Source organism: Protopterus annectens, chromosome 4.part0, assembly GCF_019279795.1.
Source record: "Protopterus annectens isolate FY-2018-M chromosome 4.part0, PAN1.0, whole genome shotgun sequence".
Taxonomy (NCBI): domain Eukaryota; kingdom Metazoa; phylum Chordata; order Ceratodontiformes; family Protopteridae; genus Protopterus; species Protopterus annectens.
Genome location: NC_056733.1, coordinates 1,289,607,232 through 1,289,733,507, shown reverse-complemented (window position 1 = coordinate 1,289,733,507; position 126,276 = coordinate 1,289,607,232). Strand labels below are relative to the sequence as shown.

The 126,276-nt window shown below is 36.8% G+C and overlaps 1 protein-coding gene across 1 annotated transcript; it reads left to right on the top strand.

Moving 5' to 3' along the window:
- The first annotated feature begins 10,152 nt into the window (after positions 1–10,152).
- Positions 10,153–55,872, top strand: LOC122800435 (extracellular calcium-sensing receptor-like). The gene is made up of 5 exons (XM_044069880.1): positions 10,153–10,167; positions 10,258–11,100; positions 34,543–34,770; positions 36,439–36,562; positions 54,968–55,872. The coding sequence occupies exons 1-5, from the start codon at positions 10,153–10,155 to the stop codon at positions 55,870–55,872; spliced, it is 2,115 nt and encodes a 704-aa protein (XP_043925815.1).
- The last annotated feature ends 70,404 nt before the right edge of the window (positions 55,873–126,276 follow it).

The window sequence follows — 126,276 nt, the reverse complement described above, 5'->3', positions numbered from 1 at the left end:
AACACATGCATAAATGAAACAACAGTATGCATCATAACAGCATGCCAGTAACATTAATCGCAACAGGCCACCAACAATGGGATTTGAACAAGATATATTAACATGCAACCAATCAAATATATGAATAATATATGAACAATAATAGAACACAAGTCCCAACATTAGAGTTGGAGAACAACATACCCGTAGTATATGAATTATAGTATTGATCCAGATGAGGGGTGGGAGAAGAGACAAAAAGTCCATTAACAACTGTTTATACTTCTATTTTCCACAACAGTACTGCTCAATACTCTATGGGTCTGCCCTCACTTTACATCTGCCTATGGCCCATAACTTCTGTAGCACAAACATACTTATTAAACTGTCAGCCCAAAATGGTATGGGGAAAACTGTGACAACTCTGAATACATGATTAAAGGAGATTCGTACATGTCAGGGTTACATATCTGGCACAGGAGGGGTACCCTGAACTGCATTTATGTGAGTGTGCCACTGGCATACATTAACTGGTTTCCTATCTGTGTCTAGGCTAGTAGTGACCTCTAGCCATGACAGTGTGACACTTGAGAGACATGTATCAGGAAGACTGCATGTTGTATGTACCTATCCTGCTGTCATTTGTAAGCATGTAGTGGGACCGTTGAACAGTTGTACACAGTTTATTAGTATACCCTTCATACAGCTACTGCCAACATTTTCTTACCTGTTAAACCTGTGGAGAAAATATCTGTTAAGACTACCTGAATGTTTGTACATTTATTCCTAATTCCTTGTGTGTATATATGCACACATCTTAGTACCACTACCTGGATTTGAACCATGTCTTGGTGTGCAAAATAAGCATCTAAGCTATTTATCATCACACTGAGCTACTGGGGAACTACTGTTTCTTGCTTCACTGGTTTCTGCCTAATAGTCTCTTGGTTAGACAGTCTGAACTTGTAATGCTGTGATGCATGCATGTCAGATAGTTATTGTACTGTGCATTAATCCTTTGGATTACTACAATCTGCAAAGCAAAGGTTAACACAAGGCAATGCTGGATGGAACACACTTTAAACTTTACATATTACCATTCAGGGTTCAGAGCTTAGTGCAGTATATATTTCACATTTCAGTTATATCTTGTTTTAGAGCTCCACCATCTACAGTTTTTGTTAACAACTGGTTCACAGAACAACCTCAGCTAATGTATGCTGTCACAGCCATATTTGCTGTGAAGAACCTGCATACATTCTATATGTCTAGAACAACATACCAGAGTAAACACAACAGTTTTTTAGGGATCTTTATTACACATCAAAATTAGTCAGTCAAACTTTTTTTATTTATTCAGTAAAACACCTACTAGCAGTAAACAATACACTCCTTCTTAGCTATTTGCACAATATACTGCAAAATAAATTTGTTCTCACCAGCCTGTTGGCACTGCCTCAGCAGTCTGTTGGTATGGGCTTCTACGTTACGAGCCCTCTCTGCTGCAGCTGTAGGGGAGAAAAACAAACATTATGCATACCTGTCTATCACATTCTCAGGCTAGTATTTGCTATAAACTACTTGATAGTGATACTTACTCACTACTGGAGCATTCGGTGCCCATGCATCATGGATCCACTGGGCCAAGAGTGCCCCCTTCACCAGTCCAGGGGATGCCAGTAGCACTGGTGAGATCACATGTGAGAAGGTCCCAGGCCTTCACTTTGTATTGTGAGCCCTGGTACTGGTCCTGAGCCCTGGTACTGGTCCTGCAGCAGTCTGTCCTCATGGTTTTCTACAAGGCGTCCAGCCATGACCATAGACTCCTGAATGCTTCAACACTGCACCCGAAAGCATGCTCCTTCACCTACACCAGCCATATTACCTGCACAGATAAACTATAACAGATGCTGGCTGTATTCCCTTATGCACCATTTAAATAAGGTGATAGTCCCACCCTTTGCCATCATTGGACCATTTTGAACAGGTTAAGCTCTGCTAAGCAGTGCGAAAATCCGCTAAGCTGAGTTGAACAGTGCTTAAAGGGGTAATTCCTGAGCACTGCTTAACTTTGCTCAAATCCACTTAGCTGAGCTAACTGCTGCTTAGCATTCATATCTATGTGATGCTTAAACCTGGTCAGCATAACTGAGCATTGCTAACCACTGCTCACTTTTCATTTTTAGAAAATATCAGAGTAATGACTTAATTTAGTCAGTATATATGATTTAATTTACATGACATCCCTCTATGTGCTTTCATTACATTAGCAAGGGGTGTGACTATACTGTATGGGACACTTATGTATACATGGCACTCTACCTTCCAATGAATCAACCTCACCCCTTACATTTCACTTTCAACCCATACCAACATCCTATATTCAAACCCTTCTACAGAAACTGAAACCATGCTCCCCCTCAGCAGACCAACTACCTGCTGAATTCCTACAACTATCCGCCAAAGCCATTGCCTATCCTATTTATATCCTAATCAATAGAACTATTACTGAAAGTTGTATCCCAAGTTTATGGAAAATTTCCCATATTATCCCCCTCCACAAGGGAGGTCAATCCACTGAACTCTCCAATTACCACCCCATTGCCCTCCTCTCACCTCTGGCAAAAATCATGGAAAAATGCATTCACAGACAATTACTTGACCATCTAACAAAAAATAACTTACTAGCCAACTGTCAGCATGGTTTTAGACCTTCACATAGCACTACTACTGCCCTTCTTTCCTTCACAGATTGTATCAACAAAAAACGTAATCTAAACAAACTCTCTTCAGCCCTATTTATTGACCTGTCTAAAGCTTTTGACATGGTAAATCACCAAATTCTCATCAAAATACTAAAATCCCTGTCACTTGATACATCCTCCATAAAATGGTTCCAGTCCTACCTTGATAAAAGAAAACAGGCCGTACTTTGGCACAAATCCCTCTCTACTCACCTGCCCGTCAACCTGGGTGTCCCTCAAGGCTCCATCCTTGGACCTCTACTATTTTCCATATTCATCAATGACCTTCACCTGGCAACCCCCCAAGCTACATGCATACAATATGCGGATGACTCTACACTGATATGCTCAGCCCCCTCTTCTCCAGAACTTCTCTATCTTACCCAACAAGTATTTAACACAGTTGAGCAATGGTTCACACATAGATGCCTTCTCCTAAACCCCAAAAAGACTAAACTCCTCCTTTTCTCTCCTACTAAAAAGTCCCTCCCAATGGACTTCTCAGTAAACTCCACCAATAAAACTATTATATACCCTGAACCAACCACAAAACTATTAGGTGTCACCATTGTCAATAATTTGAACTTTGACATCCACATTAACAACACTATAAAAACAGTCAACAAAAAGTTAGGCTCGCTCTATAGGATAAAATCCTTTCTCCTACCTTCAGCTCGAACCACTATAGCACACACTCATCTAATATCCTCTCTTCTTTATGCCTCTCCTATTTTTACTAACATATCTAAAAATAATCTTAGCAAATTGGAAATGTCCTACAATAACATTGCTAGATTTGCTACAGGCAACCCTTTTAGAACCCATCACTGCCTTAATTTAAAGCAACTAGGATGGCTCGAACTTCAAAATCTAATTAAATTCCATCAACTAACTATAGTTCATAACACTCTTTACAAACCTTCCAAAATGCCTATTCTTTCCACACTAATCACTCCCTATAAAAACCTGGAATCCTTAAGGTCCTCTCAGAAACTTCTAATACATACTGCTAAAACAAACAATAAGGCTGGTGACTCCCTTTTCTCTAACATAGTTGGAAAAGCCCGGAATCTCCTACCAAATTAACTCTCCACACTTCCCTCACTATCCTGCTTCAAAAATAATTTGAAATTGTTCCTCAAAACTCACTGGTTATGCCCCTGCTCCAAACCTGACTAGTCTATATGTGTCTCGAAATTTTCTTTTTTCTCTTATTACCCTGTCTACTCACACACAGCAACTCCTCCTTATCCAAATAATTTACTAAACTATCTCTAACATATCTTGATTGTATTTCTGTTCCTTTGTTATGCCTGTATTTCTGCACTGTAAATATTACTGTGTTAACCTGTAATAGACACTGTTAATAGTTTTTATTTTGTCTAAAGTTTTATTAGTTGTGATTGTGTTAATTTCATTGTCCTACATAGGAGCTTATCTCCCCGGGCCTCTACTGAAAATGGACATGTATCCAGTTAGACTAGCCCAGTAAACAAATGTAAAATAAAATAAAAATAAAATAAACATCGGTGGTTTCACATGTTATATGCACTCACACTTCAATTTTATAACAGCCACACTACCCTGGTTGACAAAAAAAAGTTACTACATAATTTAAGTTTAAAATAATAATTTTAACACTGCTTTCCCATATAAAAATAACTTGTTTGTTTTGGTACTTGAACCATGAACGCCTGTATGTAAAGTCAGGACTCTAACCACTACACTATCTTGCTTTGTCAAGTTCAACTGTATATTTTTATTTATCTCCTATGGGATGTTTAACCAATGCTAAGCGGAGGGCCATAACATTCACATCCGCTCATTTACGCTTAAATATTTCTTAGCATGGAAAAAAAAATATTACATTATTTTGAGTCTTACACAGCTTTATTGCTCTAAGAGGTTGACAGGTATGTGAGGCAGGCATCTGGGCATTCTGCTTAAACCTGCTGAGTTGACGGCTATGGCCATACAGCACTTTCAAATGGCAGACATTTCTGTTTCTTACTTCATACCTTGCAGGAAGTCCTTGCTACTGCAAACCTTTTATTCTGTCAGCTTTCAGGTTTGTCAGTACAATACTTAACATGCCCCTATTTTTGTGGCTTTTTCATCACATTATTTATGGCTTTGTACTGCTTTATTGCTCTAGGTGGGTGAAATTCATGTGAGGTGAGAATCTTGGCATTCTGCAGACACCTGTACAATTAACGGATATGGCCGTATGGCACTTTAACAATGCAGGGTGTGTGTGACAGAACCTGCCACAAACCTCTGCATTTCCTTGCATATCTAAAAGCTATTGCCATGTCTGCAGACACTAACATAGCTATTTAATTAGATGTCAGTGTCCGCGGCCACTGACAGCACTTGCAAAGTGCTGTATGGCACGTTTACAATCCAGGGTGTATGTGACAGAACCTGTCACACACCCCCTGCATAGTTTCTTACTCCCCTAGCTATTTCAGTGTCCAAGGACACTGAAATACTCATTTTAATTTCATTTCAGTGTCCGTGGACATTGAAACTTTTGAAAGTGCCATACGGCACTTTCTGAGTGCAGTGGGCATGTTCAGTGTCTGTGCACTACTTAAACATGCCCGCTGCAGTCGTTCACTGTTCATGTCTACTTAGTCTTAACAGCAGCGCGCCTTCATGAATATGAAAGACGCACTGCTGTTAATGCTACTGCTACATGGACATGAACCACTCCATGCAGGAATAGCACTGTTTCTGGACAGAGTTTATTGAATTCAGTGGAATATGTATGCTCCTAAACACTAATGAGCTGCCTACAGTAGTTAGCATTTTATGCAGTAAATAGCTGTCTCAATTCATCACTTATCACAATTTTTTATCACAAAGCACACCTGAGTCTTTGTCATCTGTTAAGGATTATGACATGATATGATGCCAGTGTTGTAAAATTTCTGCCAGAACCGAAAAATCTGTGGCCAGGATTCATAATGCTTATCACTAACAATAAGCATTAAAAGCCCTACTATAGTGCTTACATCAAAGAACTGTTTCTGGCCTACTGCCAATGCTAATAAGGCATTCCTGAGAAGTGGCACATGGAAATTAGTCATGTGCTCTTAACCCAGAAATACCTGTGGAAAAGGTTTTACTTAGCTGAGAGATTTGTAGAACTACTCTGCTACACATATCATTATGCTAACAGAGGTAATTAACCCTGCCAAAAGCTTACATTCTTCAAGTCCTTTGAACTGGTTAGATGACGTTAGAGGTTATATGCTGGGAACTTCTAGGTATATATATGCATAGATATATGCGTGTGTGTGTGTGTGTGTGTGTGCGTCCTGTTCAGAAGACTGAGTCAACAGAAAGTCAAACTTCATATGGTCTTGACCATATGACTGACTTACCGAAAAGCTGAAATTTTGAATGGAAATCAAGGTACAGTGGGACTCAGGGAATTTACACTTTTCCACACTGAAATATGATCTCAGAGTTCGTATATATAATATGCAGGAGGTGTGGGGGGGGGTGCACAGGATTTTGCCCCCCTGCAAAAATGGTGACATTTGTTTTCCATTAATCAACTTTTCAGAATGTCAGTCATATGGTCTTGACCATATGACATTCGACTTTCTATTGAGTCAATCTTTTGAAGTTGATCCATAAATATACATGTATATAGTTAGATGCAAAATATACTCATACATGCATGTATAGGTATGAGTGGTGTCAGGTGTGTTGATTTGCTTAGTTTGCAGTGGGGGGTCGCATGATAGATAGGGTAGGTGTGTGTGTTTGAATAGTTTTGTTTGTGTGTGTGTGTGTGTGTGTGTGTGTGTGTGTGTGTGTGTGTGTGTGTGTGTGTGTGTGTGTGTGTGTGTGTGTGTGTGTTTGAGACTAGGTGAAGTCGGAGTGTTTGGACAGTGTGTTGGTGTGAGAATGATGGGGATGCCATACCTCTTAACTCACCTTAGACTAATGATGAGTGGATATAATGAGGAGACAATAAACATGAGGGGAAACTTTTCATTTTAACTAATAGAAAGTTGATGGAGCAATAGGTTTTGAAACATGAGACTCATTGGGAGGAGCACAAGACATCTGTGATTATTTCTACATACTAGTCTTAGCTAGTTAAAATGTTAAAAGGAACATGAATTGCAAAATGTATTTTCTGAACAATAAGAATTAAACAATCGCTGGCAGTATTGACTTGAGTGTTATACGTAAGTTACAAGGGATAGAGAAATAGGAAGCAACATCACGGGTACTCTTTGCACTTAGTGACAGGTAACAGGTACAGCTGTATGCCTTTATACCCATTTGCATGCATTTGGATGTCTGTATGTATGTGGGGGAATAAATGAGGGGATACTTATGTGCCAACACAATGTACTGATCACCAGTGATGATTACCATTGAAGCAGCAGAAATGTTCCTCTGGGTGCTTGTCATAATTGCAGTTTAGAGAGATGAAAATCCGGAGATAATGAGATATTTTATTAAGATTATAAAAGCATAAAAATGTGACTTCAAAAGATTCTGCTCAACTGAAATATGAAAATTAACTGTGTACTGTTTGAGATGAGATCTAATCTGTGAACATAAAAATGAATCTGAAGGAATGATGTGTGCCTAGCAGATTAGTGGAAACTATTACTGAGAATTATTGGACAAAACATGGAACTTAATTTGCATACAGGTGGAGTGTAATATATTGTCAGAAAATGCCTTTCAACAATCTGTAGTTTAAAATAGTCAAGAGCTGTGTGCACACTGGTAATCTGCTTTTTACTGGGCTAGTCACAAACTGCCGATGCGAGTCTAATCTGTGGTCAAATAGTGACAGTTAAATGAATTCTTATTGAAAACAGCAAAATAAATTCATAGTATGAAAAAAGAATAGACTGCATGTGGAAAAAATCAGTAGAAGACAACGTGTTTACAGTATCAAAATGTAGCATTTCTGATACTGCACAAAGCCTGAGAAATTATATTCTGCATGTTTATGTTGATTTAATCATAGCACTGGAAGGTTCTCAGGAGCACACAGCATGCAAATAAAATCTGGCACACTGCTGATTCATGTCATGTCCTTATAAATGTACCGTATGCATACTGATTAAAGGAGAATGGGAACTGTATAGAAAGCTTAACTTTTATAAAGAAGTAAGAACACATTACAAGACTCAAGGAAAATGCAACTGCTTTTGCTGTCTCCCTGATTACATAACTTAATATCTTTATACTCTTCCCTACATACCTTGCTGTGACTCAGCTTTCACTGGGATTCTTTCAGCATACCACCTCTGATATTAAGTATGTATATAATGCGCATATATATATATATATATTTACATATACACACACATATATATATGTATAGAGAGAGATATTTTGTTAGTTGGTATATATTGCCCTGTATCTATTGTCTTTATACTATCAAGCCGACTCTATTAACTTTGTATAACATATATCTATCTATGCATGCATATTGCATGCTGTCATTCACTCTGTATGTTACATCATGTATCTGTCAAATTTACCCAGGGCTAAGGCTGAAGTAGGTCCAGGGAGATCATTGCTCTGCCCTAGTTAACTCATTCAAAATAAAATATATAAACAGAATTAAAAGTTTGTGTGGGATAGTGTGGTCACAGTTGTAAAACAAGGCAAGATTCTCATTGGCTTTGATCCACAAGATATGAGTAAAGTGATTAAAAAACATTATACCCAACTTCTTACAGAAGAAGTCTCAAGAATACTTAAATGCAATGTTTTTTTTTTTGTACCAGATGCAAGCCAGGGTTTCTGAAAAATAAAAGCAGACAAAGCATGCACCCAATTGTATACCTTTATTAAAGTATTAGGAAGGCACATATTCCTTAGACTTCTGATTGGTGTGTTCAGTACAAGAGGTCTCCCAAACAGAGGCTGGTTCTGATGCTTCTTAATGCTTCCTTAGACTGTTTTGGTGTGTAATGTCACATAAAGTAACTGAGAGGCTGGATAATATTGAAAATATAACTAATTATCTTACTGTGGACTTGGACACCAATACCGTCTGGCAGTTGCTGAAGACTATTGTAGCATATTTCCAAGATAAATGACTAAATGTAAAAGCAGAATAGCTCAAATTAATGTGTGTCATGAACATTTGGGTATGCTCAGAAGAGATGTTCAAACAGAAAAGAGAATTGTCAGCAGCAATCTAGTGAGATACGAGAAATTCCAGGAATGTCTGTAGCAAAAGAAGTTCAGGTGAAAACCGACCACAAACCAGTGCAAAGCATAGTCGAAAAGTTATTTTACAAGGTGTTTTTAACCTGAATGTTAAGCTAGGCTGCAGCCAATACTCAGTGGAGACAGAGAGGAAAGCTAACAGTTTGGATACTAATTACTACATCATTATCACAGCTGGATGAGGGCATTTGTGTGTCTGGTAAGTGGTTGTACATAGTTGGTCAAATAAGTTCGTAGATTGCAAGGCAAAACACTGCATACAGCAGGGATGGTGCACTATGAATTTCAAAATTACCTCATTAGCTTACTACACTTTACAACACGTCTCATTTGCATCTCACTTTAGGCCTTGAGCATTAGCACAAGTGGCCTCTGTGAATTGTCCCTTTGCTACGCTAAGTCATAAGCATCAGGATCAGGAATGCCCCTATCAAATTTGGGCAAGCTGCTATGAATACCACCCACTGTCTGAGATACAACTACTGAAAGATGTTACACTGAATGGCTAGCATGAAAAAAATCATTTGCAAGGAAAGAGATTCAGTCTGCCTTTCTATGAAAAAAGTAAACCGTGGCAAGGATTTGATGTTCAAAGATGACAAAGGAATCAAAGCGGTAGTGATCTGTGAGAAGGGCAGAATGGCTAGGCTATCTTCAGTAGATTGACAACAGTGAAAGACACAGCCAGAATGAATTCTGAGAGAAGGCACTCACACACACATAAGTGCATATTCACACAATGGGCAACAAAACCAGAAAACTGAAAACTGTTGTTCTGTTGGCAAAAAATAAAGTAACTCACAGCTCACTTTGCCTGCACAGTGATGCCTACTTTTGTGTTCTCCACAAAGCCAAGCACATCACAACTTCTCACCTAAAGGCCTGCTGTCTGGGGGATTGCTGTACATCCCACTGTAACATAAAACTCCAAAATGCCACAATGGCAGAGTCATTAATATTTCTATCACACAAAATCATGGTCTAGAGTTATGTTCTAATGCTGGGCAATGTGTCATTTGTGCTTCATTTTCCCCCTTGGTTATTTCAGTTTTCTGCAAATATCCAAGAATGTTTAATTGGCTATGCTAAGCTGCCTGTATATACTACACTTTAATTTGCTTTTGTAGTCCAGATTATGGTTGAAAAAGGAATTAGTTTAAAAATTTCTCTTTTCAGTGAAGAAATCAATTAAGTAAAATCAAAAATGAAAAATGACATGGTAAGTCATAAAGTAGCATTTTTCTATGTATGAAGCATTGGATTTAACCGTTTTATTTTAAAGGGCAATGAAATGAAATGTTGTTCTTAGGTAAGCCATGGATCTGTGCTGTCTTTGCTTAGTGACAAGAATCAGTTTCCTTCTTTTCTTCGCACTGTTCCAAATGATGGGTTCCAGTCTCTTGGGCTAGCTTTACTGGTCCAGTACTTCCAATGGACCTGGATTGGAATCATTGCTACAGACAATGACTTTGGGCAGCTTGGAAGTCAAAATGTAAGAAACCACATATTTAGCATGGATGGTTGCATTGCTTTCATTGAATACATTCCTGTTTATTACTCTGAGAAAAAAATCTCCCATATTGTTGATGTAATAAAAATGTCATCAGTGAATGTAGTTGTCATGTATGCTAGTATGGAGAACCTGGTTAAACTTATGGAAACAATTGCACTTCAGAATATTACTGGTAAAGTCTGGATAAGCTCTACTGGCTTATATTTCTCCTCTGATTTCACAACAAAAGATATTCTGAAAACATTTAAAGGAACTATTGGATTTGCTCACCACAGAGGTGAGATACCCGGACTGAGAGAGTTTTTATATAGCGTTCATCCTTCTAGATTTCCTGATGATATTTTAATTAAATATTTCTGGGAACAAGCATTTGGCTGTCAGTGGCCACAGCAAAATGACAGTTTTCATGTCAAAACTTTTACACAGATAGTTAGATACGCCAGCTTTTGCACAGGTCTGGAGAACTTAGACAAACTTGAAATCAATTTATATGATGTGCACAACTTCAGGTTTACGTATGGTGTCTATAAGGCAGTGTATGCTTTGGCGCATGCTCTACACAAGATCTTGACCTGCTCATCTAGTTATGTGCCAACCACAGAAAGTTGTCTACAATCTCTGACAATTCAGCCATGGAAGGTAAACATAACTGGCTTTAATATATTAATACATATCTGCTGAGTTTATGACTTAAAAAAGTATGCATATATGCTTAAGACTTGCTGTAGCCACATATATAATTTGAGCAAAGAATGTTTTTTATTTGTTTTTATACAGAAATCTCATTTCTGTCCCATACATCCTTGCTTGTGTGAACATCTTTTATTAGGCTGGTGTTATGTTATTAATCTTTACCAAGCAGTTTATGTACAAAGTTGAATCTCTTCATGTGAGCATGTCTTAATTCCCACTGATATATACTGATCCATTTGATATAGCTTTTACAGCCAGACAACAACAATGTATTTTCAGTGTTCGTAATGGGCTGAATGCTGTAAAGCATAATACTTTCTATATCTCTGCATCTCGCCAGATTTCATTTAATCATATGCATATGTGATGAGAATTCTTTGCACTTGCACTACTCTTGCCGGACATCATGCCTAACAAATAATATTTCCTCTAGCAGAAAAAGCCACATGTCTCTCATTTGCCTTCTCCCTTTGCAATGCTACTATTCATGCTGTTTCACCAAACACGATGTGCTATATGATTCTGAAAACTTCTAAGATGAAACCAGACTAATGAATTAAGGATTCTGTATAGTTAAAATACAGTATGGAAATAAAATGATGGGTAAAACAATGAAACAACAAATGAATAAAAAGTAAGTACTACTTAATGAAGTTTAGACACTGCATAAAAATCACAAATCATAAAAATCAAGTATACTTTTGAATGAAATGAGTCAACTGAAAGTCTGCTCCTAAACCAGAATTTTCCTGAAGGCATCATCTTTTCACACCGTTCCCTACAAGACATTTTGACCCCAGAACTCTCTATTGATATTTTCACCTTCACCGTATGTTGTAGCTTATTCCTGAGAAATAGTGGGGAAAACAATATCCATTGCATGAACATGGACACGTACAAGACTGATTACAAAATTGATCTGTATAGCAATAAGCAATAAAATTGCAAGTCATGCAAGACAATTCTGAGCACTAATTGTCTGACTCACAAGAAGTGCATTTTTTAAACAGAGTAAGGTGGAATACATCTTTTTAATTGGAAAAAGACTGAAGACTTGCATGTCATCTGTACTTCACAGAAAATTTCCTTTCATGATGTTTGGCATCGTAAATAATGTTGTATGCATTCATGCTATTATTCTTTTATCCCTTTTTTTTTCTAAATTACTACTCCAGGTGTTGGTCTCAGTAATAGTAAGCTGTGTATTGATCCACAATCCCCTCACACCAGAAAAATACTCAAACTCATGCAATGAAATCTTCCCAACATTCCTAGAAAAGCTGAGTGATACAATCCCCCCCCCCCCATGTCCTAGGAACATCCTGTATTATATACAACACAAAAAGGAATCCACTGCACTGAACTGTGCTCGATAAAAGTCCAAAAAGCAACTCAAAAAATGAACAAGCAGAAGTGTTCTATGGTTTGTTAAAATGAGTAAAGCACTGAAGAAAGGGAAAGCTGAAAGCTTTGTTATTTTGGATGTGCTTACTCATTTTAATAAACTACAGAATGGTTCTGCTTGTTCGTTTTTTTGAAATCATCCTGTATTATACCAGGGAGCATACTCAGTGCAGTCGACCACCACATGCAACTCTTACCACAAAGGAGCAGACACTGCACTCTGAGATCTTCCTATGTTACGGAGCTTCGTCATCTGTCATGGAGATGGAGTTTAGAGGATCCTCACTTCTGCCATGTGTATTTGTGACTTCATCTTTTAGGCCACTGTCTAAACCTCATGAATGCAGGAGAGGATGGGGAATCTATAGTGACAAGTAAATTGAGAACCTTTCCCTATGACTTAATTTGGGCTTGTCCACCACAGTCCAGTGTAATACCTATTGTACTACTGACAGTGTTCTTATGTGCCTGCTCCCATGTACCTTCATTCTTGAGTAAAAACACAAGGCAATTAAATTCCAATATCTGAGGTATCTTCACTCAGCTCACCTGCATAGATCTCTCCATTCACTTCTTTTTGACTACATGGACTTCTTATTTAAACATATTACTTTTCATCTAATCATTCTATACTGCACAGCTAATTTCTTCTTTTTGTACTGGAAATCACAATTACTTGATGTTAGGAAGACAAACTTCTCTGTAAACAGCAAAAATGCAGCCCAAACATTTTAAAAAACGAATGATCTCCAAATCTACTTTATACCTTGATATCCTGTCCATAAAAATCATAAACAGGAGGGGTAGAGAAGTCACATCATTGACAGTCTTACTCTCATCTTCCCATGACAAATTTAATCCTGTCAATATGCAAACATTTCTTATGTTTCAGCTACACAGAGTGCACTGGATGTACACACAGCTTTAGGAGTCATTACCATTAAACTTCCCACAAACAAAAAATAAATAATAAAATAATTCAGGCTATACAATTACATGCTATCTCCAAGTAAGAATGCACCTTTAGACAGTAAAAAACATGACTCCCTTGTCCAATCCAGTATCTCTCCAAGGACAGTGAGCTGATCCACTTTTTCCAAGTATCAAGTGCTAATTTTCCTTTCCATCCTCCTGACATATGCTTTTCCAGGAAAGATAAGGAATGCAATACTTCTATGAATAGAACACATTCCCCTGCTCTCTTTTTGAAAATGGAAAGTTCCAATTTCGAGTCCAGAAGTACCATACAACCTCACCACCCCACACACAAACACACATACTAAAAAGTTGTGGTTGGAGGTGACTTGGCCGGGGAAGAAATGGCAGCTTAATTCAGTATCCCCAAGCACCATTTATCAGAAAAATAAACACAGTTGCAACAGAGCTGGGCAGCAAAAATTGAAGGTAAAATGGCAAGAGTATTGTAGCAAATGGAAAGTGAGTCATACTGTTTAAGGAGGTTAATTCTGAAGAAAAAATTGATACCGCTGTTTGTATGCCTTTCAGTGATTGTGCATAACATAATAGCCTACTGTTTGACTACTGCATGCTTGGGATATGCTTCAAAGTGGTAAATGCCAAATTATTATTACTGCAGAAGAGAACATACAGAGAAAAAAAGGAACAGAGGAATCCGATAGATGGCAGGAGTTAGAGGAAAGTGCACATTATAAATGAAGGTTGATTTGGAAAAGAAGTCAAAGATATAATGTGAAAATTGTCACCTCAGGGGATGCAAACCTCAGTATGGTTAGAGGATGAAAATACAAACAAATTTAATTTTCAGAATGGGTTTAGAGTTGGAAGCAGGATGGAGGCAGAAAAGCCCAAGCATGATATGGCCCTCAGCTCATTTTCCAGAAGAGAGTGGGCTGTTTGATATAATAGGAAAAATAGTGGTAGTCTCTGTAAATAAAGTTGTATTAAATTTCTGTTGGATTTCTCTGAAGCAATGTATCAACATCACAAAGAAGGATTTTTTTTGAAGAGAACTAATCAAAGTAGGTTTCCTGGTAAATGAAGATTACCCAGCTGCACTAATGGCCTAAGCCAAGGACAAGATAAGAATATATGCAGACGTAACAAATGCATGGTACTCTTGTAAAGATGCAAAACAAAAGATAAAACTGTTGACATTTCTGGAATACATAATGTATATGGAAATAGAATAGGAAGCAAATAAATCCAGACAGGAAAGATGCCACATGTACAGTCAGTGAAGAAAAAGGAAACACAAGAGGACAGCACTATGGACTATGTAGTGGGAAATGCACCAAAAAAAGATGCAGACATAATTGTAGTAGAAGCCAAAGCTATAAGAGACAGCATAAAGGAAATGTCAGCCTGGAGCATCAAAAGGTACAAAATGTCGAAAGTAACTAAAAATCAGAATCATAGTCACAGCCAGTTGGTACAGGCACTTCTCCAGGAAACAGCAAAATGTAAGCCATAGTGGACTGTGTCAATGCAGAACAAATGTTAAGGCAATGTTTTGCAAAACTTCATAAATAACAGTAGAGAGAAGATAGGAGGTCATATTCAAGCACACAGGATGATTATTGCTGGCATGATATGGGCAGCATGCAAAAACCTGACCATAATGCTGCATCTTCACTGATCAGTCAAGATAATACACTCCAGATGTGGAAGGAGAAAGACTCTCAAAAGTCTATCTGGATGATCTACTAATAGCTAAAAGTACTTTAGTGGACTTCACCCAGACTGATAATTTGCATATGCAATGAAATAGCAACAAAGGTATGTTGTACAGTATGAAATAAGGCTCAATGAGAACATGGCTTTCCATTTTTAGTTTTTAGTGATTATTTTTTTTTTTCATTTCCTTATTACACGCATACAGTTTTATGGAAATAACAGCTTAATATTAATTTGCAGAACAGGCACTTATTTATATCATCCAAAAGCCCTTATTTAGTTACTACATATAACACTGTATGCCAAGTGTGTATCATGAAATATCAAACACTCATATGAGTAACGGTACAAAAAACAGACTTTTTAGAGTGAATCTGAAATTATCTAAAATATGGAAAAGTAAAATTAATATTTTTTGCAAGGGAATAAGCTCTCATGCACCTCCTGCTAATTTTATACAACTCTGAGATTGTACAACATGGTGTAAGGGCAAATTCTGCAATGGAATCCCATACAAAAAGCTATTGGGAAAAACTTCAATTGAAAAAATGTTCATTCATATATGTGTTTGCTTTCCATTTTAACAACAGTAAAAAGTGTTTGCTCATGAATGTGTTCACTCTTTCAAACTGTAACGTGATATATTTTTATGTTATTTACATTATGTGAAGTATAATGTTTGTTAATGTTAATTTATTAATACAGTTTGATTACTTTTGCATAAATGCAAATTTGCCTATGGCACAAGTGAGAATTCAATAAAGGTATTTATAAAAATAGTATAGCAAACTGATAAGTTTGATAGCTTAGAGCGTTAAGTCATTGCACCATAACACGTGAGATGTAAAAGTACATAACAGAACAGATTTTGCTGCGATTTGTCTCCTGAACATGAAGACTATAATCAGTACTGATACTTTTTATCTTGGAGCTTGGTGCTTATGCAAATACAGTACAGTCAGTGTGTATGATCTGTTTATGATGCATGGTACATTAATTTAATTTCAAGATCATGTTAAGCAGACCCACTGTAATAGATTTAATGTGTATTGGGCAGTTTTTCCTTTTGAATATACACAAGTTGCATCACATGTGTTTTAAGCTAAAAGTTGAGATGTAAGTAATAAGGGAGAGAACTGTCAGCTGCTGGGGTGGGGGGTGGCAGATGAAATGAGATTGCTTGCTCATTTCTCTGATCCCATTGCAAAACAAGTAAAGTGAGTTGACTCAGACTGGATGCATATATATAATATGATGGCAGGAGTTGCACTCCAGTCCAAAGGGGGAGTACAGTAAAATATAGCTCTGGCGGGGAGGGAATCAAGAGCGTTTATATCATGTTATCGAAAGATGAAAATAGCGAACGCTATTTCATCGGCCCCAAACATCTAAACATGAAAATATTGAACATTCAGAACAACAAATTTTTTCCCATGGAAAGAATTCGCTGCTTCGAAACACATACACACAACACAAGCACATTAAACAAACAGCAACCACACACATACATTTAAATTCTTACATCTAACGCTAAACTAAACTAAACATACACTACTATCTACCCACTTACCTTAATCCAAACCCTAACCCTAAGGTCCGTCACTATCGCACACTCACCTAACCCATTTCCTAACCCTAACTCACTTAAACCGCCCCTAACCATAAAGTCTGTCACTGTCGCACACATGCCTAACTCGCACCCTAACCCTAACTCAGTTAACCCGCCCCTAACCCTAACATACAAACAATCACACACTTACCTGAACCCAACCCGTAACTTTCCACCCCAGTGCTAAGAATAGTGAAGCCACAGAAACGGCCAACCGCGAGCAAAGAATTTGCTGTTCTGCAGCTTCGCTATTCTTAGCATTCGCTGAATAGTGTTTGATATCAGAACATCCGAAGTTTTAATACTTCAATGTTCTGATATAGACCCAATCAAGAGGTAGTTCAGAAAATGATGGTAAGGAAAACATGTTACATATGTGTGCTGCGTATTAATGTCATATCCTGGAATGTGAGAGTGGGTTTTCATTCTTCAAAATGTAAATGCGAAAATGTTTAGGTAGCCGTTCTCTAAGAGACCAAACTAAAGTTCAGAGGGGCTCATAAGTTGCAACAATAGGAATTCAGATATATGATTAAGAACCATACCACTGGTACATGGAAGAGAAGGGTAGTAATTTTATGTTTAAATGTTAAACCTGAAATATCCAAAAATAAGTGCAATGGGTACATAGATTATATAGAGTTTCAATTCAGAATAGTCAGATTTTGATAGGTAATATATACATCCCTAATACTCATGACTCAACATCTTTTGAAGACTTTTTTGAAGACTTTTTTAAATGTTATAAAGGAACAGTGGCAGTGGAGGAAGGAGATGCAGGTAGTGGAGGAGGGAGGGGGACTTCATTGTTACCTTCAGACCTGAATTGGATAGGTTACATGTTTAAAAAAATGGACATAATATTAAGGTCAGGAATGGTTGAAGGGAAAGTGATACAGATAGACCTGCTAGAGAGACACATTTCAAACCATGCCCCAGTAACACTGACAATGGTGGTAAATCAGAGACAGGATACTTCAAAATTAAGGGATATAGACTTGGTTCAAGAGGAAAAGAAAGGAACAACAAGGAAAGTTTAAGGATTTGCAATGTTTAATAATGGATAATCATGAGAAGGATACTTTGCATATCCTGTTTTGGGGAGGGTATGAATACTGCCCTTAGTGCATGTTTAACAGCAGGGAAAGGTGAAACATTCTAATGCTGTAAAATAAAATAAAAGAGAAGGAAGACAGACTAAAACAATTGCATGATTTGAATCCTAAAAAAGGGGAACAAGCTTATCTTTTGACCAAAAAGATGCTCATATTAAAAAGAATTAGAGCATTTAACAATTTCATAGGCAGGGAGAGTGCATAATTAGAAGTGACTTCTGGTAGCTGAAAGGGAAAAGAAGTGTAAAGCACATTGCATAGGACATATAAAGAAAAATGCATAAAACAATTTGTGGATATTTTAAAAGATAGAGCAGGACAGGTACTAACCTGCCAGGATTAGATAATGGAATCATTAAGGTCATATTTTGAAGAAATATATCAAAACCATACATGACAACAGATAACAGAATGGCTCTGAAATGCAATGTTTGGAAGATTAGTGAGGAAAACCTGGGCAAATTAAATAGACCCATTATATTACAAGAGATTCATATGGCCATACAGAGTATAAAAAGAGTTAAATCCCTAGGCCCAGATGGACTTTCCTCAAACTCTATAAACAGAAAAAGAAAGAAGTAGTATTAGTGTTACTAATCTAATATGAGGAAATTCGATGGAGGCAAATTATTCCAGGATCATGAAATATGCCAGAGTTATTTTAATACAGTAGAATTGGGATGGAACTTATTTGGCCAATTACAGGCCAATTTCATTCCTAAACTTAGTCATACAAATTCTGACACACATTCTAATGGAGAGGTTAAACAAAGTTCTGCCCAAAATATTGACTCTGGAACAAAATGGATTAAGAAATACTAAGAATATAAATAATTAGTAGAACATGACTGGCTTTCTTGAAAGTCACCAAACCTGGTACAAGAATCTAATGATAGTCTTATTTGACATCAAAAAAGCTTTTAATATGGTGAACTGGGAGTACTGAAAAATGATGATTAAGAGATATTACACAATGGATTAAGATATTGTATGGTACTTCCATTTTTAATGTGGCAATAAATGAAAAAATGTCTACACATGGGAAAAGTTTATTGGGAGAATTGACAGGGATGACATTTGTCCCCAAGTCTTGTAATATTGGTGAAATAGTTGATTTTATGAATACACAATGTTTAGGATCAGTATTTATGAATACACAATGTTTAGGAACAGATACTGATGGCAAGTCTATGTTTCAGCTATATGCTGACTCCAAATTAATTGCAGAAAATGTAGATAATTTAGCCCTATTGTTAGATATACTTGAAAATTAAGTGTTAGGAGTGGAACTAAATGATAAGATGCTAGTCTTTGTTGAGCTCACCTAGTTTAATAGTTTCTTCCTGGATATGGTAAGATAACTAGTAGAGGATATCTTCTCTTACAATATTATTAGGCGAAATGCATATAGCTGACATGCATCAAGATTTTCTATTGATTTTGAGGAATGATATAAGGAGGTCTGCATTGTTTAAATTAATAAAGAGCGACATTTTAGTAAATGATTTTTTAAATTCCACTATTTAGATTTATTGAAGAATTTTCAAGTATACTTTTGTCTCATGGGGCTGGATTTATCACCTTATTTTGTAACTAGGGTTACCACCTGTCCCACTTTGTGAGGGACAGTCCCTCTTTGGGAAGTTATGTCCTGACAAAAAATTGTAAAAATGGCAAATGTCCTGAGATTTTAGGACAAAATTATTTCCTATATTTTATGTAATAGTTGCATAAAAGTTATTCTGCATCTAAAATACCTAAATGTTATAAGAAACAGAATAAGCAACTAACATGCTACAAGAATAAGCTTTTATTTAGGCAAAAAAGTTAAGTTTTAACCTTTGTACTGAACGTGGGTATGTGTTGGCCTGTAAAATCTGATGTTTGTACCAAAAATGTCCCACTTTGGCCATTTGAAAAGGTGGCATCCATATTTGTAACATTATGTAAAGTTGTGACCAATCTGTCAATACACTGTGGCAGAGGTTTAATATACAGTCCTAGGTGACTGATGTAAGGTGATGTTCATCTACCATAGCTGCTATATGAAAATTGTATCAAATTTATCATTTTGGCCTTTCTGAATGGGAGGAAAGTCATAGCAACTTGGTTAGTGAAAACCGAGTGGAGAAATTTTGACTTTACCTCAGCTAACCGGGGATATGTAGTAGGAAAATAATCTTTTTTGCTTTTCCCTTTGAAATTTTTGCAATTTATTCCAGGTTGCTAAAGTTTATGAAATTTAGTTTTTGTCTTCAATTATTGGCTGATGTATGATTAATGATGAAAGGAATCTGATTCCTAGAAAAGTAATTTTCTTTATACAAAAGTAGCCATGTTCTTGGTCTGACATGAAGGGAGTAAAATAACATGATCAAGTTTTTGATGATCATAGTACTTTATGCCCACTATGTTTCCATAGCTCTCCTGTTTAAATGTTAACTTATCAAAGAGACATACCACTGATGAATGTACATAACTATAAAAAGCATACAGATTCTTTAATTATGTAAATGCCATTTTCATAAACCAAATAACTTTCCTCCTCACTAGAGGCTATGTATGTATCCTTGTCCTTACTAATATATCTCCTGCCTGTATTACTATGAGTGTCACTGATTTGATCTCCAAATATTATTGTCTTCTGTCCTGCATGTACTACTGTAAGTGTCACAGCAATAGACCCAAGAACCCATCTATAGTTAGATATTGCTCTAAAGTCAATTATATACCATTTGTTGAAAATACAAGTGGTGGGACTATGACCGAAACAACACCTATAAAATCTATCTGGCTATGTGTCGAAATGCTATGTCTATCCAAATAGCAGTACCGAAGCATATGTTTGCATATATTCCCATCTGTCACAACAGCAAATTATACCATCCAAAATAAAGGAAACATGAGCCGCAAAGCATCAGAGAAAATGATGAAGTTTATATCACATGGGATTATCCATTACCAACAGTTCAAGAGACAGATGCAACAGACAACAGAGATTTTTATCTCAATAATGTTAAGGTTATTTGGGAGCAGATAGTATCTGACTTGAAAAGATGGGATAATCAAATGGGTTCCCAAATGAACGTAATATATGCAGCATATATGGTTTGCAAAAGAAATAAAATATAATATTTCCAAATACTGAATTGATGATATTTATAAGCAGCGTTATTATATGCGTCTCTCTCTACACAAATTTAACTCAAAGAACTCACCAAAATGCCCATATACTTCAACAAAAAAATGGATATCAACATTCCACACTCTCCTGGGAATTTACGATTTTACAAACTAGCACATAATAAATTTCTAATTAGTGATCATAAGAAAAAAAAAAACAATACAAAAATATGGGAACAAATCTTTAACATTGTATTAGCTTAAAGTTCCATTCCCTGAATAACTGTTGAAATTGAGATAGAGTCTTATATGGTTTACTGTTCTTTTTTTTTTTTATTTTTTTTTTTTTGAGACAGATGCAAGAAAATCAGATAGAGTAGTTCATGAAAAGAAGACAGAAGTAACATTTATCTTTGAAATTGCTAAACACAGTAACTACAGTGTCTTACGTACAGAGAGACATAAAGTCATAGAATACCAGGATTTGCAGGCAGAAACAAGGGCAATGTGGAGGAAGGATACCCAAACAGTTCCAGTAGTAGTAGTAGGAGAAACAGGTCTTATAAAAAATAATTTACAATCATACTTGGGAGTTACAAATACTTGTAACGCCATATGAATTGCAGAAGGAGTCATTACTGGGCACATTGTGGATGCTGTGAAAAGCACTTCTGGCTAACATCAAAGATTGAAACAATGCTAATTTCATGAACTTTAATCATACTTTGACTTAGGAATGGGGTCCATTCTTGTCATGGTATTAGAAACCCAAAAGACTTTTGAGAAATTAATTAAAACAAATAAAAGAAGTTGTAGCTCTTGAATCTCTGGTTATACCCTTTCCTCTTGTCTTTCTTTTGGATTCCTTCCAGGGGCTTGAAGATATGCCTTGTACAGAATATAGAACTGTTCCTACCCAGATGTGACAAGTATCCTTAGGTCCTTGTTCTGAGGTCCTGTCAGTTAAAGTCCCTCCGTCTGATTAATCACAGCAAGGTTATTGTGGCTTCAGTGCAGTGCTTTACAACTGGCCTGCAATGAATCTTAGCTGCAGTTTTTTTTTTACCCATGCATCCTTTGCAAATTCTTTGAACTCTTCACCTAATCCTGCAATGTGGTACATGACCTTGTGCTATCTGTAAAAAGGGTGAATGTTTTTTCTCCCCTCGCAATCAATTACATGTGAAATGAACACAATGAAGAGTTTTGGATCCTCCACATACTCAAGAATATAGACATGTCCGCAATTACCAACACAGTTTAAACCAGCAGAGTACTCCGGCAGTGCAAGGTTTTAGTGCCTTCCACACTTTTAGACCAACAGCTGCACAGACAAGGGCTAAATATGGAGGTGCCTCAATATACATCAATAACAAGAATACCTCTAGGGTGGTCAAACAGGATGATGTGCTGAAGTCCCTCCATGTGCAGATCATTATAGACAAAATCCCATACCATATCCTAAACAACTATAGGTAACATTACATGTACCAAAAAGCTCACAACACATACTTGGATCTGTTGAATACACTTACCATCCAACCTACCACCCTACTCATGGGAGACTTTAATAATTACCTCTCTTGATTGGGAATCCTACATGGCCTGAAATCTAAGACACAAAGATTCCTAGACTTCATAAATATAAACACCCAGGACCAGATATTGAAAATACCCACCAGAGGATCCAACATACGGGACCTCATGCTCACAAATATAGGAGAATGCTGCACCCCCCCCCCTCATCCACCCAGGTAAGGTCCAACCATAAAGTTTTCTCCTTTAAAAACAACATCAGCTCCATAACCCCATTAAAACTACTTACAGTTAGGAAATATTCCAAGACAAACTACCTAAGTGATGGTTCATCAGAATTCAGTGCCCCTGCAAACCCTCAGGAATACACCAGCCTATGCTGAATTGCTCTCAGAAAAATCTGCACAACCATGTCAATGGCTGCATAGAGGCTGCTATGCCTAATAGAAGTAAGCCCAGAACTAGTCCCAGAAACAAATTGCCCTGGTGGCACCCCAAATTAAACAGGATATACAACAAAAAGGAAAAAAAAATGTGTCAAAAATCGGTAAATGCCCATAAAGAAGAATAACTTTCTCATCAAAGTAAATAGGCAACCAAGAGGCTAATAAGGTCAAGCAAAGCCAGCCTTGGGTTTAATATACTGTCCCAGGGGAAAGATAACCATAAAGCCTGAGACATCTTCCATCTAGACCAGCAATCAAGGAATCTGAATCTTCACCACTGACACTTGTGAGGGACATTCCCTTGGAATAAAAACAGATGCGCACAGTATTTCCAGATGCAGCTCTCTGCATCAAGCACGATTTTCCTTAAGAATACACAGGGAACACACTCAGTCCAGGGCTTGGGATTCTCTCTCTCTCTCTCTCTCTCTAGGCTCCCAGTAAGACTCCCCACTGGTACAGCTGTAGAGCTGAGTCTACAGCCAAATGGACTAACCAAGCAAGTACTACTCCTCTTTAACCACTGCAGGCTTTAAAATGGTTATGTCAGAGGCTGTGTGTCTCCCCTAGCAGTGGCGTGTTTTCCACTCACTATGATAGTATATAAACTCTGATTATAGTTAGGTACCCCTGTTGTCTCCAGACAACTTTCCACTAGCATACTGTTATTCCCACTTGCTGGCTCCCCCACCTTTTGTTCCTCACCTTTCTTCCATGGATATCTGTATGATACATGGCCCCACTGGTTACATTTCAAACATCTAACCCTTGATCCTGGCCATGTACCTAAACTAGTGGCTTTCCCTGTTGCAGGTGGACTCTGTTGGAGTGGTTTAGGCTGCCTACCGTGGGTTTCCTTATATCCATGTGCAGCACTGGTTATCCCCTTCTTGTGCAGTGATGACCTGCTTGCTAAGTAGAGATCCCCTTTTCTTCCCAGCTCATCTGTAGAGTTACACTCTTGCTCTGCCAACCAGATTCTCATGTCCTCAGGCAAAGTGCTAAGGGCTTTTTCTCTCATCAAAAGCTCTGCCACCCTTCAAAAGTAGTCACCTGACACCCACTCACCCACCTATGAAAATAAGTGTCTAACTAGACAAAATAATCACATACACTTTCATCTGCCTTGTGTCTATGCCCACAAAACTTTTTTCTGTAAGTGTCAGGCATTAACTTAAAACATTCTAGTAAACAATATATTACTTTATCATAGTTTAAACATTCATTATCAGACAATTTAGAAACAGGAGTTTCAGCTTTACCATGGAGTAAGGGTGTCTGGAACCATACCCAGAGCCTTTGGTCAACATCATACTGTTTACATACTCTTAAATATATGAATAAAACTATCAAAATTATCACCCTCTGTAAACTGTGGAAGAAATTTACTGACCTTTATTGCTTCAGGGGTTCAGTTATTCCCTTTCCCATTACCTCCATGATCCTGATGAAGAGTCAGCATCTCCTTCTGATGCTGGCACTGTCCCTCATTTTCTTCAGCCTCCAAACATCACAGTCTGTCTGCTGATTCTCACTCCATATGATTTGCTTGGTGCAATCTCTCATTTTCTTCAGCCTCCAAATGCAGCAGTCTCTCTGCTGATTCTAATTCCAAACGTTTGTCCTCCAGTTCAAGTCTCTTTAACTCCAGATGGGGTTTTAAATCCTCTGAGGAAAAGTTGAACTGTCCTTTTTCTGAGGGCTACAAATTTCCATCACCAGACTGGTTATCCTCCTGGTTGTTGGTGTGAGCTGCGACTAAGGCTGAAATATTTTCCTCTTAAGTCAGGTTGGCATGCACCAGTCCTTTTGCTTCACACATGTTTTCCGGCTGCGTCTTTGTCACTTTGCCATAATCCTCTGCTGACATCTTCACCTGCTTTCCCTGATTAAACTAAACTGACAAAATACACACATACATGCGCACACACACACACACACACACACACACACACACACACACACACACACACACACACACACATGTGCACAGACACACACACACACACACACACACACACACACACACACACACACACGAAAGGCTGGCACATATTTACTTTCTTTGCTACCTTTGGCCTAGACTATAAGGTAGTTACTGCCTCCAGTCACTCCAAAGCCAGCAACTCTAATGCCCTTACAAGTGCACCAAATTATACTGAGTGAAATTAATATTAATAGAAATGGTAATGTTAATCAAATAGCAAGGTATTCAGGAGCAGCCACCGTGTCCCCAAATAAATATAAGTACTCTCAAATGTTAAAATATTCTCTAAAGGACCAGCCAAAATGAGAAGGTTAAATATATTTAATAATAATTAATAAAATAACATGAAAAACTAAATATCTATTTACAATGAACACCAGAGTTTCAGTCACAGGAAATATTTAAAATATTACAGATGGATAGATTCACACACTTACAGAAAAAAAACAGTACTTAACTAATCTTGGTATATTTTCCTGACTGATCTAAATAATTTCTATTCCCTGGTTACTTACTAAAGCAAGGCAAGACTAAGTGGGCGAGTGATCCTTCTATATCAGATTTCAAAAACAGACTGCCCTGAGACTTCAGTCTCATCTAGTACTAAAACATCATTTTTGTGCTGGATTGCAGAATGACATTGCATACATCTGGTCATCTGACTTCTGGTTCCCCTACTACCCCTGTTTACTAGAAATTAAACCAGAATCTCGCACATATGTTTTACCATGCACACAGACAGAGCTTTGCTAAGATGTGTTTCAGATTCTGGAAGTCATAAAACAATTTCAAACTTCCACCCTTTAGTAGCAATTAGTTTACCCTCAAGGACAAAATAGAAGGCTTCCTAGTACAGACTTTCTTTTCCTCCTGGCTACATTGCTACCTGTGAAGTACAATCTTCATAGCTTATACCAAATAATTCAATTTCAAACTATTTTTCTAAAAGTTAACTGGGGCTGAGCTTAACCTCTTCTCTTCCAGTATCCTCTGTTACAATATTAATTTCAACAGTTATAATACAGTCAGACATACAGATGTATTTATTTTTTGTGTCCAGCAGGACTCACTACTGGTACATTTTTTAACACAAGCAGCTTTACAAATATATTTTCAACACAAGCACCTGTACAAATCAGCTTGATATACAAATGACACATAATTATTTACAAAACCCCAGCTAGCTATGCTGGCATATGTTACACATCCACTGCCCTACTTCTCCGGGCATAGCTGGCAATACCTCACATCATCACAAGGTCTTCAACAGCTATGTCAGAAGCTTCCAGTGCAGCACACAGCAATGTGCTGAACTGGGAGTTAATGGTGGCACAATCTCTGAGGCTGGTGAAAGAGAACCTATTAGCAGACAAATTCAGTTCCAACTTTACGCCTCTCTCATCACCAAACATCATCCCAAATTTTACCCGTCCAACTATAACTAGGGAACATGCACTGGCAACACTCACTAAAGCCAAGATCATGTTCTCAGAAGGTCCCAGTAACATCCCAGAATGCCTCCTGAATAGTTTAAAATGACTTATTGGAACTCTTGGAGTCCTTATTTAACTATAGTCTTAAAAGGCTTTGTGCCACCTCCCTATTCATGATTGATGTCCCTCAGCAGATCCTGAAAACTACAGACCCATTAGTCTGACTAGACTTATTTGCAAAGCAACATAAAGAATTATCATGGAAATTATCAACAAGGACATTGGCAACCTCCACACACTGGAAACATACCAGTTTGGATTTGTCAAATGAAGGTTATGCTTACTGAATTTGGTGTACTACTTTAAAAAGGTCTCTAAGGCAATGGATGAGGGGAAACTGTGTATGCTGCCTACCTAGCTCTGGCTAAGGCATTTGATACAATAGCCCACTTGGGCATCATCAAACTTACAGAAATATGTATAACCCCCTTTATAACACACTGGATAATGATCCGGCTCACTAATAGGATAACCCAGGATGTTAGAATTGGTGAGGCCACCTCCAAAAGAGGCCAGTCACCAATGTAGTCCTCCAGGGCTCTGTGCTAGGCCTTCTTCTCTTTGGCATCTATTCAGGTGTCAAAGCCAATGTTAAAGGCTTCTTGCTAATGAAGATTGCAGATGATCGCGAACTGGGAGCAGTCATTGAATCTTCCTAAAATGAGAACATCCTTCAGGAATGTCTAACATAGGCAACATTTTGCATCATAGCTTAAAACTCAATACCAAGAAATGCATTCTTATTCCTTTTTAGATGTCTGCTACTCCAGGTAACTACATCAATAAAACAACTTTAAAATGTGATTCATTAGCCCAGGATCTGGGAAGTCATGTAGATAGTAACCTTCAACCAACATGAATCCAAGTTTGCCTGTGTTGCTCAGTGTATAAACAAGGGCATGGTACCTAGGTTCAGAGATGTCATCATACTGCTGGTCTTGGCCCACATCAGGGCCCCTATGGTAAGTCCAAGCAGAAACTTTGTAATTTGAAGCCATACAACTGAGAAGTTTGGCAGTCACCAGAAACATAAAGCCCAAGAAACAACAGCTTTTATTCCTCAAACAGCGACAACCTTAAATGATATTTTTTTCCTGTAAGGCATGCACAAGAAGCAAAAACAAGCCTACAACTTAAATGAAGTTTCACAAAATCTGAAGTTGGCAGTGTGTTCACCTTGATAAATGGCAAAGAACAATAAAATGTTTACAAAAAATATCATCCTAGCTAATTATCATTCCCTCATTTTTCTTATAATATAACTAAACTGACCATTGTTCTTCATCAATTGAGCAATTGAGATACCAGTCATCTTATAAAATGGCTTTGCTGATGTCACCTTCATTGTCACCTCCGATTGGTTTGTTTCACTGTGCTGTATCTACCGCCATTGTTCCTTCCTACCATCATTATATCCAATTGCTTTGTCCACAGTCCTAGCCCTACTTTCCCTTTTTGGTATATTGTCCTTCCCTTTGTTTCTCATTTGTGAATTTCTGCCCTCTAGTTTGCTTCTACAAACCTAACTAATGCTCATGCTTTTCCTACAGCAGAATATGATACCACAACCCAAATCCCACAGCATTATCTTTCTTTGGTTTCTCATTTTTTTCTACCAATCTCATATACCTTTGTAAGGACTACATTCAAGAATCATCACCCTTTTAGTTCAGTCCTGTATACATCTCACACATGGAGCTCTGTTATTGTCCAAAGGTCACAGTAACCTCCCTGTGTACCTTGAAACTTGAAATCAGACTGTTCTTACAAGAGTTAAATTACCCCCGGAGCAAGTCTTGGTCCAAAATGTACCTTTTCTTTTTCACAATCTCTTATGTTTCACTTGACATGTTTATAGACTGCATGATTCTACTGATCCACCATTACTTCAGAGTAGAAGGTCTCTTCAATCATTTGCCTATGTCATCTTCATCCCCCTGTGTGTCCTGGTCAGAGCTGGTCCTTCACAACTTCCCAGCCTGATCTTGTTCACTGATAACATGTACCCCTATGCATGTTTTTGTCTCCAGACTTAAAATGGCACTTATCCTGCATGATGCCTTAATCCATTCAGTAGGGTGTATCTTTTTCTCTACAGCCTTATTTTAGATGACCTCTCTTAATTCTCTGTGCACTAAGCAGCCTTGACTAATCACATTCTTTGATTACCATGCCTGCTGAATTCTGAAAGATGTGTGGCAAAATCATTGTTCAATACCATGCATAAATGAAATGCTAATATTTTTTAAACCATGAGTATTACAAGAAGATTTAAAATATGAGAGGTATTTATATGAAATACAAGCTTTACAGAAGTTACTATTTCAAACTATGACATGTAATAAGAAATCATTTTCATTCAGGTGCTCATTCCTGAATTGCTTGCCTCCTTTTTGTACTAGCATGCTTGTTTGATGCTTTGTTGCTTAATTTGCTTTGCTCTCAGGATGTGGTAGTAATGTATTCAGGATCAAATGTTATTTAATACTTCTTAGAGATTCAGAGTACATTGAGCAAGAACAAAGCATCTTTTTTATTCTTTTAGCAATTGTGCTTCCTCTGTTTTGGAGTGATGAAGAAGTAAGAATAAATAAGAGAGGAGTGAAACACCACATGATGTGTGAAGATAGGTCTTCCCCCATAAAAAGTATTTTGGTAATCCCAACAAATCATAATGCAAATACTTTAGAGTCTCTATTCAAAGGAATTGTTTAATGCAGCATAGGTAGAACAATTATTTTTTGAGATGCTTTGGATCATACATCTCAACCTGTTGGTGCAAGAAATCTAGAAAAAGACAAAAATAATAAGATGCAAATGCGCAGAATTGGTAACATTAGCGTGCATTTTCTGAAGGATATTGATGTCTGAAACTTGGACGCTTGTCATTTATTCACTTCATCCTTAGTGATTTGCCAGGGGGAAAAAAACGCCTGATTATATGAGGTAAAAATCTGGGCATTATAAAATTCTGAACAGTTGAGAAGTATGCTCCTAATTAAGGTATCATAGGTGAAGCGAAATGTTAGTGCTGCAAAAAAAAAAGAGAATCTAAACTGTCTTGTCACTAATTCTATAGTATCAATCGTAAATATGTTCATCCAGTTGTTAGCTTTTCAGTTATGCCATAATAGTGGCCAATGATATTTTATTCTGAAATTTACAGAAATTTTGATCGTGCTTGTAATAGCATTTGAAAGCAATACTCCATGTCTCTCAGGATATCACAATTGAATGTCTGTTATCTGACAGCTGTTTATCTTCTTAAGTTTAAATGATACAAATATTAACCTATGCCTCACACCAAGTTCTTGACATTCCTGCAGATTCTACATTATTAATGAAATTCTTGATACTCAGTTTAGTAGGATCTTTTGGGAATTTAATACATACATAAAACCGAGCTATAGAGAATTAAGTTCAGCAGATGTCAAAATCAGATGGAACAGTTTCAGTTTAAGTGCTCACAATGTTAAAATTTTATCGCACATTTGTGCTACTACAAATGAACGGTCACATGACAGACTTCTTCAAATGTGTGTTGTGCTGCATACTAATACTACCCTGTCAACATGTTTGTTTTGTTATGTTCTGTAATATTTTTCTTTGCCTATAGCGCCTCAGTTCTAGTTTTGTTCCTGAGATCTCTTTTCTCATCCTCATTTTAAAGGTGCAGTTATGGAGATATGTTTGCAGTAGTTTAACTATGAGCCATCAACAATATTTTATTTGTTTTTGCTCACCATTTATCAAAAATTAAGTATTGAAAATGGTAAGCCAAAAAACTGAATAAAAAATATTTTTTTGAACAAATTCACCCATATAAATAGTAAAACATGTCAACCAACCAACATTTCAAGAAACATAGACTATGAAAATCTTAACCACTGTATAAATCAAAAATTAATCATTAAAAATAATCTTAAAATCATTAAGAAATACCATTATTAAAACATTTCAAATTTTGTTGCCCTTATTTTTAAAACGAGACTGATAGTATTTTATTTTAAGGGAGTCAGTAATTGTATGACTCCACATGTAGTGTACCTGGCTCAGTGTGGGACATGTGGTGAATTTTATGTTGGGAAAATCAACAGACCTTTACATGATAGGATGAGGGAACACCTCTATCATATTAGAAAAGGATCTCCACATAATGCACTTGCCAAGCATGCAGCTGAGCTACATTGTTACATTTCAGGTGATTGAAGCTATGCACCAAGTATTAGGGAAGGGGACATTATTACACACACTGAATATAAGGAAACTCATTGGATTGTCCTTTTACGGGCAGACCGAGGGAGGGGCCTGAATGAGAGGGCCTCCATCAAACCCATTTTAAAGAAAAGGAGGTTGTGTAAATAAAGCTCATTTATTTTAGCTTTTATTCCTCCAATGTACTTTGTCATGGATGTCTATGTATATGCACTTATTTGTTTGCATAGTGTGTCATGTCATGTTTCTATTTTATTTAAGAGTGTTTTTCAAGAGTGTTTGTTTTTTTCTTTTTTGCCACATGGTATTCTATTCTATTTTAGTGTTGCATACTGTGGCTTTAATAGTTTATTGGTTGATTATTTAATTGATTTTTTTAGCAGGTCTGTTTTATATAAATGTTAGTTAGGTGTATGCTCATTAATGGTCTGATGCAGCTCCTATGCGAAAGCGCTTATCTGTCTGTGTTCTCGTAATAAACTGTGGATTTTTATTGTTAATGCATTGACTGGCTTTATTTCTGGACTTATTGATTTGCAGCCGTGTTTGACTCCGTTGGTATATTTATTCGTTCTTATACTTTTTAATTAACTTTGTACTACGGAGGACTTACCTCGTGGGTGCTGGCAGCCTTTATCATTATATTTAATAACTAGTTTGCTAAAGTCTTCCCATGTGATTGGAGATTTTGACAGTCCAATTTTTGTAATGTAAAATTTAATAAGGGCACACATTGTGATAAGGATATGTTTTAAAATTTTTGGAAGTTCATTTTTTTTGGCATGCAGTATAGCCGTCTCCCATGACAGGGTCATTTTTTCATATCCCATTTTCTGTAATCTAGCTGTTAAAGAGCACCATAGGTTGTGTACCTTACTACAGCTCCACATAACATGGAGAATATGAGCTGTTTGATTTGGGCAGTGTGGGCATATGGGGAAAATTTGGGGGCTTAATGTTATATTATTATTTTAACTAAACCATAAACAGAGAGAAAATAAATAAGAAAAATGCTTTTACCTTTTTTTCATTATGAGGTATGGAAAATGTGATATTTATTTTAAGCAGATTTGAAAGTACTACCATTGTTAATGGAAAAACAAAGAAGAAAAACAATAATTGATGAGTCAGTTATATTTAAGTCTTTTGTTTTTTTTTTTTTGTCCACTAACTTCAGTTGTTCTCTGCTTGATGCTTAAGTGGAAAGCCACTGCATTCCATTTCTTCTGTTTGGTCTATGGTATTGTTGTTTAGCAAATAAGTAACAGCCAGATTCTAATGTATCAAACAGTTTGGTACCACCTGGAAAGAATATTTTTAGTCTTGCTGGAAACAGGAGATGAACTTTAAAGTGTTTCCTTTTCAGTTCTTTTATTAGTGTCAGAAATTCTTTTCTTCTTGTAATCACTGCAGAATAGTCATTGTCAAATCTTATGATTCTACCATTCTATTTGACTGGAGAGATAGCCCATGCATTTTTTATTATCAAGTCCATGTCATGAGAAGACAGAAAATGTACAATTATAGATCTTGGGTTAGAGTTTACCTTTTTAGAAGATGAAGAAGTTGTCAGTAACCTATGGGCTCTTTCTATGCTATAAGAAAGGGATTATTGTAGATTTAACATGCTGGGTAACCAAGAACTGAGAAAGTTTATCATGTTGTCCCTTACTGTTTTTTTTTTTCTTCTGGCAAGCCATATATACAAAGATTGTTCCTTTGTGAGCTATTTTGTAGATCATCCATTTTACTGAGCAAAGAAATGTTTTGCTTTAAAAGAAATTCCACTTGATGCTCTTCTTCAGTAGCTCTGCCCATTAGGTCATTTAAGGTATCTTCCATACCAGTAATCTGAGCAGTATGCTGTTTCATCATTTCTTTCATCAAATCAATTTGCTTAGTAGTCTCTTCTTTAAATAAATCCAGTTTGTTGTCCATTTTATCAATTTTTGTAGATAAATAATTCATAGAAAAAAGTAAAGATTGTAATTCCTTCTTCGTTGACTGGTCCTTCATGCTGCTTTTGGAGTTCCTCATCTTGAGGAAATGCCAGCGAACTTTCTGGGAAGATTTTGACAGAAAATTAGACAAATAAAGAAAAAACATCTCAGTATAGTCTTCCAGGAACTTTAAGAAGTAGAAATCCTTAGGTTTAATAGATCTGCTGGTGGTGTTTTTTAAAACTTTCTGTCAGAAATATATATTAGATAGCAGAGGTAAAGGAAAGTGTTGCTAACCAGCCAACATCTTAGCCACACCCCAAACATCCCTCTGTTCCAATGCCTTTAAATTATCTACTGGTTTATAAACAAATAAGGGTTGCTCAGCCAATGTGACCATAATAAATTCATGATTCTGAAACTGGATGCACCCTGTAAACTAGGTGTAAATGAATTCATTACTATCAGTCCTGTTTTAAAAATAAGTGCAGCAACATTGAAAATGTTTTAATAGTGGTATTTCTTGATAATTTTAAGACTGTTTTTAATAATTCACTTTTTTTTTAATGGTTTTAAGATTTTAAGATTTTGGCAGTCTATTTGGTTGATTGGGACATTTTACTGTGTATATGGGTGAATTCATGTAAAAGAATTTGACCTGAAGAAGTCTGGTTATTGTTTATTAGATGAAAGTGCTTACCAAATTCTTATTATATTAAATTAAATTAGTTGATACTATTTAGTGGCTCTTTTTTGGTTACATTTTATACTGCAAGTACTTTTGGTTACTGTTTTGTTATGTGCTAGTGCTTCCTTTTCTTTGCTTATTAGTCAATGCTATTTAAACCCACCAACACAACTGCAGAATAAAAGTGCTAATTTCAGTACTGTATTCAGGAGAAATGCAATTAGTGAGTTAGAGGGAATGATTTCCATGTATGAAATACGGAAGTATAAAAACCAGAGTACTACAACAAGGTTGTGAAAAAGAAGGCACTAATCTTATATCATATAGAATAAAGATGAGAAGTTCCCTTACCTGTTGTATGCCAGACTTTCTTGTTTGATGCCTAATAGGATGAGCACTGATTCTCAATGGTGTGCTTGTGCAGCAGCTTGCTGAAACTGAGCAAGCCCCCTGGCATTTAAAACCATTAAGGCTTCATCCTTGGAGAAGTTAGCCAATTAAAATACAGCTAATACCCATGCAGAAACTGGCCAATCAAAATCAAGCACTCCAATCAATCTCTCACTGGAACCCAAGCTCAGGTAGCTGTCTCATGGAACCCTCTTATCTCACCAAAGGCTGGAGCACTGAAGACCTGGTTCTAGGAAGGCAATGAATTCCTTGTAGTGTTGTGAATTTACAGGAACACAGATAGAAAAGGGCTTTGTAGTCTTCTCCTTCTCTGTAGTCTTGTCTCCAGAGTAGCCAAGTAGTAGAGTCATATAACTATATCTAATGGCTAAATATTAAAAAAGAGAGATCATGCTACTTTCTACTGTGCCTAAGGATATTTTTTTATTCATGTACACTATGGTCTTTAATAAGTATAAAACAGCATTTTATACATCATGAAATACTAATAATTATTAAGCATAAACCAAATACAGTGAGTAGCAGGAATAATCATACCAACAGACAGGGTAAAGGGACAACTAAAACCAGGTATCTCACTCCTTAGTGAACTGATACAGCTTCAGAACTATTTCTGCACAAAAGTATTAGGAAACAGGTTAGTACACAAAGCAAATAAGTAAAGTCACTTTAAAATAACTTGCTTAGTAGTAGTATTCTTAGACAATTCTGTTCCTGAATAACTGCAGTACCAGATAATACCATTATTTCACTTTATTTTTCTCAGCTTCTAAGGCATGCGAAGACCATACACTTTAAAAACAGAAATGGAGAGGATGTCTACTTTGATGATAATGGAGATCCACCAGCTTGCTATGATATTTTGAATTTTCAGCTGCTTTCTGATGGATCTAGCAGGTATACCCAAGTGGGCAGCTTCGACTCAACTGCTCCAAAAGGACATGAAATCAGTATCAATGAAACAGCTGTTATCTGGCATTGGGGATATGGTCAGGTTTGCATTTTCTTTGTACTTAGTGTTATCTATTTCTCTGACTACAAAGAGATTTCAACAAACCATTAAAACAATTAGCAAACAAATGTCAACTTAGCATTTCCAGAATTTCCAGTTTTTCTTTGTAGTTCTGATAAATGTTTCAGTCTGTTTTTGTGCAGGTGAATCATTCTGAGCTCCTGTCAGTTAAATAAAAAAATCTGCTATCCTTTAGAAACAGACAAAGCAAATCTGTTCATGTGTCCTTCACTAATTTACCATTCAAAATAAGCCATGTGTTTTTTATTCCAGCTTCAGGCCAGTGTTATGTTCTAGCATGTAAAACAAGCCTTGTAGTTTACCATTTTGTCATTGAAAGAATACCTGTGGAGATGGGAAATATTATGAAATCCACCAAGACGATAAAAAGCATCTCCTCCAAACACAAACACTGTAACAAATATAAACTTGAAGTTTTAAAATCCTACAATCGTGTATAACTGCTTGCCAGTTTTTGTATACATTTTCATATTTTGCATCTGTAATACAACGTGAGTTTATGCCTGAAAATATGTCAGACTTGGGGATTTTTAAAGAGTAAAATTCTTCTACTGATGTTTATGAATGAAGGATATTGTAGGGAGAGAATATGTTGATGGCAATTCGTATGCAGGATTGTGCATCCACACACTTGGCTGGGCAATACTTGTCTGTATGGCCTAAGCAGCAAGGAAAAAGTAGAAATCCCTCATTTATGTACCTTCTGTTATGTGTATGCTTACCCTTATGTCTGGTGAGTTTTTCTGCTCAGGTTTACTTGGCTGTCTAAAAGAGGTGCCATAGTAGAATTTATACTACTCCAAATGATGTGTAATTGGTAAATTTATAGTATTTCAAAGATGTATCCTAGGTGAATGTATGCCTTCCAAATTGTCTGTGGGTATGCATTCTGTGAGCTAGTGAGAATGTGTTGGTCCTGTGATGGATGGGCATCCTATCCTGGCATCCTATCCAGGATTAGTTTCTCTGCCCTGTGTTCAATGAGTGCTGGAATGGCTTCAGATGTTTGTGCATGCACAGGTGTATAAAACAGGTGTTGGTTATAAATGACTGCTTTAAGTATGGTATGTTTAGTATCCCACTGCTTTTACTTTGGCTCAATGGAAAGTAAGAATAAAGTGGGAGGAAGAGTACTATATTTGAATAGTATTCTGCCACGTGGTTTATTCATGTGAGAACTCTTACCCAACTGAGGTGTGCCTTACTATACAGTCCAACTAGTCATAAGCAAGCATCAATAACTGGGGAAGGGTTAGGGTCAAGAACACAAATGAACCTTCATGGCTGTCTGGGTGAGAGCTGTGGCATGACTCTCTTTTACCACTCTGGTAGAAAATGAAAGTGTACAGTAAGTAGATAATAAACAAATTTGAGGGAAAGAGGAAGATATGCAAAAATAAGTAGACCTGTCTTTCATTAATGCTAGAATACAGTTTTGTAGTTTTTAGACCTCTGTCTCATATTTGCACACACTGCTTAGGTACCATTGAAGTCCCCCTGAATTGCAAGAGAAACAACTGCAAACTGCTCAGCTCTTGTAATAAACAGTTGAACTTTATGACAAATGTGACATGAAAATTGAGTAATTTTGCAGTCTGAACAATGGCTTTATGTATTCTCATTTTCTAGACTCCAGTCTCTGTCTGCAGTGACCTCTGTCCCACTGGTTACAGAAAATCCCTCCGACGTGGGCAACCAGTCTGCTGTTTTGACTGTGTCATATGTTCCAAGGGACATATCACAAATCAGTCAGGTGAGGAAATAAATATGAGCACTTGTAAAAATTAATGTATGGTCTCTGATTTGTAACCGGTATCCAAAGGGATGACCAAACTTAAAATCATTAATGCCAAGACAAATAAATGCACATAATACAAGCTATGCCTCAAACCACTATGATGGAGAGCATTGCCATTTAGTAAAGAGGTACAGATTTGGAGTCAGTTTATTAAACCGCAGGGGTGCAGGTGTGATAAACCCAGTGATTGAATTATTTATTTATTTATTTATTCATTCATTTTATTGCTTTCTTTATCAGGAAAGCCCATCTGGGGCTATTTGCTCATTTTCATTGGAAGCCGGGGAGAAAAGATCCAAGAAATAACATTTGCACAAAAGTAGAAATTCAATTACTTGTTGCTGCACGATTACATGGTTTACATAAATTCATGAATATATAGTTGGCACAAAGACACTGGACCACGGATTTGATGCAATACCATTTACTGGACCAACAGAGGTTTTGCAATTACTTGAGCTTTCCCTGCTGGCATGAGCCCTTCACTCAGAGTTATAAAGTTGCTGATGTTTGATACAGTGCTTAAATATCCCCTTCTTCCTAGAAAAGGAAATACATCATTTATTTCATTTACATTTTTTACAGTTGTCACAAAAATTAACAAATTAGATGATGCTATGTATTTTTTTAGCTGATAGATGGATGTGGAGTCGGTCAGTTGGTGTACTGTGATTAATTAGTTTAGTTCTCCCTAGGTAGTCTTTTACTGATAATTTAAAAGGATTTGCATGACTTGAGTCTGATTTTGTTTGGAGGTGGAGTATCCATGAGAGTAGATTTTCATTGTTCAATTATTTTGTTTGGAGTATAGATTTCTGTTGGGTGAATGCCATTGGTATTTTTTATATTTTTGAGATGAAATAAAATTAATTTTATTTTTGTTGGGTTACCTAGTTACTGGGAATCCTGTAGCCACTTTTCACTGGAGGTGAAGGCATCTTGAATAAAGGTTTGGGGTATGAAAAGACATACATAAAAGCAAGACTAAGGAAAAGTCATCAATATATTAATATGATGGTGGCAAGTTTTGATTTTTTTCTGCATGTTTATTAAGATCCTAAAAAATAATGTTCCCATCATAGTGCCTTGCAGGGATACCTGTTATGACTGGAATGAAACTGGAGTGGAAGTTTAACTATTTGACATACCGGGGTGCAATTGTCAACATAGCTGGTGAACCAGGTGACAGTGGAGGGTGCAGGCCAAGGTGTTGAAGCCTGCGAGGGAGGACATGGTGGGAAACCACATGGATGGCTTTGGAGAGTTCAGAAAAGAGCATGGAGATAATGTGCCAGAATTATGATTTTTGATGATTGTATCAAAGAAGATTGGCTTTTCCCTTTCATTGATATGATAAGGTCAAAAGCCATGTTGGCTAAGATAGAGCTTATGGTTTTCAAGCAGGAAAGGCAGAGGTTGTTCGTGAAAACCTCCTCAAGATCTTTATATAGGGGTGATAGGAATGGGATAAGTTGATAGTTGGATAGTTAAATGAATATGCATCCTCTGTGAGTGGAGTTATCAAGGAGGCTTTACATAGATTTGTTCTGTATCTTGCGAATATAGGTTTGTTAATTAGAATGGATACAGAGTAGCTTATTCCTTAAGCTTTTTTTGCAAAGCATGGCATGCTGCTTGAGGTTAGTGATGTGGGCTTTAGTTTTTAAGATATTTTCTAGTATTTTTATTGGTGATCATTTTTAATATGATTCGGTTGGTGTAAGTGGAGGTGACTGACGTGTGGGAGCATGACTTGTTTATTTTTAGGGAGTTGAAGGAAGATGTGTGATAGTGCTGAATCTGTCAGTGATTGTTAGGTTTTGATGGGAAAGAGTTAGGACTGAGGTTTCTAGCTGGATTCAAGAAGGTCTTAAGTTTTACATGAACATTTTCTAGGTTTTAAGACATGAATTTTGACAAGATGAGAGAAAGTTTCTCATCAATTAGGATTTACGTTTTTCTTTTGGAACTAAAACATTTCTTCAGTCCCCCCCCCCCCTTTTACTTTACTGCATATTTACTGTTTATTGGACAGCTCAACAAATAGAACACCTAACATTAATAAAGCTGATGCCATTAGTTTACTAACTCATTAAAATGATTGGCTAGGTAATAATTTTAATAAAGTAGTGCCAATTCTATCTCCAGTTTCTTTGCTTCTTATACATTTTTACTGAACTTTTGTTCATTACTCTTTTGAATGCATTGGCATAGTCTGCTGACACATTTACCATATTCCTTGTAAGTCTGCCCCTCCATTCCATTCTTTTTTCAAGCATCTGTGAAAAGACTGACTCATGTTTCCATGTAGTATGTGACATTAGAGACAAGTACTGATTCTAGGGATTATGGTCTGTTACTTCTGTGTTACTCGTACACTTTGCATTCTGTCCCTTAGCCACATTACTACAAACTCAGCCATTTTCTCTGTTGGTACCATCCCTTCCAACTCCTGCTTTATGCACCACAAATGATGCTGGTAAGCAATAAAAGACCTTGATGAAGACTAGGTATATGTCAACTTGCTTCCCTTGTTTACTTCTGTAACCCAGGCATCAAACTAAATTAGTTTCATAGGGAAATATTACCTTGTGAAACAAATGTCTGTGATCAAGGAGTTTTTGACCTCTGAATTTTGCAATTTACTTCACATTTTCTATGAATTTTAACTACAATTGATGTCCAGTTTACAGATGATGATAGTTCCTTATCTGCCTTTGGTGCCCCCAAAGGGAATACTACTAAGGCAGTATGTTTCCAATCCTCTGTAATTAGCCTTGTTGTGAAGAATCTGTTGAGCAGTACTGTTAAAGCCTTTTTGAATACTTTGGCAGTTTCTACACTTGGCGCATTTCCTACACTCAAGACAACTATTATAGGTGATAAGGATTACCAAGTAACAATAATGAGATGCAGACCTGTACTTATGAAGACCGGACAACATTGTTAGAGCATAAAGGATCAGAACTGATTTAATCCAGGGGGGGATCATACAGAAGGATTAAAATATTTGCATCTGTAATCTGACAAATATATATGAATTAAGTATGGTCATAATCTTTGGTTATCTACACTAATGAATCTAATCAAACAGGAGAGTTACAACACTGTAATGTGACTACCTAATCTGTAGGAACAGAAATATTCTCACTTGTAAAGGGAGCAAAAACAGCCAGTACAGACATGAAGTATTAGCGTTTTCCGGGCAGAACAATAAAAGTCACTGCTACTTAAAAAGGACTTTTAATAAAAGTTAGACAAGAACAGTGTCTGTACAACACACCATTATGCTGGAGTACAGGTGTAAGAATATTTGTGTATACAACATGTCTTTGTCAAACCTGAAAAAGTTCTTCAGGTTCATTTCACTTCTATGATGACCATCTAAACAGACAGAGAACAACACACTGCATGTGTATACTGAAGGAATGTCTGTGACAATTTTTTTTTTACTTCCAAACCAAGAAAGAGCATAAGGTCTTTGAGAGTCCATTATAAAGGAGAGTGCCTGCCCAGGCACCATGCATCTCAACCTGTAAGCACAAGAAATCTGGACAAATCCTAAAATAATGAAAGTACAAAAGCTCAAAAATAGGGATAGATTTTAAATATTGCTCTAATAAATTTAAAACATTGCTAGAACAGCAGGATTTGTGTTATGATGCATTTTCTGAAGAATATGAAATCTGAAACACAAATGCATGTCATTCTTTAGTGGCTTCAGTCCTCAGTGATTTGCTACAAAACCAACAATGTTATGAGGAAAAGACCAAAAAATATGAGGAAAAAATCAGGACATTCTGTGAAAATCTGGACAGTTGAGAGGTGTGCCAGGTACCTTATGCATTGCATTTGTGTATTGTTATGGCATGCTGTGAGATGAAAGGTAGCACAGCATGTTGCTCCTGCCTACCAGGGTATCCTTAGAAAGGATTCCTTTACTGCATGATGCAATATCAGTGAGGTGTCAGCATTACATCTTTATTTATTGCTTTTGTTTACCTGAAATGTCTGATTGGAGACAAGGCCTATTTTCAGTGGAAGCCCATAGAGAAAGCAATACACACACAAAAGGCAATAATAAGCACTCTTTACATCATGTTTCAGTAATATACAATAGTCTTTACATTGAGTTTCAAAAGCAGGAGAACTACATTTCCAATTTGATAAGGTATGCATGTAGCCATATTACTGCTATTTTCAACAGAAAGCAATATATTTTATTAGAGGTACACTGATGAGAGAGCTACAGTTGAAAACAAAAGACAAAGTGGAGTTGAGGATGAAGGACTATATCAAAATGTGGCGGTAAATTACAGTGCAGATAAGAGAAGGATAAGAAGGGAGCTGAGCAGTGATGCTGCTGGAGAGGAGTGATGTGCTAATCCTGTCTTACCGTTAGTGGGATGGAGTTCCAGATTTTTGACAATTTGATGGGAGAAGAGGGAACAGCCTAAGTTATTAGGTTTTGACAATTCTAGGAGGGCTTTGTCAGAAGAGTGCAAGCTTCCATGTGGGTTGTATGGTTGCACGTGGTTGGCTAGAGATGGACAGTAATTTAGTTTATTAAACTGTAGATAAAGGGGAGTTGGAGAATGTAAACTATTATAGTTCAAGCCACTGGATGTGTCTGAAGGACAAACAGTGATGTGATCTATAGGAGAGGTTGGCTGTAAAGGCTGCTCAAGTTTGTTTGAGTTAGTCAGATATTTGTGAGAAATGGTGCTGAATAGAGGAGAGTGGATAGTACAAGGGTAGTGATGATATGACATCTTGCAGTGTTACATAGGTTTTGCCCTATAGAGTGTGTTTAGTTTTTGTGTGTTTTTTCAGTGTATGTTGAATGTGGAAGTCAAACTTTAGGTCTTTGTCTTTATAAAAAATTATTAGTTTGCTTTGCATAACAACTATTATTTTGATATTATTGCATACAATTAATTTTGTTTTGTTAGGGTTTAGGAAAAGCTGGCAGCTAGTCAGCCAATTTGCAACAAAAGTGAAGAATTCCTGGCTCAGTTCACGTAGGGAATTTAGGTTGTTTGCTGAGTAGGTGATGAGAGAGTCATCTGCGTATTGTGTTAAGGTAGCATTCTTACTGTCCAGATCAAGGACATTAATAAATATGCTGAATAGGATAGTTCCCAGTATTGATCCTTGTTGGTACCGAACTGCAACAGGGGGAGAGAATGAGATGCCAGTCAGACATTTTACCACCTGGAGTTAGTGATGTAACTAGGAAACCAGGATCGAGAGGAATTGTCAAGACCTAGATAGGTTGCTTTTGTAAGAGTATAGGGTGGGAGACCGTCAACAGCTTTGGGGATATCAAGAGTGCAGATACAAGTTTATCATAATTTGTGTATGTCAACAGTAGTAGTGAAGTTAAGGAGGATGGTGGAGCTAATGTGGTAAGGAAGAAAACCAGGATGTGAAGGAGAGAGGAGTGCATTTTGTATGAGGTAGTGTAAGAATTGGGTAGTTGGGTGTGAATGTAATTCTCAAGTATTTTTGATGGGGGAAGAGAATGGCGATGGGTCGATAACCGGTGAGTTTGGTAGAATGGCCAGCTTTGTGGATCGGAGGATGTGACATTTTATTCCATAGTAAAAGTACATAAGATTCATTGTTAGAGCAATTTCAGAACTGCAGCATATTGCTGCAGCCAGTGGATTTTGTTTTTTTTTGTTTTTTCCATAAAGTGATATCCTGTGAATAATGAAAATGCACAGATTATTTGACAATCTGTATTTAAATAGATGCACTAGCGTTGTGAATATTAACAAATGATGCCTCCTTTCTTAGCATGGCTGTCAACTGTGGCTCCCTAATAACGAGAATATTATTTATTTTTATTATTCACAAACTTTAGACTTAAATTTATTTGCGAACCAACATTACTTTGTGGAAAAACATTTTTTGCATGCTTACTGGAAGAAAAATATTAAGACAAGTGATTACGTATTTCAAAATTGTTTTGCCAAATTTTTTACACAAAACCAAGCTTTATAAAGGAATCTTAATTTTTTTTTAACTGAGGTCTAAATGAGTTATTTTCCTAGTATTTGAAAGCAGCTAAATGCATTATCCTGTCTCCCAAGAGGACTGCTGGAGAAGGAAAAGGAGCAGTCCAACATTCAATGTTTTTGCAGGTGGGGATGCACATCTTGAATGTACACAATTAGCTTTGGTGCAGAAGGTTGCAGGTTTTATTATGACAACTAGTTGTATTCATTTTCCAGTACTGACATTGATGTACAGCATAAGTGGGGTGCTACACATCAGAATATGCTGTTATTTGGATGAGAAGTTAAACTGAAGTCCAATCTGCCTGAATTGGTGATAGCTCAGGTGGATGTAAAAGGTTCTGTGGCTCTTAACAAAAAGAGTAGGGTTTAATTTAAATGACACACATGCAATATTCATATTATTTTACAATATTTTACAATATAAATTTACAGTATATACAATATATAATCACTTGCATCTTACCAAAAATACATACAATCATATCCTCATATATTTCTTCCATAACTAAAATCATATTATTTGCAGAATATCTGTACAACACCATTTTATTAAACAAAACATTTCTCAGTCCTTCATTACATATTTCCCAAATTAGCAAAAACCTCTTATCCAGTTTTTCACTTACAAGTCATACTCCTTTCCATAGTATCCATACAAAATCATATACATCTAAGTCTCATCCATTATTTTTATTCATTATATTTTCTTCACGTATCCAGCCCATACCTTCATCACTGTTTCACATAAAAAAAAAAAATATATATATATATATATATATATATAGAGAGAGAGAGAGAGAGAGAGAGATGTAGATATATTCTGCTGTTTGCTCACAGCATACCACACATTATTTTATATAACATTTATTTTCACAGGATGTTAACAATCTCCATTAAAAATCTGTGCACACATTATTCCTAAATCTTAATACTTGTTTTATAGCCCGAATTATTTTTTTTTCTCATCCCTTCCCAAGAATTGATATAGTAAAGTGAGGAATAGTTTTCATTATACCATTACTTCCTATTTTTCCTATGTCAGTATTTACTTTCATTAATTTTCTTTTGATACAGTATACATTCTTTATGTAAAATAACTTTTTCTTCTCCATACGATCATAGGAAGTTACTAGGCTGTTGGCTCTAAGGCCCTTATAAGCCTAGCCAAGCGTTTAACCCATGCATAGAATAATCAGCACCTGATGCCCCTGTCCAGCAGGGATGTGTGTGGAATCCCAGGGATGTGTGTGGAATCCAGGGATGTATTTTCTATTTCCCATCCAGTTATCCAGGTTTTACTTAAAAAGGGCTAAAGAGGTGCTCTGCTTGATGTGGAGAGGAAGTCTATTCCACAGAAGGGAGAGTCTCTGGGACATAAATCTGTCCTGCCAAGTCCTATTGATGTCACAGACCAGGTTGAGGCTGCTTGTGTGGGTTACTCGAATGGAGCTTGACTTGAGAATATGCAACAGTCCAATCAAGGCGAGGTCTAAGATCGCCTTGTATGCCAGACAGATGTCACCTCTGAGGAGTCTGTATGAAATATAGTAGAGGGATAGGGCTTTTAGCCTATCTGTGTATGGTAGATTTTTGAGGCCCTGAATTCTCCTGGTGAGGAAATTCTGTGGTCTCTCCAGCTGCTGCATGTGCTTTGTGAGGTACATGCTGAATGGGGCATTGTACTCAATAATGGGCCTTATAAGGGAAGAATACAGGGATGTTATGACCTCCTTGCCTCTGGATGAGATACCATTACTTATGAGGTGGGCCATGTAGAAAGCTTTCCGTACAATGGAAGCAACATGGTGGTCAAAATTTAGGTTGCTATCAATCTAGGTGCCCAAATCCCTCATGACTGACTGCATGCTTAGGATGTTGTTATTAATGTGATAATTTGTGGGGACATCACTCTCCCCAAAGAGGATGATGATGCATTTTTTTGTATTCAGCTTAAGGCCATGTTTCTGGCACCAGTCATTTGCTTGGGTGAGACCCTCTTGGAGGATGTCCATGTCACTAGGGGAACTGATGACAGCTCCCAGCTCATCTGTAAACTTGGTCACCCATAAGCCATTGGTTTTGGCCTGCACCTCAGAAAAGTATATCCCAAATAACAGAGGCGCCAAGACCGAACCCTGGGGTACGCCGCTCGATACAGGTCTACTGCTTGAGGTGCCTTCCCCTATTTTGACTAGGTGGATTCTATCAGTGAACCAGTTAGCTATACATGGTAGCATACAGATTGATGCCTAGATGAGAGAGTTTATCTATTATGCCTGAGTGGGGAATTGTGTCAAAGGCTTTGGCCAGGTCAAGGTAGGCGATGTGCACCGTCTTCCCCTCATCTGCTTTGGTGATCATCTCAAAAAAGTTGACCATATTTAATAGACATGACCTCCCCTTGACAAAGCCAAACTGCATGGGATTGAGTATTTAGAGGTTGCCAATTTCCTTGTTAATGAGGTCCATGTTAATCCATTCCATGACCTTGCAGATCAGACTAGTTATGCTGATAGGTCTATCATTTCTTGGATCGGTGGATGCTCCACCTTTGTGTAATGGGATGACAATGGCTGTCCTCCACTCAGCTGGGACAAAATCAGTACTCAGGGTTTGGTTGAATAGGGCACCTAATGGTGCAGCAAGTTCCTGCCTGAGTTCATGTAGGATGCAGCCTGGGATGTTATCGGGTCCCATGGAGGCTGTAACTTTGCCTTTGAGAGAGCAGTGATGACCTGCTCCTTAAATATAAGAGGAAAGGGGCAGGTACTGGGAATGCCCTGGTTTACTGATGGGGGGGCAGATGGGTGTAATGTTCGCTAAATCTTTCAGCCAGCAAGTTTGCTATTGCTACAGCATTTGTATATGTGGTGTCCTTGACCTCCAGTTCTGAACAGATATGGGTGCTACCTTTGAGATTATGTGAAGAAGGTCTTATGACTATATCTAGTAGATGTGGCCAATTTGGACTCAAAGTTTGCTTTAGAGGATTTCACTAGTGCTCTTATTTGCTTGTTCAGGCTAAGGAGAGATTGCTTCCAATTGGGTACCTGCTCCTTCTTGGTCTTGGACAGCAATTTTTTTTCTTTTGTTATAGAGTTTATTTATTGCATATGTCCATCAGACAGGTTTACTCTTCCTTGTGGAGGATGATTTAGTCCTGTCAGGTATTCCTGATTCCATGCATCTATATAAATGTTCGTATAGTAGTTTGGTATAGTTTTGGATACTGGTGCCATTTCCTACTCCATGCAACTATACTGCTATTTTCTTTTTTGCATTTAATAATCCAATAAAATGTAAAGATGTTACATGAACTGTAAGATGAATTAATCTCCACTATCTTCAGTCAGAAACATACATACACATCCCGTGTAATCTAATTTACCAAAACTGACAGTATTAATCAAGTATACTTTTTAATAACCTAAATGCCCACCAAAAACTACTTATTTCTCTAATTCCCTCTATCATTTTACATTTTTCTTCCTCTAAGTTACCAAATATTATGCCAAGCAACTCAATTTTCGGATGTGAAAAAAATCCCTTCTATCCTAACAGCATCCCTTATACCCTCTTCACAAAGTATTAATCAGCAATACCAGAATTTCCTTTATCCAAGTCTTATTTTTTGTTATAACAATCACATCATTTGTATATGATAGGAAAGCACTCTAAAAAAGAGAGCTGGAATGGCAAGTCAGTTTTAATGCATACATACCAGGTCTTCACTTCGGATGCTCAATCACATGCATCTTTCAGCTCAAAAAACGTAACCATAGGAAACAAAACTGACACCCACCCACCCACAAAGGTTTTTTTGATGGCAAATTGTATTTTTGAGTTTTGATTTTCTGATTGGTACAGATTTCCTTTTTAATTCCCTAATTCTAGTAATCTGAAGAAGCTTCTGCTTAGGAGTGAAAGCATTTAATACCAAATGGCTCTTTTAATTGGCTAGCTCTTGCTATGAGCACTCCTATTTTATCGTTTTTTTATCCACTTTACTTTAATTTCAGATTCACTATATAGAAAGATGACATCTGATGCCCTGCAAAAATGGGCACCCTTGATTCATTGTTTATGTTGATGCCAACATGCACATCATTCCCATGAACCAGTAAAAATAAATGGCTTTTCAAAGGCCAAAATATTCTGTTAAATATTTTTAAGGAAGAAATTTTTTTATAACATTGTGAAACTAATCTGTTTTACTTAACAAGAAGATGGAGGTGGATAACAGCCTAACCAGTCTGACTTGTATGCTATTTAGGGCCTTAGCGTCCCTCTGAAATCAGCTGGTTTGACTATTAACCAATCATAATTCTTTTTCTAATTAGCGACTTGATATCCCCTCCAAACAGCAGGTCTAACTATAAACCAGTCAGGAACCATAGAATTACCCCCCCAATCATAGGTGTTGTATCCTACCACAATCTCTTGCTTAGTGTTATTTAAACAATCAGAATCATAATGGTTTATCAGGAAAAAACACTATCTGATGAAGTCTGATAGACAAAAGAGCTCATTACTTTGAATAAACCTAACAACTTAAGACTCAAAAAAGAATTGATTCATGTTTATATTGCTTGTTTTAAGAATGTGTTCATTCTATTCTGGTTAGCTGTCTGCCTGGAAAATACCTATGGGAATATAACAGAGGATTACTGCAAACAAAAAGGCTTTTTCTTTTGTTCTTTTCATATGACAAAAAGGGAATCTCAACATAATTTTGTGATCTATATACACCATCTCCTGACCACCCCCCTAATAACACATGGAACAACATTTATTGCTAAGTAAAACAATATTCTCCTCATGGGCAACCCTGTCTCATAACCCTTCTTACATATATTTGCTCAGTAAATCAACCACACACCCTACCTTTCACTGTTGAGCTACTATATGCTGACTTTAATGACATTATTTCCCCATTAAGCCCATTCTGTAATAAGATCTACCAAAAGCATTCAAGATTTATACTATCAAATGCTATACATCTTCTGGCACTAATTTTCCATGTATCTTCCCATACAAAATACCCAGCACCTCTTTAACTATAATCAAAAGGTTATAAATCCTTTTACAGTGTACACACTTGACAGCATAATCTCATTCAACATATTCTTAAATCTCACTTGCATTCTTTTCATTAATATTTTATCCACATTGTTAAAAAATTAGTCTCAAATTGTATTACATTCTTCCCCACATAAAGTTAATAATCCCTACACATATGCAACTATGATGTGTATCATTCTTATATCATTTATTGAACAACTCAACAAAAATTTGTTCTACATTAAACATTTTTTTATGCATCATAACCTATACTATCTTTCCCTAGTGATATATTTTTTAAAATATTATCCTAAGTACATTATCCATATATTCTATCACAATTCTAGCTTGCAAACCTTCTACTACTCCCCTAGAAATTTTCTCTACGTTAACACTCACTCAACATTCACATAGCCTTCCCTATTCAATGTCTTAGAATATGTCTTTATACTATCCAAAAGTTTTTACTTTTTAATTCTCCTTTCTCATTCCTCAGTTCTGTACAAATTTACCATTTTTAGTCATTTTTACCAAAAAATTACTATCCTTATTTCCCACTTCTTTTAAGATATTTTATCTATATAATAATTCCCCAAATTTTTATTCTTTTCATATATTTAATTTTCTTTGCAAAATTCACTATCATTTTTTTCTAGACCATCTAACATACTTACACGCCAATAAACATTTTTTCTTTATTCATAATTGTAACATTACCTGCAGATATACTTTTCTATGTTTTTTTAAAATACAACCCACAATTCTGTCCAAGATTTACATTTATCTCATAATTCAATGTTCCTTACACAGCTGCTCATTCTTGTTCCATTTGATTTACTTCTAAGATTGTTCCTAATAATTTTCGCATGTCCTCCCCCTCTAATAATAATATAAATCTCCCCCACTTTCATCTTAAATGATCTGAAAAACTCTGTAATCAATGCACCTGTTTACATTTCAATAAGGTTTTTTATATTACATAAAAAACTTTGTCTACAATATGTCATTTATATGTGCACTTTTATTGTAATCTCAAATCCCTCATTTTAATATTTCCTGTAATTTTTTCCTATCATGATTCAATTTTATTTTCTTGTTACACCTGAAATGAATTTAAATCCCCATCAAAATAATTATATTAACCATGATATAAGATTTTATCTTCAAATAATCCTTTTCTTTTAGTATATGTATGTCCATATCAGCCTGAAAACCCTGCATTTAATATTTTAAAACTTTCACTAAACAAACAATCCATGATTTCCCAGATTACACATGCAAACTTTTCCCCAGTCTTTCAACTTGCTCTCTATTTCATAATGAAACAAATATTGTATCCTGCAGACAAATGCAGTGAGCATGCACATTTTTGCAACATTCTAATATTATCCTGAATGTATTCCCCAATTTACATTAACTGACCCTAATTTTACATTGTCCATTTCCCCCTTTTTAAAAAAAAACTTTGGGAGTAATTTTTAAACTTTCATTTTCTCATTCTAACCTTCTATCCTATAGAATTATTCCTGTCTGGTCTATCTTAACTCTTCAAATTTCCCTTCTTTATGTGTTTGATCAATTAATAGTTGTTCAAACAAGTCGGTAGTCTTAATTATAACCTTTTGTAAGCCTCTCTGTATATCCTCTCTTGAGCAAAATTGTTTCACAGTCTTCATTTTAACTTGTACACTTATCTACTTTCATCAGTTCCTCTGTACTTTTATCCCCCATTTTGTTTGTTTAAGCAATTTCCCTCTCTTCATTTACCCTCTGCATTTGTACACAATCGAACAAGAAGTGGCTGCCTTCTCCACATAACCTATATTCTGCTTTACTTTAATATGTGGATTGACCAATTTCCCCACACTGAGAATGCATCTTTTTTTAATCCCAAATTAAGTGCTATACTCCCCAGAATAGCAGCTGTTTGCTTGTACATGTTGGCTTTAAAGAACCTCTGAAACATTGTATAAATATAACACTAGACAGATGTATAACATCTTACTTCATATTCAGTATAATTTCCACTTCCTATGCACCATTCCATATACTTTCATCTTTTGTTTAAACAGTTTCAATTTTAGCAATTTCCAACATTTTTGTACATTGTCCTATTCTATATTGAATCTAAACTATACAAAAACATCTTCTTGAAAAATAGTACCTGTCTAATAAACAGTTAATTCATGAATAACAGTCTTTTTTTTTCTCATTTTCATTTAGAAATCTCTAATGTCTCTGTCTCAAAAGTAACAGGTCAGAATGATTCTTTGCACAGGTATACAAGGAATCTTACATCACTTAGTGAAATCCCTAAGGACATAATTAAATAATCCCATATATAATGCCATTTAATAGCAACATTTCTAGCATGCATTATTAAGTGTATCTCTCTTTTTATATTGATCATTATTCACAGTACCTTTTTTGCTCTTTGTTCACCAACAAAACTTGGCAAATGTCTTTCATGTCTCTGCAGAAATCTTACCCCTGTCACTTTCCTTATTAGGTACTTGCTAGCCAAAAGATGAGACTGATTCTTAACAGGTTCTTCCTTATTCAATAATTCTAAAAGATTTATATCATGTATATCCCCAGCTTCCATTTCAGTGCTTTCACCTTTTTGGTCCTCCATCTTAGACTGTAAAGCAACTAAATGATGCTTATTTGTTACATCCACCATTTTATCTTAAACTGCTGGTACTATGATAATTCAAATCTTCTATTTCCACATCATTATAATTTTTATTAACTTCACCCATAGCTTTAGCAACAAATTTATCTGTGGTGTTACTTCTCTTAGCCACCTCAGCAGCAGGAATGGAAGTGAGATTCCTCCTAAGTCAGAAAAAGAAGGTCAAATCTGAAGTTTGGTACCTTGGCTTAGTCTCTCTAAAATATATGACTAGCCCTAAAAAAACTAGCCCTATGTAAAAAAGTATAAATGTGAGGGCTGTTGTGTCAAGGCCCCTGTGATGTATGTACCAATCTGAAAAAATAGGATAAGATATTTGTGAAATTTATACAAAGTATGTTTCTGTGTGGTACAACCTCAGTGTGTTTGTGTGTGTGTGTGTGTGTGTGTGTGTGTGTGTGTGTGTGTGTGTGTGTGTGTGATGTGTGTGTGTGTGTGTCCCTGTGTGGGGAGGTGTTCCTTCTAAATTTATTAACAGAAAATTTAGTATGTCCAGTGGATGAAGGCATGCATAATTGTCTTCACAATATGTAAATTTATCAGATTAGTGTCTTTGCTAATTTTATCATATCAATCTAATAATCAATTAAATATTTATGTAACATAATATATTATATTGTTGGTTAAATATGTTGGTGTAAAATATATAACATATAAAAATGTTAAAATATATTTTGACAACAAACGAAAAACCAAAAAGCGAAGCAAAAGCACAAATACCAATCAACTTAATCAACTGCAAACACTAAGCACTTTTGTCTTTTCCAACTGTCACAAAGACTCATCAGAGTAAACTAATAGCATACACAGAATATTTTAAATACCCTAATACCAAAAATCACTAACTTTTAAAAAAAAAAAATTAAAAGAAAATTATACAGACAAACCACCCTTTCAACTTGCTTGCTTTTATTTGAAATAAACACTAAAAAAAAAAATAAATACAATTTATTAAATTTTTTTTTGCTGAATTTTTTTTAAAATGTACTAATTTTAAAAAAAAATGGCCATATGCCATATTTTCCTCCTATTATTTAGGTGTCCCCTTCTTGCATCAAGAGGTTGAGAGGTTGAGACATAGATGCTGGAGATAGACAGCAAGGATGTAGCAGCCTACTGACACCAATCCTAGGTGGTCCTAGGGTAATCAGGTTCAGTATCTCAGGACAGGGGGTAATATCATGAGGTTTGAAAAAGCAAAAAATAAACAACAACCACAGGGAGGGGTGAGCAATGACAATACAACTGTAGCCAAATCATCAAGCAATAGCACAGGTACACAGGGTAGCAGTCATTCATGTCATTAGATCAAACTGAACGTTGAGTGTTAACAAAAGGACTCTGGAAATCCTCATTCCAGTCAACTGAGACAGTCAAAAATAAAAAAAAAAAAAAATAATTAAAAAAAAAAAAAAAAAATTTTGCAGCCTGCCCCACCCACCCCCCACCCCCCTGTTAATTTGTATACTAAACACCAGGTCACAAAAGGAATAGGGAAATTTCACAATTTACCCCCCATCGATCACACCCAGGCTCCCCATTATTCCATTATTCTACATTATTTTTTTTTTCTATGTATTATAGTTTGTTATCTGATAGTCAACATGTATGTCCATCTTCCTATTATCATGAACTCTTCTACAAGACTGGTATTGTGGCAGACTCTGACACCTGCCATGTTAATGTGAAATGATCGACCCTCCTTGTTGATGATGTCCCCAGCTCTAGATGACTCTCACTTCTGAAACTGATTGCCATCAAGTACACAAAGACTAGGAATCCAGTGCAAAGTGACATGGGATATAAGTGACTGGACCAAGGGGAAAACATGTATGACAGTTTAGTAGAAGGATTTTCTGCAGACAATGAAGGAAAAACATACTGGAAAAATATTTAGACTGCAAGGTGCAAACACAATGGGCCATAGCAGTATAAAATGAACAAACTAGTTGGTTACCAATATATATAAAACTATAAACTTTATTAAGAGTTTAATCATAACTATCATCAAAACTTCAAATTGTCCTTGTAGTGCCACATTATCTCCTTTTATATGTATTAGTTGCAGGAGGACACAAGTTATTGACTACTGTCAAACATTCCTCTCAACCTTTTAGAACAAGAAATCTGGACAGAGCCATATATAAAAGTGGGACAAAGGCCCACAAATAGGGACAACTTTTAAATATTGCTCTTACAAACTTAGAAAGTAGATAGAATAGCAGGTTTTGCATAGGTTCATAGGAGTATACTAGGCTAATGGCCCTGGACTCTTTACAAACCTAGCCCATAGGATTACCCTGACATCGTGCCGCCCAACCTCTACTCTGTCGAGTAGAGCCACTGGAGTGATCCCCGGGGTGAATTTTCTATTTCCTATCCACTCATCAAGGTTTCTCTTGAAGAGGGCCAGTGAGGTGCTCTGTTTGACATGTATAGGAAGTCTATTCCATAACAAGGGCAGTCTGGGTTATGAACCTGTCCCTCCAGCATCTTCTGTTGATTGTGGTAATGAGGTTGAGATCACTGGAGCATATGGTGTGGAGGGATTGGATTTCTTTAGATGTAGCATTTCTAACAGAGTTGGATCAGACATGTGTTTGTATGTCAAGCAGAGATCATCTCTAAGTAGGTGATATGAGACAGAGATGAGACAGGCATTAGCATGAATTTTTCTGAAGGGCGTGAAGTCTGAAACTCATTTCTCTGTCATTATTTTCTAACTTCAGTCTTTGATGATTTGCATACCTATCAACCTCTTAGTGCAAGAAATCTGAACGAAGATTGGTAAAATGGGGGACAAAGGCCCAAAAAGAGGGACATATTTTAAATATTACTCTTATAAAGTTAGAAAGTTGCTAGATTAACAGGATTTGTTTAGCATACATTTTCTGAAGGATTTGAAGTCTGAAACTGAAATGTATGTCATTATTTCGTGACTTCAATCTTCATATCATTCCAGTGCAGTGATTTGCCAGAAAACCACTAACTTTATGAGGAACAGACCAAAAATATAAGTCAGAAATCTGGACATTCTGCAAAAATCTGTACAGTTAAGAGGTATGCATGTCAAACCAACAGGGCTATATACTTACATTATATACAAGGAATGCACTCCATTTTCAAGTAAATCAACAGAAAGATAAAAACATGAAGGCTGTGCTGGCCAAAATGATCACCACTGCCCAAGTATGCACTACCTGACTGGCAGTCAGCAACCCTAACTTATCTCAAACTCCTGCCAGACGAATAGTTCCATAAAGTTTTTCTGGCTCTGTTTGTGAGGAAGTTAGTAGTCCATAGTTAATTTTTAGACTGAAAAGCTATGAATGAAATGTTTGCTTGTGTTTTAATGTGTGTAGACACTTATGCTGTGATGTATGAATCACAATGGACATCAGCATCCATTATTTGAAAACAGATGCATTGTCAGGAAATAAAGATGGTCTGATCATAATTAAAACCAAACACATACTTCAAGTTTTCATTCTTACTAGGAATGCTACATGGAAATTAGAATATGTTACTGAGATAGTATTTCAAATATATATATAATCTGAATAAACTGACATGCATCACATGCTTTAATAGAAATCCCAAGGAAACTTCAAAAGAGCTATCTGAACCCTTGAGCTCATTGATAGGACTTGTAGCATGCAGTGTTTGTTTAAACATATCTCTTTCTAATGGCATGGAGTAACTTCTTTATTACATAGTATTGAAAATATATACTCACAATAAATTTAAATAAAATATGAAAAAATGAATGGAATTAACAGGAATGATGTCTGCTGGGGGATAAAAGAAATAATTTGAATGTTTACTTTGAAAGCAGTGCCTACCTGCGGTGGTCGTGCTGTGGTAGCATTGTCACCTCACAGTAAGACGTTGTCCTGTTTGATTCTCAGCTAGAGCGTCTTCTGTGTGGAGACATGCATGAATGGGCGTACCTTCGATGAAGGTTGTGCATCAGAGCTGGCAACACGGCACGTAAAAATCTACTGCCAATCATTAGCAGACCAGATTTCCGCTGTGGCGACCCCTAACCTGGAAAAGCTGAAAGACACAACATCAACAACTTTGAAAGCTGTGCCTGAGCTTTTTAAGTAATATAGTTAGATTTCTACATTCTCCAGATGTATACCTTTGATCCCAATAAAATTATTTAGCATTACTGATCACAAGTCGACATTAAAGAATGGACATAATGTCCAGCAGAACCTAACTGTAATTGCAGCATGATGGAAATTTTAATAGGATATGTACTTAGGTTCATCTGCATGTGACTGAAATGTATTCAGATTTGTAGGAATCTACTTTAGTGGGCTTCCTAATGAAGGTCATCTGTAAGGAAATTTCTAAATGTAAATTGCTACAGACAATGAATTTGGATAACCTTCTGTTGTATATAGCTCAGCATGTTTTTCTCCTTTGCCACTCCTCTTTCACAGATAACTGTGAATAAGCAGACTCTAACCCATCAACACCAATCATGCTTGTTAGATTAGTAATTTAGATGTATGATAACTAAGGCTGTTATACTTCTGATACAAAAATTAAAATGTAACTTTCTTTCAGATTCCAGAGAGTGCCAGTTGTGTCCGGTTGATCAGTGGCCCAATGAAAAACATGACCGATGCATTCCAAAAGATATAGAGTTCCTTACATTTAGTGAGACACTGGGTGGAGTTTTGACTTCTGCTACTGGAGTTTGTTCTACACTTGCTGCATTTGTTCTTTATATCTTTGTGAAGAACAAAGAGACACCTATAGTCAAGGCTAATAATCGTGAGCTGAGTTATGTATTGCTTTTTGCCCTTTTGCTTGGATCCCTGTCTCCATTACTGTTCATTGGACGTCCAACATCAATCACATGTATGCTACAGCAAACATTATTTGGCATTGCATTTTCCATTTGCGTGTCTTCAATCTTGGCCAAGACTGTTATGGTAGTAATAGCATTCCGAGCCACAGATCCCACTAGTGGACTAAAAAAATATTTAGGTTCAGCTGTACCAAATCTAATAGTTATTTTCTGCTCAGGCTTACAAGGAATAATATGTATGGTGTGGACAGCCACATTTCCTCCATTTCTGCAGTTCACCACAAGTTCAGAGACTGCTAAAGTTATCATTGAATGTAAGGAAGGCTCTGTTGTATTTTTTTATGTGATGCTAGCCTACATGGGTCTTCTGGCTTGTGTGAGCTTTGCAGTGGCCTTTGCTGCACGTAAATTGCCAGATATTTTTAATGAAGCAAAGCACATTACATTCAGTATGCTAGTGTTTGCTAGTGTGTGGCTAGCTTTTATCCCAGCATATCTGAGCACCCAAGGGAAGTACATGGTTGCTGTGGAGATATTTGCTATTTTGTCTACCAGTGCAGGAATACTGATTTGCATATTTTTCCCCAAGTGTTACATTATTCTGTTCAGACCACAAAAGAACACAAAGGAGCATCTAATTGGTAAAAGGCACATTTAAAATTTATAAAATATAGCTGTTATTAATTGAAGGGCATTGCATTTTATTTATCAGTCACTTCTAAAAATGAAATAGTGGTTCTTTGAATCTTTCTAACATAATTCCATATTTTTCAAACTGAAAATGTTGATATTTAAATGCTTATTTTAAGACCTTTCTAAAATGTTTGTACTTCTATAATAAGTTTTGATAGACTACTGAATTCTGCTTCTTGGGTTTTAGAATAATGGTTAACAGTTGTACATGTTGCAAGTTATTGGCAATTGCAGAGATGCACATGTCTGAAACACTAATAAAGATGTAATTGAATTCCATCATAATTTTCACATAAAAGTGTAATTGTTAGAGAAAAAGACCTCTGTCATATGAAGCTTGTGACAGAAATGAAGCAGATTGATAGGCAGAAATATCTGACATTGTATTTCAGTATCTCATGAAACTAAACAGACTACATTAATTTTTGTTGGTGTTGCAGTACTTCTCACAGTTGGTTTCAAAACCAATGCACATTTTATGGACTACACAGGCATCTAGCTATTTTTACTTACATGTTGACTGCTTTTAAAATCAACCTGTGTAAGTCATAAGGCACAGAATATCCTTTATCATATAACCCATTTGATTAAGGGCCTAAAATCTGAAAACTGCATGGCTCATTCTATGGTACTAATGGAAAACTGTCCCTTGTGGAGTAATTTGTTTACAAACCCTTCTGCCACATTCATTCATTTGCATAATCTGCCAATTTAATTAGCAGATTGTTTCTTATTCCTATTCTCTCTCTCTAAGACTACCACTCCCCCAATCCTTAAAATAATCATATACAATAGTCATTCTTTGCTGACATAGCTTGTTTCCCTTCCTATACTTAAATCCACAATAATTTTCTTCCACACACCAAGCTAGCAAGTTAAATTTAAACCTATGTAAAAAATCTAATTTTATTTATATTTGTTTACTAGGTAGTAAATTGGTCAATACTGACCAATTTCAGACTCAACCCTGATACAACATACCCAGAAACATAGACATATTATGAACTGATCTCTCCGTTTTACCCACAGTGAATGTTTTGACTCATGTACTGCACTCATTACAGCAGATTCAGTTATATTCTGTCTGTCTATTGTGTAAGAATGCAAACGCATCCTGCTATATGCACCAGTGCCAACTGACAGATGTCTTGCTCTTTGATATTTGTACATAAGATAACAGAATTTTCTTATAATGCAATGTAATTTCCTTTTTTCTGATTATACTGTGCAGTATTCCTCTCTTAGCCTCTCTTGAAAATGGATTATTAGCACTGTGAGATATTCTCAGCTATTGAAGAGAAGTAAATGTTTGCCTATCTGTCCTAATGTTATGGTCACTAGGAGAGACATTCTTGTCTGAATTAACAAAAGAGTTAAATACATAAGACTTCATCAAATGCTTCAGTGTAGTATCAATGAGATTGAGCACAGAGCCAAAAATAAGTGATGCAAAATGTGTCAGTTCACAGAATAGTATGTCAAAGTGTGTTAATAAGTGAAATAAAACTGAGTAGCTTTAAGTGGATTATGGTAAAGTTGGATATATTTCTTAAGCTGTTATTTATCCTCTACAGAATTTCCAGCAAGCCATTTGTCCTCACTGTCATTGTTTGATACTGTTCTTTTATTTGCTATATTAACTGCATGTAAGACTTTTCATGGTCTAATGATATGGCATTTTATTACAATACAGAACATGTTCTGGAATGCCCATTAAATGTCTTAACTATGCCTTTGTCTCAGAAATGTGCATATGTAACACAGAAACAGTTAAGAACAGTCCAAAGTTTGTACATGCAAAATCTAAGACACTTTATCAGCTTACACTCTCTGCTCTTCTACAATATAGTGCAACTACAGTAATTTTTATATTAACAACTGGGATCTTGATTGATGGCAAAAACTATGAAACATTGCTACTTTTATTTATTTTTTAACATACAAAGCCTTTATGTATTAAACAAAGCATCATGACTACACTGTAGATGAATTAGTTTGCATGAGTACCTGGGTACTTGTCAGCCAGTTGTGAAAACAGCTTAAGATAAAGGAGAAGACCATGCAGTCAAATGAAACATAACCACATGCTAAAAGCTGGCAGCATGGTTGAAAATTAGCCACAAATTAGGGGCAGCTGTCAAGCTATTTCCTCCTCAAAATTAAATTGATCCTAGAACTGACTACAAAAGTATCAAGAGTGAAGCAGCACAGCTTCCTTGAGTAACAGAGGTAGGTGGAGGGGCAAAGCCTCCCCAAGAGGAAAAAAAAACAAGTTTCCTGAATGGGCATTTCATAAATGTCTTCGGCAGCTTTACGCTTTTGGGAAATTAGCACTCACCTACGTGTTGCACATCCTAAATATTAATATGAGCAATACATCTACACAAGAGTAATAATTTTTGCATTTTTTTTATTTTTATGGAATTATGATAGACAGGATAGTTTGAAATTGCTTTGAGGTGGTTTATGCAGTAGCACAAACAGCTGACCAACTGAGCAGAGACTTCACAACAGTTACAAATTAATTTTGCCTGGACTAATGTATTTGGCTTGAAATTACATAAAATCATAACATGTTTGGTAGAAAATATCATGGTGTCTAAGTTAGTCCTAGTTTTGTAGTTATTATATTTAATTTAACCTCCTATGCTCCTTCTTTCAGCCCATTTCCCACATCAGACAGTCTTGGTGAACTCTACGGTAGAGATTAATATTTACTTGTTATTTTTTTCCATTTATATACCATTCTTTCCACAAAAAGTTATTTTTAGTGGGATATGCATTACATGGCATTGGGTCCTAATTTTGAGACTTATTTAACATTGAATATAAAGCTTTGAACCACTGCAATTAATTTAAGCACATTTGTGTTTATTTATTTTATTTAATTGACATTTGTTACCTGGGATAGTCTGACTGGGTCACATAACCCTTTTCAGTGGAAGCCAGGGAGAAAAGCTCCACCTTTAGACATTTAGGTACATACACAGATAGACTGTAATTTTTTACAACAGCAATGTTAGTTAAGACTTAGCGCAATGCATTTATTTACTTACACAGCCAAAATACCAATTTTAAAACAACATAATGTTAGTTAAGACTTTACACAATGCATTGCAAGCAGATTAGAGTTGAAAAAATGGCCAGTTACCTAGAGTTTTGCTTAAAATTTTACGTAACTTCTAAAATATTGCAATGTGTTACCAACAGATTACTTGAGAAAACAATTGTGGATGTGCTTAACATCATGTTAACATGAGGACAGGTTTACACTAGATTATATAAATAGCTTAACCTACAGAAGTGGAGGAACAGCACAGAAAATTTGAGAAGTTATAAATTTAGTTTGGTTTAGAGGGACAGAAAGAAGAAGAACATGATGAGAACTATGATGTATAACACCAGAAAAAGATGAGGATTCTGCCTTCATGCTGTCAAAGAACAAAAACATTAAGTCCATCCTGCACTGAAGACACAAAGACCTGAGTACGGCCCGGGTGATCTGAATTTTAATAATGGCTTGGGTGCTTTTCACCACAGGCAGAGAGGATGGGTGTACCCATCCCTGAGGTAAGGCAGACATGCTCTGGATACATTAATATAGCTGGTTTCCCTGACACAGACTAAGAAAATAACAACGTGGTTGCATCTGACAGTTGGGTTAGTAGATTAAGGAGCTGTTAATGAGGTGTTTCCTGTGATCCACTGGTGCAAGGTTTGATTCCCTCAGCCTCCATAGCCTAACTGTATAACTCTGAGCAGGTCACTTAACAAGACATCAGTCTTGGGCTGTGTTGAAAAAGGTCTAATAGACTCACTGCTGTATGCTGGAAAGAATTAACAATAAACTGACTGTTGTGTTATCCTGCTGACATTAGACCTCTGTGAAAGCAAGGGATGGTCATGCTCATGTAGATCAAACCTATGGACAATGGTGTATTAGTCAAACAGATTCAGATGGGAAAAGAAATAGGACTGACAGGACAACTGTGTTGCCTTCAGTTTAGTTGTCAATGTAATAAAAAAATTGTAAGCAAAGTAATGTCAGGTGGAAATGGAGAAGGTTATTTATGTGGACAAAGTGAACTAGATTGTCAGCTAAGATGGAGTCGTAGTTTATTGTATGAAAATGGTGCAGGAGTTGCTAAACTAGGATACATAGTTTGTGTTAGGAGAAGTGCAGATATCTGAGTGGCTAATATTTTTTTTAATATTTCTTTTACAAAGGGTTATGTATGGGTATCTGAAGCACAGTATGGAGTTATGATTATTTCTGGAATAGAGGATATTAGAGTCTGTAAATTTGTAGTACTGTATGACGTCTCATAGGAAGAACATGCATTGGGTAAAACGATTTATTGGGAATTGGAAGTTATTTGGTCTCTGTATATTCTCTGTGTATTCATTGTTTGAGAATGGAAGTTGAGGTGATTTTTTTTCAGTCATTGTGGGCGAGACTAAATCTAATGAAAGAAGGTTATTATATAAGAAATAAAAGTATGCAAATCATATAGTCTTATTACTTAATATATTGGTTTACAAAAAAAATAGGGAGAGAAGAACAAACTGTCATCATAAAAATTATGGTAGAATGCATTAGGGGAAAAAGGACAAATGATAACAGTATTTTGCTGGAATTTTTAAACATGCTAAGCTGGGGGTTGTAGTTAAGATTAAAAAAAGACAAAGGGAATTGTATTTGTGGGGACTTGAAAGTTCAAGTCTGGGAAAGTTTTAAGAAAGATGCAAAAAAAAAAAACATGCAGAATCAAACAGTATTAAGTGTGAAGTAGGATAAGGGGAGATTTTAAGGAGAGACTTATGCATAAAAAGGTCTTGTAAGGACAGTGACTCACCATAAATCTTCTGAGGAGAGTGTGCTTGCTGCCATTGTATATCAAGTCCTAAGCAGACTGCATTTATTGTGTATCTATTCTGCTCAGATTGAAATGATTGCATTATGTCTGGAGGCTGGATCAATTTTACCAGAAGTAACACTTCAGCATTTGGAAACTACATAGCTCAATTCACACAGCTTAGGAATTTTTGAAGTGGGTGCCTTATGAATTTATTTTATGTAGGTAATTCTTTATATTGAATCAAGTCCTGAATATAAAAGTAGAGAATATCACACATGGATTTTTATGACCTGGACTGCACATGGTCTATAATGACAATTGGCATTACAGTAGTTACATGCATTTTAGTTATTTGGGATGGTCAGGTATGTTAAGATCGATTTATTAAGAATAAAATTAAGAAATTAAAATGATTTATTAAGTGAGGAGGAGTGAGTTCTTAATGGTAAATATTCCTTGTTGAAGAGATCATTTTACTTCAAAACTCTTTTCTTGAATCTTTTTTTTTTATATAACCAATGACAAGTCTGGCAATGTTAATTGTGAACGACTGTAGTTTCTTATTGAATATTGATTGAGATATCGCACTTTCCATAATGTTTTTTTTCAAATATTGATAACATATAAAAGTTTGTAACACTAATTTATTTACAATTTTACTAAAAGCTCCCCCTACTTTTTTCAATAGTTATGATGGATTCTTTAGCATCCAGCTATGTTATATCCAATTCAGGCAGATGGAGTAACATTTAATGCAAAGGAAAGCACCTAAAGAATGCAGAATCCCTCTAACATTACACACCAGTGTTAATGCTGAAACATGAACATGCAGCTAAGGACCATTGTGGGAAAGGAACTGCCTGCTTTCTGATTATCTTAAATTCACGTGTAGTCACCTATGACACTGATTCTGTGAGGTATATTGTAAGGTCCCTTGCCACTTGTCTTCTCTTAACTTCTTGAACTTTATGTATACAAGCCTGTTGTTAATGTTAGATGTCCCCACTACCTCACATTTCTCCTTACTAATTAACCATCCTTCCCGTTTTTGAAGGCAGAAGCAAATAATTGAGAATTTCTGTGACATCCACATCCTCCTCCTGCTTCTGGCACCTCCCTGACCAATCTCACATGACATGCTAATGGTCTTTCTTCCTGTACTGCATCTACAGAATTGTATTCCTAGCAATCATTCTGTTATTATCTTTGTCTAGATTTTACTTTGTTATTCTTATTACTTTTATTTCCTTTCTTATAATCCTATTTACTTTTTCCTTTTGGTGTTGCCTTGCATGCCTGCACAAGTGAAACATGCTGCTTCACTCAAAGGTGCTTAAACAGCCCAGTACACAATTCAGAAAACACGAAATCCAAACCAGTAAGCAAATAAACAGACTGTGTAACTGAGTAGAGCATTGTGATATTACAGCTACTACTGCTGCTAATAATGACAGCAGTAATGACCTTTTAAATAGTATTGAGGAGCAAAAGGGTCTTGCAGTGAGAAACATATTTGGCACCTCCCCTTGCAAGCTTGCCAGTTCCCTCACTTTTCCAACCTTTAAGGTTTGGCTGCGTAGAGATTACAATTTTTGATCCTACCACTAAAACCAGGATGTTGTTTCGCCACTCCAGTTTTACCATCAAAATCTGTGCACAGACTGGTTATGTAAGACTATAGTGTAGTGTGTGTTTTACTTCCTTGAAAAGATATAATTCTGGGGATGTAGTTAATCCCTACACCAAAAGCAGGCAAAGCACATAGACGTCTCAATGAACACCTTTGGTATCACAGCCCTGAACTTCACTTTAAAATTCCTACCATCTCTCACACAATCTCTTGCTGCTTTTGAAACCTACCAATTCCATTTCCTTGGCCTGAGTCAGGCCACTGGGAAGCTATGCAGTAGAATGTTTTATGGGGATACATTGAAGTGGGTGTAGCCCTGTTCCATTCAACTGTTCTTCATGCAGCTTCATATTGCCCTAAGCCCTACCCCTGTTCGCACCCATCCTGCCAAATCAATATGTTTATACCTACTAAGCCAAGCCCACTTCCTGCATTAACCACTCCCTTTTCTTCCTAACGTGCACCCTTATCAGTACTGACCTGGCACACCTCATTACTGATCAGTTATACCCTCACCTACCCTGATCTTTCATATCTCTTTTCACCCTTCAGTGTTAGGATAAGACTTGCATTACATTAACATTATCTATTGATTCCAGCCAATTTCATAACTACCCCTTTATATCATCTCTGTAGAAAATAGTCTGACATATTCGGCAACATTAGCCATCCCTCCTCCTTAAAAGCAACTGAAGCATTCATATTTTTCCCCACAACTCATCAATGTATAACATAATGCTGTGTATTTCTCTTGCTATCTGCTTAACAGTTACATAGCCATTCCCTACTAGTTCTAGAATAGACAAAGCATGTGCTCTCACACCATCACTTATTTTACCAGAAGATAATACATATATCAATGTTATCTCCAGCATAATTACCTCATACTTACCCTTACTAACGTGAGTCTTAGCTGAACTATACTAAATGTTTATTAATCTTCCTTAAGCTGCTGATGTACAATCAAATAAAAAAAAATAACCAAAAGAAATGCAAAACTAAATGCTATACATTTATATTTATTATAGGAAGAGTTAAGCACTTTCATCCATTCACAGAAAAACGTCATCAGAACTATGTCCAATACAAATCAACACAAGTATAAAAACTCAAGTTATATTCACAGGTTAAACCCATCCAGTCACAGACTAGTTTATACCAGTAACTCCACTGCAACTCAAATTAATAAATAAATTTAAAAACTTTCTATTTATTTTAGAAAAGGTGGACAAAAACCCCAGGGGTGTTGAGGGTTGTTTCATGCTTCCAATTAATTTTTAGATTACTCATACTTGCTGTGAAAAACAGGGAGTTAACTAGTTAAATAATTAAGTTTAAAAATTACCATTGGTCCCAGTTAAGGACCTCTGTAAAAAAGGTTAACTACCTGTATAAATATGACTGCATCTGGTATACTATATGGTAACATACATATGGTGACACTGCAGCAATATCTGCCCATCAACAAAGAACTGATAATCAGAGGCCTCTGGTTTGGCTGAGATGATTCAGCTAGGAGGAGATAACATTAATTTGCTAAAACTAGCAATGGAGGAATACTACCTAACAAATCCTGACCAAGGGAAAACCTAATGACTCTGCAGACTTTCACATCTTTTTTAAATAAATAAATAAATAAATAAATATATATATATATATATATATATATATATATATATACATATACATATATCTATATCAATCTATCTATATATATGGGTCCACTTTTGAATCTCAAAATAATGAAATATTGAATTTCAGTATATCAAGACCAGAATGCCGAAACTACACTACACCAAAAAATAAAAAAAACGAACATCACTGTACTGAAACTTCAGAATACCAAAGTTTCAGTAAGCAATGCTCTGTTTTTTGAAAGACACCCTCCATCACACAAGCAATAACATATAGAAATCCTTCCCTGAGGAGCCAAATGCTCTGGATTATGCTGAATGCTCTGCATTTAATGACAAATAAAGCCACTGTTCCGCTGTTCCACATTGAACAGCTTTAGCTTCGTAACATGGGTTTTGATTGGTTTGTATACAGCAATTACTGCCAATCGGCATTGTGGTATATAAACCAATGCGAGGATTCCTTTTGTAGGTGAAACCTCTGCGTATCCTTGAATGACGCATTCAAATCCTGCCCCTCATCCTGTCAAGAAGCTGAAACAGAGGTGAACAGTATATGTAAAAATGTAGTCAGATGTGGTTTGGACCCTTTCAGCTTGAGGCCAAGTCTCTTACTGTAACATAGCAGTCGTGAAACTGAGTCACTCAAAGGCAAACATTTTTTCCATATGGATTCTTGGTATTCTGTTATATTTCCTTTTCCGTTTTCTCTGCTAGGAAATGCAAATGTGTCATGATTTGTAGCTGTACTATATGAACTTGTGTTGTATTTATGCAGTGCATTTTCTGCAAAGTAAATATCTGTAATACAAAGTTGCCCTAAGGCATAAATGAAATAATGACATCAGACGGTTTGAGAATGAGAGTTGCACAGGAAAGGACACTAATTTATTGATGAAAAATCTGTAGTTACAGCTGAACTTTCTACATCTGAGATCTTTAGACAGTATAGATGCACAGTGTTAGTGCAGCTCATTTATCTATTTTGCACTGCCAGATTTCAAAAGGATTTGACTAATTCCCTCTTGCAAGACTGTAGGCAAAACGAATGTAAATAGCTATTTCCATACAGTGCCTGAGGTTATTGTATTAAACACATATCTTCTCATCCCCAGAGATCCAAGATCTGTTAAGGCAGCCTTCATTAATGGTAGATCAAGCTAATGGTACTGGCAGATGTCACCAATCACTGTGCTTTGCCACAGCCTTCTCTGCCACTGATGTCGGAGCAGACTAGAACTAGTCAATGACTAGTGCACACAGGGGTTCACAAGCATTAATTAAATGAACTTACAGTGCACTGTAATATCTCACTGTGTTTGTATAATGGTCCATGAACATTAATTAAGTGAACTTACAATGCACTTTAGTATTTCCATCTTTGTATAAAAGGTATGCTTCTCAAATGTACAGATTGTTGCAGAATGGCTAGATTTTTGGCTCTTTTTTGTTCTGTTTCTTATAAAAAATAGTGGTTTTATTGAATTTTACAGATGTTCTGCCATCCCCCATGTCAATGGCATGCTTTGTGCAGTGTGAAAATAGGTAGTTCTACATTTTGACCATTTGTCACACATTGTTAGTGTCTTTGTTCCACATTGGCCTCTTAAGAGGTTGAGACCTATGATTCTTCCTCCCTCCACCATAACAACCCAACACAACACACACACACAAACAAAACTCAACTAATCTATGTATAAACATGGGGCAAGCCTCCCTGCATCCCCCATGCCCCTGCTACTTATATATACCAACTCAGAGGTTGCACTAATACGAAAACTGCAACACAACTACTTGTACATGCCCTACACTCCCATTAAACACACACTTGTACCCATGAGAAACACACACTAAATATAAAACAATCACCACTGTCAACACCTACAAACATACATTGTCACCTACCTGCCCTAACCTACTCCTACAACTTCCCAAAAGACTAAATAAAACATTCCTACCCAAAACCCTGACATACTATAAATTTACCTGGATCTCTGAACATAATCACACATCGACCGCCATTTTCAAAACTCAGAAACCACTAAACCTTAAAGGGACAACACAGTACCAAAACAGACCATGCAATGACTACCACACATTTGATAACCTAAGATTCGACAAAATGTAGTTTCGAACAACTGCACTTTTGACATTCTGGTGTCGAGATACTGAAATTCGATATTTCAGTATTTCGAGATTCAGAAGTGGACCTATATATATATATATATATATATATATATATATATAAATATATAAATATATAAATATAAATATATATATATATATATATATATATATATATATATATATATATATATATATATATAAATATATATATTTGTTATATATATAAATATATATATAACTCCATTACACTCATTACACTGATAGTGTACTACCAAGAAACTGTCATCAGAGGAGAAGAAGTCTGTTCAGGTCAGTCATGTAGGTTTATGCTACATGTAGGTTCATAGGTAAGTACTAGGCTAGCTGCCCTTGCTGTTAATTTTAAAACTATCCAGTTTCCTTTTTGCTGCTTCAGTTAACCCATCCCATTTGATGTTAGAGTGGCCTTGCCCATTAGGGTAATAGTTGATAATTATATATCTTACCTAGTGAGAATAAATGGGATCATGTAACTTAATAATTGAGGGGAGCCATACATAGGATAAAGCACTTCAGTGTTGCCTCTGTCCATTAGTAGTACAGTGACAATCTTGTGGTAAATTCTTTTTCCCATCTATGCATCCAAACAATTCTTTAATATAGGCAGGGATAAGCTTTGTTTTTCACAGATGGGGAGTTCATAGGTTCATGGGTGTTTACTAGGCTAACAACCACAAGGGTTTTTTAAGCCTAGGCATGCATCCCAAATTTTTGACAAGTTCTGATACCCTTGATAAGTGTAAGCATGGGCCTGGGAGATTAACCATTTACAGATTACCTCTGTCCATTAGAGACATGGGTGCCAAACCAGGGATGAATTTCCTGTTCCCCATCCAATTGTCCAAGTTGCACTTAAACTGGGTTAGGGATGAACTCTGCTTCACATTGATGGGGAGCCTGTTCCATAAACAGGGTAGTCTCTGGGATACGTACCTGTCTCTCCATCATGTCCTATTTATATCACAGACAAGGTTTAAGTCTTTAGAATGGGTAATTCTGATGCTGATTGTTTTGTGGATATGCAGGAGGTCTATCAGAGTGGGCTCTGACAATGTCCTGTATGCCAGGCATAGATCTCACCTCAAAAGCCTGTAGGAGACATAATACAGGGATAGGGCCTTGAGGTGATCTTCACAGGACACATTACTTACGCCCTGTATTCTTTTAATGAGGAACCTCTGTGGATGTTCCAATTGTTGGATATGCCTGGTTAGGTACATACTAAAGGGGGCATTGTATTCAATGACAGGTCTGATGAATGCTGAATATAGTGGAACAATGACTTCCTTGGACTTAGATACCTTACCTTTGTTTATAAGTTGTGCAACATAGAATGATTTCCTCACCACTGTAGACACATAATGGTCAAAGGCTTGATTGCTATCTATATGTGGCCCTAATCCCTAACTTCTGGGTCAACTCTAAGGGGTGTGTTGTCAATATGATAGTTACCAGGGATGAATAACTTACCAAAGGATACTATTATGCATTTCTTGGCATTTAGTTTTAGTTCATGGCTCTGACACCAGTTGTTTGTCTGTATCAGCTCCTCCTGGAGAACATTTGTGTCAGTGTAAGATTCAATGACAGCTCCTAATTAACAATCATCTGCAGATTTAGTCACCCAGAGACAAAGACATTGGCCTTGACTTCTGAGATGCAAATGCTAAAAAGGAGTGATCCAAGGGCCAATCCCTGAGGGACTCCACTTGTGACTGGCCTCTTTGTAGAGGTGAACTTTCCAATTCTAACTTCCTGGGTCCTGTCTGTGAGGCAGTTGGCTATCCACCGGGTGACATATGGGTTTGCACCTAATCTCTTGAGTTTGTCAACAATACACGAGTTGGGTATTGTGTCAAATACCTTGGCCAGGTCAAGGCAGGCAGTGCAATGATTTTGCCATCATCCATTGCTTTGGTGACCTTCTCAAAGAAGTCAACCAGGTTGAGTAGGCATGATCTGCCCTTGACCAAATCAAACTGGGTTGGGTCCAGTGCCTGGAGGTTTACTATATCTCTATTTATCATCTCCATGGAAATTCTTTCCATGGCTTTACATACAAGACTGGTGAGACTTATGGATCTGTATTTTCCAGGGTCTATAGATGGCCCACCTTTGTGTAGAGGGATGACTGTTGTCTTTCTCCATCATGAGGCATGAAGCCTGTTTGCAAGCTACAGTTAAACAGTAATTCCAGAGGCCCTAATAGATCAAGTTTTGTGCTATTTAGAAGGCATTCTGTGATATTGTCTGGGCCTATTGATGCAGTGTTCTTGGTCTTGGAGAGAGCATTAAGGACCTGTTCCCTAGTGATAGTAGGGGGAGTTATATTTGATGATGTTTCCTGAGGGAAGGTTGAGAGGGAGAGAGGGGTAAAGTTGGAGATGAATTTATCACCCAGAAGGTTTGCTATATCTTCTTTCTCAGTGTAGGTGGCTCCATTTATAATGAGCTCTGCACACAATTGTGTACTGACTTTGAGATTGTGGACATAGCTAAATAATGCTTTGTGGTTGTTCTTGGCCTGGGAGACCAAACTTGACTTAAATTTGGCTTTGGTAGACTTTATTTGTCTTCTGAGTTGTTTGTTTAGTTTGATAAAAGTGTTTTTATCCTGCTGGGTGCTGCACCTTTTAATTTTTGCCATGATTTTCTTCCTTCTGTTATACAGCCTATTGATTTTGTGATTCCACCAGGGAGGCTTGTTTTCTGAATTAGTTCTGTACTTATTCCTGGTGGATACAGCTGCCTCTACGCAACTATTAACATGCTTGCACAGAGTTTCTGTGAACAGTTCTGCATAGGCAGCAGTGATCTCAGGGTTTATGGGGGCTTGAAATTTTTCCAGGTTCTCACTTAATAGCAGGTTAGCCTTAGAATAGTTCCTGAATATTCCATGTTTAATTGGGGGTCCAGGTTTTACTTTTACCTTAAGGCATTACAGTAGGGGGTTTGCAGCACTCTCAGATCCAGTATGGTTGCACTCCTGATTGGTGCATTGAGTATCTGGTCCAAGGAGTTTGTGTTTACAAAATCCAGGAGTCTTTGTGCATTTACATTTGGTATCATATATGATTCCCAGTTAAAAGTGCTGTAATTAAAGTCACAGATGAATATGGTATTGGGTTGGATGGTTAGTGTTTCTAATAAGTTTAAATACATGGTATGGGTTTCCTGGGTCATAGAGGAGGACCTATAGCTTGCAAGGAAGTGGTATTAGATTTGGCCTATGGTAATTTGAACATGGGGCAGCTCAAGTGCATTGTCCTGTTTGACCAGCCTTAAAGTATATTTATTTTTGATGTAAATAGAGACACCTCCACCTTTAGTCCCTGCCTGTGAAGTAGCTGGCCTAAATGTTTGGCAAGCGTTATAAGCTTGCACTGTTGCTGTGCTCCCCATGGCTTTAAATCATGTCTCAGTGACAGCAGATATGTCAACATTCTCTGGGGTAAAGAGAGCTTCTAGGGAGTGGAGCTTTTTTGTTTAGACTCCTAGCATTGAGCAGTAGTACCTATAGATTTTCTTGGTTTTGATTTGCTATTTTGGAATTACTTTCAGTTTGGCATTGCCTAAAAAAGGCACTATGGGGAAGACAATGTTTTAGCTAATATTTGAAAGCCTAGAGCGGAGAGGTGCAGACCATCCCTGGCAAAGCAGTGTGTCTGTTCCAGAACAGTGTTATCCTCTGCAAAATATACCTGTTCCTCTAAACTGTCTTGTTACATAAGAGGTTTAGATCCCAGGACTGAGTATTTCTGATGCCATTGATTATAATCATATAAGCAGATCATTGGTAGGACTCAGTTACACTAAGAAGTTAGTGTGTAGTTGATCACATAATGGCACATGTAGTGAGTATCACAAAAGAAGGGGGTTGGTACTTGAGAAGCAGAAAGAATGTGAAACACTGACAGATAAGCATGCATGCCTTAGGAATTACTGTGTAGAATTTAAAACAAAAATAGCACTTTGCTCAGGGTACAAAAGAATGATTAAAATCAAAGTAATTAACATATGATAGAATACATCTGTTTATTTTCTATAATTAGATTTTATATGATAGAGGAGGTGAATGCACAGTAATTTGAACAAAGTAAATATATTGAGAGAAAAAGTTCTACAGCTGAGTTGCTGCATTTGCGTTTCTAAAACTTTAATAGGAGCTGTTTAAGGACTATTTTAAAGGTAGTGATATGGTCACCTGCTCTCACAGCAATAAGCAGATTCCTTGTTTTGTTTGTTTACAAATATAGCAGTATAGGAATCCCTATATCAGTCACAGAATGAAAAGATTTTGCTGAAAATTGTCTCCTTGATGATGAGGCTCAGTTTGTTTTGTCCCATTATAGGAGATTTAATGAAGAACATTTTTTTTCAAGATTATGCTGTCTCAAATCTAGAAGGTAAACACTACCAACAAATAGGACCTTCTACTAAAACATCATTAATGTAATCACATTCCCTGGTACCAGCTTCTCCTTTATTATCCCTCAGCTTTCACGCACCCCACTGCCAAAAACTTAGTGCCTTTACCCATGACACTGTCTTCCAACAACCGCTGCATTTAAAGTATTACTGAAATCCCACCTACAAAAGCTTACCAGCTTCAGCAATTATTGTATTATAACAACAATTACCAATGCAGAGAGTTGAATAAATGGTACATGCTACAAAAGATGGCCATGCCCCAGATCTTGCCGTACAGGCTGCATCAATGGTATGAGAGGAATTTTGAAAATGAGAATTTAGAGGCTGTGCCATGCAAGGTGGTACATACCGTTCAACCTCTTATTGCAAGAAATCCAGACAAAGCCAGAAAGAATGGGGGGGGGGGGGCAAAGGCCCAAAAATAGGAACAGAAAATTTAATATTGTTCCTATAAACCTAGAAAGTTGCAAGAACAAAAGGTTTTGCATTAGTGCACATTTTCTGAAGAGTATAAAGTCTGAAACTCAAAAGTTAAAGTTTGTCTTTATTTAGTGATTTCAATATTCAATAATTTGCCAAAAAGACACAAATGTGTGAGGAACAGACCAAAAATATGAGGCAAAACTCTGGACATTCTGGGAAAATCTATACAGTTGAGAGCTATAGTACAGGAATTACTCAGATATGTCCTACAGGAGATAGTTTGCACTCTACCATTATGGAAGGCAATGGGACAGGTGGTTTCAAGGGTAAGACAAACTAGTGCTCCCAACAGTATTATAAGCTAAGCACCATGACAGACCGCAAAACAGAGCACTTCCCTTTAAGGGAGGGGGGAGTTTTCTATTGGATAAAAGAACTGACCATTCCTTTACAAAAGATTAAACATCTGCATCTATCACCATTGATTCTCAATGATTCACTATTTCCTATACCCAGTAAAATACGTAAACAGTTTTTACTTTGTGCATGGCTATATGGGCACAGACATAGCCATAGGCTGTTACCCTGGCATATATGAAAGGGAACTAAGCTTGCAACCCAACTGCATCCTAAGTGACTTTGAAAAGACAGTCATAAACAGTGTGTTGTAAGTGTTCCCTAATGCAATACACATGGGGTTGTAATTTCCACCTAGCCAAGATACTCTAGCTGCATAGCTAGAAACGTCATCTTGCAGTGCAGTATGGCACAGATCCTGCATTTGGATAATGCATGAAAGAGATCCTGGCACTATCTGCTCCCAGTGGATTATATTCCCCAAACCTTGACCATCTACTTGCCAGGACACAACTGGAGGTAGTAACAGTATTTGAATGTGGCATCTGGCTATGTCCTTGGCTGACCAAGATGTGCTGGGAAAGTGGGATGGACTTGCATCCAGCATTGCAGTTATACACTAACATTTTGGAGTATATATGAATTACTGTAATTGAGATACACCAAAACACATTAAGAGTCCTAGTTAAACAGTGAGCACAGCCTCCTGTGCCATAAGTTTCAATAGCTACATTGCTGTGCATGCTATAGGAGGACAGAATAGGGAGAATGATACGTCAAGTGATCAGGAGGGGTAAACCAAAATCACCACCATGAAAACTTGAAACATCTATAACACTTGGTACAAAACTTTGACCTATGGTCTAGACACCTACTTGTGCACTGCAACACAACAGCACAACTACTGTCGGGACTGTTACCCTGATGTTGCCATCAAATGTTGACAGCCATAGTGCCATTGCTAACTAAAACAAATTAAAACATGCATGCAAAAATGCAGAAAATAATATGCAACCTCTCCACCCTTCCACTTCTCTCAATCCACATTGAATGGCTATTCATTAACGTTTTTAGAATGCACTAATGGGTTGTGTGCATAGCATGTATTCAGAAAAAGTCTACCAACAGCAAATGCATAGACTAAAACTGAACATACCAGCAAAGTACTCAGTTATGAGCTTTCCTTAGTAGTTGTAGCCTAAGAGATTTGTGTAAAAATCAGGTTCTGCCTGTAGGTGCTAAATCATACAATGGGTAAGTAGCAAATAGGTGTCAATGCATCATGGCAAAATCACTTATCATAAGATGACGCATTTGCTTTTGTAATTTCACATCTACTACAGTGCTGACCTGATACTATGGGGCACACCTGTCACACACTATGAGCTCAGTAAAGTGTGAACATATGGTGTTTGTGTGGTCCACTGTCAACATACATAGGACAAACATCTAAAAGAATCCCAAAAATACAATAACTCCCACTGGGACTCATACTCAGTAAGCATAGCTAAACTGAAGGGCAGCAGTCCCTTTACCATCACACATTTGTCATACTCTGTACTGCTTAGTCATGATGTTATATCTATATAATTTCCTGTCTTCATAGATGTTCGATATATGCACCATGCCAATCTTATAATTTCATACTGAGTGCAATTTTATGATATTTCCTGTTTATTCCATTTTAATAAATTCCATTATTTTTGTACATCTTCCATTAGAGCTAATTTAATCTTACTACCCAGCTATACTTTCCCAGTAAACAAAACAAACAAAATAAAATAAAATGTGTAGTGTCCAGAGTCACTCTTGCATTGCAATGCATAGATAAAATGCTCTTAGCACAAAAGGTAGAGTTGTTTATTACTTTTCTTTGAGAGTAGCAAAAACCTGGACTAGACTAACACTGTATATTATGCGATGGATGAGTTGTAATAGGTTTTACCATAAATGGATCACTTCTCATAGGATGACTGATTTAGTATGCTGTCAAGGTACAAATGCACTGATCATGTTTAACATATTGCTACATACATTTGTGAGTGTCATATTGGCAGGTTGATGAATCTTAGATGTGTAACTAGTAGCATACCTCCACAATGAGAAGTATGTCCCATTAGGCATTGCAGTGTGCCTCGGAATTCCTGTCAGTTTGGCAGGCAAAATAAAATGAATGCCAGCTTTATAGTTGTACACAAGATGTATCATTACAAAGCATGCCAGTATAGTTTGTTTAAATGCATGGAGGAACACTGTTACATACATGTGTTTGTGCACTTCTGGCTACAGTGCTTTGCACATATTTTGTGGAGTATACCATTCCAACCCTCCTGAACATACCCACTCAATCTCACTTCACACTTTTTTTTTTTATTATTTACAAAGCTCTAGTTATTTGTTTGACTTTCTATTCCTTGTCTGACAAACTAGTCCACTGCATTTTAAACTCTTGATGTATTCCCTGAGGTTTATTATAATTCTCATTGATCACACTAATTGCTCAATGCAGTTTGTCAACCCAACAGCAAGAAAATTTGTTTCGGAAACAGGTATAGCCACAATGAGGGAGTTCTGTCTCTGAGTTAAACACTGTGCTGTCATAAATGAGTGCACTATGCTTGCTCCTAGAAACACAAATTCTGACATTCTCTCACACTCACCCATTCACTACATGCAAGCCTACCCAAACACATACATATTCATGCCACTGTAGATATATACACAGTAACATTCCCCCATCCCCATGTTTTTGCTGAATTTGCCTGCACCATGAGTATTCTCATTGGAATTAAGGACTAACATCTGTGTTTCTACAGCTGGCAGTTTTTCCTTCCAGATGAAATCATGAGCTGGGGACATTTCTTGGGGAGAGCACATGGCTAATCACCATTAGCCACTCCCAGACTGCTGCATGATCATGGATCTTTTCATGTAAGGACACCTTCTGTGCTGAGTTTTCCATGAGAGAAAACCTCAGCAGTAGAGCAGTATCTGGTTTGGAAAGGCTTAGTACAATATGGAATCCTTCCAAGCTAAGGCATCTACATCATGCTAAGCTTTTGTGAATGCCAGGTATTATCTGTTAAGTTGCAATTTCATAAATGTGTTTTCTGCATCTTTTTAATTATAATCCTAGAATGTTTATTATACAAATGTTGTTATCTAAAGATGGCCCTATGGTAACTCCACCTGTCTGCTCAAAATAAAATAGTATTAAAGGAGAATTAAAACATTGTAATATGTAAATGTCCTTTGTCTCAACATGACTTTTAAGAAAAAGAAAGGTTAACACATTTTAGTAGAAATGTAGGCAGGCATATATGCAGTCTGGACTCCTGATATGAACACATAACAAGGCTGGGACCATGTCCTTCCTACAAAATACAGAGTATGCTCAGGCCTGTGATCATAACCCACTTGTTAGCTATTTGACAGATGGATATCAAGAAATGTACTTTGAAATTTTAATCTGAGATGTGAAGCAATCTTTATTTATTCATTTATTTATTTATTTTAATAACTGAAATCTACTAGGTTTTGATAAATAACCAGATTATAATTCTTTGGCACATTTACCACAATGTATTATGTGAAGAAGGAAAGTTTAGGAGCATAAAAGCTTTTAAGCTTTTTAATGTTTTAAAAGACTTAGTACTGCCAACATCCACAGCTGGCAGAATCCTTCTAAGCAGCGTATTTCAGATTGTCCCGCAGCTTCACAAGCTGTTGGACATTTGACTCTGCCTTTATTAATTTATTTATTTTTTTGTGGCTGTGGGAAGTAGATTCCATCTGTTTTGTTTTCTAAAGCTTTCTGATGTTCTGTGGTTGTTGCAATGTGCTTTAGCATGAGACTAGAACATGACAAGCTTATCCTTTTGCTAGTTTGAGAGGAATAAACCTTCTTATGTACTACATGTAACTTCCTACAACAGAGTAGCAGCAATCCCCTACACACAGCAGTACCTCCCCAGCCATTCCCGTGTTCCAGTACTTGGCTATTTCTCCCCAGTTACCATAAACATTGGCAAACAACAAACCTGTCAGCGCGCAAAGTATTTATTTCTACAAGGATTGCAGATATGAAATAGATACCACAAATACTGATAGCCATTTGCTAAACAAACAATACAGTCTCACAATGAAAACAGACTTAGCATGAGCAGTAAACTTCTTTGCCCTTGAAACTCACATTCATTGAAATGGCATTAAAACCCACAGTCAAAGAAAATGAATCTGGCCAGTGGAGGATTAAGTTTACCTTTGGGCTGTTTACAAACCATAGGCTCTTTGCGCACATTTTTAGGGCCATGCATTACATGTATGTGTCCTTTGATTCACCTTCCTGATAGTATTAAATTATATTTCTTGTGTAATGCAGTACCACTTGTTAGGATATGTTTTAAATTTGCAGTTTTGAACATTCTTCCAGGAAGCAATAAAAATGTATGAACCAATAATGACAAAACTACCCATTTCAGATAACCATAAAAGACTAATCAAACTCATTGCAATCCATCAATATCAGTAATAAGATTGGAGTCAAACAAATAAATAACAGTATGCACACTAACAGTATGCACACTGACAGGTTTGAACAGTGTTTATGGTAACTGGGGAGACATAGCCAAGTATTGGAACATGGAAATGGCTGGTGAGGGGCTGCTGTGTGTGTGTGTGTGGGGGGGTGCTGCAGGAGGGCCTGCTGGATCTATTACCCTGCCTAAGGCCCCATCTCTGCAGAAGATCTGAATAATTCCACATTAAAGAGATCTGTAACTAATGAAGAGGTTTGTACTGGCAAATAACTTTACATTCCAGTGTTTCATCAACAAATTTATTGCCTCCTCCCCTTAAAGAATTAACTGCCTATGTCTCCTTAAAAAAAATTGGTAAGCTGGTAATATTCCAATAGGGAATGACTGACAAACCGACAAGTTCATAGTTACTAGGCATCCATTACAAAGGAGGATACACTCAGGAGTGCAGAACCCCATCTCCCCTTAAAATGTACCACATAATCAGCATCACAAAGGCACTGCAATATCAGCACTGCTTCTGTGTGGTGTGGGCGTAGAATCCACAGCCTTCTGCACCAAAGGCAATTATGCTGCAAATGCTGCTTTCAAATACTACACCACAAACATTGACTTCCATTTGCTAAACAAAACAATTAGTTACATGTTGAAAACAGACTTAGCATGAGCAACAGTAACAATTCCATGAAAATGCACTGAAATTCATAATTCCATGACAGTGTACTGAAACTCAAGATCACAATTCTGTCAGCAGTCTGGAAGATCCATACTCTTGTCTCCACTGAAGCTCACAATTCCTTCAGCAGTGTGGTAGTTGGTATAGAGGATTCAGACTTGTCTCCTTTAATCAAGTTACAACGTCAAGTCTGATCAAATTAATTGACTAACCTGGCACCCCCTTCCCCTTAACTAGTGCATTACACACCATACCTCTCAACATCTTAGTGCAAGAAATCTTGACAAAGCCTAAAATAATGGGGAAACAATGGTCCAAAAATAGGGATAGATTTTAAATATTGATCTTAACTTAGAAATGTGCTAGAATAGCAGGATTTGTGTTGGCATGCATTATTCTGAAGGATACAAAGTCTGAAACTTTTATATGTATATATCAGCATTTAGTGACTTCAGTCCTCAGTGGTTCATCAGAAAACCACAAACTTTATAAGAAACAGACAAACACAGAGGTTAAATTTGGACAGTTGACAGATAAATACACACAGACCATACCTTGCAACCTCTTAACATGAGAAAATCTGAACAAAGCCAATAATAATGTGGGATAAAGGCCCAAAAATAGGGACAGTTTTTAAATATCGGTCATATAAACTTACAAAGTTACTAGAATAACAGGTTTTGCTTTAGCATGCATTTTCTGAAGGATATGAAGTCTGAACTCAAACATCTGTCATTTAGTGATTCCAGTACTCAGTGATTTGTCAAAAAACGCACATTTTATGATGAGCAGACCAAATGTATAAAGCAAACATCTGGATATTCTGCAAAAATCTGGACAACTGAGAGGTATGACACAAACACACGCACATTTATTTTCTCTCTTATGGCAACAAATAAACAGCTAGTTTAAATTCCCTGAGCACACACATGCATGCACGCCCACACACCCACACACCTTCTCTCTCACACATCAAAACACACTTGCCTTCTTTCTCATACAGCAATGGCTAGTTTAAGTTACATACAGATACCTTCTCTCATACAGCAAGACATGTTATCCCTCCTAAAAACAGAACTAGTTTAAATTACACACACACACACACACACACACACACACACACACACACACACACACACACACACACACACACACACACACAAAATCATTTCTTATACAGAAATGAATGGAATGGTTAGTTTAAGTTTTACACATGCATACACACATGCACTTTCTCTCCCAAGGGAACAGCTAGATAAAATTCAGCTCACAAGTGTGGAATGTGTTTACATCCATGTTGGCATGCATGCAACACATGCACAATCCTCCTTAAAGGAGAAGACACCAGCATCGTCATGTTAAATTTTGTCTTTTTTTAATTTACTAAAATGTTAATGTGGAAGCCCCATGGCCTGTGGGACCCCCCCTCCCCAGCCATTGGGCCCTAGGTGACTACGTACGTCACCTAGTGTTGGATCCGGCTCTGCAGTATATCAAACCATGAACACATTCAACTATGAATTAAGCAACTTTAAACATATGGCTAAAATACCATGTAGACTGTTTATTATTGATACGACTAGTTTCCCCCTCATGACACAAGCTTGATTTCTCATCTATCCCTATTCTTGATAAATATTCCTGTTTTCAGGTCTGATTTATCCCTGCACAGGATGCCCTTAATTTTGGAGGTATGTCACCTCCTTCAGGCTTGATGTACCCTTACCTACTTTTTTCTGACTCTACTCATCACATGTGATTTTTGAAGCTGTCTGGTATACAGAAAAAACACACTACATGATTAACATATTGGTAGCAGTAATAATTTAATGAAATCAGGCACACATCTTTAATCTCCCTTTTTCTGAAGCAAAAATAAATGACCTACTGTGTTAGAATTTTCTAATACATTTAGTCTACAGATTTTACAGTCTCTTTGATGTGCTTACATTTTTTTTATTTTTTGTCACTCATATGTTTCTGAGTAGTATTTCATATTCCTACTGGACATAGGAAGAGTTGTGTGGCATTTGTTGAAATGTTATCCTAATTAGATCTAATATTTTTTGCTGGATGCACCTACTTTTCAAGGGTCTTCATTCCTCTTCTCAATGTCTGCATGTTAAGTGGCAAAGCTGAAATAAAGACAAATAGTTACCCAAGTAATAATCCACAAAGAATCAAATTCTAAATGTTCATGGTTGTGTGTGTGTGTGTGTGTGTGTGTGTGTGTGTGTGTGTGTGTGTGAGAAAGGAAAACATAATTCCAGTAAAGATGATTGTAAGTATAAATAAATGTCATCCATTTTTCCTATTTGAAAACCTTGGTCTTCATGCAAATAGTCTGTCCTGATACTATGAAATACATTTGCTGAAAGATACTATCAACAGGCACAAAGTAAACTTTTTGCAGAGGTATAAGTCCCCTTGTGGCTTTATAGGAATGGAGATGCCCAGATCACCACAACAAAACAGTGGAGAAAAAGGATAAGCTCTAGCCTGTTTCAGTGTAATTTCTGTCTAGTACTGAGATTTACTGAAAGTTAAACAGCTGTCATGGTCCTGCATCAAGAATGGATACATATAAATAGACAAACTTGGATCAAAAGCATAAAGATAACTTTGCAATTTCAAGTTACCATGAAAATGCTTTCTCTTCTGAACATGATTCTAGGTGGACTGTAAAGACATTAAACCTATAAATGCTGGTGTCCAAAACAGAAATTTTTTATACATTTCTATTGAAGTACTGTATATATTTATTCAAAATCATCCCCGCAAATACTATCAAATTAATTGTGCACAGTTATACTTAAATGTTATGGTATTTCCAAAAATAGTATGCATGTGGTGCATTTCTTATGTTCTAATTTACAGCTATTTTCCTGTTCTATTGTGTTCTGTATTTCAAGATGCAGATGCTGTGAAAGACAGAAATTAGCAGATTACAGCTATAATATAATATGTACACAAAAAAAATCATGTTTTTGGATTTTAACAAAATCAAGTAATTTAAAACGTACGTACACTAGCCTTTGTGACTAACCAAAACAATATCACAATATTATAATAGATGTTTCCTCTACACTGTCAATGATGATTTACCTTTATCCCATAAGAGAAATTTAAGAAATCTCATGAATACAATGTTATTGTTTTGAGAGTTTGTAGTGAGTGTTAAATACATCTCTTAGATGACAATATCTTTGCTGAGAAAATAAATTGACACTGTCTGGGAGACAATCTATTTAATTACTTCTATCCACCAAATGAAGATTACTTTCATAGTAAGGCAAAAATAAAATGTCTGAGTCATACCTAGCTGGATACAGCATTTCATTTTGTTAGACTTTAAGGAATAAAAAAAAAGACTATGATTTAAGATACTGACACTTTTTAGTACTCTGAAGAAACATGCATCTGTGGATGTCCTTACATTCACTGCTGCAGTATTCTTAACAGATGAGATTCCCTGCTGTAGAAGTCCAAAAGTCTGGCCAGCCTACCAACGACTACTTGTTGCTTTTAAAAGGCACACTGAATGTCACCAAAAATGCTCCTTGCATAGCGTAGGGTATAAAGGTGATGTTCAGGCCTACCATAATCAGAACACATTTGCCACTAGTCTGAACATATCTTTTTACCATCAGTCTGTTTCCTTATGTCCATTTTCTGCCAGTGAATGCATTTTCATTCTCCATTGACTTCCTACACCTGTTTGTTGACTTCTATTGCAGTGTTGATAAGTGCCTATTGAAGATTTTGTTTTTCCTTACTTTATTTGTGCTCTTTGGGGATAATGTCATCCAGGAAGGGTAAATGCCAGTGTGGGAGACAGATTCACGATAAAGACCACCACGATAAGTGTCTTTTTTTGTCTAGGAGCTTCTCATGACCATATGTCTTGTTCTATTTGTCAGGCATGCATCCCAAAAACCCTTCCACAGTAGACTTTCTTCCCTTTCCTTGTATCTTGAGAACCAGCATCTTAAGCTTCTCACTAAAGATACAGTGGAAAGAAATTTCCTACATTGAGGGTCAGTGATTAGAGAAGAAGAAGCAGGTGAAAAAGGTATGACCAGAATCTTCCACTGCCCAGACTCTGCCAGGTATTTCTCCTGAAGTTGTTACAACACGAAGGCTTGCCTGGTCGTGTTGTTGGATTTCTCTGCCTCAGTGATATCAGATGTCAGTAAGGGTCTGGCTGGCAGCATGTCCTAAGAGGCTTTGCTTGGTGACCATCTCAGATGTTCAGGGAGAAGCAATGTTGATTATTTCCAAGGGGCCAAGGGGAGTTCTTCAGTTTTTATTCGGAGAAGAAGTTCCTACTATGGTTCTCGACTGCTGTCCTGGGTCTGAGCCTTTTCAGTTTTTTTGGAGGGGATGTTCCCTTAAAAAACAAACAGAAAATTAATTGTGTTTCTTCGGCTCCTAAGGATTCACAAAGTGAGTGGCAGGCCTTCTTGCAGGGGCTATTTACTGATTTAATTTCCTTAAAGCCTTCTCAGGGATTTTCAGTTCCTGTTCCTCCTTAGTCCTCTACTCCCCTTAATAGGCCTAGAGAACAGAATTCCTCTGAGGATGAATCAGATTCAGATAATGAATCCCTGAATTATTCTACTTATATTCCTTCTCTTTTAGACTATGGGTCAGAGCAGGAGGAATCTATTAGTCCAGATGCTCCATTTAAGGAAATTTCCATTGGGGACACACTCTCTAGAATGATAGATTTTTTTTAAGTGGGATTGTGTTCAGGTCTCTGACATCCATAAGAGGTACTATGAGTTGCTTCAGTTGCAATCCTCTAAACCTGCAGCTATTTCTCCTATTTTGGCTGTTTTGCTGGATGCTTTTTCCAATGCCCATCATGAACCTGATTCTCTGTCCTCTGCTCCCAAGACATCTGACAGGTTTTATAGGGTGCCTGAAGATTGTTCTTTCCTATATAAATGTCCTGCTTCTGATCCCTCTCTCATGTCTGTAGCCCCTGATAAGCCATCTCAATTGCTTCATTCACTCAAGTTATTGCCTTCTGACAAGGATAGCAGAACTATGAAAAGGTTAGGTAAGAAGGTTTACACTTCTGCTAACCTACCTTATGGGGCTATTAATTATCAGGCCCATATGTCTAGGTATGTGTTGGCTCTTTTTTTTCAGGCCTGTCAACTTATTTCTGATTTGACTCTGAGGGTAAAACTTCTGTTCTTTCCTTGATAGGGACTTCCTCTCAAGTCATTTGTCATTCTATAAAACGTAGTTATGATACAGCAGATGCCTCTTGTAGGGCTATGGTTTTTGGTTCAGTGATGAGGAGGTATTCTTAGCTTAGGCTTCAACCACTACCTGATGATATTAAAGCTAAGTTGATGAATGCTCCTCTGAACTCTAAACTTTTGTTTTGGGGAAGCTTTTGCTGGTTTGTTTAAGTCCCTTCAGCATAAGGGTAAGGCCTTACAGGAGCTTAAATATGTGTCTGTTTCTCCAGTGCTCAAATTTCAGAGGAACATCCCCGCTAAGCCTTCCTTTGTTCGTAGACAATCCCATCCTTCTACTAAAGGTGAGAAGAGTGGCAAAGGGGTTCCTCCTGCTAAGGCTACTCAATTTTCAGAGACTCTGAAGCTTTCCTTTCTGGACAAACCAGTGGTTGTATGACTGTGTCTCTTCCTAGCCACATTCATCTTTCTCTTCCTGTTTGGCTTCAGATCACTCCGGATTCTTGGGTTCTGTTGATTATTTGTTAGGGGTACTTCATGGTGTGGAAATTCTGTCCTCCTTTTATGGACATTCCTAAGCCTCCTCAGGAACAACTTCCCATTTCCCAGAGGCTCTTTAAAATCTCTTGACTGAGGGTACTATTCAACAGGTGCCTGTGTCCCAAAGAGGGAAAGGGTTTTACTCCAAACTGTTTATATTGCCCAGAAAAGAGGGCACTTGGAAACATATTCTAGACCTCTCTCATCTAAACACCTTTCTAAAGGTGTCTTTCTTTTTGATGTTGTCCCTTCAGATTCCGTTTACTGTTTTGCTTCCTCAGGTCTATATGGTGTTTCTGGATCTCAAGAATGCTTACTTTCATATTCTGATCCATCCACTTTTCAGTAAGCTTTTGGTTTCTCTGTTGCTTCTGGTATTTTCAGTTCTCTGCTTTGCCCTTTGGCCTTTCTATTACCCCATGGGTGTTCTCCAAATGCCTTGCTCCTGTAATTGCTTTTGCAGGCTTCAAGGGATCCAAATATTTCCTTACTTAGATGACCTGTTGATTCAGGCGCCCTCTCCAGAGGCCCTTTTGCAAAATTTTTATTTTTGCTGTTTCCCTTCTACAGAGCCTGGGGTTCACTGTTAATTTCAAATGGTCTTGTCTGAGGTTCACTGTTAATTTCAAATGGTCTTGTCTGACTTCTTCTCAGGATCAAGTTTTTTGGGTTGCAGGATCCAGATGGTACAAATGTTTGCATCCCTGCCCCCTCCAAATGCCTTCGCTATCATTTCTTTCTTTCAAACTCTTCTTCCTCTGGCTTCCATTATCACCAGGGAGTTTCTGAGAGCTTTGGGTTTCACGGCATCCACCATTCCAATGCTCCATCTTTCCAAACTTCACATGAGAAAGTTTCAGTGGTTTCTGAAGTCAGTGTGGCTCCAACATGCACATCCTCTAGATTATGTAGTTCATCTTCTTCCTTTTCTCAGACAGAAACTTCACTGGTGAATTCAGCAGTTGTCTCTAAATCCAGGTATCCCTTTTCATCCCCCTCTTCCCTCTCAGGAATTCTTCACAGATGCTTCAGACATGGGGTGGGGGGGGGTCAACATTTGGCTCCTTAAAAGTACAGGAGTTGTAGTCAACTCATCAGCAGATGGAGCACATCAATGTCAAAAAGATGAGAACTCTTCTGCTGGCTCTTCATGAGTTTCATCCTCTTTTCTCTCTAGGGCCTCGCAAGGTGTTAACAGACAATACCACAGTGATGTAGTATATAAACAAACAGGAAGTTATGAGATATTATCTTCTTTGCTGGTTGGCACTTGTGGTATGGGGTCTTGCTGTCAAGTATCAAGTGATTCTTCAGGCAGTTTATATCCCTTCAGGCCAGCACACTGTGGCAGGCACTCTGAGAAGGACCTTAACTGAATCCCATGAATGGGTGCTCCACAGGGATGTGTTTCTGGACAGTATCCACAGGGGGATGCTCCACAAGTGGATCTTTTTCCCTCCACACTGAACAGGCAACTTCCTCTGTTTTGTGTCAGTGTCCCAGGTCCTCTGGTGTGGAAGGTGAATGTTCTCTCATTTTCTTGGAAGGGATGTTTCTTTATGAATTCCATCCCCTTCCTCTAGTTCCAAAAGTCCTGTTCAAGATTCAACAGGATGCTACCAAAATCTTATTGGTGTCTCCCTTTTGTCTATGACAGCACTGGTTCCCTCTACTTCTGCATCTAGACAGGGGCAATTATCACAAGTTAACTCACAGGGTGGATCTAATCACACAAGACAAGGGATCTCTCATCAACTGCCACCTGTCCACGCTTCAACTGACACAGTTGGTGATAGACTTTGATTCCTCACAGACACCTTTTTGCTGAGAATGTGCTGCAAGTCCTGCAGCAAGCCAGGAAACCTACTACTAGGAAATTCTATTTATCCAAATGGAAGAGGTTTACTATTTTGTGTCTCCCTCGTAACCTGGACCCACTTACTGTAGATGTTCCTTTGGTTTTCTCTTATTTGTGTCACTTGCACAATGCTGGTTTGGCCTATTCTTCTATTAAGGCCCACTTATCAGTATCTCTGCTTGTCAGCCTTTTTGTCCTACTTTAGCTTCTAGATTTGAGGTTAAAGAATTTCTTAAAAACATCCTTAATATTAGACCTCCAAGGAAGCCTGTTCCTCCTCCCTAGGATCTTAATTTTGTTTTGGAGAAGGTGACTCAGGCTCCTTTTAAACCTGCTGCTTCAGATTCCTTGCTATGTTGTTCTGGGAAGACTGTTTTTAGTCTTTCATGAGGACAGAGTGTCCTTGAGCACTAACCCTTCTTTTATGCCTAAGGTGGTTAATGAACTATCACTGAATCAGTATATTAACCTGCCTACTTTTTTCCCCTGTCTGCAATCTGACAGTGAGAGGGTGTTGCATGCTTTAGACATGCATAGGCAACTTAGGTTTATTTGGATAAGACGACGACTATTAGAAAATCTGATCGGTTATTTGTTCTTTTCATTCTAGATATGTGGGACTTGTATCCAAGCAAAGTATTTCTTCTTGGATTTCTAAGGCTATTTCCTTTTGTTACACTTTTCATGGCAAGAGCCTTCCTTCTTCAGCTATGGTTCATTCTACTAGAGCTATTGCTTCTTCAGGTGCTTTTTTCAAGGGCTTAGATACTAATTCTATTCTTGAAGCAGCTACCTGGACTTCTGTGCATACCTTTATCCCACACTACAAATAGGATGGTATCTCTAGTTGTAGGGCTGGTTTTGCTATTGACAGTTTTCATAGCTTTTTAGAGGGCTCTTCTGTACCTTCTCCCTTCCACGTTTCCTCTTGAGCTTTGGCACTCTTCCACCTACTCAGAATACTGCAGCAGTGAATTTAAGGATACATTGTGTAAAATCTTACCATAATGATAGATGTCCTTGCCTTCACTGCTGCAGTATTTGCTCGCTCTCTCCATCTCACTATTCTTTCACCTTCCTGGATGTACAGGTTACCTCTTGGGTTTCTTGGACTGTGGTCCTACTGGGGCATTCATTTCTGATTATGGTAGGCCTGAACATTACCTTTATGACCTATGGTACACAAGGAGCATTTGGGTGACGATCAGTGTACCTTTTAAAAGCAACATGTACTCTTTGGTAGCCTGGACTGATGTTCGGGCTTCCACGGTAGGAAATCTCATTTATTAAGAATACTAGAGGAGTGAAGGCAAAGACATCTACCATTATGGTAAGAATTTGTACAATCGTACTTTCTGTTTTCCATCACCAGACTTGTTCAACTTGCTTTTGGTGTTACAATGATAAGCCAAGAACCAGGATACTTGAAAATAAATCATCAGGCAGTATGTACTCACTTATAGTAAAACAGTTTTAGGTCTGCAGACTGCATGATAACCTGTTGTAGCCTCCTTTATTTTTAGCAACAAATAATCAAATAGAAAACTCTCCATCTCTTAGCTTTTACTGGTGCTTAGGCTACTTCAAATAATCACACCATATCAAAAACTATTACTATTTAAAACCATGACAAAACATTTATCATAAAATTCAACTTCATCTTTATTTAGGTGTTTTAAAAAATATACAGATTAAGGTTAACATAGCTCACGCAAGTAAAACATATCTGCAATTAAGTCAGATAACAGAAGGCTGGAAAGCTAGCATAATTCATCCTACCACTCATAAGCAATTTCAGAAATAAGTTTTTACTGATCTGTGGAAGCCACCCAAGGATGGAAACCCTCAAAGCCAGTGAGGTAGTAAATTCTACTGGTGGGGGTACGGTACTTGGAAGGCAAAACAGCAAACACCATAATTGTTGAGACACTCTTGTGGAATACCAGCCCCTGAGTTGCTGAGTGTAAAATGTTATGGGACATACACCACAACTAACTTTCAGCTAAGAGGAGCCCAAGTCATGTATAGACAAAACACTAACACCAAAAGTACAAAGATAATTTTGGAATGAACTGACAGCCGTCATAAACTGCACATTACAAGATTAATTTGTTTGTAATTTGTAGAACTAGAAAGTACCTTGCAGTAAAGGTCTGCAGCAACTGCTGTCAGCACAGTTCAATGTTAAGTAGTACCAGGTGGAGGGCATTACAGTAACTCAGCTATGATAAGACAAAGGAATGAACTTTTAGTGAGAGATCACCCTGAGACAAAAAGTGCGTAATCCTAGATGTTTATTAAATGGAGCCAATAAGATTTTGTAACAATTGACACTTGGTCCTGTAGTTTCAGCTTTAGAGCTAGGGTAACCTCCTAGATTAAACACCTATCCATAACAAATATAATTTAGGGGAAGTAATATAACTGCAGCATGCCTCAACATTCAAGATTTTTGCAGAATGCCCAGATTTTTGTCACATATTTTTGGTCTATTCAGAAAATGCGTGGTTTTCTGGCAAGTCAGTGAGAACTTAAGTCACTAAATAATGATAGGCATTTGAGTTTTAGGCTTCATATCTTTCAGAAAATGTGTGCTACTGCAAAACATGTTATTCCATCAACCTTCTAAGTCTACAAAAATAATACTTAAAATCTGTCCCTATTTCTGAGCCTTTATCCCTCCATTATTTCTGGCTATGTCCAGATTTCTTGAGCTAAGAGTTTGAGAGGTATGAACTACAGTGTCATACACCTTGTTTTAGAAATGTTCAGTTTCAACCAATTACAAAAATCCATGGCTTCAAGATAGTCATCTAGGGAATGCACACCATCTCCTGCTGAGAAAAGGAGAGTTGTAGTCAAATAAATAACTATCATATGCAAGCCCCCTTCCTTAAGGACTCCTAATGGAAGTATATAAGTTGTCAATAATAAAGGAGCTAATGTTGAACCTTCAGGAGCTCCTCATTCCAATGGGTGGTAAAGATGTGTTCAAACCTGAACACGCCCTTTGGTTTACAGCATACCTTTTAGTCAGTTTCCAAAGTAATAGCATACATGTCAGGCCAAAGTAAGATTTTAACGATTCAATCGTTAGGTTGTGATCAGCATTACCAAATACCACTGAGAAATGCAGGGGGAGCAAAACTGAATAAAAGCACTGGTCTCTGGCTATTAGGAGATCAAGAGTCCATTGCATAAAAGATGTGGCTGTGGGCACTTAAAAGCCTTCTATGTAACCTTATCTATAAATGGAAGGTTAGAGATTGGGAAGAAGTTATCAAGTATACTGGGAAGAAGTCAAACAAATTGAGGGCATAAATATATACCATGCTAAATGACTAATTAAACAATCAGTACTTCACACACTTCTGTTAAAGCAAACCAATAACTAAAATGGGAACTTATCGAATGTTTAAACAACATAAAATTATTATGTTACTAAAATTGATGTTGTTAAACCAAATAATTAATAAATACAAATAATTAATACTTGTTAGTCAGCTCAATAACTAGGTCAGCATCATTGTTTTCATAAAATATTAAACCACTCTTCTCTAAAAAATACATATCATTATACAAATAAAATAAGACCATAAAGACAAACCCAAGTGTGGATATAAAACACATATTTCATGTTATTTGATAGTGGCCACCAACAGGGCATATCATAAAATGGTTAATTATACATAAAGGAACTCATCTCTTCAAAGCTGCTAATTTTAATAGACATTTAATAGATACTGTTTCATTAAGACCTGGAGGTAAATACGCTACTGTTCTAATTTGCCATAGTAATTCCTCTAACTCCAGTTTAATTTGCCATGGTCCCCCTTTAACATCGGGCTGTACTTGATTTAATACATTGAACCTAAAGCTATGGTCAGAAAATTCATCTATATGCCTAACTAAGGTATTATTCATATCTTTTCTTTTAATGGCGTATTGATGTTCGTAAATCCTTTGCCTAAACTTTCTTTCCGTTATTCCAATATAGAAAGAGGGACAGTTTAGGCAACATGCGGAGTAGACCACCCCTTTCCTTGGAGGATATGCCTGGGGTACTTGCTGTCCGTGGTTCAATGTATTAAACCAAGTACAGCCCAATGTTAAAGGGGGACCATGGCAAATTAAACTGGAGTTAGAGGAATTACTATGGCAAATTAGAACAGTAGCGTATTTACCTCCAGGTCTTAATGAAACAGTATCTATTAAATGTCTGTTAAAATTAGCAGCTTTGAAGAGATGAGTTCCTTTATGTATAATGAGCCATTTTATGTTATTCCCTGTTGGTGGCCACTATCAAATAACATGAAATATGTGTTTTATATCCACACTTGGGTTTGTCTTTATGGTCTTATTTTATTTGTATAATGATATGTATTTTTTAGAGAAGAGTGGTTTAATATTTTATGAAAACAATGATGCTGACCTAGTTATGGAGCTGACTAACAAGTATTAATTATTTGTATTTATTAATTATTTGGTTTAACAACATCAATTTTAGTAACATAATAATTTTACGTTGTTTAAACATATGATAAGTTCCCATTTTAGTTACTGGTTTGCTTTAACAGAAGTGTGCAAAGTACTGATTCTTTAATTAGTCATATAGCATGGTATATATTTATGCCCTCAATTTGTTTGACTGTTTGTCTGAAGAAGGAAATGTATTGGCGTTTCCGAAAGTGCTCACAATATTAAATATTTTCAGTTTTTAGCTTTTGCTTATTTTGCCATTTTTTCTGGTTTAAATAGTTTGTCAAAGTTCCGTTCTTTCATACTGGGAAGAAGTGTTTTTTACAGCAGAGATAACCATTCCTTCCATCAAAACCTAGTAAAAATACCAATTCTTAGGCCTGTTATATGAAACATCACTGGTCCCATGACATCAAGACTGGCTATAATGAATCTTAATTAACATGGATCCAGTCTACTGCTGCTGGTTATAGATAGATATATGATCACAAAATTAAACTCATTGTAATGAGGCATATTATGCTCCATTCATGGATAACAAGAGGATAGGCTGGCATTAAGCAGTACCCATAGTGCCCTGGGGTGCTATAGCAGACCTGATAGTGACAACACTGATGAGCAGATTGTAGATTAATATTCAAAGACAGATAAAGCTTTTTTGGTGGATGGGCAGACTGGGCTAAACAACACTTCTACCATGGAAGAATGCATTTGGTCAATCAGATGCCAAAGGAAGCTCTCTCAATAGACAGGCCAACTTTTTTCCAAGAGATTTCTAAATGATAAATACTGTAATGCTTTTCCAGCTAAAGCCTGACACTCCACAAACCCATGTGACACCACTGATTCTCCAATCTGTGCTCATTCATATGAAGGAGATAGAGATCATAAACAAACCATGGTTCACACGTTCTATTGGAATCTGGGCAGATAATGACACTGGGCAAGAGAATCCAGAGCTGTGGTTAGAGTCCTGTTTTAATCTCCAACTAAAACTGTCCACAGACACTCTACTAGCCTTCAGGCAGACCTGAGGGAATGCAGATGAAAAAAGCTCCAGTGCAATATGTCTTGTGGTGTGGATTAACCTAATTTCCTAAACTGCTTGGGTGGGGGTGGGGGGGGTTGATATGTGGAATTTAGGCTTACTGGAACAGAAAGTGATCCAACCATGAATCTGGTTGTACCACCAGTTCTCTTGCCTTCCTACACAAGAAACACCAAGTCAGGTGTATGTCCCAAATTAGAAGTTGCAGAGGTAATTGCCTGAGCAAACCCAAAACCTTTTATCATGCAACCAAATTCTTGGGCAAGAGCTGCCAACTTAACCTCCACACAAAGGCTGAAGTTGTTGAGCACTAAAATATACTCATGACCAACAGCTGAGTGAAGGAGCAAGTCACCAAACTTGTGTCCTCTTTCAAATCAGTATATGGTAAATGAACAGAAACCAATATTATCTTCTGAAGCCAAAATATATTGGACTTAGTGTCTCTACTGGTAACCTGGGCTATCCATAATCCAGTCTTGTCACATACTGTCACTCCACCCCAGCCATACAACTCCTAGGGTGCTACAGAACAAAGAAACCAGGTGGAATAGTAAATGCTAAATAATGGCCAAAATTGTCATCAAGGTTTCTGCTTTAAATGCACTGTAAACACCCTACAACAGATCTGAAATAATCCCAGTCTTGTTGTGGATGGACCTTGCATTAGAGTACAATACTCGAGGGATCCTTGGAGGATATGCCTGGGGTACCTGCTGTCCATGGAAAGATAGGACCATGGGTGGCATTAGAAAAGTAAAAGATGTTTGGTGAATCCCAGAGAAGTGGAAATAGCACTGGGAACAAGCATGGATGGTACTCCTCTGGCTAGCCTCCTGCGACACCCCCTCCCCACTGTATTTCTTCAGAATCCACAAAAGTCTATACAGAGTTAAAATTTAGGTGTGGCAGATGAAATATAGAGAACAGGATTAGTAATGATGGCCTAGAGTAAATATAACATTAGGGCATATTGCACATTCCAGATAATAATGTGAACACAATTAAACTATGTAATATCATGATATCCTGAATAATTAAAACTAAAGACAGTAAAAACTGATTAAAATAAAACAATAAATCATAAAAATTACAGTTAAGATGACAGAGGAAATTAATTTAAAAATTAAAACAGAGCTAAAAACTACATTTCAGCTTAAGCAGATATTAACTAAGAATAAGCTTCAATGTTTAAAAGTATACTCATACACAAATGTAGTATTGAATAATAAGACCATGGAAAAATCACTCTAATGCCCTAGCCAGTGCTAGGCAAGCTTAATGAGTTTGCAGTTTAAACCACAGTTAGATGCTAAGTAAACTAGATTTCAAAATTAAACTGAAATGAAGAAATAACTTATGAATCCAGACATGAATGAGGAGTCTTCCAAAAATCAAGCTTATCAACCAATATATAGTAGCATAATTAGAATCACAGCTGATAAAATATTTATAAATCATGTGTCATTTTGTTCCTCATCAAACTGGTCATATTGTCAGGGCATGTATCTTTAAGTCATACTGATGGCTTCAGTAAGCTGTCAGCCAAGTAAAACAGGTCAAACAGAAAACCTCAGCACTATCCCTCCATAACCACCACCATCAGTTACCCCCCAGGAAGTAGAAGTAGGTTTTCCAAACCAGCTCATCAATGAAATTAAATTCTATAGCAAGTTTCTGCTCAGAAAATAAATCCAAACCTAAACCATTTCTGCTCAAGCAAAGTAACATATGTGTGAAGACTGCAAAATGTGTAATCACTGGCTGCATGGGAATACATGGTCACTGAATGCAATGGAACACATGGCCATTGGCTGCAATGGAACACATGGTTATTGGCTACAATGGAACACATGGTTATTGGCTACAACGGAACGCATGGTTATTGGCTACAACGGAACACATGGTCATTGAATGCAATGGAACACATGGTCATTAAATGCAATGCAGCACGTGGTCATTGGATGCAATGGAACACATGGTCATTGAATGCAATGGAACACATAGTCATTGGCTGCAATGGAACACATGGTCACAGAAACAGCTACAATGACAAGAACCTTCTTCACTTGGAACTATTACTGCTGATGAGATTTGAAATATGTTCTGCTACTTAAACTGCATCATAGTAGTAGGCAGGTGTAATTGCATCTCCATTTCCTTATGATTAGGATGTTTGTTTGGAATTCCCATTCCTAATACCCTATTTTTTAAGTATCTCAGTTAGTTACAGACCAGTTATCAATTGTGAAATGTTTCCACTAACATGTTGTAATGGAGAGTGTGATGTCTGTATTCAGGACCTTGAGTTAACACAGTGCAATGTTCTTTATTGCTGCCAGAAAGTTAAAGTAATTATGGTCAACTTGTAACAGTTAGATACACAGCAATCCTGACCTTCCACACACATGAACACATAAACATAAGCCATAGCAATACTACTTTTACACTGATTTCAGCAAATCTAGTACATAGTGTGATTCTTCTGCTATTATGCCAAATCAGTGACTGTTTACCAGTATACCTCTTAACTTCTTAGTACAAGAATCGGTGACTAAGACAGAAATGAAACTGTGACAGAGGACTAAAATTAGGGAGATATTTTAAATAACACTCTTGTATGCTTAAAAAGTTGCTAAAGCAAAATGTTTTGCTTTAGCATATATTTTCTGATGGACATGAAACCTGATGCATACAGTGATCTGCATGCCTAGCAAAAGCAACACATTTTTCAAGCAACAGACCAAACATGAGAAAAATCAGGGTCATTTTCTGAAATCAGGGATAACTGAGAACTACTATTAACAGAAATCAGACAGGGATAAATCACTTGTACCCACAGAGACTTTGTACCCATCAATTAAAGCTACATATGTCCGACTGGGGTGAAAAGAAAATTTAAGAATTCCATCTTAGTGCAAACCAATGCACACTCAGATATATGACTTTAAATTGAGGAAACAAAAGGGTCAGTTACTTTCAATGGGCAGCTGCTACCCCACACAACAATTATAGCCATTTCTGTGTGCACTTCAGACACCTGATTTTGATAAAAATGGACATATCATTTATTTCAGCTTGTTCAATCAAACAGTAACAACAGAATATATTTAAAATTGTTTTGCACAAATCATGTTAATCCTGCAAAGTCAAAAAAATTTAGGGACAGACCATCAAGCACAGTATGAACAGTCTGTCATTAAATTAAATGCAAAGGGTGGAATAATACTGTCAGTGATGGATATATACAGAGAGAGAGATGAACATAGACAGACAAGCTACTTGGACAAATAGAATGAATGAGCTTTTCATTTGGACAACAGATGACACACACTTGGAACCTGTAATCCAACAGTGTGTGTGATAACCAGCCTAGAATCAAACAGAGGTTAATAAATTACAGTAACAGGAAATACTTCTTTAAAAGGTTTTGCCAAACTGTGGGGAACCAAAACAGACTCATGAATACAGGAGGGGAAAACCCACATGACTCCACATGTGGAGAGCTACCTAAACCACAAATAAATATAACCTAGTTTGAAGTTGTGGCACCTTATAAAGGTTTCATTCTCCCAGGGTACTCATTTCAGAGGCTGCACAATTTATCTACCTTTTGGCGAACAGGAATTTTAGGACATTGATACTTTGTAATTTCTCACATTGCTAATTTGTCAGTCATACCTGACCATTAGCTGCATTGTCCTATCATGCAAAGGAGTTAACTTGCCCACCCCATGAATTTCTAGAATTCTGTAATGTTTTCGCATTGTTACATTTGCCAGGATTCCATTTTAATTATTCACCATCCTTTCCATGAAAAATCTTTACCAACATTTTAAAGGAGCTTACCTCTTTTTTTTTTTTATCGAGTCTAGTTGTACTCATTTTTCTTTTTTCATGTTACCAACACAGATGTTATAGGCCACACTGAAGTGTTAAAAATGTAATGATGCACTTCCTTCCCTCTTGATGGTTTTCTACTGCAAGGCTAAGTGTTTTTTTGTTTAAATAAATCAGAATCAAACCCAAATCCAGCAATTCATATCCATGTGTGTGTATAACAGAAACAGGGAGACGTGCAGTTTGTTGGAATGCAATCCATCTGTGTATTTTACATAGAAAAACAATGATGAATTGCATCAGTGGATGGAAATATAAATCAAAGGGAATGGAGGGTTTGGAGCAATCGCTAACATTACTGTCAGTGTCATTTAATAACATTCAGTCAAGATCAGGAGACCATGAAGTATCACAATTAGCAGTGTTAAGGATGGCAGTAATCTGTGTGCACTACAGCAGCCAAGTGTGCAATCACGATAATGTGTACATATGCTTGTGGTGTTCTGATTCATATAAGTCTGTATTAAACCTCTACATTTGTCTGTGTACTCTAAGTGGATCATTGACAGCTCTTTACTGCTGACTTTCTGCCTGATGGTTTTACAAGAGGCAGTACTCAAACATGAAATAATGGATAAAATTATTTATTGGTAAGCGCTTTTGGTTAGACCTTCCAACCTTCATCAGACACAGAGCAAACACTTACAATGTCTTAAATACACATCTTAATCATCACTTAATCAACTGACATTTAAAGCCATAATGACACTATTATCACATAAAACAAATATGACAATTATAAAACAATTATAAAACAAGTAACCCCACCATATCTCAATATCTAAAAACATTAAATAATTTAATATATATATGTTTATATATTTTCTTACCTATCCGCATAAGTAATTTGGCAGAGGTTTTGAGTGTGGAAGAGAGGTGAAGAAGAGAGTACAGGCAGGGTGGAATGGGTGGAGAAGAGTGTCAGGAGTGATTTGTGACAGACGGGTACCAGTAAGAGTGAAAGGGAAGGTCTACAAGAGGGTAGTGAGACCAGCTATGTTATATGGGTTGGAGAGGTTGGCATTGACGAAAAGGCAGGAGTCAGAGCTGGATGTGGCAGAGTTAAAGATGTTAAGATTTGCACTGGGTGTGACTTGGATGGACAGGATTAGGAATCAGTATATTAGAGGGTCAGCTCAAGTTGGACAGTTTGGAGACAAAGCAAGAAAGGCGAGATTGCGTTGGTTTGGACATGTGCTGAGGAGGGATGCTGGGTATATTGGTAAATGGATGTTAAGGATGGAGCTGCTAGGTAAGAGGAAAAGAGGAAGGCCTAAGATAAGGTTTATGGATGTGGTAAGAGAGGACATGCAGGCAGTTGGTGTGAAAGAGCATGATGCAGAGGACAGGAAGAAATGGAAACAGAAGATCCGCTGTGGTGACCCCTAACGGGAACAGCCGAAAGAAGATAATGATATTTTCTTACCTATAAAATCTTTTAACTTTTAAAATGCTAGACAGACTTATTACATCATTAATACCTGGTGGAACTGATGCATTTAAATAAATTTGCCACCAGTACTCTCTATTCTCTAGAATTATTTTATTTATTTAAATGCATCAGTTCCACCAGGTATTAGTGATGTAATAAGTTTGTCTAGCATTTTAAAAGTTAAAAGATTTTATAGGTAAGAATATATATATTAAATTATTTAATGTTTTTAGATATTAAGATATAGGGGTTGGAAGGTCTAACCGAATGCGCTTACCAATAAATAATTTTATTCATTATTTCATGTCAGAGTGCTTCCTGTTGTAAAATTATCTGGTTGGAGCTGTTTTTGGATTCATTTCTGCCTGATGAGTTTTGTGGTACTACATGCATGAGAGAAGAATTCTGCAAGCAATTTTAACAATATGGTCTCTGTGATGTTAACAACTTGTGCATATTTAGCAAGAAAAGATTAAATATTATTGTGGGGATCCTTTTGAAAGTGAAAGGCACCTACATGGACACAGTGGTCATCTGGTCAGAGATGCTTGGATGCCTGGTTTGGAGACAGGTGGAGGACAATGAAGATGTAAAAAGTAACAGAAAGTACATCCATCAGAAAACTGCTAGGAGAATGATATCAGTTAGAACATTGCTAGGGCAGCCCCAAGTTGGGCCTGGCACTGTTGAGGCATAAGGACTTAGAGGGTAGAGACCAAGTTTATTTCAGGCTACAAAGATTGTCTTTTTTAACCCACAGATCACCCTATATCTATAACATTTGTTTGTGGGAGGACAGGTTAGGGTCCAGTATCAATGCAGATAGAAAACAAAAAGACAGGTAACACTGATTGGTTGGCTACCTGGTAGGCATCTGGAGTCACTGTCTTCTCTCTGCTCCAACAATCTGCTTCTCCTTTTGTTTGGAGTGAGGTGCTGTGTCTTTCTTTACTTTATGTGTTAGGGGGCCTGGCATATGGAGAAGGGACTCCAATAGTGACCTGACTCTTTGTGGAGGTGGACTCCTCTGTCCTAACTTTCAGGGTCTTATCTGAGACCCAGCTGACAATCCAGTGTGTAGCATAGGGGTTTATGCTTAATTCCATGAGTTTGTTTACCATGTCAGAGTGGGATATTCTATCAACTGTCCTGGCCATGTCAAGGTTGGCAGTGTGCAATGTTTTGCCCTTGTCCTTTGCCTTGTTGACCTTCGAAGAAGTCTAGAAGATTTAGTAAGCATGATCTTTCCCTAAAAGACAAGCTGGGTTGGATCCAATGTCTGGAAGTTTCTGATGTCAATTATTTCAATGATATTTCCTTCCATGACCTTGCATATGAGACTAGTCAGGCTAATGAGATTGTAGTTTCCAGGGTTTGTCAAGGGCCCAGTCTTATGCAGACAGATGACTGTTACAATTCTCCATTCATGTGGCACATAACTGGAGGTGATGGTTAAACAGTGGCTTCAGTGGTTCTGATAGGTCATGTCTTATGCTATTTAGGAGGCATCCTGGGATACTATTGATGCTCACAAATATGATGTTCTTGGCCTTAGAAAGCACATCTAGGACTTGTTCCACAGTGTTTGTTGGGGAAGTTATGTTCAAAGGTATTTTGTGAGGGATGACTTGGGGGGGAGAGGAGGATAAAATTGGAGCTGAATTTATTGGCCAGTATATTTGCTATATCTTACAGCTCTGTATAGGTGGCTCCATTCTTAACTGGTTCTGTGCATTGTTATATATAACTGTTTAGGTTATGAATATAGCTAAAGCAAGCCTTCTGTTTGTCATTGATCTGGCTTGAAGCTGTGCTGCCTAACTATATAGTTTGGTATGATTTTTTTTTTTCATTTGAACCATTTGCATACCTTACTCAACCTATACCATGTTTTTGTACTAGTGCAGAATTGTTTAACTATCCGCTGCTTACTGTGAAAGTATCTTTTTTTTTTATTTAAACAAAAGAAAAGCCTCATATGAAATCTAAGTACATTTTTGCTGCTTCTTGTTGCAGGGGTTGCAGCTCTTTACAGCTTGATAAGCAAGATTCATGTATATTATAACAGCAAATGCTTAAAATAGTGAACAATGTATAATCAACCCAAAAAAAACGAAAACACAAAATTCTGAACAAGTGGAACAGCAATTTTTTTTCCCCAGGGAAAAAATCACTGGTCCTCAAAAAAACAAAATAAAAGAAAATAAACCACCCACACCCCTAGTTATATATACCAACTCTGAGATCACACCACAGTGGAGGAAACAGCAAAGTCCCGAAAACGGCCCAGTGATTTTTTTCGCTGTTCTATGTCTTTGGGATTTTGCTGTTTTGACATTTAGCTGTCGATTAAACAGCATTCACTATATTAACCATTCACTTACTTAATAGGGAACCGGATATTAAGGGGTGAGTGTGCCATATATAAAAAAGCCAGTGCAGGCAGCATTTTGAGTCTTAATTTTCTGATTTATTAGGATATTTCGTTGCAGAATTGCATTTCAGATTTCTGAGTTATACATTCTGGTGGTTAAAGTTTGTTTGTTTCCATTTTGCTGTAGTTAATGCAGTCTTGCAGTACTATTATTAGAACATAGTATGGAATTAAACATTTAAAGACCAGTCTACTTTAATATCACTAACTCTTCTGTACTTGTTACCACTCTCTGCCAGACTACACTGTCAAAGTAACATTCTAAGCAATGTGCAATGACACTAGCATGCTCTAGCATTCTCACCCACTTTCCATCACAATTTGGCAGAAGTAAGATGTATGATCATTGGTATAATAGCTCAGTGAGTGCCATTGTCATCTCACAGCTGTGGTTCATTTCTTGTCCTTGTATTCTGTGTGGAGTCTGCAATCCTTCCCTATCTCTTTGGGCATTTATCACTGTGCCCTAGTTTTCTTCAGCATCTCAAACTGTAGGTAAACATACAGTGTGTGTGTGTGTGTGTGTGTGTGTGTGTGTGTGTGTGTGTGTGTGTGTGTATACATTCTGTGATGCACTTAAAGGGAAACGGACAGTTTGTATGTGGAAAAATGCCTCATTTTTAACTCACACACATGATATTGCTGGATGTGTGTGTGTGTGTGTGTGTGTGTGTGTGTGTGTGTGTGTGTTTGTACATATAAATGTATATTTTTATTTAAAATCCTTTCTGGGTAGTAGTAAAAAAAAGACAGAACTGTTAGCAAGTCATTATCTTCCAAAAATAAGTCATGCATTAAAGCACAGCTAGACTCTGAGACCCCAGGCTTAATGGATTGACACAAGCTTTTTATTGGCCTCTGCCTTGATCCCATATAATCTAAAACTGACCATAGTCAGATCTACATAGTAATTCAAAGTAGATTGTTGGGGGGGTGAGGGGGTTGAGGATGGTGTGGCCTTTATTTCATTGATTCCTCACAGACCTCAAGGTATTCACAGAAGGTCACTATAGGTTGTGTAGGGGCAGTGCACTACTTAAAAGGATGTACCTGGACTAAATTACTAGGATCATAATTTTTTCTTTTTACTTTTCACCCAATCAAACATATGATGTATACATATACAGGTGATAAAAAAAACTTGAAGAGCCCACTAGTTTCCCCTCCCAGGTTGTCTATCCTAGACAAACCAGTAATAGTTTAGGAGAAACTGAAAATGGCCTGAAGACATAGCTAGAGACACTTAGCTGAATTTAATGAACCTTAGTTACTCCTTATTAGTAAATCTTCTTCTCCATAGGAAGAAGGCAAACGGGGGCTATTTTCACCAAAAATCTTTTAGTCGATGGATATGTGAATAAAACATTCTTTGTTTGCCTTTCATTTAGAAAAGATGTTAACACTGAGGGATAGGAGTAAGGAAGCAAGCTCTTTATATATAGGTGTGACAGCAACAGTTTGAAGTACGTTGCGGTCTTCTTAGTTCTTTCAGAATCATCCCACTCTGATATCAGAATGATAGAAGTTTGCTGTATTTTGGGGTAGGGACAAGGAGACATGCTGTAGATGTTTGACAACAGTGTCTTAAAGTACATGAGACTGACTGTCATCTTTTGTGCATTGACTTTTATTGCAAGCGAACATCAAATGGATACACAGTGATTAACTTCTTTTTTTGTTTGCTAGAAAGCAAACTGAGGGCATACAGGATGAAACTGACTACAGACAAGACCGTTTCCATGGCAACACATTGTGGAATCAAGAAGCAGAAAACTGAAAGACATGTAACTAGTGGAACAGGTTAATGGTAAAGTGTCTGGAAGGGGTGGTAGAGGAGAACAGAAGTCTGAATGAGGTTGTTAAAGCTGGAATCAGAGATGGTGTTGCCAAATCGCACAAGTTTTATGGGTTGTGTTTGACCCGAAGATTGCCAAAGAATGATGTGTACAGCAGAAGCATAGCTGGCTCAACCAGAGTCCTGTGTCAGTACAGTGAGCCAGTGCTCCACCCCTCAACTCTTTGAGTGAAGAGAAAAAAAAATATTTTACTGCATCAATGTTTAGGTTTTAGTTAAAAAGAGATTTTTTTTTATTATTTAAACTGTAGCAAACTGCTTGCTACAATGTAACACGGTGTTGCTACAGATTTGACCACACATGGAGCTCTACAGTGTTCAGGTTTGACCACAAATGCAGTACTAGCTTTTGAAAGCCAGTACTGGATTAAAGAAAGATTGGAATTGGTTGATCATGTCCCCAGCAGTTTGTGCCCAGGGCAGTTGCCCCTTTCTCCCCATCCTAGCTATGCTATTGATGAGCAATACTTCTCTATGGCAAGAAAATCTTGGCAGGGAAGGAAGACCAGGTGAGGAAGCTGGAGGTACTGGGGATGAAGTTCTTGAGATGAGTGGCAGGATGTACTCTATGGGGCAGATAAATAAATGAAGATATGAAGATATGTAAAGTGTGTAAAAGACAACAGATGCTGGTTTGGGCAAAATATGCAGGAAAGCAGAGGACGGTTTATTAAAGAAGTTTTGGTAGAAGAAAGGGGAAACAAGAACATCCAGCCAAAAGATGGATGGCTTGCCAGAGAGAAAAACTGCAAAAGTCAGGCATGACTGTTGAACATAGGAGAGTTACTTTGAAGAAAGATGCAGACAGTTGCCACTACATTCCAACCCAATGTATAAAAATGGAGTTGATAACAAGTACAGTGCAGCCTTGGCAAGTTAAAGGGTGTTGAAAGGAAGCAGGAAAAGTCTGACGAGTAATGCAAAATGTATCTGAATGGACTAGGCTGGCCATCATGGGGGAAGCAGGTGGGGCAGAGGAGGCATTTTTTGCTATCTGTGTTGCTGTTTACCTTTCTGCAGTTTCTTTTTCCTTCTGATTTATTTTTATCTAGCAAATGAGCTGAGACCCTCTCCTTATCATTTCCACTTTTTGCATGATAGTTAGATCTGGATGGCGATATGCAGAGAGTCATGTTATACATAACTGGAGACCCTGGAATAAAATTTGTTAATAAACTGCTTAGCTATTTGTTGGCCTTTTGTATGTTCAAAATGTTATCATAAGAAGTAAATAACAAAGCCAGTTTGTTAACAACAGTTATTGGTACCAGTCAGCAGTATCTTTAATTATACAAAAATGTGACCAAATACTGTCAGCAATATAAATTATAGGAAGGAAATAATTCTTTGCCTGTAGGCATGTAAAAGCTTTGCATGTCCAGTACTAAAGAACGACATAAAATAAACCTGTGTATAAATGAGGCATATAATAAAGAAATTGTTTTCTGGAAAGAATTCAGAAACAACATTGTTATTTAGAGTAAAACTAGCTCTTCTGCCAATTAGTGGTAAAGCTGAGAATTATCAAAGCTCATCAACATGTTTTCAGCTGGAATTACCAGCTTGTTTGAATGATAGGTACAGACTACTCATTTTGTTTTTAAACATCCATCATTAGAGATGTGTCATTTGTGCTGTTAACAAAAGAACAGAACACATGCATGAAAAGCAGTTTGATGTTCTTAAATATATATTCAGGAATAATTATAGAACAAATTATTACAGGAAAGATGCCTCTTCAAACTTAAATTGCTGATCCACATTTAGTAGTGCATTATTTTCTTATATTTATAAGGCTCTGGTTTTACTGCTTGCAGCTGCAACAACCTAAAATGGAATAGCATGCCATTGCCAGCGTGCTTGTAGCAGAAAGGTATTGGTAAGGCCTTATATGACACACTGTCTACAAACCATTCCCAGGATGATAACTGCTTGAATTATTGTAAAGCAAATTACATTGACATTTTTTGTTGGCTATGCTTAACGACGATGCTTAATGGTATACCGCATTACATTTATATCAGTCTTCTGTGGTACTGTGTACCACACTGAAATTAATTTTCAAGACTCTGTCCTGTATTGTATAATGGAGATACGAGATGTCAAACTAAATATCTTCATGTAACCTAAAAGTGGCATTACCTCAGGGGAAACATGTTTCCAGGAAACTTTCACACTGACACATATCTAATTTATACATGTTAATTTATGTATTTGAATCTAATTTATAAATGTTAATTTATGTATTTGACAATAGAGCTGAACAGCACTACTTTTAAATTTGAATGAGAAATTGTCCTGCCATTTTTCTAATGGAAAGAGGTGCAGCTATGACTTATGTTCCTGTTTGCTACAATGCTGATTGCAGAAAAGTAGAAAGTGTCATTCTCTATACTGGATTTATAGTTTTCATTCTAATAGTTGTTGATTTAGTTACCATCTCTTGTTCTTTATGGAGAACTTCATCCTATTATATGCATCTCAGAAATGCATCACAACCAGATAACCGATAATAGAATGTGTTGTGGGAACATGTGTCATCACTGATATAGTATGTTACAAATCAGTAGGAGTTTGTAGCACAAAATCAGAGATCCACTTTTCAAAGTTGATTTACAGAACTTTCCTTGAAATGTTTCTAGGCAGTTTGAGACTGTTAAAATCCAAATTATGGGCTTATGTACAGAAAAGAGTAACAGTGTTTATACAAAAGATCTACAGTCCATATGTGAGGGACATACCATCCTCTGAACAATTTTAAACTGGCAGCAGAATGCATATTTTATTAGCTTTATACATTAAAAATGTCTAAAGTATCATCACTAACATAAAACATAAGTATATCTTGGTGAATCCTTCTAAAAGCACTTTGTAACATATATATGGTTCTAGTACATTCCAGTGATGCAATAAGCCTTAATTTGTTTTCCTCTCATTTACAGAAAACAAAACAAGCCAAATAACATTGAAATCTACAGAAACATAAAAATGAAGTTGTCTCTGAATTTTCTTTTTTTAGTTCTCTCTGCTGTTGTACATAAAAGCCACAGCAAAGCTATGGGATGTCAGTTGCCTAATGCCGATGTTCAGGCCTACTCAAAGGCTGGAGATATACATTTAGCAGGCCTGTTCACAGTACATTTGAGTAATTTTCAAAATGAGAGGAATTTTGTGGATTTGCCAAAAATCACTGGCTGTCAAAAGTAAGAGAATTTACTGCTGAATGCATTGAGAATATAAAAACACACACGTGCTCAAGCTTCTAAAAGTTATTAAACTCAGTTCTAGGTATGTTTCATAAATTGTAATATTCCAAAATTTTTTTTATAATACTCCTGTATTCAGTTTCAGTTTAGATCTTCTATAGTTTTCTTTTCCCAGTGTCTTCTTTTAAAGGAAGACTAAACAATAGAAGCCTATAGATTTAAAATATAAACTCTAAGCTTTAAACCCAAGTGTGCGCATGCAGATGAAGTGAATGTATGTATACATAGAAACTTGCCTGCTGTAAAAGAAAATTGCAACACTAACAAAAACTGGAGAAGTTGCAGCAATATAATTTTAAGGCTCCATGCTCACATAAACCTTTGAATGTTAATGAAAGCAATTGCAGAATATTTTTCTTAAGTGGGCACACATTCTCTTCTGTTAGCAGTGCATGGAGAAAATTAGTTTTCTTATGCACAACTACTAATCTCCAAAGCCATTGCTGTACTTTTTATTCCTTTGTAATGTACCAATATCATAAATGATTACACTTAATAGAAATGTGAGCTATACTTCCCTGTAATGGATTGTAAATTGAGGAAAGTTTCTGTACAAAACAACATTTGTGGAAATAAAATAAAATTATTTTTTCATGGAAAGAGAAGAGTCTATGTAAGTAAAACTCTATGTGAATACACACATTCAAAAATCAATGTAAACAGAACACATTCCTGCAGTCTTTAATAGGAATGTTTCTGTATGATTGCTAGTTGCCACATTGTTGAATCCCCATTTCTCAAGTACCAAAAAACCCAGTACAAAAGGATTAGTCCAGATAAAATCACTTTGGCTAGAAGACCTAGGAGACTCTGTCGTTGATGTCCTCCCTGTGGGAGGAATAAAGATACCTTGTTGAAGTCTCTAGAAGTTTATTCAGTCAAGTACATAGATGTAGTGTTCTTGTTCTAATATTAGACCTCAGGATCACCTATGTTTCCTTTCTCATGTACCATGAGTGGCTGTGTGCTAGGATTAAAAAATGGATTGTTGCACTATAAACATTATCTGTGCATCCTGATGAAGTTCTATCAGCCATGTAATCTAAGGAACTGAAAATGTTTATATAGTTTTTCTTATTGTATATGTATCGATGTCCTTTGTAAGTAATACTTTAATAAATGTGTTTATATATATATATATATATATATATATATATATATATATATACACAAAAGCTGTACTTCATCTTGTGAAGTGATTCACCAGAAAAATCTAAATTTTTACAAGAGACAGCAAGATTGAGGTTCACAAAATCGGAGACATTTGAGACGACTGCTCCTAAATTGTATGTCACTCTAACTGAGAGGTACACACTTTGGCCTAGTTTAACATTCAGTCCATCTGCTTGTGGAACTTTAGAATATGGAGGTAACATTTATTTATTTATTTACATTTTGTAACCAGATAATGTCCAACTGGGCTAAAAATCAAGCCAGTTTAAGCGGATACCCAGGGAGAAAAGCTCCCAAAGAATAAAAACAAGTATACATTGTTTAAACAGTAAGTATTGCAAAATTCCAGTATTACAAAGATTTCTTTGAATGTGTACATAGAAAATATAGTAAGAGTAAAAAGCAAGTTTATACAAGGTTCAAAGAGTTACACTTCAAGCCATAAAAAGAGACAAAATGTAATATCAACAAGACAACAATTTAAACAGACAATATTGAGTTACATAAGTGGAGAGAGAGTAGACAGGTAGTTTGCATGCTTAGCCAGGGGTAGTACAGGAGCATAACCAGTGACTGGAGAAATAATTTAAAAGGAGCTGTTTGAAGCCATGGGTATTGGTTATAAATAGTGTGACAATTGCGGAAAGATGGGTGAAGGCTAGTAAATTAGAATTTGTTATATAATTCTGGCATTTGTAAATAAATGTAAAATACAGGCATGTTTTCTTGAGTGTAAAAGAATACTGTGAAATGTGGAACTGCAAAATATGTGACAACATTGCACTCTACTGGCCCAGTAAAGCATGTTGTGACCCTTTCATGTGAGAATTTGGCTCCAGTGAATCTGGATGAAGGTTTCATGCTCATTGTTTTAAGGCTAAAGTTTATGACCAGAATTTAGATGTGGAATGTGCTTTATTGCTCTGGATTCTGTTAGTGTATACATGTGAAATGACTTATATTGTTGTAAGTTTCTGAGCAGGTGTTAGATTGCTAAATAATGCAGTTTATGGCCTGAGAACTCAGACCAGGTTTCAAGATTATGCAATATGAATACTGGGAAAACCTAAGTGCCAAAATGATGTAATTTGGGGGGGCCTTAGAGACATGTTTGCTAGTAATGTTGAAATACTATTTCTCATGAGAGACTGTAGCATTTTGATCTTGGATATCTAACTCAGCACTCTGCCTTATGCTCACATGTAAGTTTTAGCACTGTGATTTCTTGTAGGAATAGTTAAAGCTAGTAAAAATTAATTAGGTATTTTTCTTTGAAATCAGACCTGTTCTACTGTATTATTTTAAGTTTCTGCGTGATCTCTGAATTCTTAGATATCTCTGTGGTGTAGTAGTTTTGTTGTGTGTTTTAATTATTTATTATGAAATATTTTTAAAACCTTCTATCTGTGGCTGGTTTATGTAGAGATAAATTATGCTCTAGAGTACATTATATATTTATAGAGTTTACTGTCTAAGCCCTTCCAATAAGCCTAGACTGAATAGTCACATTACCATTGGATAATAATATTGCACAGTAATAATTGGACACCCTTTTAAGGGCCTTTTAGTAGCTGATATTATTAGCTGGGTGGTGGCAGGGATTACTACTGTATGGTCTGGGTAAAGGGGCACAGCTGGAGAATCTGTGTCAGTCTTTCCCAGGAGTGTCTGTGAAGTTGTATAAATACTTATCTCAAAGTGTGTGTGTGTGTTGTGTCAGCTACTTGGGCAGGGACACGAAGCACTGGTTGGACAGAGAGGGTACTGGTGGTTTTAGCTTGCCCAGCTAGGCTGAGACCTGGACCCTATAGCTGTGCCAGTGGGGAGTCTTATTGGGGATCTGGTAAGCGAGCAACCAGCCCCAGACTTACTGTGATCTCTGTGTGCACTTAAGGGAAATTGTACTTTACTGTGTATATTAGTTATCCTTTCCTCGCTTCTAGAAGACAACCTCCCTGGTGTTAGTGGTGAGGATTGAGGCTCCTTGATTGCTGGGCCAGGGCATGGTGGTCACAGATAGTAAATCCTGGATGAGATGTAAACCTCATGGACATGAGGAGAACATGAGGACTGTACAATGAAGGCAACCTATCCAAGGCAGCAGCTATAACTTCTGCATTAGTGTGCCACTTTTGGGCAACTTACAATTTCTTTTTGCACATGACCTTCAACAAGTACTTGGCAGTTGTGCTCAGTAAAAATAATCCCTGACTACATCTTGCTTTGCCTATAGATAAGTGGCTCCTGATATGTGTTTCAGTTATTTTCATGGCGATCCTGCTTTTTGTTATTCACCATAATAACAGTAACTTGTTATATGAACACCTCATTTTTATGTGAAGCAGCAATTTGATGCAGAGGCTGTAATATCAGAAGCATATGTTGTTGTTATGATGCAGAATATGGCAGACAGACTGCATTCTGAGTCTTGATGTGGAGTTCAAAGAAGAAAATGTGAGCCTTTATATTTGATCAAAATATTGCCAAAGGCAATTTTTTGAGGAATTATTACCTATGGCTGATAGATCACCCATCCCATTTCAAAGAAAAACTCAAGACACACCTACTAAACTCCAAAATCTGTCCTTGCCAAGCCCCAACCTAAAAACTTTCCTCATCCCCTCTTTCATATACCCCCCCTTTTCAACTAACATGTCCAAATCACAGTGATTTTCCCAAATCTCTGATACCTGCACTGACAAATCAAAGCAGTATTGTAAATATGTAAATATGTAATTCCACTGCTACCCTGTAAAATACTATGGGTACACTGCCTTTGTTCATTTCTTCCTTTGTGTTTTTAACTTGTCTATGTTTATGTGTTTATATCACATTATCGAAAGATGAAAATTGCGAACGCTATTTCATCGGCCCCAAAACATCTAAATATGAAAATATCGAACATTCAGAACAGTGAATTTTTTTTGCTGCTCCGAAACACATACACACAATATAAGCACATCAAACAAACAGCAACCACACACATACACTTAAATTCCTACATCTAATGCTACACTAAACTAAACATACATTACTATCTACCCACTTACCTTAACCCAAACCCTAACTCTAAGGTCCGTCACTATCGCACACTCACCTCACCCATGCCCTAACCCTAACTCACTTAAACTGCCCCTAAACCTAACGTCTGTCACTATCGCACACATGCCTAACCTGCACCCTAACCCTAACTCACTTAACCCTCCCCTAACCCTAACGTACAAAAAAATCGCACACTTACCTGGACCCAACCCGTAACTTTCCACCACAGTGCTAAGAATAATGAAGCCACAGAAATGGCCAACTGAATTCTTTCCAGAGGAAAGAATTAGCTGTTCTGCAGCTTCGCTATTCTTAGCATTCTCAGAATAGTGTTCGATATCAGAACATTCAAAGTTTTAATACTTTGATGTTCTGATATAGACCCGTTTAATCAGTTTATCATATTCAACTTGCAACATTGTATAAATTTTCTTTAAGTCACATAATTTCTTTTTGTAAATTGTGTGTTTAAAAGACTTTTTTTAGTAATTGTATAATTTTTATGTAAACTGCTGTGCTTCATGGAGCTTTTCTCCTCGGGTCTCCACTGAAAATGGTTCACAAGCCCAGCTGGACCAACCCAGTTAACAAATGTCAATAAATAAATAAATAAATATGTACTGTAATTCTCAATCTGCATTTTGAAAAATTGTTTAGATTGAGATACAAAAAAACAACAAATATGCCTTTAAGTACAATGTAGTTTCATTTGCAAATGTCCACTAGAAGAATAAATCTGGTTATATTAAGAAAATGATGTAGGAAGCATTGCTTTAATGTGGTATACAACTGCTTTGCCCCCCAAACTTAAGGTAGTACTTTGGGACAGATATTTTTTGCCATTTATTCATTTTTTTCTGTTGAAGCACAGTAAAGCTTTTAGCATGTAATAGAATACACTACAGAGTAGGATATCTGATATTACCAAAGAAAAGTAAAGTTACAGGGCTTATGGATTACATTTGTGCTGTGTTCAGTACATTTTTCATTACAAGATACTCAGGCAAGCATATTGCTAATAAATATGCGGACAGTCAGTGAAAGAAAATGGAGAATTTACAGCACAAAGCAATCTAAAGGGAACCTAATTCTATGATTTCTTCTGTTACCATTGCTGTTCTCTGCTTATTTATGAAATGAATATTTATTTTCTTAGTACAACAGAATGAACATCATGAATTCCAAAGCCACAAGCAAAGATTCTTTGCAGATCATGATATATGGAACCCCAGTATTGTATTCCATATTACCTAGTGATAATACTTTTCACTGTAATTTTCAGAAGCATAAATCAAAAAACAGAGTTAAGCTGCACAGAGAATCTAATAATGAAAAACATTTGAGCACACAACACAAGGCTTGCTTACAGCTGTTTGCATTGATCAAGGTAAGTGAACTCTTTATTCCTAAAGCTCTAAATCAATATGTTAGCACAGTCAAAATTTTCAAAAAATCACTTTTTTCAGTTTATCAAAATGGAGTGTCATTACTCTGCTCAGAGTTCTTTTTAATAGACAATCAATTTAAAATGACTTTCCATATATCTGATCACCTTTAAAAAATGAGTACATTCCCTGAGCACTTGAATGTATTCCATTCTTTTATCATGCTTGACTGCATTGAGTACAAAAGCATAAACCGTTTCAACTTCTTTCTTCCTCTGCGTCTATTCTCAATGATCATGTCAAACAGTTTCCGAATGCATTGCCTCCTATCTTTTATCCCTTATATAGACCAGATAGGTGCCTGTCTCTTACTGCTTGTATTTTAGGTAACCACTATTTTGCAACCATTATCTTTTTCTCTCTATATGTTATTGCTGTGTAACACGTAAATGTAAAATTCCATTTGCTGATCACGAATGAAGGGTCATTTTTGTAATTCCATGGTGTGGTCCCAAACATTATTCCTGTTCTTGACAGTGTGTCACAGTTTCTTTAGTTCCCTACATCCTTTACGACCTGAATCTTACCATTAAGCTGTTGCTTTCATTTAATTCTTTCTAGATTGTACGCTCTCCTTCATACTTCCTAATCAGATATACTGTCTTCCCCTTCTTAAGTTGTATATCAAGAACCCTCCCTACTTCCTCCATAATTCTAATGCTCCTAATATCAAGTCCTCTCTTTACTCTCTACCTGTGAAACACCCTTCCCCAAAATAGCTCCTTCATGTTGGAACTCTCTATCAGAAGCAATTAAATAAACAGATAATTGTGTATCTTTCAAGAAATCTCTCCATTCCTGTCTTCTTTAGGGAAATCACTAACTGCTTCAGAGAATAAGAAGCTTGATGTTATTTAGTCTGCTGTGTATCTCTGCTCATACATCTAGGAACTCAACTGACCAAATAAAGTAATAAAGAAGGAGTATGAATAGTGAAGTATCGTAAAGAGGGATATTGTTTCTGTTTCTCTTTGTCTTACTATTTATTCCCTCTCCCTCTTATTTCATTTCAATATTATGACCACTTTTAAATCACATTATTTGGATTTGTTGTAATGCCTGAATGTTTACATTTGTGCATTTAAACTAGATAAATTATTTAATGTTGTTCTATGCTTTTATATTTGAACTATTTTAATTAATGTTGTTCTATACTTTTACATTTCAGCATGTTCTATACAACGCCATTATGTGCTTTCCAACTATATGCTCATGCATGTGCATTTTTACAATGTGTATTGATTTCTGACTTTGTCTGACTGGCATGGATTGTGGCTGAATAGGGGTCCTTTGACCAGTTCATTACCCTGTTAAACAAACTAAATAATGCCTCCTCTGCACTTTTCTATTTAATCTATGGTACTATCCTGTCTTTGAGTAACTGTACACTGCTTTATGAAATATATACTTTTGTTCCTGGAATAACCAAGTACCATGTTGATTTATTATCACCCTGTTTATTCCTAATACATTTCTCCCATTCCAGTATGCCAGCTATCTCCCTACCACCCAATGTGATGTGAGGATACTTGTACTTGCTTGTCATAGAGCCCAAATTCTAGTGTACTCTAGTTTGCTCCTTAGAAATCTCTCCAAGCATTTAAGGTCACTTTACTAATCTTTCATTTAAATTCAAATTCCTTCATTTCCTTACTCCACACTTATTTTTGCTGTTCCTTTTCTCATTATTTTGGACCCATTGAGCTATATTAAATGCCAAATGCTATGTGGTAACCTCTATCCAACTTCCCAATTTAATCCAGTAATTATTTGCCTGGCTGTAAGCAGCTTTCCTTTGAAATAGTCTGGCAGTCTATCTTGAAGTTTTTTTTCAAGAATATGTCAATTTATAAGAAGATGCTTTAGATCTTATAACAGGTACCATGTATGAGATGATTGTAATCTTGACCACATTTATTCTTCTAGTGATGGTATTCAGTTTCCTCTTCTTGCATCTTCTTCACAGCTTTTATACTCAAGTTTCCACATTTCATTTCCTCATGTTCTCTTGTATTATCCCAGTTTTACTCATAAATTGCAAAGCTCCTATTTCTACTGCTGGACCCTTCCCCTTACCATCACTCATTCGAACTTGCATGATCTTGTTGCTGTTCAATTCTAAACCTGAGGCTAGTGTAGATAATTTAAACACCTTTAGAACTATAAAGAGACATCTCTAGAGTTTCTCAATAAGTTGTATAAAGTTGTCTAATATATTGTCTGAATATTGCCTTGGCCTGGAGTTTTAGGTTTTGCTCTAATATGGATTTGACTCCAGAGCTAGTTCTTCTGTGATTCATAAGAACAGACCTGTGGACAGTGGGCACCCTTGCATTGTACCACACACATTTCCCAGCATCCTAACTTCTAATATAAACAGGATACCTTGAACAGCATAATGTCATTCCTCTTTGCCCAATAGTGAAAATATCAGAGGCTTTGGAGTGCCAAGATTCAAATTCTTGATAAAACAAGGTGACACAACAGAGCATATATGGCTACAGTTGGAGGGATAATATTGGGATGTTTTGTCGAGCTCTTCTTTGGTGTACTGACAAGTGCACATTGCAATGATATTATCATGAGTTTGGTTCCTTGCAAGTGGTTCTTTTTTTATTTTGTTTTCTACAGCATGCAAGTCCATTTGATATAATGATAGTAGACATGTTTATGTACTTTGATTTTGCCAGTATTTCAGTTTATCTGTGCGGAGTTTATGTACTTGCTGTGCACTCTTTATTGTGTCTTATGATTTTATTTCTATTATGTATGCATATATTTATTTACTTAAATATATAGTTAAACTGAGTTTTGCATATGCTGTATACTTGTGGATTTTTGCTGGAGGTTGCTATATTTATGTGCTTAAAGATCAATGTTCCATATCTGCTGGTGTTTTCACTGTTCAGCAAAGAGGAAGTTAAAACATCTTTGGAATGACATTTTGCCACTTAAGACATCCTGCTTGGACTCTCATCTTAATTAACTCTCATCTTAATTAACTCTCCATTGGCTTCTAGGTCATAGTGAGAGGTTCTCTAAAGAACTGCAAGATTGTAGTCAATGACTCCTCCAGTGTTTTTAGGCATATCAAAGTGGAGCTACCAGTCTACTATGCTGAGAAAATTATAGGTTCATAGGTAGGTACTAGGCTATTGGCCCTAGGGCCTATATAAGCCTAAAGGTACTCTGGCTTTCGCCACCCAAGAAAATTATATTCCTGTGGCCCTGTCAAGCAGAGCCACAGAAGTGATCTCCATGGTGAAGTTCCTATTTCCCATCCAATCATCAAGATTTTTCTTGAAGAGTGCTAATGAGGTGCTCTATGGTTTATGGTTGTCAGTGAGTGCAGTCCCTGTTTCTTATCACATTTTTATAAATGAGAATAAAACTTGTTCTTTGTCTATACCTTCTCTTCCCTTCGAAAACCCATATTGCCCCAGTTCTATAAATTTGACATTGATTTATCTAGTCATTTTGCAAAATTTAAAAATTTAATACAATAGTATCTAAGCTGATGGGTTTAACTTATTCCATTTTCCTGTTAGGATAGCCACTATTTTGGCATTTCTGATAAAGTATCTTCTTCCCATATTTTATTTAAAGCATAAGTTAAAGCTTCTACCAGTTCAAACTCATCTCACTTATAAAACATTGCAGGAAACCCTGTCCAGGGCCAGTACTTATCCTTTATTTGTAACTTTTATTCTGGCTTTTACTGTTTAAAAATCTATGCATATCTAGCAACTGCTTATGCACTTCCAGCAGTTTCTCTCTATCTTGTATTTCATTGTACATGATGGCTGATATTCTACCATAACTTAGGAATTAACAGTTTATATTCTGCAAGATGTTAGTATGTACATTGTAAAAATAGGTAAGCACCTGCAACTATAGGAAAATTGCAGCATAAACTGTTAAATATGGTGAAAATCAATTATTCTAATCTTGACATATGTAACTTAAATAAAAATGTACTATTTTTACATTGATTTGCTGTACCAAGAAACAAAAGAATCTCAACTGCAAATTAAGTTCAGTTAAAAAAGTGTAGATCTAATGATATATCTGTTGTAAAATGGTAGTGATTACTGAGGAAGAAATGTCTATTTTTTAATGATGACAGTACACTTGTATGGTTTACATACACACACAGAGTGGTGAATGCCAATGTTGTCATGACTGTCATGTCAGTCCATGATAAGACTGCCATCTTAGCATTTTTTTCTTATTACTAAAGTTATATTTATTCCAGAAACTCTTGAAACTGATTACTTGCAGCATGCATTAATAAGCCTACAAGCCATGCATTTGACTATTTTCTGACCTATTCTTCTGTGAACATCTGTTTTAAGCCCAAGTGGTCAAGCCACAATTATTTCCACATCTGAGTTTGAAAATGTCTAAGTTATGTCTCAGAATAGAATGCCATGGTGTAACAGTTAAAGGCTGTGATTTCAGTATTACCTCTTCTACAGAGTTAGAAGCACTGTAGCAAAGTATTCAGAGAATAGGTATCTGAGACTGATGTTATAGGGTAAAAAGCTTTATAGTCACTCATCATTCCTGTTTACAATGTCTTAGTATCAAAAGTACAATTTTAATATCCTTACATTGTTTTGGTAATATTTTCATGGCATAATCCATTCCACTTCTGTGTCTTGTATGTCAAGATATTGGCACACAGGCTAGTCAAGATGAATTACATTAAGCATTTATCCTTTAGTCTTTTGTAAGATTGTGCCTTCGATGTCATGTAAATGACTTAGAAATCAATGTGCATTCTTTCACACAAGCTATTCTTGGATAAAGAAAAAAAATAGAACACAGTGTGAAATGTGTTATGGAAATGAAACAAAGGGAAACCAGATGTTCCTGATGTGAAACATGACCTAGAAGTCTGATCAGGCTCATGTGAACCTAATAATGACCAGCACCATGAATCTTCAAAAATGTGTTACTTTTTTTTGGTGGGGGGGACTAGATGGCCAACTCAGAGCAGTGAATTTTGAGAGCTCCATAAACTAGTATAATAATATAGGGAAATTTTATTATTTTCGAGTTTAGAATGTCAGAAATCTATAGATAAACTACTAAACTACATAAATATCAATTATGTTGGATATATACAAAAATTTTCCTGTCAAGTAACTTGGAGATATATTGAGTCACTGAATATGAACAACTCAAGGAATTCTCATCCAGATGCCGTTTTGAAAAAAGAACTGCAATTGATGACATTTACCTTACAGGAACTATCTTTGAAGATGGATAGCTTTAAAAATGACTTAGAAAACCTCAAATTAAATTCTCAAAAACAGACTGATACTCTTAAGGAACTAATACAGCAACACCATACAAAAATAACAAATATAGAGACTTCTCTAAATGACATTGAAGGGAGACTCAAAGAGAAAGAATTCCAGAAAGATTTTCTGCTTAAACAGAATCCATTGCTGCTTAACAAAATAGATGACTTAGAAAACAGGGAAAGGAGAAACAACATAAGGATCTTTGGTCTGCCTGAAAACATTGAATGAGAAGACATTATTTCATTCTTCAGATTCCTGCATTTTTAGACTTGAAGAGGGACTTTCATTCGGAATTGAAAGGGTGTATACTGCACTGAGGAAATGTGCTTCTAGCTCAACAAATACTCCACCTAGATCCATAGTTATAAAATGTCTTTCATTTCTGGACAAGTAACTAATATTAAAATCTGCTTGGAGAAAATCACCCTTAAAATACAATCAAAGCCTGATAAGGTTTGACAATGATTATTCTTCCAGAATACTAGAACAAAGGAAACAATCTGGCCAATAATAAAACTGTTGAAACAAAACAACATTAAAGCACAGCTGGCCTTTCCAGCCAAGATAAAAATACTTATTGCCAATGAGATGAGAACCTTTAATAACTTATAAAAAGCTACTATATTCAGCAAAACAACAACATGGTGTCTATCTCAGAAGAAATGGAATGGATGGCCCCTACTCTTAAAAAGAATAAAGGAAAATCCTTGGACTGATGCTAGAAAGAAGAAATAAAAAACTGATTCCAAGATAACTGTCCCAAAAAAATAACTCTTACAATTACATCTTTTAAAGTATCAACTGATATGGTACATCATTTGTCACCTGTTTTTATTTAAAAAAGGAGCGTTTCTTAAACAGCTGAGAAACAGTAATGATTTATTCAGAATGTTCAAAGAGTCCAATAATTCTTCACTAACAAAGGAAGGTCAAGATGGATTACTATTTACATTATATATAAGCCAAACAAAGCGACATATAATACAAACATAGAAGTTTCTATTCCCCTACTTGAACCCAATGAATACTTATCATGTTCATTTTTCATTGATTTATTTTACTTATAATAATTTAAGTAATTAATTAACTAATTCAACAAGGTACTATTCATCAGAGTTCAGACTCAAATGTAACAAACTGACATCATATATAATACCAGTAACAGTAGAGTGTGTTGAAAAGAAGACTAATGCCTTCTTCAGTTAAAATATGATTTAGAAATGTCATGTATATCCTGGTTAAATAATAGTAGCAAGCTCTTAGTACAAATGTCATTATTATTCTGTCTAAATATAGTGAATATCAATTATGGCAAGTATCACAGCTACGAGTGCTGTTTGATTAATCCTGATATGGTGTGCGTGGATGCAGCTGTGTCTGGCAGCAAGTACAAGTCTCATTATTATTCTGTCTAAATGTAGTTAATATCAGTTATGGCAGATATCATAGCTTTGAGTGCTGTTTGATCAATCCTGATATGGTGTGTGTGCATGCAGCTGTGTCTGGCAGCTAGTATAAATGCCATTATTATTCTGTCTAAACATAGTTAATATCAATTATTGCGGGTATCACAGCCTTGAGTGCTGTTTGATTAAGCCTGGCATGGTGTGTGTGGATGCAGCTGTGTCTGGCAGCTGTTGTATGTTGCCATTTTCGCCTCCGGGAAGCTGTGGGTTGCAGCTTGTGATCAAGGTTTACTGATGCTTGTGTAATATAGGTTCATAGATAGGTACTAGGCTATTGGCCCAAGGGCCTAAGTAAGCCTAGCCAACAAGGTTTCCTGGCTTATGCTACCCAAGAAAGTTATTTTCCTGTGCCCCTGTCGAGCAGAGCCACAGAAGTGATCCCCGGGGTGTATTTCCTATTTCTCATTCACTTATCAAGATTTTTCTTGAAGAGTGCTAATGAGGAACTTTGCTTGACATAGATGGGTAGCTTGTTCCAGAGTATGGGAAGTCTCTGGGACAGGAATCTCTCCCTCCAGCATGTCCTGCTTATTGTGGTGACAAGGTTTAGGTCCCTAGAGCATGTAGCTTGGAGGGATTGGGATTTCTTTAGGTGTAGCATGTCCAACAGCTCGGGGTTTGACATAGCAGCTTTATATGTTAGGCAGAGGTAACCTCGGAATAGGTGATATGCTACGGAGTAAAGCTGGAGTCTTCTGAGATGGTCAGTGTAGGGCACCAGTTTGAGCCCAGTAATCCTCTTTGTGAGATACTTCTGCGGCTTTTCCAGCTGCTGCAGATGTCTTGTGAGGCACATTCCAAAAGGGGCATTGTACTCTATAATGGGTCTAATGAGTGTCAAGTAGAGGGGAACAATGACCTCCTTTTTCCTAGATGAGAACCCTTTTGTGATGAGGTGTGCCATGTAGAAGGATTTCCTGACTACTGTGGTAATGTGATTATCAATGGAGAGACTACTGTCAATCTGAGTCCCAAGGTCTCTTATCACACATCCGTCATTAAGTAGACTGCTGCCTATGTGGTAGTTTATGGGTACTGAGTTTTTACCAAACGGGATGACAATGCACTTTTTGGCATTGAGCTTGAGGCCATGGCTCTGACACCAGGCATCTGTCTTAGTGAGGCCCTTCTGTTGGATGTCCACATCATTTGGGGACTCAACTATGGCTCCTAGTTTGCAGTCATCTGCGAACTTCATTAGCTAAAGGCCTTCTGCGTTAGCCTGTACTTCAGAGAAGTAGATACTAAACAGGAAAGGTCCCAGGACTGAATCCTGTGGTACTCCACTTGTCGCTGGTTTGAAGCCAGATTTGGGGTCTGCAACTTTTACAGTGTGGGTTCTGTCAGTGAGCCAATTGGCAACCCATCTTGTGACTTAGGGATTTATATCTAGTTTAGTGAGTTTAGCTATAATTCCAGAATGGGGGATGGTGTCAAATGCCTTGGCAAGGTCAAAATAGACTGTGTGAACCACCTTACCCTCATTTACGGCTTTAGTGACTGCCTCAAAGAAGTAGGAAGAGACATTTGGTGTTTTAGCCTTGATCTAGGGGAAGGGGGTTTTATAAAACTGTGATTTGGGATATTTTGGCAGATAATAGTTTGTTTATACATATGCTGAGTGAGAGGTGGGAAGACTGGAAGAATGTGTTATCTCTTGTTGTGGCAACTTGTTGGGAGGTTTGCTTCAGGTGCATCTCATGCCTCTAGTATGCAGTACACAGACACATTAACAGAAATAGATGCAACCAGATTGCTATGGTAATGGAGACAGACTGGCAATAATGCTTAATGGCTCTGAGGAGCCTCTGAGATGATTCTCTGCAATTAAGTTTTTGGTTTAAAAAAAATACCACATATACACATGTTGATGGCCTTCCAACACTTCATTTAGCTCATTAAGTTGATTCTTGATTAAAAAAATAAATAAAAACATTAATAAGCACAATTTTATATTTAAAATGTATTTTGGTCCAAACACATTAAGGACTTACATAAGAGTGGAAATCTGAGTTATTTTGAAAGACTAAGACCACTTGGTCTTGTGCAGTACCCTTTGCAGTGGTCTGGGAGATGAACTTGCTCGGATGTGTTGGGCATATGTGGATAGCTGATTCTAGGGGTATCTGGGGTTGCCAGGAAGTGATGGAGTGTCATCAGATTTCCTTTGTGGAAATATCTGTGGGAATGGAAGTTGTGTTGAGTGGTTCACTGGCCGAGTGGCAACTGCATGGAACAGGCTGGTAAAATGGAACAGGACAAATATTGGTTTGGATATTTTAAGAACAGCCCATACATGAAGTACTGATATGTGTGTATGTAAGGATGGAAATATACTTATAACAAATAGGAAACTAGAAGGGTCTCATAATTTAAAGTCTTTGGACTGTATAAACATGCTTGGAATGAGCTAATAATAAGAGTAAGCATTACAGCTTGTGGTCTCTCAAATAACTAAGCAACAGTCAAAAAAAAAAAAAACGCACACAATAGTTATGTTCATAGGTTCATAGGGTCATAGCTTGGTACTAGGCTATTGGCCCTAGGGCCTGTACAAGCCTAGCCATAACAATTCCCTGGCTATTTCTTCCCAGAATATTTACTTCCCTGGTCCCCTGTCTAGCAGGGTGACTGACGTGATTCCTGGGGTGAATTTCCTATCTCCAATCCAATCATCAAGGTTCCTTTTGAAGAGGGCCAAAGAGGCACTCAGCTTGACATGTATGGCAGTGTATTCCAGAGTATGGGGAGTCTCTGGGTCAGGAACCTATCCCTCCAGCATGTTTTGTTCATTGTGATGGCCAGGTTTAGATCCCTGGAGCATGTGGCTCTGAGGGATTAGGATTTCTTTAAGTGTAGCATGTCCAACACCACTGGATGGCCTTATATGTTAAGCAGAGATCACCTCTGAGTAGACAATATGCAACAGAGTATAGCTGGAGTTTTTTTAGATGGTCAGCACAGGGCATCTTCTTTAGGTCTGTGATTCTTTTAGTGAGGTATTTCTGTGGCCTTTCCAGTTGTTGCAGATGTCTTGTGAGGTACATACCAAATGGGGCGTTGTACTCTATAATGGGTCTAATGAGGGATGATTACAGAGGGACAATGACCTCCTTTTTTCCTGGATGAAAAGCCCTTAGTGACAAGGTGTGCCACATAGAAGGATTTCATGACTGTTGTGGCTATGTGGTTATCGAAGGTGAGACCACTGTCCACCTGTGTCCCTAAGTCCCTTATCACACTTTCAGTGTTTAGTGTACTGCCACTTATGTGGTAATTCGTGGGTACATGTTTTATTCCCAAAGGGGATAACTATACATTTCTTGGCATTGACCTGAGCCCATGGCTCTGGCACCAAGCATCTGTTTCTGTAAGGCCCTTTTGTAGAATATCCACATCATTTGGGGATTCATTAATGGCTCCCAGTTTGCAGTCATCTGCGAACTTTGTTAGCCAGAATCCCTTAGTGCTGGCCTGTACTTCAGAGAAATAGATGCCAAACAAGAGCGGTCTCAAAACTGAACCCTGAGGTACTCCGCTTGTCATTTGTCTGGAGATGGATTTTGAGTCAGCTACTTTTACAGTGTGGGTTCTGTCAGTAAGCCAGTTGGCAACCCATCGAGTGACATAGGGATTAATGCCCACCTAAGTAAGTTTATCTATAATTCCAGAGTGGGAGATGGTGTCAACGGCCTTGGCGAGGTCCAGATATGCTGTGTGGACTGCCTTACCCTTATCCACAGCTCTGGAGACTGATTTGAAGAAGTCAATCAGGTTGAAGAGGCAAGATCGGCCCTTTACGAAACCAAACTGGGTGGGGTCCAGTGTTTGAAGGTTGCCAGTGTCTTTGTTTATAAGTTCCATGATAATGCATTCCATGGCTTTGCAGATCAGGCTCATCAGACTGATGGGACGATAGTTTCCAGGATCCAAGGTGGATCCCCCCTTGTGGAGTGGGATAACTGTAGCTGTGCACCACTCATTGGGCATGAGGCCTGAGGTGAGGCTATAATTAAACATGACACTTAGGTGAGGTGCCAGTTCATTTTGTAGTTCATGTAGTACACAGCCTGGGATGTCATCTGGTCCCATGAATGCTGTATTCTTAGCTTTGGAGAGTGTGTTTTTTACCTGTGTGGCCTTGTGGTTGTCCTTGGAATCTTTGGCAATTTTATTTTCATAACTATATTTGGAGGATTTTATGAGGGATCTCAGCTTCTTACTGAGGCTGGTAAGGGAGTTTTTTGCACCCTGGGATTTTCCTCTTTTCTGCAACAGTTTCTTCCTTCTGTTGTATAGTTTGTTTATGGCAGGGGACCACCAGATTGGGTTCATTTTTTGGAGGAGACCATCTTGGTTCTGTTTGGAATGGTATAATTCATGCACGAGTGGATGTGCTTGCCCAGTGTCTTAGTGTAGGATTCAGAAGTCGAACTTTCAGTTCCTGTCTGCATGGGTGTCATGAAGTTTGTCACTTCTGACTTGAGTAGCATGAAGTTTGCTTTGGAGAAGTTTTTTTTATTGAGGTTTCCCTACTGGGGGGTGGGGGTGGGATGTGGACATTAAGGGTGATTAGCTTATGGTCAGACTTGACCAACAAGGGGATGACCACTGGTGTGGAGCATTGATCTCCTATGTTGGTAATAACCATGTCTAGGATATTTCAGCCCCTGGTGGGACTATGGGTTATTTTGTCCAGGGTGTTGGAATTTATGAATTCCAAGAACCATTGGGCAAAGGTGTTGATACCCGAGTAGTTTTCCCACTTAATGTCAGGGTAGTTGAAATCACCCAGTATTAGGGTGTTTGGTTGTATCTTAATATTTTCTAGTTTGTTTACAAAGGTGTAGTGAGTATCTTGGGGCATTGTGGGGGATCTGTAGCAAGCTACAATTTGGATTGCAGTCTTACCTAGTGTTAGTTGCACTTGTAAAATTTCAGATGTCTTGTGTTGGGCAGCTAGCCTGGAGGTGTGAATATCCTTGGTGAATATGGACACTCCTCTGCCTTTAGTGCTTTGGTTCTGGTTTGGTGGCCGAAAAGTGTGGTAAGAGTTGTAGCCTGGTATTGCAGGGGTGCTCTATGGAACCTTGAATCAAGTCTCAGTTACTGCACAGATATTGAAGCTCTCCATTTTTAGGAGTGCCTCAAGAGAGTGCATTTTGAGGTTTAGACTTCTAGCATTGAGCAGCATTACCTTCAGATTTTGCACACTTATATCTGTTACTTTCAGATTTTGCATGCTTATATCTGTTATGGTGGTGGTTTTGTCCTTTGAGCCTTGCCTAAAAAAGGCACTATAGGGGTGGCAAGAGCCTTAGCCAGTAACCTGAATCCCAGGGGCAACAGGTGCAGACCATCACTGGCAAAGCATTGTGGTTTGTCGATCATGTTGTCCCAGGCAGACAGATACTGGATCCCCTTTGAATGACACCAGAAACTTAGCATATTGTTGAAGTCAATCATTTTGTCCTTATACTGTGTTATCAAGCTGGGTGAAGGCAGGACAGGGCTAGGGTCATACCTGCCTTGGCCACATAATCCAAGAGCTCTTCCATGTCTCTTTTCATGTAGTCCAGGGAGGTACATCTCAAGTCATTTACTCCAACATGGACAATGGCAGAGTTGTATTTGTACTTGTGGAGTGCACGCGTTATGTGGCAGATCCTGGCACCTGACAGGCAGCGGACAGTAATTTTCTCCTTGTTCAGCCTGGTGAGTAGGACATCAGTGTGCCTGACTATAGAATCACCTATGACTAAAGTGTTGGGTGCATTGTATTGCCTTAGGGGCTGTTGTTTGGTGGCACACTGGTGTTTTGAGCTATGTATACCTTTGGTTGTGATTGGTGTTTGCGTTTCATCTTTAGAGGTATTTGTTGCTTATCAAGTTAATGTTAAGGGCCTCCACATAAGTGAGTTTAGTGTTACTATGTGTGGATGTTGGTGGCGTGAGTTTTGAAGTGCTATGTGTTGCTTGAGGTGTAGTGCAGGTGTTAACCTTCTCCTCTTGACTGTCTAGCACAATCTTGGCTGGAGAGAGTTTGGCTTCCACTTTGCCTATGTAAGCGCATCTCTCGCAGGTTGTAGTGTTGGGTGGTAGGAGACGAGGGTTGTCTGTGTACATGAGGCAATTGCTACATTGCCCCAATATGCCCAGATTCACCAGGTGAATGGAAGCTGACCCTTGGACATGCCTGGTTCAGTGTTTCTTTTGTAAAGTACAAGAGCTGTTTTCCCTTACCATGGCAAGGTACTTTGCAATTATAGGCTGTTTAGTGCCTACGATTAATTTCTCCTTATTAACAAAGATAACTGAGTGCTTGTATCAGTTTAAGGCTTCCTAGTACTTTCCAGCAGGTTTTAAAGCAAGTGCTAGTCACAGGGATTCAGATTTTAGTGCTACTACTGAAAAAACAGGTAGTTCTAAGGGAAAATTTGAAGAACAGACTTTCTGGAACCAGGAATAGTTTAAAGTGCTAGACTAATAAGCTAATAAAAGTGCAGGAAACCAGAGAACTAGCAGATCTAATGGAAAAATTGAAGAGTACCACTCAGAAGCTTAAAAAAAATCATGGAAAACAGTTTTTTTTTTTTTAGTAGAAAGTGAAGAGGCAGAAGATAATGAGATAATTCAATATGCAGAAGCTAAAGGGGTGGGCCTTTGCTAAGTTCTCACTATTAACAGTAGAATGAGCTGATGTAATGTGATTGGAGGGAGTGTCCAGTATCAAATTTATACCAGAGGCGAGCAACTCAAAGCCACCAAGACATAAGACCACCACATGAACAGGGTAGGTGGGTGGGAAAAACAGTTGAAAACAGAGAATAAACTCTTATCTTTTCTGAATATCACAGCAGTAAGTCAGTCTCTCAGCAACAGCTTGAGTAACAGGAATATCTGATTTAAGGCACAAAAAGCAGAAAACAGACCTGTTATCCAGACAATACAGTTACAGGAATGCCCTGCCCAGACAAAACCAGTTCTGTTCACTTTCTCTCACTAAGTAAGCAGTATGATTTTAGTAAATCTCAACATAAAATATATAATCGTCATATAAGATGACGCAGTCTGCTGAATTTAGATATTAAAGACAGGATTTAATAACATGGGCTTGTGTATAATAACACTACTGTTTTAACTTGTCATAAATTGCATACACTATATTGAACATCAAGGGGAAGCATGATGTTTTTCTAATATAAGTAAATATGCATAACAAGTCATATAATTGCTTTAACTTGAATTGTGGTTTTGTAACCCATCTTGGCCATACATAATACGTAAGCTGTTATCAAGGTAACTAATATTTATACATGACATAAAACTAACAAAGTTATTCAAGGGCAACAATAGAAGCCTGAACTAGTAATCTAACAATCACATTCTGAACAAATAGTTTTAAATTGACAATAAGCACTCAGTTTAACCTTTGCTGATATACAAAATAGAATGTTGCCATTTAAATCTAAAACCTTTCTGTATATGCCATAAAGTGGCAATTTATTAATATGGAAAGGGAACTTGTAATCATTAATCACAATACATGAATTTGTTGTTTTTATTCTGCAATTTCATTCATTTTATAATAAGAAATGATAGATATGAAAGTCCTTATGTGTAGGAAATGGAGGGAAGAGGGATGCATTGATAACTAAAATGCACTAACTTTCATCAATATTCACATAAAACAAACTTGATGCTTTAAGTAAGTTAGCAACAAACAAAGTGATTACTTAAATGCTGGCAAACAATGAAATATAACTTCTGATATAGCCAGCAAAATGCATTGTATTATAAACATTAGGTATAAATATTATTACCATCTATTTATATTAAGTAATACGTTTTGAAAGACTTCATCAGTAAGGGTGAATATGTTAAATAACTGTGTGCTATAATCTTTTACTGAGGTTGTATATATGATACATCCTACTTTACTATGACTGAATTGCTTGTCATCTATCTTTCATGTAAATATTAATTACCTATACAATAAGTAAACATTTATATTACATTAGAATTCTGTCTAATCTACAATAGTACTAAATCTGTTCAAAATAATATAAATATTGCTTATTCCAATTACAAATATTCTCCATATGATAATTCAATTTATGAAGCTCAGATGTTCTGGATTGTCAAGGTATGAGTGATAATCTGATGGACTTAGATTTATCCATCAGAGTAGGAATGATTTTCATTCCATGGCTAGTGCAGATCTTAGTTTGTTAACATTTATTAATTTAAATTTGTTATTTCACAAAAACGTTTTTAGTATGGCTGACCAAAATATGACTTTATTGGCAAGCACTCAAAGTATAAACCTGATCATTTCCTTTAAAAGCTCAAACATATAGTTTATAGTTATCAGAAGAAAATGTTTAATAGTCACAAAAAACAAAAATACATAGTCTAAATAACTTAAGATGGATTTAACTTTATTATCTTTAAATACCAATGGCTTAAACGATTCTAGCAAGAGATCAAATCTACTGAAATATTTAAAACTGAACAAAGCACAAATTGTCCTCCTTCAAGAAACTCATTTCAAAACAAATGACAATTGCAAATGGAATCCTAAGGAATATATGATATTAGCACAATCCACTTATAAGACAAAGACAAAAGGGGTAACAATTTTATGGAAAACAAATGTGATTAACCCAGAAATCATTAATAAGAATGAAGATAAAGAAGGCCATATGGCATTAGTAACAGTTAAATGTAATAACAGAATATGGACCCTAGCTAATCTATACTGGTTCCCATGCATTGGAACAGGAACTGTTAAAAACACTTGGATTTCATTTCCAATAATTATAAAGGCAACTTAATATTAGGGGGAGATTTTAACACTGTATTTGATATTTCTGAAACTACAAATAAAAGACTGCTGCATACATTTGCTGTATCAAAAGTTTTAAACAAGTGAGTAGAATCATTTCATTTTTTAAATACTTTTAGATTTAAAGAAGATAAATCTTTGTTGTTTTCTCATCAAGATCACAGATTCGGTACCCAAACTAGAATAGATAAAATATTTGTTGCCCATGACTTACACTCTAAAATCATTAATTTCTCAATCACTCCCTGCCCTTTTTCAGATCACAATTCATTGATACTAAAACTTCAAAATGGGTACAAACCATTAATCTTTAACTCCGGAATTGCAGCATATATAACTAAAATTAAAGAGTTCAAACCCTGGTTATTATCTGAATTACAGTTCTTCTTAGATATTAATTACACCACAGAGATAAATAAAAATAATGATCTGGGACTCATTAAAATCTTACATATATGGTAAAACTCTGACTTGGTCTAAAAAAACAGAGAATGGGATTCTGAATTATTAGATCTACAATCCAAACTTTTGTCAGTGAAAGCTAAAAAAAATCAAAATCATTTGTAGATAAAACAGAAAGTAGAAGTATTAAACAATACATACAATTAAATTCTAACACATAAAACTAGTTTAGCTTTAGAAAAACTAAAATTTAATACCTTGTACACTTCTCCTAAATATCTACATAATTTATCCACAAGAATCAAAATACAATCAAAAGCTAATAACATTAAAAGTATCTGTCATGAAAAGAAAGGGAAAAATGTCTCGGATATAGGTGACATTCTTGATGCCTATAGAAATAACTATATGAAATGTTTCAAAAAGAAAATATACATATTGATCAATTAAATCTAGATGAAAAATGCTCTAATTTAAAAAAACTACCAGAACAATTAAAACCAGATCTGCAAGCACCCATATACTACAAAGAAATTACAGATACAATAAAAGAGGGTAAAAATAATAAAGTTCCAGGTATAGATTACATAATTATGGAAATATATAAACATTTTCCTTCAAAGATACTATCCCTCTTCCATAAAACTCTATTAGAAATTCGGTCACAAGCTTTAATACCACCCTATTGGAGATATTCCTTAATCAAACCAATCCTAAAGGAAAAGAAATCCCCAAACCTCTGTACCTCATATAGACCTATATCATTATTAAATAATGACTATAAGATATTTATGACAATATTATCTAACAGAATGAAAATACCACCATCCAAATCAATAAATAATGATCAGACTGGATTTATATATCATAGAAACACAGATGACAATATTTAAAAGATAATTTCTCTTATAGAGTATGTTAATAAAGAAAATAAACACTCATAATTGGCTTTGATATAGAGAAAGTGTTTGATTCCCTAAATTGGGAATATTTATTCAAAATCCTAATGCTATTTGAATTTCCTGCATCCTTTGCTCATCTCCTAAAGAATATATATACAAATAAATTAGTGTATGTCAAGTTGGGTCTTTTTACCTCTGAATCTATACATATAATAAAAGGCACTAAACAAGGATGTCCCATGTCACTGATTCTATTTGCTCTAGTTATTGAAATATTGGCAGATTCAATTCATAATGATATCAAAATCAAAGGGATAGATGTTTCTGAACAATACAATTCTAAAGTAATGCTACTTGCTGATGCCATATTACTAACATTATCTAACACAAAAGAGACATTAGAAGAATTAGATATATTAATTGACAAATTTCACATGACTTCAGGACTCCATTTCAATAAATCAAAATCAAAATTTTTATTTTTAAATAAAAAAAGAACTGCAGAATAAGGGGATCACATCATAGGGAAACAAGAATCTACCTTAAAATATCTCAGAATTGAGTTATGCAAAGATAATAATGAACTAGTCTCAAAAACTACAATAATACCATCAATCCAATTAAAATCTCTGTGGAAAATGGAAAAAAATAATATTAACATTTGAAGATAGACTACAGTTAATAAAAATGGTTTTACTGCCCAAGATCGTATATATAGCCCTTGCAATGCAGCGCTACCAGAAAGGAATATACTTAAAGAAATAAATTCATGCCTAATAAAATTTTTATGGTTTCCAAAAAGAAACAGAATTGCTTTGATACACCATATTAGACAATGGAAAAAGGGAAGATTAAACTTTCCTGATATAGAAACATATATAAAAGCATCAATATCTAAAACAATCTCAGATTGGATAAGTCCAAATTACTCTGCAAACTTGAAAGAATTACTAACTGTAATATCAATAAATTAAATATCAATAAATTAATTTGATTTACAAAAAAAATTTCAAATAACAGATAAAAACAATTTGCCATGG

Coding starts and splice junctions, on each gene's coding strand:
- LOC122800435 (XM_044069880.1), top strand. Junction 34,771..36,438: donor GGCATTGGGGATATGGTCAG/GTTTGCATTTTC, acceptor CTCATTTTCTAG/ACTCCAGTCTCTGTCTGCAG. Junction 36,563..54,967: donor ACATATCACAAATCAGTCAG/GTGAGGAAATAA, acceptor ACTTTCTTTCAG/ATTCCAGAGAGTGCCAGTTG.